Consider the following 143,695-nt stretch of genomic DNA (forward strand, 5'->3'; position numbering starts at 1 on the left):
AAGTAACACATAGACACTCCTCCATCACGGCTTTACTTACAAACTCCTAAGGCATTCAGTTCCACACCATCCATCCCCCAACTGTCCTCCTTTCTCCCTTTCTGACCTCTCAAGTCTCCGCAGTATGGTGACCGTGTACCAAACATTGCTTTTGCTGAACAGGAGGCTGACAATGTGCTCATTCACTGGCCCCGTGGAAGCCTCATGCCCAGACTTGTTTTCTTCAAAGCCACCCTACCAATCTGCTGCTAGGCTATGGAATGAATTCTGGATGAAATGAGGGTTTGTCTCTCAGGAATGCTTTCCTTAAGTTACCATGACCCAGTCTGTGGAAAGAGCTGCTGCCTGTTGTGGTTTGGACTCCATGTGTAGGAGACCCTGGCCTGGCCTGGTGTTAAGTTGGAAAATTAAAGATGTGCCATTGGGAGATCTCAATCTGTCTTACATTCCAGCCATAAGGGGAATGTTCCTCCATGGTGTGTTTCTGCTTCACCACACACAGGTAAAATTCTTTAACAAGCTATTGTTTCTCGTCACGTTATTACATACTCTACAGCCTTTGTCTCATCTCCACATCTCACATTTCCACAAAAACACCCCCTGGTAGGGGTCTGTTTTGTGTTAATGCATGTAAAATAATATCTGATGTGGTTGAATTGCATTTCATCTGTGACTGTGACATTGGGCACCTTTTCATATTATGAACTTTGTGTACACACCACTCCCATCTAAATATTCAATAAGTCCTTTTGTGCATTGTAAAAACTGAGTATTGAACATCTTGAGCTTTTTTCATCTTCTCATTCTGTCTTTGAACAGGTGCTTAACTGTGATTAAGTCCCATTGTGTTAACATTTTAAGGTTATTTGTTTGGCAAATCTTTACCTACTCTGAAGTCATGAAGCTTTTATGTTCAGATCTCTATCTGTCCTGAAATAAATGTGTTCAATCAAGGATGGAGAGAATTAAGGTTCAATTTTGTTCAGATACAACCAGTTCTTCCAGTAAAATGTGCATATTTGGAGTTAGGGAGATGACTCAGAAGAAAAGTGCTTGACATGCAGACATGAGGCCCAGTGTTCAGGCCCAGGACTCACATTAAAGCCAGGTTAGTGCGGGGCCTGTGTGTATTCTCGGTGTATGGAAAGCCTTGAGGCACTGAACTGGTCATTTAGCCACACTGGGCTGTTTTTTGTTATAGTTGCCTCTTTGCCCTTAAGTCATTAGCACAATTTTGAATTAGTACACATCCTCCAGAATTATTTTTCAAATTGTCTTATCACCTAAGAAAGGCCAGCTGCAGCAAACTCTGGAAACTTAACTTCCCAGCACTCAGTTTGAAATGCAGCTTCTTGGCAGCCTTGTCACATTGGCCTTGGTCTGTTCTGTGCCCCACAACTTCAGTTGCAAACCACAGCCAGTGCCCCAACCTCATTCTCAAACTGCCACATATGCACAGCATAACCCCCCTTAGTAATTTTATTTATGTATTTTGTTTTTTTGTTTTTTGTCTTGGAACTTGCTCTGTAGACCAAGCTGGCCTCAAATTCACTGAGATCCACCTGCCTCTGCCCTCCAAGTGCTGGGATTAAAGGCGTGCACTACCACTGCTTGGCCTATGTTCCTTTTTTTGTAGCTTATGCGTGGAAGTCTCTAATGTATGGAAGCTCTTTGATTTATGATGAGCCATGTTCCAATAAGACCTGAAAATGAGAAAGATCCTAAGCTGAAAGTGCATTTAAATACACATAGCCTCATCTAGATGCCACACATCAGGTACCACATAAGGCTACATTTGGGCAAAATCACTGAACAGAACAAGCCCATCTATGTGCTGGTAACTGTAATGTATTGAGTACTGTGTGTGTTTGTGTGTGTGTGGTCGTGGGGGATGTCTCCTCAGTGCTGTAATTAAAGACATGCACAACCATGCTGCCTGGCCTGAATACTTAGTTTGATGTAGATTAAAGTTGTATCATCAGAAGTAATGGTTGGTACCTTGTACAAAGCAACAAATAACCAGGGGGTGGGGGGCAGAATTCTATACAGATAAATATGCTGAGATGCACAACTTCATTTCATAAACTCAGTTGTCAAGCCATCTCTATGAAGGCACACATTAAGTATGTCACATCAAAGAATCCTGAACTAAGATCAAGAGTCAGAAGGCTATCAGATGCTGAGGAACCTTAGGGCCCTGTCACTTCAGATTGTGACCCTGGAGCAGTTGTGGTTGTGCTCTACATTCTTTGAGGGTCTCATCGAGCCCTTGTAGACAGATACTTTGACTGTTCTTCCGACCGAGAGGCTTGGTGACAGGCCAGTGTTCATCTACTCTCTTGTCTCCATTCTCTGGGCATCTCCATAGTTTTTATCTCATCCTATCCAACTGTTTTTGCCATTTCCAGTTTGGGCGCTAAATAAAAGCTGCTGTGAATGTCTGAGTGCAACCTTCTTGGGCAGTTTGAGTTCCTTGGCTGAACAGCAGGGGATGGTTTGGTTTTCTAAGACTGGCTCTGTGCTATACTCTGCTATGCCCCCCACAAATGAGCTTCCCTTCACTCAGCCATACCTGTGGGCTGGTTGCCACCAACTGTTTTTCCTTCTGGCTCCTATTTCATTTCTCTTCTGACGTTTCATATTTACTTCTTCCTTGAGCTTCAAATTGGCTTTCTCTATCTAAAGTAGGATCACTAAGAAAATAATCTCTATTACAGGTGAATGACTACTGCTTATAAAATTTCCAAGTAATTTGGTAGCATACCATGCACATTCTACTATGTTTTCATCTTTAAGCATTTTTAAAGTGTTTTAATATTTTCCTTGACCAGCAAGTGAAAGTGTATCAGTTTCAAACTATTGGAAGGTTTTATAGTTCATTTTTTACATTAATTATAAACTGACTGGCCTATTAGCTCAGGCTTCTTATTAACTCATAACTTCTGTTAGTCCATAATACTTATCTGTGTTACTCATGTCGCATGGCTTGGTACATTTTTTGGTGAGGTAGTGAGATCTTGCTTCCTGTGTCTGGATGACGACTGTAGACTGATCCTCTTCCCAGAATTCTGTTCTTTATAGATCATTTTTATTTGACACCTTGGGCATATGTACATGCTGTGGTGTTGAGTGGAGTTCCCAAACCAGATTAACCTAGTGATATTGTGTATTGTTAAGCTGTCAGTACCCTGTTTCGGGTTTTGAAAGGCATGCTGAAATATCTCACAGTACCTGTAAACAGATATGCTGGTTGAAGTTCCTAGTTTCTGGAAGCATGTATTTGGGGATTATTCCTGTAGATGAATTGAGCCTTTCTGTCCATTGGGCAAGAACCCTCATCAGCTCCCATGTGGATGATGTCCATTTACTGCAGTGTCTGCTGCCCATTCATTTTTACAGTGAGTGTCTTGTAGGTAGCCTGCAGTTGGTCTTGCATTCTTATCCAGTCTAGCCTTCTAAAGGAAACCTTATAATCAGTAACAATATTTAACATGGCCATTGCTATTGCTGGGTTTAAATCCACTCACTGCCCTTTGCTTCCTTTTCTTTGAAATCTATGACAGGTAAAATACTTAGGATACAGACCACAGATGTTAAATGGGGTTTAAATGGTTTTACACTTTGAGATAACATCACTGAGCTTCTGCTATATGAGACTGTGCCTAAGAAATAGACATCTGAGACAGGGAGAATCACCTTGTATTTTCATGCTTGAGTATTTACAGACTTTTGTGAAACTTTTCTCTAGCTGAGATACTTACCAGTTTTAGAAAAGAGTATCATAGGCAAACTGCTGTATCCAAATTCACTCAGGTCAAACTAAGGAACTGCTACTGAAATTAGCAACTGCCGTCTGTCTAGCTTAGTGAGCTATCAGCCCATTTGTGAAGTATTTCCCATCATATTCCTAGGTCATCCAGACCACAGGCCGGCCCCACAGCAAGTCAGAGGAATGCTGTGGGATAATGCTCTTGTGCACTGTAAAGATTTATCACTCATTGGTTTAATAAAGCACTAATTGGCCAGTAGCCAGGCAGAAAGTATAGGCAGAGCAACAGACTAAGAGAATTTATGAAACAGGAAAGGCAGAGTGTCACCAGCCAGACGCAGAGGAAGCAAGATGAGAATGGCTTAATGAGAAAAGGTACCAAGCCATATGGCTAAACATAAATGAGTTAATCTAAGAGCTAGTAAGTAATAACCCTGAACTAATAGGTCAAACGGTTTATTAATTAATACAAGCCTCTGTGTTTCTTTGGGACTGAACATCTGCAGGACCAGACAGAACAGAAAACTGGAAGAGACATAAATCATAGTTAAATGATCAAAAAAATCCTTTATTTAATGTAGAGAGCCTATTAAGTCATTAAAATAATTTATAATAGTTAAATGCCTCTTAAATATACATGATATCTTCTGAAGCTAAAAGTAATATGCATTCAACCAGTTTTAAAATCTATTAGAAACGTTAAACAAATGATAGTAAAAAGAAATCTCCTATGAAGTCCTCTTTGAAAGGAAATTGTAACAAGTTCCTGATTAGACAGAAACCGTTCCCTCTCCAAAGGAGAATGAGAGAAACGTAAATAAATACAAATGTCTGCTTCCTGGGTTTGTACTAATAGACTCAAATCTTGCTATTTATTTTGTTTTCCCTGGATAAACAAGAATCCCTTAGCAGCTCAGAAATAACCCAAGTCCCAGTGAAGCACCTTCTGCTCCTGTGATGGTCACCTTCTATCAAGGTTCTTGTCTGTTGGGGTCAGCAGCATACTTCATAAAGCACCTTGATTATGGCAGGTGTGACAAAATCTGGCAAATTATGTTGCCTCCACTCAGGGCCCACCTTAACCTTCTAGGCGCCACTTTTGGGAGGAAGAGCCATCACAGATGGCCATGCCGACAGAGCCCTTCTGATCCATCAGGTCCACCACTCTCAGGCACTGTCCAACAGACACTTGGTATAGCCTATTGTTCTTCTGGAAAAAAGAAAAAAAAAGGACTTTTTATTTAAAAACAAACATTCCTGTAGCATGCAGGAAAGATGTCGAACCATTAGGACTAGTTAAAGCCCATGTTTATAAGTGAGAGCCTCACCCCAAAGGTCCACTGCTGAGATCCTCCTGACCCATGGCACTTCATGAGTCGAGGTGGGTCTGAAGAGCGAGTTTCTGACATATCGAGGCAAAGGAGGTTGTTTAAAATCAACTCATGGTCTTCATTATAAATCCAGATCTAGTGATAAAAAAAAAGATTAAAAAAAAACACACACAAGTGTTGCTTTAGGTACTGATACTAGATAATACTTCACAATGTGCTCTTCGTGGTCTTCCCACAGGCACACTGGTCCGAGCACTCCCTCAACTATCTGGGAGATAAGGGAGGCCAAAAGATGTCTCAGGGTCACTGGGGAATGTGTCACTGTAAATCGTTTCCAGTTTCCTTAATTCAGAGACCTGTAAAGCTTGGCGAAGCCACAAGAGGTGTGGACAAGTGCATGTAAAGCTGATTATTAGCACAGTCCTCATCTGCTGGGTGATGATGTGCATAAGCTGCTCCACTCCAGCCCTTCTGCACACATCACACCCCAATTCCAGCTCACAGTGTCTGCTGTGAGACCTGGGCCAGCCAACCTGAAGCAGCATTTCCTTTAGGTGTGTATGCAAATAATCCTGGTTTCTGTCCCAGGCCTCAAACAGGATGAATACAGATACAGTGAGAAAATTTCCCACAGGTGCTATCACAAAAGGAACTCCACCAGGGACTAGAGAGCAAGCCCTGCTTGAAACCTGTACTGGCCACTTGAAGCCAGTACGACTGAGGAACTACACTGCTTTGATTATAAGTACCTATAGTATCAGTGTAATCATGCATGGCTACAACTCAGTACCATTTAACTTGGGCCAGTGGAGAAAAGGCACCTGCTGCCAAGCCCGATGACCTAAGTTCCATTCCTGTCCCCACGTGATCAGAGAAGAGCACTGACTGCTGCAACTTGTCCTCTGACCACCATGTGTGCACTCACATAATAAACTGATGTTCTGTTTTTTTAAGGCAGTATGTTCTAGAAATGTCCATGTATACATTCCATTTACCAAAAGACCCAGGTGTTTTCCCATCCCTGTATGACAGCAGTGCACCAATGAAATGGAGTGACAGTCAACAGAGGCCAGTCCTGACAGCTGGGAGTTTAAATCACTGTTAGGTTGTGCCGTCTAATAAGCAAGCCTGAAATTACAGTAACAAACTGAAATGTTATTTGCTTACATTTTAATATTTAATATTGAAAAGACAAACTAACTGGAATTAAGTAGATGGAGTGAACCAAAATTCTGTTGAGATGTCCTCTAATGAGTTGTAAAAATTGGTCAGAAAAATCTGCTTCTCTACTGAGGACTTAAGATTTGAAGAAGAGCACTCCCCACACCACCGTAAAAAAAGCACAAAGGTCTGAACAATTGACAAGCAATGATCAGAGGCAGAGAAACATGGAGAAGACAGAAGCAGTTATGCAACCTAAAACTTAAGTCTGATAGTCTGCGTCTGCCCATGTGTGCTTTCCTTCCGCAGAGTGGCCATGCACTGGGAGGTGTCACCCACCTGAGTCGGGTCTCCATAGTCACAGGCCTTAAGCAGCACCAGGCCTCCTTTCTGGCTGGAGCGGCCCTGGGCTACCAGGCATTTGTTGGTCTGCAAGTGGAAGAGCTGCAAAAGAGAAGGGTGTTCTTGAGGACCCTGCGCAGACACCTGGTGCCCGGGTGTGTGTTTGGCATGGGAAATACTTTTCCACAGTACCAAGTAAGAACCTAGGAACTAAGATGAAGTCAGGCCTGGTGACTTAGGCCTATAATCCCAGCACTCATGGAGCTGAAGCAGGAGGATCATGAATTTGAGGCCAACCTGTGCTATGCAACAAAAAACCCTGTTTAACCTTTTTTTTTTTTTTTTTTTTTTTTTAAGTACACTATGTTTATGCTGACTTGGAAGTACGGAACCACCAAGACCTTCCAACAGTGAAACCAAGATCAAGAATTATGCTGGAAGGGATTTCAACTATATGGACACAAAATACTTATTTTTTTTTACTTAAGAAAAAGACCCAATAAACATCTTGGTGGTTGTTTTGGGGTTTTATAAAGTAAACAAGGAGAAAAGTACTAGGCTCAATTGAATACAAAAAGCTGGGAAATGTGCCTTAGGAGTTTAGACAACTTTCTGTCAGTGTGGGTGTGCACAGGATTGGGCAGGCACACCTGTATATGTGCACCTGTGTGTATGTATGTATATATATAAATAAATAAATATATATACATACATATATATGTATGTGTACATATATATATATATATATATATATATATATATATATATATATATCCATCCCCAGCATCCAAAATGCCAGTTTTAAAAATTAGAAGAGCAGACCCCAAAAGCTGCGAGCACAATTAGAAGGGTCTACCGTGTGCTTCTGCTAAGCTCTGCGGACTGCCAGTGCACTGGGTGTGAAGTTCACCGCATGTCACACCAACTTAACTGTAACTACTCTTGGAAGGTGATACATAACCTACTCCAACGCAGTAAGTACATCTTGACCTGGATGTAAACAGCAAACACAAAAATTTTTAAGTTTTCTACTTGAGTAGGGGGAAATCCCCAAAAGAATATACTTAAATCTAGATCGTTTATCACAGAACCTCAAGAAAACTTCCTGCTACACGCCTCCCAACAAAACCCTCAGACAGGACTGCTGTCTCACCCGTCCGCGCAGAAGGACTCTGGGACGCTTGGGCCCTCTGTTGATGAAGATGGGCTGCTGAGGTTTGGCATTTGGGCCAGGTATTTGCATTTCAGGGTAAATATTGTCCAAATACCATTTGAATGATTGGCAGCCCAATTTTTTCCTCAATTCAACACGCTCACTGATATTTCCAAAGCTTTTGGTCTTCAAATCAGGTCTTAAGGAAAAGTACTGCTCCTAAGTTTAAAAAAAGAAAAATGTGGAAATAGGTTACATATTCTGTGAGGAAAACAGTCCTGTGTTTTCTTAATGTCAAAATATCAATGGGAACTTTCCACATGCCTGGCACTAACCGTAACATAAACTCAAGATATATTTGATTTCACAGAAGACAAACTGAAGGAAACTCTTAAGTCAGCAGATTTGGTGACCTGAAAGAAAATGGCCATCAAAGGAACTGGCACTATTAGAAACTGAAACCTTTTTGGAGTGGTGTGATCTTGTTGGAGCAAGTATGTCACTGTGGAGGTGGGCTTTGAGGTCTCAGCTGACTTCGCATTGCCTGCAAGAAGATGTAGGACTCCCTTCCCTCTCCAGCACCATGCTGCCTGCATGCTGTCTTGCTTCCTGCAGTGATGATAATGAACTGAACCTCTGAACTGTAAGGCACCCCAATTAAATGTTTCCTTTAGAAAAGTTGCCATGGTCATGGTGTTTTTTCCCAGCAACAAATACTACAGAATACAGCAGATTCTATGTGAGATGAGTGACTCAAACTCTGGCCTCTATTATTCTCAACATGAGCTAAAGATCCATGATTCCATGGATACCAACTAAAACTGAGCCAGCAGTGGTGGTGCCTGCCTTTAACCCCAGCACTCAGGAGACAGAGACAGGCAGATCTCTCTGAGTTCGAGGCCAACTACAAGAGCTAGCTCCAGGACAGGCCCCAAAGTTACAGAGAAACCGTGTCTCAAAAAGAAAAAGAAAAAAATTAAAACTGAGGCAGGCATAGTTGTACGCACCTTTAATCTCAGCACTAGAGAGGCAGAAGTAGGCAGATCTCTTTGAGTTCAAAACTAGCCTGATCTATGTAGCAGCTCCAGTCAGTCAAGACTACATGGTAAGACTATCTAAAAAACAGTACCACTAACAAAACAAACAAAGACCCAACACTATTAGTAGAAGCTGCTTTTTTCAAAAACAGGGTTTCTCTGTGTAGCTCTGGTTGTCCTGAACTCACTCTGTAGACCAGGCTGGCTTTGAACTCACAAATGACCACCTGTCTTGGCCTCCTGAGTGCTGGAGTTAAAAGAATGCACCACCACCTCATCTAGAAACTCACTTTATCTGTCGCAAATGTACATTTCCCCTGACACTGTGCAAGCTTACTCTGATGGGGCTTGCATGCCTTGGTGCACTCACAGCAGGCAGGCAACGACTCTCCCTACCTTTGGGTAGGGTTCTGGAATCAAGCTGGCTGTCCTAGTTGTGTGGCAAACATATTTACCCACTGAGCCATTTCATTGTTTAAAAAGTGCAACCTCATGAAAAATGTAGTTGAAAAGCCGGGTGGTGGTGGCGCACGCCTTTAATCCCAGCACTCGGGAGGCAGAGGCAGGCGGATCTCTGAGTTCGAGGCCAGCCTGGTCTACAAGAGCTAGATCCAGGACAGGCTTCAAAGCTACAGAGAAACCCTGTCTCGAAAAACCAAAAAAAAAAAAAAAAAAAGAGTTGAATTTCATCTCTGACAAGCCTTGGTTCACTTTGAAAGGATGCCCAGAGTCATAGGCAAGTGCTTCTGGAGAACAGTGTAGCTCGGCCCTCAGCCAAGCCACTGCACTCCACAGGAAGTGTTCACGTGACCACTGACAAGACTTCAGACAACTGCTGTCTCTTCAATTGCATTCTTACAGGAAAGCAGCTGCTGCTTCCTCGCTCAGGCATGCAATGTCTACACAGCAAACACAGTAAGTGTATTTATCTGACTGTGGAAATGAGTTAGACCCTGCAAACCTGAGTGGGTGGGCAGATCCTAGAGGTCAGCAAGCCACACTGTGAGATCTCTGTCACACAGAGATGATAACGATTCACAGCGAGCTGAGCCCCACAAAGTTCTGGGTTAGGAGAGGGAAGGAGACAAAAAGAAGCTTGGCATGCTGAGCCCCCATCTCTGCTCCCCGGCTCCCTCCTCAGCACTCCAGTCTGGGTATCTGCTGCTATTTACATTTACCTCACAGGGTTGCAGGTCGCTGTATATTCCCTTAGTCATCTTGTTTGTCTCTAAATAAGAGGTCGGGTACTTAGCCAGACATGCTAGTACATGCACACCTGTAATCCCAGAACATGAAGGCACAAGGATGGAGTATCAGACCAACCCGTTCCAATGACAGTAGCAACTGCACACAACTAATTGCAAAAGCGTTTTAATAGGAGTTAACATGTGAACAACAGGCAATAACCACACTGACAAGTGTCCCTGACAAGGGGAAGTAGTGGAGTGCTGAGACCAGCCTAACACAGATGCCAAGTGAAGGCCAGGGGTGGGCACAGGTGTGAGAGGTCTAGAAGAGACTGTAGAGCCAAGAGACAGGTGTGGTTCTCTAGGGCTATGGAGAGAGGTGACACATGAAGGATACATTATTTCTTTTTGCTGTAACAAAATGCTTTAAAATGGACAGGCATATTATACTTGATAGAGAGGCTACAAAGAAAACAAAGCTGTATAAGGTAGAAAAGAAATGGAACAGGAATCCTGAGTGAGCAGTGAAGCCCAGTGGGTGAGAAAGCACAGCCCAGTTCTGGAGTCCCTAACCCTGAAGGGCCCAGAAGGATCAGCACACTAACACAGAGCTGCTTCCGATACTTACAGGGTCACCCTCAAAAGTCAGGTGAGAATCAAAACTGAGTGAATCCTGGTGGAAAAGAAGCCCAGAGAGAAATGGCACAACAATGAGGTCAGCCAAGGAGAGCGGCGCATGAGTGGAATGAAAGGCAGACGACACTCACCTTGTACTCGTCCAACCAGACATGTGCCAGCCTCAGGGAGTTGTGCGTCATGGTGTCCTGGCCTTCGGGAGATCCATATGGCCGCCTTTTTCGGAAAATGTGTCCTACTCTCGAGCAAGGGATGATGAAGAGCTTACCGCCACACATCCAAATCTAGCCAGAAGCAAATTGACTGTCAGTTCAGACTGTGAAGCAGCACATGCACTCTATGAATGGTGGCTATGCAACTTACAGGTGTTTCTCCTACAAGATGTACTCAGAAGAAAGTAGGGGCATTTAAAAATTAGGTCTTCCTAAAATGAAAAAGGCAGCAAATTCTGAAACATTCATCTGTTCCCGTGTGTCTGAATTGTGTTATCATCCTTTGTTGTGTTAATGGACTCGCTCTTAAGGATTTAGGACAGGAATGCTTATTAGCTGGTCTTCTGTTTTTCATGTACTTTCTTTTTTGTTTTGTTTGGTTTTGTTTTCCAAGACAGGGTTTCTCTGTAGCTTTGAAGCCTGTCCTGGAACTAGCTCTGTAGATCTCTTGAACTCAGAGATCCGCCTGCCTCTGCCTCCCAAGAGCTGAGATTAAAGGCGTGCACCCAGCCGATGTACTTTCTTTTATACACTGTTTCTAAGAAAACAACTTGTTTTTCTTGGTGGTCTGCATTGTGGTCCTACATATGCAGCACACATGCAGGAAATTGAACACTGAAGCCTGAAGTTAATCTTGGGAATCTTGGGGGCTGGAGAGAAGGCTTGAGATGGCTCAGTGGTTAAGAGCACTGGGTACTTTTCCAGGTTTTCTGTTCAATTCCCATCACCCACATGGTGGTTCACATCTATAGTGGGATCTGATGCCCTCTTCTGGTGTCTAGATGTACATGCAGACAAAACATCTGTATACATAACTCCATAAATAATCTGTCTTTTGAAGGGATGTGAGTCCCTCTATCACTCTTCTACTTTATCATTCTGAGGCAGGGTCTCAATCAAACCCAGAGCTCACTAGTGTAGTAGGGAGACTGACTGTTCCCGGCTGCCCAGACTCGAAATAACCACATAGAAACTGTATTAATTAAATCACTGCTTGGTCTATTAGCTTCAGCTTCTTATTGGCTACCTCTTACATCTTACTTTAACCCATTTTTATTAATCTGTGTACTGCCACATGGCTGTGGCTTACTGGCAAGGTTTTGTCTGGTATCTGTCTCTGGAAGGCTACACGGCTTCTCCCTGACTCTGCCTTCTTTCTCCCAGTATCCAGTTTAGTTTTCCCACCTACTCTGCCTATCATAGGCCAAGCAAGCTTCTTTATTCATTAACCAATAAAACCAACACATATGCAGAAGGATTTCCCACACTACACTAGTATGGCCAGTCTTGAAAAGGGGGTGGCGGGGTTGGGGGCAGCAGACCAGAACCTTGACAGAAACCAGACCTTAGTTTGACTTCACTAGAATGGGACAGAGCTGAACAAGCAGGTCTCATTAACCACAACTTATGGGTGACCACCAGCAAGCACCCTACAAGCCCTTCTGCTGGATCAGCAGGCCCCAAAAGCCCTTCTGCTAGCTCAACAGATGCCCCCCCCAGACTTCCGCAGGCTTCCCCTACTCTGCTGCTGGAAGGTCCCTAGCCACTAGGACCTTCCACCAATCAGCCCTCATACTAATCTTTCCTCCACCAATCAGCCCAGATTAATCCCTCCTCTCTGGCATTCCCCTAACTCTGTTTAAAAGGAGCTTGTGACCTCTTTGGGGGTCGCTCTTTTGCCACCCCAACATTGGAATCAATAAAACACTCTTGTTATTGCATATGTGGTTGTTGGTCATCTTTGTGGTTGTTGGTCTTCTTTGGGGGCTTTTTCTCGGACCCTAACAAGTCTCACTAGCCAGCCTGTCTGCATTCCAAGGCTAAATTACAGATGTCATGTAATTGGCCATGTCAACCTGACATTCACACAGGCCCTTAAGATCCACACTTCTCTACTCTCGCTTGCAGGGCAAGTGCTTTGACCACTAAGCCATCTCCCCAAATCCAAAAAGTGATTTTTCTAAATTATACAAGTTCAAAAGTACTTGGTTGCAGAACTAGCAAGATGGTTTATTGAGTAAAAGTGCCTGCCACCAAGCCTGATGACTCGGGTTCAACTCCAGAACCCACGTGGCAGGAGAGAACCAACTCTCTAAGTTGCACCCTGGCTTCCACATGAGTGCCGAACACAACAGCATACACATTTTTCAAAAGAACATTCAGAAAGCTCTTTTAAAACACGCATGTGCCAGCTGGAGCCTTGGCCCAAACTGCCCCTGGAGAGGGAAGTGGCTGGGTCCCCACTTAAGGCTCAGCTCTCTAGGCCTTTGTCCTGGATGGAACAGCTCATTCTCCCCCCACCCCCCCAAACCCCAGAAACAACCCCCCCCTCAGCATACCCACTACCATTCTCCACCACATCTGGGACCACTAGAGCTTTCGCCTAGACTGCCCCTGGAGGAGCCCTAGAGACTAGAGGCTCGGTGCTACATGCACCCAGAGGAAGAGCAACCACCTAAGCCACAGGTCCCACCTTTACCGCCTGGAGGAAGAGGGACTCCCTGAAGCACAGGCCCCACCTGCACCCACTGAAGGAAAAGATGGGCAGACGGCAGTGTAAGAACACATACAACAATATAAAGACCAATATGGCACCACCAGAACCCAGTAGTTCTACAACAGGAAGAACTTAACATCTTATCCTAACCCAGAAGAAGAAGAAAACAATCTTCAATATAACTTTATGAAGAAGATAGAGACTCGTAAAGAAGAAATGAAAATTTTCCTTAGAGAAATGGAAAAAAATGGAAAAAACTGGAAAAATATCAGTAAGAAATTTCTTAAAGAAATCCAAGAAAAAACAAGCAGGTAAAGCAAGCAGCTCAAACAGTTTGGAATCTGAAAACTGAAATAGAGGCAATAAAGAAAACACAGACAGAATTCTGAAGGGGAAAATCTGGGTAAACGAACAGGAACTACAGATGCAAGCGTAACCAACACATTACAAGAGATGGAAGAGGAGAACATGAGGGGATAGGTGCTCAAGAAGGGGACAGGAAAGTAAGGGAGAGAAAGGAAAGATTAAGGGAGCCATTAAAGGGTTATCGAGAAACATGGCACTAGGGAAATTCCCAGGAATCCTGAAGGATGACCCCAGCTAAGACTCTAAGTAACAGGAGAGGATGCCTAAACTGGCCTTCCCCTGTAATCAGACTGATGACTACCTTAATCGTCATCATAGAACCTTCATCCAGCAACTGATGGAAGCAGATACAGAGATCCACAGTGAAGCACTGGACCAAGTAACCTAAGACCAGCCTGAGAGAGGGAGAAGCAATAATTTGAGTAAAGAGTTCAAGACCATGATGGTGATACCCACAGAAACAGCTGACCCAAGCTAGTGAGAGCTCACTGACTCTGGATGGATAGCAGGTGAACCTGCGTAGGACCAAACTAGGCCCACTAAACGTGGGGGACAGTTATGAGGCTTGGACCATCTGTGGGACCACTAGCAGTGGGACCAGGATTTATCCCTAGTCCTTGAACTGACATCTAGGAGTGCATTCTTTTTGGAGGGATACCTTGTTCAGCCTAGATAGGGGGAAGGGCCTTGGTCTTGCCTCCAACTGAAGTGTAAGACTTTGTTGACTCTCCATGGGAAGCCTTACCCTTCCTGAGGAGTGAATGGGAGGTGGAGTGGAAGGAAGTTGGAGAAAGCAGGAGGGGTTGGGAGTAGGAATGGGGATAGCTATGTAAAATGAGAAAAAAAACTGTATTAAAAAATTCTTAATAAGAGAAAAAATTATGAAGGATAAAACAAAATAATGAACAAAATTAAACTGATAAATTTTTAAAAAAAAATATGCATGCCATGTCATCTCTGAGAGTGTATATACATTTAACATTTATGGGATTCATTTACTTTTGCTAAGAAGAACAAAAGAAAACTGAATGAGATATATATATATATATATATATATATATATATATATATATATATATATATATATATAAACAAACTTTCAACCTGAAAAAAATTTGGAGAAAAACTACCCTCTAAAGCACTATGAAGGTGTGTATAAATACTGTGCTGTGGGCTGACGGGGACTCTGCGGACAGGTCCAGGTGTGGTGGTGGGGGCCTACCTGCTCAGAAGGTTCTCTTTGCCCCAAACTGCAATTATATTCCATTACAGATAATTTAATAACAGAACACACACAACATCAAAATTACCCGAAATGAGATTTCCAGATTTTCTCCTCCCCAGATATCCATGCCACTGTCATACTGTCCAAGATCATTGAAATACTGTCTGTTCATTGCAAACAATCCTCCAGCCATTGTAGGTGACCTAGAAAAAGACCACAGCCTGAGCTCATTCAACAGAACCAGTTACCTTTTGTTTAAAGTCTCTGCGACTCTGGGACATAGGAGATTAGCTGTCATTAGAGAAAAGGTAAACAATAAAAGGATAACAGATAAAAAGGTTAACATTTAATTTCTGGATTGTTGGGTTGTCAGCAGGGGCTCAAGTGGATGACTGCACCAGCAGTGAGATCCACATTAGAGCATTTTTAGAACTCTAAATGTTTAGAGCTATCATACTTGACATGTGAATGGGGTATATGCATGGCATCTGGTTTAAGGCCAGGGATTCTGTTAACTCCTAAAACACATAAGGGTCTCTCCCTCCACCCCTCCCTTCCCCATAGCAGCTTGCCAACAGTGTATAATGCCATTAGGGCTGAGGGTGCAGCACCCTGTCTTGCAATGAGAAAAGCTGCAGTAGGCACTACTCAAAGGCTCAATTCCAACTTGCAAACATCTGACCTCCTAACCTGGAGGTAGGATTCATGGGTGGGTTCTACCGCTCCAACTGCCTACAGAAGAGAAGAATACTCAACAAGGACTCTAGAATGTCTAACAAAAGAGCGGACAGATAAATAATCAGGAAACCAGGAAGGCAAAGAAAAGAGAAAGTCTATAACAAAAATAGATGTGAAGTTTTAATTATGAAGTTATCAAACAGACTTGAAAACTGCTCCATATACTCAAAAAAAAAAAGATTGGAAGCTTGGGAGAAAAGCCATTTACACACGGACTGCATGTGGCTCAGTTGGTAAGGGGACTTGTAGAGAAGGAAGAAATCCCTAGCTTCAATCCCCAATCCTGCATGCTATATGACATGAACCCTGACTGTCTTTAAAAAAACAAAACAACAAAACCTATTTATACATGTCTGAAAAACACTTTGAAAGAAAACATCTTCAAAGGAATTTGAAATAAGACAGCCAAGACTGTATCTGCAACTGGGAGAGTTGCTGGGAAAAAGAAAATCATTTCTCTTCAATACCATGACACTGGGTATATCAACCACACCCAAAGCAGGTCATGCGCTGGAATAGGTCAACACAAAAAGGACTCTTTGGGGAGGTGTGGGTATTTTTTAATGTGCTTTGTTTTGTTCTTGAGTTTGTTTTTTAAGAAAGAATATGAAGCTGGATGGGTAGGGAGGGAGATTTGGGAAGAGTTGGTGAGGGGAAGGAATATGACCAAAATATATTGTTCAAAAAATTAAAAAAGATTAACATGACTTCTTGTTTGCAACAAAGGTTCCTGAAGGTTGCATCAAGTTACCTTCAGGTCTTGTGCAAAAATAAGAAATACAAGTGCATTACAGTTAAGACTTGGGTCTCATCTCAAAATATCCAACTATGGATATGCAAATATTCCAAAATACAACAAAAACACCTGAAGTCTAATAAAACAGTCCTAGACTCTGCCTGACAAAGAGCCAGCGCATGGGGGCACCCATACTACCCCAGGAAACATGACCTATTTCCTCTACAAACTACACAGCACTATGGTCACTGACAGTTTCTTACTCTAACTCTGGGCTGCGTTTATAGAAAAGTATACTACTTGCTGGACCAGTCACAGTGGTGCACACCTTTAATCCCAGAATGCAGGAAGCAGAGGCAGGTGGAGCCAGCCTGGTCTACAGAGTGAGTTCCAGGATAGCCGGAAGAGATAAATCCTGTCTCAAGAACAAACAAAAACAGAAACAAAATTTGTTGTGTTTTTGAGATAGGGTCTCTTTATAGCACCTAGCTTCAATTCTTTTTTTAACCAGGTAAGTTAAGACCTTTGTCCCTTGCAAAGAAGAAATTTTCCTTAATAGTCTGTTCTTTTCTTTTCTGAGACAGTGTTTCTCTGTAGCTTTGGAGCCTGTCCTGGAACTAGCTCTTGTAGCCCAGGCTGGCCTTGAACTCAGAGATCTGGGATTAAAGATAGGGGCCACCACCAACTGTTCTTTTCTTAATAGACTGTGCCAACCTCTCTTACCTTATTGGTGCAGTGGCTCCACCAGCTCCTCCCAGCTCAGATACAGGAACTAAATCCCACTTGAAGTGCAGCCCCCAGTTGAAACCTCCCCGCACCACTGGGGATGAGCTGTAGGCAAGTGTGTCAGCGCTGATGATGTCGATCACAGGGCACACCACAGTGTGTGGATCCTCATGGATGACGGCCAGCAAGGGCTGCAACCACATCACATTCACCTCACAGTGGCTGTCGAGGAACACCAGGACTTCTCCTGGAAGGTGACGGGAGAAGATGAGAATGGTACCTCATACTATGACCACCCCCATCAAGAAACTATTCTCTGCACTGCCAACTGGGAGATTAGTGCGTAGCACATGGAAAGGCCTGAAAACCTCCCAGGAACAACCACCCCCTTCATGCTATCGGAGTTTTAAGCACTGTTTATAGCTATGGAAACCAATCCTATTTACCAAGTAAAATCCTGACACTGACTCTAAAGAGGTGCACTCCATACTAAGAACTAACTATTAGCATAACTCAAGTCAAGCAGTTTGGAGTTTATATTTCTATATGAGATTTTTAGAAGTTCAGTTACTTGTCAGCTTGGACTTTTCTACTTATGTGAGCAGCAAGATAAGAAACATATTCTAGAGACCAATAATTAACCAAAAGGCCACTGTAGAAACAGGCCAGTGAGGGCTCTAGCAGCAATTTTTGTACTCTGTGCTTTAGGGCAGCAGGTCAGAGTTACAAAATCTTTCCAAACAGAACAAAGCTTCTTCACTCCTTTGGGCAACGGTCAAGAAAACATGGTGTAGTGGGCTGAGTCAGAATGGCCCCCGCAGTCATGTTCAAACGCTGGGTTCCCACTGGATGGAACATTTTAGGGAGGATTGGGAGGTGTAGCCTTGTCAGGTGTGTCACTGGAGGTTTGAGGTTTCAAAAACCCATGCCAGGCCAGGCCTAATCAGTTCTCTCCCTGTCTCTTGCTTATGGATCAGATGGACACTTTCAGCTGCTGCTCCAGTGCCACAACAGCCCTAGACTAACCCACTGAACCTGTAAGCCCTAAACTAAATGCTTTCTTTATAAGCTGCCTTGCTCATGGTGTCTCTTCACAGCAACAGAACAGTAACTAAGATGTATAGCTTTGTGTGGACCTCTGTAGGTGTCCAAAACAGAGTGCAGATATACCTGTAGCATGGGCTGCTCCGATCATTCTTCCTCGGATCAATCCCTCACGTTTCCTATTTCTTATGACCTTGACTTTTGCAGGCAGGTATCTTTGGATGTACTCATCTAGCTCTCCTTTTAAATCATCTGAAGAAAACAGTTCCACAATTACTCACACCACATAAAACATCCATGAAGGCATCTTATAACCATTTCTAAAATCATATCTGCCATGTAAGCCAAGACCTACAAGTGATCAAAGAAATGTGTTAGACTCATTGTAAAACATCCTAATATCCTCTGTAGGAGAAAAAAGAAACCCAGAGTTAGAACTAGCCGAGAGGAAAAGCTGCCTTAGATGTGTTTCCACAGACAGTATCTGAAATGAATTCATACATGAAGGCTCTTGACTGCAATTCAATGTCCACTTTGGCTTGATAGCAAACTTGAGGCCAGCCTAGACTACAAAGAGAGGTTCTTGTCGAAAGGAAGGAAGGAAGGAAGGAAGGAAGGAAGGAAGGAAGGAAGGAAGGAAGGAAGGAAGGAAGGATTGGGGCAGCTGGCCCAATCCCTGCGTTCAGGGGCGTGGCTGCTCCAGCGGGGTAGCATTCCCCTTAAATAGGATTGGGGAGCCGGAAGGCGCCCCGTTCTTTTGCGCTGCCCCGCGCTCACCTTCGGCTCCGCTGGACCCTTGGTTCTGTAAGTTCCCTTATCTCCCCTTGTATTAATATTGAGTAATTATAAAAGGACTATTTTTGGTTATTTCCAATCTTCGCCGCTTCTTCTGGCGCCCAACGTGGGGCTCGAACCCACGACCCTGAGATTAAGAGTCTCATGCTCTACCGACTGAGCTAGCCGGGAGGAAGGAAGGAAGGAAGGAAGGAAGGAAGGAAGGAAGGAAGGAAGGAAGGAAGGAAGGAAGGAAGGAAGGGGAAAAGAAAAAAAGCCAGATGTGGTGTTGCACACCTTTAACCCCAGCACTTGGGTAGCAGAGGCAGGTAGTTTTCTGTGAGTTCAAGGTCAGCCTGGTTCTACATAGTTCTAGGACAACAAAAACTACAAAGAAAGACCCTGTCTCAAAAACAACAAAAACAAAACAAACACACAAAAGGCCAAGTTTTGATGTCTATGAACCTTCCCACATAAAGTTTCTATATTTAGCCAGGTTTGAGTATTACGGTCTCATGGGCTGTGCTCATCCATCAGTTCATTCATATACTGGTTGGTACGCAGCTCTACTGAAGCTGTCAGTCTAGAAAGCTGTTGAGTGCATGGAAAACGTTTCCATCCCACCCCATCACTGTATCTGCAGTGCTGTGCCACGCAGATTAAGTATAACCTCAACTCTACCTACTCAAAATTATCCTAAGCAAAAGTCCCGTACTCTTCCATCTCCATCTCTGTAAAATGGATCCTCACGCAGCTTAAGGTAGGTTGAGAGCTGAATGGGAGCAAACAACAGAAAGCTTTTCTTTGCTAAAATTGACAGTTAAAGAAAGGCATGTAAAATACATAGTGATTCTCAGAAAACTGGCATTCAGATAACATTTAAGAGCTTTCTGAATGCAGTCCACTCTGGGAACAACTGATGTAGCAGACTTACTCTAGAAGCATGGTACACGGCACTGGGCCAAGTAAAAAGTGCCAGTTCCAAAAGGGTACATACTGCATATCCATCTATATTACACTTTTTTAAAAAATATTTATTTATTATGTATACAATATTCTGTCTGTGTGTATGCCTGCAGGCCAGAAGAGGGCACCAGACCCCATTACAGATGGTTGTGAGCCACCATGTGGTTGCCAGGAACTGAACTCAGGACCTTTGGAAGAGCAGGTAATGCTCTTAACCACTGAGCCATCTCTCCAGCCCTATATTACACTTTTGAAATGACAGAGAGGTCACCAGATGCCAGGGAAGGGTCCTAGGGACACAAAGACAGAGCACCTGGGGAGCACCAGGACTGCTGGGCAGGAGAAACTGACACCTCTCCACTGTGGAATTCTGTTTTCTACACTGTTCTGTAAATATAAAAGAATCAACGTGGGAAATTGGTCAAAGGGCAAATGGAAGTCTTGAGAACTTCCTATGAATCTGAGCTTAATTTATAATGGACATTTTTAAAAGCAAGCCAAGGGGAAATTCCCCAAGGGCAAATCTGGTAACACTGAGAACAGACTATAAAGATAAAATCATTCTATAATCAACGGGCAGGCCGAAAGCACGGCTGTGGTGCACCAGCAGTAACTAGGAACTGTGCCCACTCACAGCAACACTCACCAAAGTCACTGCTGTCATCCACAAGGATGATCTCATGAAGAACGTGTGCTGGCGTGCGGTCCACAACACTGTGCACAGTCCGCAGCAAGGCAGAGAAGGCTTCATTGTAGAAACAGATAACAACACTAGCAGATGGGAGGTCAGTCGGGTAGGACTTTCCTCTACACCTTTAACAACCAAAACAAGAAAATCTGATATTTTAAGAGGCTCAGATGTCTTGGCCCATTTCCTGCCATCTTGCTCATCTTCTTTCTGGCATGACAGCGGGTTTTAGGCATCACAAAAACACTGTGACTAATTCTTTGCTTTACATCACGTTAGTAACGTTATCTTTAAAATGTGCTTTCTTTTCTTTGGCAGAAGTTACACAGTGAGTTGTTTTTCATGGAGTTACTGCATGTGTAGCCCTCTGAAGCTGATACCCAGCTTCTCAATGAGGTTAAGTGCAAACACAATGAAACTTTGTCTTTGAAAGTTTCAGTTTTTGCCTAATAACGTATAAAATATTGAGTAAACTGTGATATTCTCAGATGACAGGACAGCTTCCATGGACACAGCAGCTACTTGATGGGTGGTTCTGAGCAATAACGAAGTCACTGAAGAGTAAACTCCAAGATCCTGACTTCTTTCCTTCAGCCTCACAGCCCTGCAATGTCTGCCCCACCTAGTGCCAGCCTCCTGCAACCTCCTACCATAGCCAGAGTGGATGAGGGTTGTTCCCTCAACATGCCACACATGCTTCAGAACCCTCTCTGTGCTACAGAGACCACTCCACCAGTCCCTTCTGAGCCCTACCTAATGCTACTGCAATAACTTGTTTCCTCACCTGCCCCAAACAGACTGAGCCCTGTGAACCTCGGGCTACGTCTTATTCTGTCCAGGGCCTTTGTATTGCATGACAAACTGAAGGTGCTCAACAAACACCTGTCTGTGCAACAACTGACTAGAAGAACAAAAAGCCATTGAAAGAAAGAAAATAATAAAGTACAAAACAATATGGAAAAGGTAGTAATTCACTAGTTTTAATCTCTTGTTTCCATAAATGCAATAATGATTTTTTTGAAGTCCAGGTTCAGGTTATTGAGCTGGAATTTCCAAAGACACACGGCCAGCTCTAAGACTGCATCATTACGCTTGCAGACCACAGTGCTGCAAGTGGCAGGGTGGGATCAGGCGTGACAAATACTAAGTGCGAAATCTGGACACTGCCCTTGCCTGCTCTCACTGGGGATAAAGCGCTGTCATTGGGACTCATCAGAAGCCAAAGGGACCATACTCTGCATTCCTGGTGTCTGGCACGTCTCTGTGGTATCCCAAGCGGTTACTAATGAGCATGTTAAAGGCATGTTTCTGGTAACCCAGGTCTCTCAATTCCTGATCACGTTCATTGAAAATCATGCCTGAAAGAAAGTGAAGTTACAGTCAGTGTCTTAGGTCTGGAAAGATGATCAACAGCCACTATGATGTGACGATCCCTTGAAGCCTGATTTCACCATTATATTAGATTATATCACTGTATTTTTCAAATTGGCTGACTGCAGTTTCAGGTTTCAAATGAGTAAGCTGAGGCTGACAGATTCTTATCAACTTAATGCAAACTAAATGTGCCCTAAGCATGAAAACTTGCTCCAAACCATTATTTTTAAGAACACATTACTATGAGCTGGCACACATAGCTTTCACACCAACAACCAGAAGACAGAGACAGGCAGATCTGTATCCTGGACTACACAGGGAGTTCCAGGCCAGCTTAGATACATAGTGAGACCCTGTCTCAAAAAAACAAATAAATTATTCACAAGACAAATTATCTGTGACCAGAGAAATATTAATAATGTTCCCTACGAGAAATCGATTATTAAAAACCAACAGACTTCAGTAGGCCCAAGTCTCATCAAGTTTTTATATGAACCCATGCCCCACAAAAATTCACATAAGCTTTTCTATAAAAAGGGTTCCTAAGAGCTTTGGGTTCAGGCTTTAAACAATAGCTGAAAAGGTCAGCAGCTCCTGTACAAATCTAACGGGAACCATGTAACTTATGGGAACAATAAATAGGACATTTCTAATCCTAAGCATCACAATTTAAACAGATATGATTACTTACCGAGCTCGGAGGATTTTGAGAGGCCTTTATCCGAGTCTTCAAGGTGACTATTCATCAAATCGTCCATTCTGTTTGCTTTAAACTGTGGATCTAATACTCGACCTGGACTTCGAGTAAAACGTGGGTAGAATTTTTTGGGAAATGGTCCATGAGGCCCAGACCCCTTGATGGGCACATTTCTAAGGGGCTGAGTCACTTCACTGAAGTTGAAATAAATGAAAAGCAGAATTGTCCAGGTAGCAGATGTAAAAAGGCACCCATAACAGAAATATCGAACTGTGACACTTCCCATTATAGACCTAGCATAGCTCAAGGGCCATTTTCAGTTTCCTAAAAAAGAAAGAAAGGCATGTTAGAGCCTCCAGCATACCCCTCAATCAGCTACTGAACACCCTCACTGATTTCTAAACCACCCTAACTACCCATTGTTAACAGATAAAATAAAAACAGAGCAACAAAAGAGCTGACATAGTCACCCACCCTGTTAATGAACACTACTTCACCTTTGCTCTGGACCGCTTTTAGTCTGGCCCCTATTTTCAGGTTCTAGCTTTGCATGACTGGAATACAAGTACTGCATGTATCATCACAGGACACGAAGTCTCTTCCAGATACCAGGAGTGGCGGCTCATAATTATAATCCCAGTACTTGGGAGGAGAAAGCAAAATGACCATCTTAGTTCATGGCCAGCCTGTGCTACATAGTGAATTCCAAGCCTGGTCTATAAAGTGGGGCCTTGGCTCAAAAATAAAAAACAGGGCCCTTCCCCACCTTTACCACAGGGGGGGAAAAAAAAACCCATAACCAATCAGAAAAAGAAAGTCGACTTTCTAACCAAAGCGTCTACCACAGAGCCTACTACTCTATCCCAGAGTAATCTAGTTAGAACTAATCTAGTTCTAACAATTGTTGCCAAGAAAGAGTTGCAATAATTGTTCCCTCTCCTTAGGATATCATGTAAAACAAACTCAGAACAAAATATCATATCAAATAGCATCATATATAAAACATTCCAACTGGGGATGAGATGCAATTCAGAAACTAGTGCATACAGGTGTCTGCACGAAGATGCAACTTATAAATTACTTATTTCTACAGCCATTTAAAAAACAAGACAAAGCAAATTAATTAGTAAACTTCACTTTAAACATTAAGCTTCCTGAACAAGATTATGCCCTTAGCCTGGATGGTAAACAACTGTTCTGAATTATTTGCCAACTAAGAACTACTAGATGTTTCACAATCTCCATTAAAAAACAATAGTAATTAAAGTAAAATTAAAATGATAATACTAATAAAAAGAGGGTAGTGACTAAATGGACTTAGGGTGCCAGTTAGCTTCCCTGTCAGCTGGAAGTACCAGGGAACTAAATACATACATGAAAAATCCACGTGCAAGGAAATGCTTTGGAAGAAAAGTTCAAAAGGCCTTTATCAGGAAAAACAAGTCAATTTGCAACAGCATGGGAAGAAAGAGTATAGTGAGCTTTAAGGCAAACTCTGACTTTCAACTAAGATATTTTAACTGCCTTGGCTCAGGAGCAGCCAACTAATAAGCAAACAGCAATAAAAACAAAAGCACAGCGTGTTCAGAAGGCCATGGAATGCTGAAGTCAGGCCATGGGCATGTCGCTTTAATCCATGACAACCATGTAGCAAAACTAACATTTAAACACAGCTCTCGTCAGTCCACTCCAGGCCTTCCTACCTCTACTGTGGACTCCTATATCCTAACACATAATACGTTGACATGAAGAACAGCCAAGCTCTTCAGTCCCGGGATAGAATTGTCCCAGCAAACAACTCTATACCACAGCTGGACACTGATCTTTGCATCTGTTCAGCCTGATTTTCATCATCTGGGCCAGGTCTAGTCCCTTCAAAGGGTGTGGAGAGCGCTGCTGTAGAGATCTGGGTTACTCTGGCTGTGGCTGCACACTCTCAGGCTAGCCCTAGGAAGGACAGAGAAGCGGATCCCTGTTGTCTTGCTGGCCAATTAGCCTAGTACACTTGGACAAGTTCTAGGCCAATGAGACCCTTGAAAAAACCGCCTGGGAAGTATTTTTCTAACAGCTTCACCATAGACAACCCAGTTTTCCTGGCCTTCAAGCTATGCTGTAAATTTCGACTTTCTAGGCAACACTATACAGATTGATATCATTCCCCCTTCAATCCAAAACCTCCGCTGCCGCAGGAATAACTCAGCCAGTTAAAGCAATGGCTGCGCAGGGTGAGGACGTGAGTCTGACCCATGGCACCTCTGTAACAAAAGACCGGAAATTATGGCAAGCTTTGAAGTTTTTTTTTTCTTCTTTCCTTCCTTTTAGATTTATTTGTTTTAGTTTATGAGTATTTTGCCTCCATATATCTATGCGTACCACACGCATGTCTGATGTCTATGAAGGCCAGCAGCGGGCATCAGATCCCATGGAACTAGACTCGGGAAAAGGTTGTGAACTACCATGTGGATGTGGAAATCAAACCTGGGTCATCTGTAATACTCTTAACCACTGAGTGTGGCGTGCTTGTAACCCCAAGGCTGAGAATGTGAAGACAGGTGAGTCCCTGAGATCTGCCAGCCAGCTGGACTAGTTGTTAAAGCGCAGACCCCAGTAAAAACCTGTCTTTAAAAACAAACAAACAACCAGCCTGGTCTACAAGAGCTAGTTCCAGGACAGGCTCCAAAGCCACAGAGAAACCTTGTCTCGAAACCCCCCCCCAAAAAAGAAAAAAAAAACCAAACAAACAAATTGGCCCCCACCCTGCCACTTGTCAACATCAACTTTTGCTGCCCAAATATTCTTGGATGTGTGGCATTTCACTGGAACACAGACGACTTATCAGGGGCTACATTCTTAAGAGAACTGACTCCTCCTCTCCCAGCAGCTAACCACTGACAAGAGCACCTCAGATAGGTGTAGAATCTCATGCCTACTTCCTCTTTCCGTGTGGGATTTGGTTTGGCTTGGACTTAACAGGTCTGGTGCACGCTGTCGTAAGCACATAGGTCATGTGCATAGCTGCCTTCCCCATCCAGAGGACACTAGTTCCTTTTGGTCATCACTACAGTTGAACTCTTTCTTTCCACAATGACCCCTTGGCTTTGGGAGTGGGGTGTTATATACACGTTCCCTTTAAAGCTAAACATTTTGTAGTATTTTATTCTTTGCACCTGACCAGTTGTGAGTTCCCATTTACGACAAACAGAAGGTTCTCTTTGACTAAGGTTTTTGTCCTGCCTGGTTCTACAGCTGTTAAGTTCCAAAGAATCACACAGAGGTCTACATTAATTATAAACTGATTGGCCCAGTAGCTCAGGCTTCTTATTCTTATAGCTTATATCAGCCCATAATTCTTGTCTGTGTTAGCCACATGGCTTGGAACCTTTTTTGGCACAGCAGTCACATCTTGCTTGTTCTATGTCTGGCTTCCTATGTGTCTGGGTGACAACTGCAGACTGAAACTTTCATCTTCTCAGAATTCTTGTTGCCCTGCCTCTACTTCCTGCCTGGCTACTGGCCAATCAGCATTTTATTAAAAATAATACAAGTGACAGAATAAAAAATCATTGTCCCACAGCACTTCTCTGGTAAGGGGGCTGAGAAGTTTCTTAATCTACGGGCGTAACAGAAAGTCATCAGGAGTCAGTTTATTTTGTCCACGGAGCAGAGCAACCCCTGCCATAGGTTCTCAGCCAATAATGGGGCCAGGTATGCTCCTTAAATCCAATCAGAAAGTGGCTGGTTACCCCACGATGTCTGTGCTACTGCTGCACCAGTGGGCATGTCACGCAAGGCCCGCACGACTGTGCCTGGAGGAGTACAGCTGGTGTGTCTGGAGCCTGCTTTTCTTCTCCAGAGCACAGAAAGCAGCCTCAGCACTTCTATGAAAGCTAGCTGGTCGTGATAAAGTCTCCAGGTCAGTACCAGCTGATTTCCCCATGTTCTATGACACAAATATGTAACGTCTTATGTAATAGAGTATCACTTAGGTTCAGGAAGGTAATGACAATAACCTGTAATGGAGGTCTCTGGAACCTCTAATTTCAAAAGAAGAAATAATTCCTGACACTGGGGTTCTTATTTGTTAGCCTCTAACAAATAAGATTATTGTTACCACTAAAGGATAACTCCATTTTAATACATTTTAATTTTTCTATATGTGTATAGATGCGCTTTTTGTTTGTCTGTGTGAGACAGGGTCTCTCTACATAGCCCTGGCTGTCCTGGAATTCACTATGTGGACCAGGCTGATCTCACAGAAATCCGCCTATCTCAGTGTCTGGTGCGTGCCACTATGGGTACATATTTACTTTAGTTTTTACAAGTTTCTATAGTTGTGGGATCCCTATGCCTTTTTTTGGAGGCGGGGTGGAGAGAACTGTCTGTGAATTCAGATGCAATGGGCTAGTTCTTAGAAGAGCACTGGCTCTGGAAAATCAGGCAGTCTAGACAGCTAAAAGTCCTCTGAAAGGTTATACCTTCATAAAAACATTTCTACCAGTCCTTTGAAGAGGACGGCCTTAGTGTGGCGTGGCTGCCTTCAAGAACAGGAAACAAGGAGCATGCGCCACCTCACTTTCAATACTTTAACACCAAAACCAGGATAGTGGAGATTTGTTCTTTCCTAGATTCACATCTCCATATGGGTCGGAAGGACACCGATCGTGCTCTTAAGGATTGTACACCGGCTCTTTCCTCTGTCTAGAACACTTTTCCTTGGGTGATTTCACAGCTGCCTCCTTTACCTGTTTACTTCCTATTCAGACAGGGCTTCTCAATAAGGTCCTAAACTGAGAGCACCTACCTTAAAGTGCAGTTCAGACACTAGGTAGTAAACCTGGTCTTCCTCTACATACACATAGCTACTTCTTCATCAGCTTATCACTTTTAGCTCCTCTATATTGGAAGATGAGAAACATTAGATCAAGAGTCTTGTGGTCTGATTCCTTGCAGTATTTCCTGAGTAGTGCTTTTGTTATAGATCAAAGCATATAATAAATATTTGTTGAAATTAATCAAAGACTGTAAGTCTTTAATAACTATCAGTATGCTTTCCAAATGCTAGGAATTTCTAAACATATCACTACTAATTTGTTTGGGACAAGCAATACCTTAATGCCCTGTCTGCATGAAGGTCATGACCACCTTATTCAACAACAGTAAGCAAATGATGCTGGAACAGCAGTAAGAGACAACTCAAGGAATTTTCCAACTTTTAATATTAAATAACAGTCTGTGGTGAAAACAGGAAAGTCCTTTCCATTTTAATCAGTCTCATCTTTGGTATTCCCGCCCCCCCTTGGTTGCCTGCAAACATCTAAGTGCAAAACGAAAAGACTTTTCTATCCAAAGAGCCTACCCACAGGGCTTGTCGAACTCTGTCTAGAGTCCCCACAGACCACTTGCCACATCAGTCCAAATTAAGGACAACAAAATGTACTAATTCTTAACAACTCTATTAAGTAGCTATTATTTCCTCAGCCATGTGTTAATTGAAAACATGTTTTAGATGGCAAATCACTGTACATGAGAGACATTTATAAAATCAATCATTTCTATAATTAGCCATAACAGTGCCTGAAAGCAACGGGGATGCCAGTCTTAGACAGATCAATAATCAAATAAGAAAAGGTACATAGCAAACACATACCTGCTAGTCAGGCATTAAAGCAACCAAACAAAAATCAAAACCAAAAGTTCTAATCGAACCTATTCTGACAAATGACAAGTCCAGCCTGCACAAAACAGTCTTTGTTTTGTATCTTTGTTAAGTCTTCTACTGGCAATTATCCCTGACATCAGTGTTCAAGGCTGAACATATTTAAAAGGAAGGCCAAAGCAAATATGTAAGGTCAATTAATGCCAAGGCAAACAAACAGCGAAAAACTTTTCAGTTAGAAACATATATGCTTCATGAAGCCCAACAGTCGCGACCGGGTGTCAGTTGGGTGACGGCAGCTAAGCAGTGAGACAGTCCGTGTGACTCTGCTTTCCTTTCACTGGTCTCTGCTAGCCGCTCTCAGTCACAGGAGGAGGAGGCAGGCATAGTACACCCAGCATGGTGACTATAGAGCAGAGAGACCACAAATTAAAGCCAGACAGAAAGGTGTGAGGAGAGGAAGAACTAGGATAACAATGTGAACAGGCTGGAGAGTCAAGGTCCTGAGTGGCTGAGTAACTGTGGTTACCTGAGAGAGTAGACTGTATAAAGAGGTTGGGAAATGAAAGCCCAGCACCTGCAAACTGAATGGCACTTCCAGATCTGCGAAATGACAGCATCTCAATAAACAATGTATCCACAGTATAAGCAAGATTGTTATAAAGACCTCACCACAACACAGGGATTACATCTTCTCAAACCCAAATGTTGATCAGTGCCTTGTGTTAACAATTAGTAACTACTTGCTTGGATAATTTTTAAAGTATATTTCTGTTCAAGAAGTTATGGGACCTTTAGACTAAGCAGTGTGAACTCTTAGACGCCATCAAGGGTGCGAGCACAGTACATGTGGGGTAGTGAAACAGACTGAGAAGGAAGGCATCTGGACCGCAGCCTGGATCCTTGGCACTGTGCAGGGTGTGCTCCTGCACAATTGCAATCTCAGTGCTGGGTACAGCAGAGAAAGGCAGACAGAACCCCGGATCTCATGAGCCGCCTGGATGAACCAATCAGAGCTCCTGGTTCAGGGAGGACACAGTCCCCAAAAATAGGATGGAGAGCAATTAAAAACACACCCAGTGGCCTCCACATGCACAGTGCACACACACACACACACACACACACACACACACACACACACAAAGTAAAAATATTGAAAGGAAATTTTTAAACTAAAAAAAGAACTTTTACAATTCTAACCAAATCAATTTGGAAATCAAACACATTTGCCCTGTGATGCCAGGACTGACTACGGAACTCAGAGCCTCACCAACAACATGAAACTGCACCTCAGCGCTAGAAGAATAACTGAATAAAAATGCAATGTACTCTAACTGATCTAAATTTTAAAAAAAAAAAAATCAAATATGCAAATCACTGTAGAAAACAAAAAAAAAAAAAACAAGGAACAGTAAGACACAAGTAGAACTAAGCTGCTTTCTAGCCTTTCTCATAAACCATGGAGAAGAAAGGAAGAAAAAAGGAGCAGGTTGGGGGAAGGGAAGGGCTAAGAAGCAAGACACCATCTTCCCAGATCAAGACTGCCTTGGCACTACTGTGGAATACCAGAAACTAGAAAACTCGTGTTAATAAAATCAAGAAAGTACGGGGATAACAACCTAAGTATACACGCCTGCGTCTGCGGGCTAAACTCTCATCTGCACGACAATGCGTTTCTCCACTAATCTTCTATCACAGCTATATCGTAAGAATATACTAAACAACCTAACATCCTCTACTTCTAAAAGTCGCTAAATAATTCTAGGGGAAAAGCTCCCAGGAGGGTGCTGCAAGCTTGATCATCTTACTACTGTACTTAAGAACTACGAAGATATAGATGAACAAATGGAAATACTTGCAGCAACGGTGAAAGTTGGCCAGTACTGCTTTATGATACACCCCATGCCTATTTTTAGTCTCTATATGGCTGTTGCTAATTGCTGTTAGCAATAAGGTATGGTGAGTGGCATTTTGGCTAACTCTATTTGTACTTGACTTTATTTCAAACATAGTCTATAAAGTATATGCAATCATTTAACAAGTGAGGCTAAAAAATAACTTTCCTAAAAACATTCCATAATGTAAGAAAAAACTTGGAGAGAAATAAGTAGTCTAAGGCTTTTGATGAGATGTAGTGCTCTTTCCCTACTCTCAGACACAAAGGGGATTTCTACCCAATGTGTTCAAAGAAAACACTGGCTTTTAAGCACTCTGCAAGGAAAGATGGATATTTTAATCTCACTAATTTGTAAAGTCTGAGAAAATGCAAGCACTGAGCAAGTGCTCCACGAATGATCAGCGAGCACTTCTTCTGGAGTCCCTGACAGTAACTGTGAGTCCTGTACATCCACACCCTGTACCATATGGCTATGGAAGGAACCTATCCAACAGGAGGCTTCTGTTTTCTCAGCACAAACAATTCCCATAATGCTTAATGAAGTTTAAAATGTCTCTTTAATGTTAAGAACTTACCTTTCAGTAGTCCCTAGCTGGTTTCTGTGTAAGTATACGCTGTATAAACTGTCTAAGAGCAAGCATTCGTCAGCCTTGTCCATAAAAGAGACATGCCACATCATGTGACTACGATTACCGGCTTACAGCTGCGCCGTGCCCTACCATGGCCTGTGAAATGAGCAGGTGATGACAGCAGGAAAATACACAGTATTCCCTTCGCTCATCTGTGCTGGAAAACTAGAATGCGGAGTACCCGCAACCTAACTGCAGCAGGAGTGCCGGACAGGAAAGGTGCAGAGCAAACTAACTTCAGATGCCAAGTATCTCCTCTACTGGGGATCAGGAGCACTTACTGTTCTTGCAGAGAAACTGGGTTCAATTCCCAGCAGCCACATGGTAGCTAACAATCATTTCTAACTCCAGTTCCAGAGGATTCCACGCCATTTTGGTCTTTGTGGGCACTGCAAACATGGGATACACCAATGTACAAACAGGCAAAACACTCATACACATAAAATAAAAATAAACCTCAACGGAAAAAAAAAAAAAAAAAGAGTGCTAAGGGCCGAAGCGCTAGCTCTGCAGTTACGAGCACTGGCTCTTCTCCCAGGACCCGTGGCAGCAACTCCAAGAGCTCTAGGTATCCGGTCTCCTCAGCACCGTGTGCTCATGCTCACATGCAGATACATAATTAAAAATACTAAAAATAAATCTCTTTTGAAAAAGAAGAAAAATTAACTTTACCGAACAGATAATAATTTTATTTAAAAAGGTATTAAAATAACAAGGGATCATGTTTAAGATCAAAGCACACAGGACATTGAGTTTAACTTTCTGTCTCAGCCACAAAACTGGATTCTCAAACAGGATTAAAACCCATGTTTACAGAAGTCTAAGCTTCCTGCTGTCTGTGTTTCTGATATTATCACCCTGACGTGCAGCACACCTCAGAAACCGCGGCACTCCTCCAGCACCTGCAGGAGACGGATGAACTGCACATGAATTTCAGGTCAGCTTGAGCTACAGAGTGAGACTCCAAGAAAACTGCAAACAAAAAACATTCCCGAATGAAGCAACTTCAGACGGCACCTAAATCACAGATAGGAATAAGACATCCCAATGGGAGGCTCCTGTAGGAAGCTCATGAATTGATGATAGCCTTCCTGAAACACCTTCCTGTTTCCCTCGAGGCCCGTGTTTCTATGTTAAAAATCTTTCTTGTCAGAGATAGAAGTGCGTGCCTATCATTCTAGCACTTGGTAGGTGGAGACAAGAGAACCAGAGGTTAAAGATCATTCCAGCCTACACCCGCAGGATGAGCATGAGACCCTGTCATAGGAAGAAAGAGAACAAACAAGTAAATAATAAATCTTAATAAATTCCACCTCTGCTTCACACTCACTGGTCCTAAAATTCCCTTCTTCGATGTCAAGAACCTCAGCATCACCTCAGCAAAGGTCTCTTTAGACTCTTCAGGTGTCTCCCAGTCCCTGCTTCTGCTGATAGTTCAGCAGTTAGAAGGCTAAGGAATGCAGAGCTCAAGGCTAGTTTAGACTATTCAGCTTAGTAAAAACAACAAACAACAACATTCCTTAAAGAACACAAATACTACAGTACTAATATATTTCAGCTGCAGACGAAACACACAGGTAATGCTGCTGAGAGACAGAAGCAAACGCAAAAGAACAGGAACCTGGGGACACAGGCAGCCAGCAAAACCCCTTGACAGAAGGCTCAGGACACCCAGCAGGTCAGTGAGCCAGGGCAGGCAGAGGGCAGGCACTGCTCAGAGTCTCTTCTGAGCACCGGCTCTTCACTCTGCAACAGCAGTCCTCAGTCACCGCAGACAGGCAGGCGGTAAGCAGGTGCTGCAGCCTGAGCAGTCTACTGCCATCTCCCTGGAACCATTACAGCACACAGGAATGCTTCACATTACCACAGTCCTGTAAATCTAAAGCTATTCCACAATTAAATTAGAGCTTGAGAATGGGGTCAAAATAGACATTATTTTATCCTGCGAATCAGCAAATGATATGCTACCTGAAATTACTTCAATTAACCAACAAGACAAACGATGAAGGGATGAAGATTAGAAGAACTATTAATAAATTTCAAACTTAATTTTTGTGTTTAAAACTACATTTATGAGCAAAAATTATGAGCAATAATTGTTCCCTTAAGTACCCTGGTATTTACTGCTTATGTTAAGACGATGGGCTCCTATGGATGGGTTCCTGGTTTTCTCAGGGCTGTAACATGCATACTATGGCTAAAATTATTTCCCTGGGGGGGAGACATAAGCAACAACTCCCTCTCCCTCCGAAGGTCCCAATGAAAAATTGAGGCACAGTTCCACTAAGATTCACTCTGGGGAGCCAATGAGTTTGTTAAGCTTCCAAAGGGGTTACTGAAGCGTGATGGCTTTCCCATAGGTGCATAGATGGAGTTCCCCTCCCCTAGTCGTCTTCCCTGGCCAATGTACTCTAGCCTCTCCCAAAGGTGATTAGTGCAGAGTTGCCTACATGGTGGTGTGGAGCAGCTGGATACTCAGGAGGCTGTCCCCACCCCTCTAAGAGATGCACTAATCCACAGGATCAGCTGAGATGACTTTTTTCAAGCACGCACAGCTCAACTCCTTGAGGATGTAGCTGTCTGACTCAGAGGGTAGGCACATACAACACACACACAATCTGGCCTTTAGCTAACTCTTGTCCATGGATCAAAAGCACAGATTCTAGTGCATCTTATGAGTGTCCACATCAACTATTCCTTCCTCACTACTACCTCTTCCACAGAATGTCATGCAGCTTTCGCTGTAGTTCACGAGTGTGTATCTGAATAGTGGGATACTGGGAGGGAAGCGTGTGTGAAAGGTGTGCACAAGTACAGCGGGGAGACTGTGCTGCAGGACCTGTCTTCTAGCTCCAGGTCTACTTTTCAGTCTCAGATTCCAGTGATCCTCAAGCCAGGGGCTGAGACAGCAGCTGTGATCTGGGAGAGGAACGTGGCACCCCCAGGGACTTTTATAAAACCTGGCAATATTTTTTGGTTGTCCTATTAGGATGAGTAAAGACCAGGGGTACCGTATATGTCTATTAGGCACAAACCAGTCCTCTACAAGTCATTCAGCCTCAAATTTCCCCTAAAAACAGCATTTTTCCAACTGATAAATGCAAGAGATTGAACTGACTGGAGAAATGAACAAATCAAATCTCTAAAAATTAGATGCTTGATGATTAAATTTATGTGAGACTCTTGATATGACAAAACTATGCAGATGATAAAGATTAGTGATCGCTAGAGGTTAGAGACCCAGGGCTCAGGGAATTCTAAAAAGTGAGTGTGGAATCACTGTAAGACAGGACCACTCTGTCTTAAATACACCAACATTGACACCGTGGCTACGGTGTTCAGGGATGTTTCTTTTGGTAAAAAGAAGCAGAACTACCCAAACAATTTTTTCTTAAATTTATATATTTATTATGTATACAACATTCCTTCCATGTATGTTTGTACGCCAGCAGAGGGCGCCAGATCTCATTATAGATGGTTGTGAGCCACCATGTGGTTGCTGGGTATTGAACTCAGGACCTCTCGAAGAGCAGTCAGTGCTCTTAACCTCTGAGATATCTCTCCAGCTCCCCCCAAACAATTTTTTAAAGATTTATTTTTATTTTTAACTATGTGTATGTGGGGATGAGCATGTACATGTGCGTGCAGGTGCCAGTAGAGTCCAGAGGCGTCGGAAACACTGGAAGTTTCAAGTCACTAACATGGGTGCTGGGAATTGACCTAGGTTTCTCTGCAAGAACACTACTTCCTCTTAACCGCTGAGCCGTCTCTCCAGACCTACCTGAAAGGTTACTGGTTAACTCATCATCAATGGGTTGTGAGGGCTTCAAGGCTAGTGGAAGCTAAATGACTAATTGTAGGAAGACGGCTGAAAAGTAAACTCGTCAGAACTGCAGAGATTTAATGAACTGGCAGTTCATTCTTATAACCCCAGCATGTGGGAAGCTGAGGCCAGTCAGGGCTACAGAGTGAGACCCTATTGGAACAAGGAGTGAAAATGGCTAGCTAATGTGTTTAAGCAACTCTTCTACCCATCTTAGGAACAAAGTCCTGACAGCTGTGTACAAAACCAATCAAGCTACCAGTGAGAACAATCCCATGGAGAAGCCATCTGGGCTAGGCCTTGGGCTGTGAAAATGAGCAGAAAGGTAGAGAAAGGTCAGCGATCCGCACTTGTCAGCACAAGGGAAGCCCCACAGGAAAAAGAGGCAACAGTACCAAGCTTCAACTCTTGACGACACAGAACAAGGGTCAGGGGTGGTTTGGGTTTTAGAGATGCTAGATTCAAGGAACAGTGAGAGGGAAGTGACCTCACACTGGAATCCAGGTCTCACTTAAAGACATGTGGGGACTGCAGTTGAAGTTACATGGCAACCGCGATGGTGCAGGGAAGGTTTAAGTAATGAAGGTACAACAGGTGCGGACCTGGGGGACACTTGGGGACACTGTGAACGCTGGAGGGAAAGAACCTATGAAAGATCTCAGATGGGTCCCAAGGAACATCCAGAGGATATGCTGGCAAGCAATATGAAGTGCCATGAAGCTTACTGAGGGCCAGGCTGGAGAAATGGTGCAGTGGTTAAGAGAACTGGTTGCTCCTCCAGAAGATCAGGGTTCAATTCCCAGCACCCACGTGGGAGATAACAACTGTCTGTAAATTCAGTTCCAGGGGATCTGGTCTCTACAGACACTGACTACACATGCTGCACAGACATACATGCAGACAAAATATACATAAAAGTTAATTAATTTAAAAATTTACTGAGGGCCAATCCAGGTGAGTGTTGAGGTAAAGCCAGATTCAGCAGTCAGAACAGGTTAAAAAGTCTTCAAAGCTTTCCACATTCAAACCTTACGTATGCATTCCAAAGAATGCAAGCAGAGACTGTATTATCGGGTTCTCGAGAGTAACAAACTTACAGAACGACTTTCTCTTTACCTATGCAGAAAGGGGATTTATGAGAATGACTTACAGGCTGTGCTCCAGTTAGTCCAAGAACGACTGCCTACAAGGGAAGGTCCAAGGATCCAGCAGTCGTTCAGTTCACAGGCTGGAGGTCTCAGCCGGTCTTCAGTGTGCACTGGAATCCCGAAGAAGCGGGCTCCGGTGCCAATGAAGGAATAAACTTGCTAGTGAGGGTGAGAGCAAGTAGAAGAGAAGCTTCCTTCTTCCGTGCCCTTTATATAGGACGCCCGCAGCAGGTGTGGCCCAGATTAAAGGTGGATCTTCCCACCCCAAAATATCTAGACTAAAGGCGTGTCTTCCCTCCTCAATGATTCGGATTAGAAGTGACTCCTCCCACTTCAAATGATTTAATTAATTTAGTTAATTCCAGATGTAGTCAAGCTGACAACCAAGAATAGCCATCACAGAGACTCAGACACACATAAAGAAAGACACAATGATCCTACTCACAATGAAGTATCTAAGCCAGGTAAATTCAGAGACTGAGGGGGTACCTTTGGGTACAGTGTCCACCTTGAGTGATATGTTATGGAAATAAATGGCGCTGACTGTAACATAGCATTAGGAATGTGCTTGATGCCATCCAATTATACTACTAAAAATAAAACAATAACCTCCATGGTGTGTATACATTACAAGAAAAACAGTAGTATAAACTGTGAAAACTTGCAAGAAACAGCACAGAAATGTTAGAAATCTAAATAAGATTGCAGGACACTTGTCCAGAATGAAAAGGTGGACGACTGTTTGCTGGCACTTCACCCGAAGAGCGCTGTGGCACACAGGGACTGGGAGGAAGAATGGGTTATTTCCTATTCTTTCGTAAAGCAGTATTTCATATTTAAAAAAAAAAATCAAGAAATAAGTTTTTGTGTCTTTTGTTTTTGTTTTTGTTTTTCCAAATCGGAACTACTCCTGTTACATAAGTAACTCTATTTTGGTGGGTGCACAGATTGAGAAGCATCCCCCGAGTCTCATGTTATATCTGAAGATAAGCAACCAACCAGCCTGACCCTGATGGCTCTCCTAAACAGAAAGGACTAGACCAGCTCTTCCATCATGAGCACGTTAATATCATGAAAGGGGGAGATGTAACCGAAAGGGGGTGGGGCTTGCTGGTTTTCCTATTTATCCAAAAATGCATTCGTTTTGGGTACATGGAAACTATACAAGACAATTTCTTTAACAAGCATGGGGCGGGGAAAAGAAGCAGCAAACAAGCATCTAGTCTTTCCAGCCTCACGTGTAGTCGCGGTCCAAATCCTGACCCGCACAGACCGACTAACAACAATAATGATAAAATTGACATTTTTCTGGTGAATCACAACACCGCCCGGAAGTTACGGCCACTGAGAACTTGGCCCCGCTCAATGCCCATCCCCGCTGCTGAAGCCGGAAGCAGCGCGGGCCTCCCAGGCCACCCAGCCTGTTACAGCAGCCGCAGCGCTTCGGGCCGCGGCCCACGCTCGAGCGCCGACGGAGGCCGCGCGGGGTCAGGCGCCTCGGGCCGGCTACTCACCGCGACACCCGCAGCCTGGGATGGCGGCGCTCCGGGGCGCGGGCTGTGGCATCTTCGCTCCCGCCACAGCCCGGGCCGAGCCGCACGAGCCGCGGCGCGCGACACGGCCCAGGACACGCAGCCTGGCGGAGGCCGGCTCCGCTGCTCGCGTCACGCCACGCGCGCCCCCGCCTCCGAGGATGACGTCACAGCCCGCGGCCTGGCGTAACGCAGCCCCGGCTCCTCCCAGGCCAGCGCGGAGCAGAGCTCTGTCCCCTGGGGCCTTAGCGCTTTCCTCTCAGGGAAGTCGCCTGAAGTCACTCCTGAGAGAAGTGTAGGGAAGATGGAGGGGCCGGCGACTTGTTCACAGGAAGAATGTGAGGGAGGCACAACCCGGCTAGAGAGAATTTAGCAGCTCTTAACAGAATGGTAAGGGTTTTGGTCTTTGGTCCAGTAATACTGCATTACATTGACAGATATCTAAATCTTGAATCCTGTCACCTCTGAAATAAATGCTATTCAGTCAAGACCTTAACATTTTTTTAAACCCTTGTCTCATGGTGTCTGGTAGAGAAACCGGACACTTGTAGGGAGGAAATTCTGCAACCCTTATTATTAAGAAAACAGCATCACTTGAACCAAATCAATGAATCACACCAGCTAGCCTTAACCCTGGATACAGTCCTTCATTAACCGGCTGTGGTGGCTTGAAGTACGGCCCTATCCCTCTCCCCCCACCCCCACACACCCTGTATGTGTAGAGCTTGGTGCAGCTGGTGGTGCAATTTCCAAAGGTTCTGGAAAACTTTAGGAGGTGGGGCCAGTCTGGAGCAAAGAGGATGGGGGGATGCCCCTTTGAGGATCTTACCTGGTCCAGTGGTCCAAGTCTCCTCTGAGCTTCCTGTCCATCACGAAGTAACTTACCCCACACACTACTGTCATTCTGAAGTTCTGCCCAAGTGCAATGGCCAAGCAACCATAAAATGAACCCTCAGCCACCATGAACCAACATTAAATCTTGTCCCTTTAAGTTGTGGTCACAGTGGCTCAAAATTAACCCATACATAAATGATCCTGCCAAATATCTATCAGCATTGCCAGGGTTTAGGATGCTATGCCATGCTACCTAGGTCTCTCCACAGGACTGAGGTCCTAATGGCCCTTACCTGTGCCCTTCCATGGCCATTGCCCTCAGTCAGACAGTTGCTATCCAGTGCTCATAGTTTCCATTGCTGTCCACACAGCAATTCACCTTAACTGGAACTGGTGGCTGTTTCAGGGACGGCCCTCTCTTGCAAGGGCACTAGTGCACCATCACAGTGTGTGTGTTTCGTGTGTGGCATTGCAACTGAGGAAAGCAAGTTAAGGGCTTATTTTGGCACACCATTTGAGGGTCCAGCCTCCCCTGTGGTGGGTAAGCCATGGTAGCAGAAGTATAAGGCAGCTTGTCAGCGTTGAATCCTTCGGAGACAGAGAGAGGCTGATACACATCTTGCTTTCCCCCTTTTTCCTTTTTTTATTGAATCCGGTCCCTGTTCCGTGTGTTATAGCCACCATATTTGCAGTGGGTTTTCCCTACTCAGCTAAACCTCTCAGGAAACAATCTCAAAAGACATGCACAGCTGGGCGGTGGTGGCGCACGCCTTTAATCCCAGCACTCAGGAGGCAGAGGCAGGTGGATCTCTGTGAGTTCGAGACCAGCCTGGTCTACAAGAGCTAGCTCCAGGACAGGCTCTAAAGCTGCAGAGAAACCCTGCCTCGAAAAAAACCAAAAAAATAAAAAGACATGCCCAGAAGAGGTGTGTCTCCTAGGTGACTCTAAATCCTGTCAAGGTAATAATGAAGGTTAACCATTTCACCTGGTATCCCTGAGGTGGGTGAAGCTTACAAAATAGAGGATAACAGTGAACCGCCATTCTGGATGCTCGCTCCTGCTAGAAACCCCTCAGGAACGTTATGGCAGTGCTGAGGAAACTGAGATAGCTTGTGTCTGCATAGGGATACATTTCATGATCCTGTAAGACATCACCCCCTTTTGTCCTTTCCGTGTATTTCTTCCCTCATTTTCTTTGTAGATTTTGTGAATTGCCTCTCTTTGACCTTCTTAGACTCACCTCCAACAGGATGAACCTTATAGCATTCCTCAAACCCCAAAGAAGTACTTTAGGCATTGAGGTGTCCCTGGGCATGGCAGATGGTGAGCCAACCCTATCTACACAATTAAGAGTTGGTTAGAGCTTAACAACAAGGCATAATTCAAGAAGCACGCAGAAAGCTGTAGGTCACAGGGCTGAGGACAGACATGAAAGATGCAGAAAAGAAGAGTGACTCGGGACAGAGCAGCCATCAGGAACATATGAGGAACCTGCCTGGAGAACTTACGCCTAGGTGATTTGGACATCACTCTTAGGAACCCAAACAAGCAGGAGGCAGCCCCAGACTCTACACTGGCTGCAAGAAAGGAGCTTGATCCAACTCAGCCACTGTACACCAGTCGTGGCTCTCTGTGAACATTTTCCTAAGGCAATCATGTCAGCCCATGAGACTGGTGAAGGCTCTCAAAAGCAGAGCAGACGCCTATCACAGCCAAGTGAATTGGTCAGGTAACCACCATCAATATATTTTATCTGGGTCAATCATATACCAGCAACTGAACCATGAGGGAGCTTACATTTCTAATGTTAAGGTCCTTCTCCCCAGAACTTCGATGGCAGATGGGCAACAAAGGGGGAACTGTCACTAGAGGTGAAGAAAGGCACTTGAGAGACCGGCCACTCTGATTGTATTTCTCATTGTATTTCACACAGCTCCATGGTGTTCCACATTTGTCCTGTGGTCCCAATATGTTGAAGAACTAGGGGACTTGTTCACCCTTTATTAAAGAAAATTGTTTCGTTTCTTTTTCTCAGTGTGTGTAAATGGCTCCAGCTCTGGAAAGATGTTATCCAAATACCACTGGAATGACTTGCAACCCAGTCGTTTCCTTAATTCAACACGCTCGCTGATGTTTCCATAGGATGCGTATTTCAAAGAAGGTCTTTGAAGAAAAAAGTTGTCCTAAACGAAAACAAAGAGTCATTTTGTTAAACAACAACAACAAAAGCGTTGGTAATCAGGTCATGATGGCAAACATTAGGACGTGTTTTTATTACTGGAACTAGAAATGCCCATTCTTCTTTCAGTGTAGCAGTTTTCTGTGAGATTAAAATCCTCTATCTTTAGCTGGGTGGTGATGGCACATACCTTTAATCCCAATATTTGTGAGGCAGAGGCAGGTAGATTTCTTTGAGTTCAAGGCCAGCCTGGTCTACAGAGCTAGTTCTAGGACAGGCTCCAAAGCTACAGAGAAACCCTGTCTCGAAAAAACAAAAAGAAAAAAAAAGATTAGGGGAAATACGCAGCTTAATTATATCTAATATATGAAGACTTTTTTTGGCATGTTATCTACAATTTATGGGTTTGCAGTGCTGTATAGAACTATAGCTACTAAATACATCACATGTATCCATTATATTCCTCTTTCCTTGTTTTTTAAAGATTTCTTTTCTTTTTTCTAAGACAGGATTCTCATTATGTAGCTCTGCCTGGCCTTGAACTCACAGAGATCGGCCTCTGCTCTGGAATGCTAGTCCTTTAATGCACCACCATACCAGGACATTTATTTTAATTATGTGTATATGTCTTTGTGGAGGTATGTATACCCGAGTTCCAGTGCCTGCAGAGACCAGAAGTGAGGCCATAGCCCCTGGAGCTGGACTTAACAATGGCTATGAGCTACCTGGATATGGTACTGAAAACTGAACTCAGGTCTTCTACTAGAGCTGTATGCTCTTAACCTCTCAGCCATCTCTTAAGTCCCGTCATTCTACTCTGCTTTTGAGACAGGGTCTTACTAAGTTGCCTTGGCTGCCTTGAACTTGCAATCCCTCTGCCTCGGCAGGAATTCCTTGACAATTCCCTGATTATAAAAGAAATATCATTTTTAAATTCATAATTAAAAATCTTGAATTATAGAAAGTGCTGACTTTTTGTCATCTTGGCACAAACTGGAGTCACCTGGGAAGACAGACTCCAAACAGGAATTGCCTCCATCAGATTGGCATGTGGGGCATTTTCTTGAGTACTGTTATAGGAAGGTCCAGCCTGCTGTGGGTGGTGCCATCCCTGGGCAGGTGGTCCTGAGCTGGATAAGAAAGCATGTAGAGTCTCCTCATTGAGTTCCTTTCTGTCTTCTGGTGGCCGATTATGGATTCGCATGAGAAGAGAGAATTCACAGAACTAGACTTAGCGTCTGTTTTTACAGAGGTATATTTGGCTATTGTGCGAGACATTCTGAGATCTAAATTCAGTCTAATCAGAATTTAACCACATTTGTCTTTCTTGACCTACAGTAAAAGTACTTTTTGTATAATCATGTGTGGATGACTTGGTTCTGGTGTGGTGTAGTAAAAAAAAAGGAGGAGGAGAAGGAGAAGAAGAAGGAGGAGGAGGAGGGAGAGGAGGAGGAGGAAAGAGAAGGAAGGAAGGAAGAAAGGAAGGAAGGAAGGAAGGAAGGAAGGAAGGAAGGAAGGAAGGAAGAAAGCAAGCAAGCATGTTGAAGAAGCCATAGAGAGGAAGCCAGTTTGCCTCTGTGTTCCCTGCTTGAGTTCCTGCCTTGACATGTCTGGATAGTGGTCTATGATGTGGAAGCACAAGGGACATTACTCTCTCCAGGTTGCTTTTGGCCAGTGTTTATCACAGCAGCAGAAAAGCAGACTAGAACAGAAGCATAAGATGAAGACCAGGACACCGTCAGAGATAGACATACTATGCGTTTGTCTTAGAGGCCTGCCATTGTTTCTTAGAGATATACTATGCATTTGTCTTAGAGGAGGCCTGCCATTGTTTCTTAGAGATATACTATGTGTTTGTCTTAGAGGAGGCCTGCCATTGTTTCTTAGAGATATACTATGCGTTGTTTGTCTTAGAGGAGGCCTGCCATTGTTTCTTTATGCATGGCATCTGGGCAGAGATGTGCCCTTAGAGAACAGGTGTAACCCTTGGGGACATACATAAATCAAGGGGCAAAGCTTGCTAATAGAAATCTTTGTTGATAGAAAAGGAATTCACACGTGGGCACAAAGACCGACACCAACCACATTACCCAGGAAACTGATAGTGGCTCCGTAGGTGAAGCTGAAGAAATCTGCTCCTGTTGCTGTGGGAAGGGAGGGGAAGAGTAACTCCCCACTGGATAGATGGATTTAGCTGTGGAGAAGGATGCTGCAGGGTGATTTACTTCTGAGAAACTTGAATTTTCCTAAAATTCAAACTTAAAAAATAAATAAATTGCAAGGACTGCGGCTTAGGGTTAACCAGTTGAGAGCCAGACTGTCCATCAGTCCGGCTCCACTCTTCACGAGTGGGTGAGAAACTGAAGGGGCTCCATTAGTTCACAACCAGGAAAGAATACAGTTTAGATCTGGAAAGGTGGCAGAGTCCCGAGAGCAGCCCAGAACCTGCTCTCCCAAATCAGAGGTATCGCTCACCTTGTATTCGTCCAGCCAGACGTGAACCACTCGCAGTAAGTTCCATGACAAGGCTTTCTCGAGCGCAGGCTTATTGAGATTCTGTGCCTTACTGATATGTCCAACCCGAGAGCAAGGAAGTATAAAGAGTTGGCCTCCACACATCCAAATCTAGACAAGATCATAATTATTTTACTAGTAACTAGCAGCTGCTTTAGAACACACACACACACACACACACACACACACACATTTGTTTGACACTGCTTATTGAGATGTGTGTGTAGCCCAGATTGGCCTCAAACCCACTCTTTGGGAATGACAATGAGTTTCTGATCCTCGAGCTGCCTCCTCTTCCCTAGTGCTAGGAGTACAGTGGTGCCCCACCACGCTTGGTTTATACCATGCTGGGCTTCAATCGAAGTCTTTGTTCATACTAGGCAAGCATCCTACCAGATGAGCTACATGGCTAGTCCTAATCTCTAATATCTATTCCTCTTATTTTAGGTAATAAATTTCATAAACTCATTAGAGTCTTCTAACATAGGTGCTATGACTGCCCCTCCCCGATTTACAGATAAGAAAATTAACACACAGTTTGATTAAGACGTTTGCCCAGTGATGGGGAACAATCAAGTGGCCGAGCTCAGGTTCAAATTTAGGAAGTCTAGCCTGAGAACTTGAGTTCTGAGAGGCAATGGTTCTCTTTTTTCCTGCTGCATGTTGCCAGGTGTAAGCAACACCAAGAGAAAGACAGTTTCTGGCTGGGTTCAGTTCCTTGTAGTTTATGGATAAAAACACTTCCCAGCCCATATTGTAATAACTCCATTCACTGTGTGAAAGCAAGATACGGTCATTGAAAATTGTCAGTGTAGGAAAGCGTACATCCGCGCACCTGGGGTTAGTCAATAGAATTCAAGTATGTGTGTGGACATGCGAAACTACACGTTAAAATAGCTTACTATCAGCCGGGCGGTGGTGGCGCACGCCTTTAATCCCAGCACTCGGGAGGCAGAGGCAGGCAGATCTCTGAGTTCGAGGCCAGCTAAAGGCCCTGGGCTAGGAACAACGCCCAGTGGCTTAAAAGCACTTCCCTACAAGGATCTGAGTTGGACTCCTGGTATCCATGCGAAAAGCTGGGCATGACTGCACACACCTGCAACCCCGATGCTGGAGGGGTTGGGAGGTGAAGGCAGGAGGCTTACTGGGGGTTAGTGGATGCCAGCCTAGCAGAAAAGTAGCGAGCTTCTGATCCAGAGAGAGATCTGTCTCAAAGGAACAGAGGTGCAGCATGATAGAAGAGGACATCCTCCTGACTTCTGCATGCATAGGCATGCACCTGCACACACACACACACGTGCATACACATTTATACACACCTGCACACACATTTATACACACCTGCACACACACACCTGCACACACATTTATACACACCTGCACACACACACCTGCATACACATTTATACACATCTGCACACACACACCTGCACACACATTTATACACACCTGCACACACACACTTGCATACACACACCTGCATACACATTTATACACACCTGCACACACACACCTGCACACACACACACCTGCATACACATTTATACACACATCAAGAAAAAAGTCTCATTTGGAAATTTTAGGAGTTTTTATTTCATCATTGTAAAAGATAACACAGAAGGGCTGGCAAGATGTTTCATGAGTAGAAATGCCTGCCACCAAGCCTGGCCACCTGAGCTTGGTCCTAGGACCCCGTAGAGGAGGGACTCCTGTAGGTTGTTCTCTGACCTCCATACATAGGCTGTAGCAATGCATGCCTCCCCTCCATGTATGCACGCACGTGCACACACACACACACACACACACACACACAAAATTAATCTTCAAAACTTTTTCATCTTTTAATTTGGGGAGTGGTGTACGTGCCAAAATGGGCATGTGGTCAGAGGATGACTTTGCAGAAGTTGGTCCTCTCTGCTATGAGGATCTCAGGGATCTAACCTGGGCCATCAGGTTTAGTGGCAAAGGCCGTAACCGACTGAGCCATCTCAGCAGCTCCCATTTGATGTATTTGCTGTAGTCATTCTGTTTCCTGGACCCCAGTGACACCAACATTGCCTGGAAACCTGATACAAATGAAAACCCATGGGCCCCTGACAACTACTGACCCAGAGCCCGTGGTTTGGGCCCAACCTTCTGCCTTTTCACAGCCTCTTTCTGTGACTCAAATGCACACTCAGATTGGATGACCCTAAGTTCTGATTCTGCAGATATTTTTCTGAGGAAATTCACTTAATCATTATAAAACAGTTATGGGAAGTTAAGATCTTCACTGGGACATATTGTGTGGGGTTGGAAATATGACGCAATTGGTATAATGTTTGTCTGGCATGCTCAAAGTCCTAAATCCCCAGCATTATATACACTGGTCTTGGTGGTTCACAACTGTAATTCCAGCACTCAGGAGGTGGAAATAGCATCAGATGTTCAAGGTCATCTCTGGCTAAAGATGAAGTTCAAGGCTAGCCTGGGCTACACAAAACCCTGACTTAGGGAAAATAGATGGGTGGGGGCAGAAACTCCCAGAATGCTTTAAAAAAATACTTTAGATTCCTTGTCTAGAAGACACAGAAGAAAAAAAACCTTAGTCCAGAAGTCCAAACAGTTAGATCTCTTTTTAAAAACAGTTTGTTTATTGTATGTGCGTTTGTGTTTTGCCTGCATGTGTGTCTATTTGAAGATGTGGGATTACCTATAAAATGGGTTATAGGCATTTGTAGACTGCCATGTAGGTGCTGGGAATTGAACCCAGGTCCTCTGGAAGAACAGCCAGTGCTCCTAACCACTGAACCATCTCTCCAGCTCCCAATTTTATATTATTATTATTATTGCTGTTATTATTATTATTATTGTTTTTAAAGAGCATTTCTCTGAGTAGCACCCCCCCACCCCCAGCCGCTGTCCTGAAACTCCAGTTTGGTCTTCTACGGACCTATCCAATGGTTTGGCTGCCTGTGTTTCTCTCATTTTCATTGGAAATTGTGACCTAAGAGTTGTTGATATAGGCTTCTCTTCTGGGTGCTTCATCATACAACAAAAACTGACAGAAATAATCTATGTTTCACTCTTTTTAAAGAAAAACTAAGGAAATTTGAACAACTGTTACATTGTTAATGTATTTAACAGTTTTATAATTACCATGATATTAATTTTTCCACATTTTAAATTATTTTTTGTGTCTGAGTATTTTGTCTGCATATGTGTTTGTGTAATGTGTGTGGTATCTGCAAAGGCCAGAAGAGGTCATTGGATTCCCTGGAACTGGACTTACAGTTAGTAGGGAGCTGCAAAGTAGGTGCTGGGAATCGAATCCTGGTGTTCTGGAAGAGCAACCAGTGCTCTTACTGCTGAGCTCCAGCCCTTTTCTATGTTGCTTGTTTTGTTTGTTTGAGAGGTTCATTAGTTTCAAGAGACTATAGGTATATGCACAGAACAGTAAACAGAAGTCAGTTTATTGCTGGGCGGTGGTGGCACACACCTTTAATCCCAGCACTCAGGAGGCAGAGGCAGGTGGATCTCTGTGAGTCGAGGCCAGTCTGGTCTACAAGAGCTAGTTCCAGGATAGGCTCCAAAGCTACAGAGAAACCTTGTCTCAAAAAACCAAAAAAAAAAAAAAAAAAAAATTAGTTATTTTTTTAAAAAGTAGGTAATAAAACTGAAAATGTCTTTCAAAATGTTTGTCAAGAAACAAGTTGTTTACAGGATCTGGCTGTTACAAATAATGCTGCTATGAACATAGATGAGCATATGCTTTTGTTGTATGATTGGGCATCTCTTGGGTAGATTCCCAAGAGTGGAATTGCTGGGTCCTGGGGTAGGTTGATCCCGAATTTCCTGAGAAACCGCCACACTGCTTTCCAAAGTGGTTGCACAAGTGTGCATTCCCACCAGCAATGGATGAGTGTACCCCTTACCCCACAACCTCTCCAGCAAAGGTTATTATTGGTGTTTTGGATTTTAGCCAATCTGACAGGTATAAGATGATATCTCAAAGTTGTTTTGATTTGCATTTCCCTGATAGCTAGGGAGGTTGAGCATGACCTTAAGTGTCTTTTGGCCATTCGAAGATGATGGATCATGCGACCAAATCCGTCTCTCTGAATGTGGCCAACAGCGGGGGCTGACTGAGAAGCAAAGGACATTGGCGCTGGGCTCTGATTCTTCTGCATGGACGGGCTCTGTGGGAGCCTTCTCAGCTTGGTCGATCACCTTCCTGGACCTGGGGGGAGTTGGGAGGACCTTGGACTTAGCATAGAGTGGGGAACCCTGATGGCTCCTTGGCCTCGAGAGGGAGGGAGGGGAGGTATGGGTGGAGGGAAGGGGAGGGAAGGGGGAGAAGGAGGGGAGGGAAGGGGGAGGAGGAGCGGAGGGAGGGGGTAGGAGGAGGGAAGGAGATGGAAATTTTTAAATATAAAAAACAAAAAAATAAAAAAAATAAAAATAAAAATAAAAAGAAAAAAAAAAGAAAAAAAAATAAACACTGCCTGGCCCATTAGTTTCAGCCTCTTATTGGTTAATTCTCACATCTTCCTTTAACCCATATTTAGTAATCTGTGTAGCACCACGAGGTGGTGGCTTACCAGGAGAGATCTTAACCTGCATCTTAACCTGAGAGGAGAGGCGTGGTGACTGCCCATGGTGACTGTCCTGAAGCGTCTGCCTCACTCCCAGCATCCTGTTCTGTCTACTCCACCCACCTATGTTCTGACCTATTGGGCCAAGCAGTTTCTTTATTAATTAACCAATGAAAGTCCTTCATCATATATTTTTTCATAAAGATATTTTTAAAAAAAAAAGAAAAGAAACAAGTTGAAGAAAGCAGTAGATTTTAGCCCAGATCCACAGGTCCTGGTAGCTGCTTGTTTAGTTTTCTGTTTTATTTTGCCAAGGCTGGCCTCAGACTCCCTATATAGCTGAGGATAAACTTGAACTTCTCATCCTCCTGCCAGAAATGCAGGGATTACAAGGCCTGTGCCACCATGCCTGGCTTTCTGTGGGGCTGGGGTTGAACCCAGGGCTTTGTGCATGTTAGGCATACACTCTACCAGCTGAGCCTCATCACTAGGTTGGTCACAGATGCTCCCTAATGAACGTACCCCGCTACTGACAGGATCATAAACTAGGAGATAGAGGGAGAGTTGTGGCCGTCTCTACATAGACAATGACATAGGAAAGGGAATCTACATATGGATGTGTCTCCTTGAGGGACAAATCTCGAGTGAACAAGAAGCAGGACTAGGGATGAAACCAGCTGGGAGAGTGCTTGCCCAGAGCGCATGGTGCTTGAAAGGTGCTTGCAGCTTCCTAGATTTGACCCCTCTTGTAACTTTTGACACTGTAACCTCTTCAGTGTCAGGGAGTCTGGGCGAGCCTGCTTGACAAATGGCCAAGTAGTTCTCCTGAGTCAGTCATTCCAGGTGGGCGCCAGGTGAACACAGAGGTAGCAACATCTGTAGAAATCGGACATTCTAGCCAAGGCCAGCATTACTGCAGTAACACCAAAATTCATAAGGAATAATAATTGCTCGTGGTTTTAAGGTACTGTGTTTTGAGGCAGTTTTTTTTTTTTACATTAGTTAAAATTTACTGGCAAAAATTAATATACAAGGCACCACTGTTCTCCTAACACGAGTTTCATTTACATCAAGTTTACACTGACATAGTTGTTCATTCCATATACCCAGAGTGACAGATTCAAATTCTGATCAGTAAACACTTGCTCACTGCCCTTCCCCCATCTTGGGTCTGAGGGCATGTTGGTTCTGGACTTGTGTTTTACAGGCTCTGGCCAAGAGAATGTCAGTCACATTATGACTACAGAAGGTGGAATATGCTGTGTGGTTTGGCTTGACTTTTATCTTCCTGTCATTCAGTGTGAGAAGAACATGTTCCATATGGTGCCTACTTGTGGAAATAATGCTAGACCTCAACTAAAGCCAGAAACTAAAGCCCAACCTAGTCAGCCTCTGCTGAGTCACCCCAGCCACCGTGGACATAAGCGAGAAAAAGGTAAGTGTTACCATTTTACACCATTTTTGAGGTATTTCGTTCCACAGCATAACTGTGGCAACAACTGATAGATACTGAGGTAATAGCTGGCATTCCTAATATCCTCAGTAATAAAAATTCTGAGCACATGACCCATTGACTCAGTGGATAGATGGTCCACATAGGAGCAAAGGGTTGGAAATCTGCTGAAACTTGCATGATTGGCAATGTATGAGAACTCTATGGTGGATACATGGTTTGTTTTCATATCAGAGCACCCAGCAGGATTTAAACTGGCATCTATATCTAAAGAGGTACAGTTACCAAAAAAAGAAAAAGAAAATAAAAAAAAAAAAGCCGGGCGGTGGTGGCGCACGCCTTTAATCCCAGCACTCGGGAGGCTGAGGCAGGCAGATCTCTGTGAGTTCGAGGCCAGCCTGGTCTACAAGAGCTAGTTCCAGGACAGGCTTTAAAAAAGCTACAGAGAAACCCTGTCTCGAAAAACCAAAAAAAAGAAAATAAAGAGGTACAGTCTTAAACTGGGCTATGGTGATGCACACCTTTAATCTCAGCACTAGGGAGGCACGGACAGGTGGATCTCTAAGTTCAAGGCCAGCTTGGTCTACAGAGTAAGTTCCAAAACAGCCAGGGCTACAAAGAGAAATTCTTTCACAAACAAACAAACAAAGGAGCTTCAGTCTTGGAGTGAGGCTGGGGAATGGGATTCCCTAGGTAGTCCTCCTTATAGGCAGAAGTCAAGGTCTCAGTTTTTGAGTACCACACATTGGCAGTATGGAGGGATGCCAGGATGGAGACAGGTACTGGAAAATTAGAAAGCTAAAACTTCACATGGTCAAGGCCTGTTTTTGTTGTTGTTTTGGTTTTTAGAGACAGAGTTTCTCTGTAGCTTAGGTGCCTGTCCTGGAACTAGCTCTTGTAGACCAGACTGGCCTCAAACTCACAGAGATCAGCCCGTCTTTGCCTCCTGAGTGCTGCGATTAAAGGCATGAGCCACCACTGCCTGACTTCAAGGCTTGTTGAATGTCAACCAGGACTGTTGAGTCGCAAGAGTCCAGAGCTGGCTGTGGGAACCATTCAAAGGTTGGATATGAAGCATAGCTGCATGGCTATCCAGTGAACTGTTGCTCTCCATGATGCATGGCAGCCACTGAACTCAACAAACAAAGCAAAACTCAGGGCTTTGGCAGTTTCTCCCACACGCGTGTTTGCTAGAACTGACCCAGAGACAGTAGAGACGTGCTGGCAGGGCCCCAAGACTGGAAAGGGAGGCTCTCTGAGAGGCAGGAAGCAGTGGGTTTGGAGTATGGTACTTTCTGTTTTTGTGAGCTTGGGAAGTACTCTGTCTTTGTTTTCTCATAAAAATTAAGAGATAAGGGCAGTGCCATTATCTCATTTAGTGAGTTAATGTCTGTAAAGTTTTTCAGCAGTGTAAGTTAGACATAAGAATCTGTTCAACAAGCCACTCATATTAATCCTTTGCATCTCAAGTGCTACTACTTCAGGAGGGTTATGAAAAAAATGATGGCTCAGTTCCCTTCTATATGATTGCAGAGTTCTCAGTGTTTCTCCACTGTGTTTATCAAAAGCAAAATTAAATAACTGGTACCCTGGTAGGATGAAAGCCATGACATCAGAAGCTAGTTTTATACTGTGTACTGTGTATTGTGACACTGTCCTGTGTCCCTTATGATGTGGTCTTGGCAGGATCTCTAAGCAGCCAGGAGACAAAGCCTGTGTGTGTTGGGGTTGTCTCTAGATTGGCTTCATTGAGGTAGGAAGGCCTTTGCTGACAGTGGGCAGCACCATTTCGTGGACTGGGGTCCTGGGCAACATAGAAAAAGAGTGTGCTGGGCAACAGCTTTCATCTCTCTCTGCTTTCTGAGTATGGCTACAATATGACCAGCCCTACAAGGTCTTCCCCACTATGACGGGCAGGTGCCCAAGTAAACCCTTTCTTCAGTTGCCTTTGTCAGGTGTTTTGTCATAGGATGGGAAAAGAAACGAATATGGTCCTCAGGTCCTCAGTAAACAATGCTGCGTGAGTGAAGGGACGGAGTGCGGTGCCGTCGTCTGAATGCTTGGCTGCAGCACAGCTTGACTGGGAAGATGCGCCTTTGATGTTAGTGAGCAGAAAGGAACCGAACCTAGATAGGTCCCTCAAGAGATAGTCTCCAGCTGACTGCAGACTTCCTTGTGTCATCAGATCCTGTCAGCCCAGGCATGATCTTGTAGGGTTTTGTTTGTTTAAGTTTTTCAAGACAGGGTTTCTCTGCGTAGCCCTGGCTGTCCTAGAGCTCACTCTGAAGAACAGGCTAACCTGGAACTCTAGAAATCCACCTGCCTCTGCCTCCTGAATGCTGAGATTAAAGGCATGGTGGCACATGCCCAGTTTAAAATTGTTATTTTGTTCTCAATGGCCAGTGTCAAAAGAGTACATAAACTAGTTACAAATTTACATGCTTGCTTATACAGAGAGAGTGAGCCAAGCATACTTCAGAGATTCAAAGCAGCCATTGGGAATAGAATCATTGGAAATATTGGCCAGGAATAGTTGATTCATTTGAAAGGGAAGTTAGCTGTCATTTACTGTCTGTGAGGAATGTAGGACCAGAAATGGGACGCGTTTGGCTTTCATTGCATTTTAAATTTTACAGAGAGAGAGAGAGAGAAAGAGAGAGAGAGAGAGAGAGAGAGAGAGAGAGAAAGCCCATGCATGATGGAGGAGAGTTATCTGTCTATGTTACTTTCATTGGTTAATTAATAAAGAAAATTGCCTTGGTCCTTTAAGAGAACAGAAAATTAGGTAGGCGGAGTAGACAGAACAGAATTCTGGGAAAGAGAGGGGAGACGCTTCAGGCAGTCGCCATAGTGAGTCTCCATGCTTCTCCTCTCCGAGATGGACGCAGGTTAAGATCTCTCCTGGTAAGCCACACCTCGTGGTGCTACACAGATTACTAAATATGGGTTAAAGGAAGATGTGAGAATTAGCCAATAAGAGGCTGAAACTATGGGCCAGGCAGTGTTTTAAAAGAATACAGTTTCCGTGTAATTATTTTGGGTAAAGCTAGCCGGGTGGCGGAACACAGCCCCGCCACTTCCTTCTACACATGCACACCTGTTTATGTGTATGTCCTCATGCACATGTGGTGAATTGCACATGTGGTGAATGAACCAGGTCACACGTAGAGGTCAGAGGACAACTTTTGGAAGTTGGTTCTTTCCTTTCACTGTGGGGTTCCCTGGGACTGAGCACAGGTCTGCAGACCTGGCAGCTGGCAGCAGGCACTTTTACCCACAAAATCATTTCAATGACCCCTACACATGCTTTGCAAATACACATACCTTCACAAAAGTAGTTCTACCATGGGCTACAGAATGTGTTCATAGTTAAGTCCTAAGAGAGGAAGATTTATTGGGCAATACTCTTAGAGAGCAATTTAGTAAAACAAGGGATCACCAACCAAATAAAAAGAGCCAGCGGCTGGGTATTTAAAATACTACCAAGGTCAGAAGGGAATGCACGAATGGGGTGGGGATAATGAAAGCAGCAAATGAGTAAGATGAGTCCAAGTAGGAGCTGAGCTACCTGTGTACACACAACAAACCTATTCAACCTATCTGTGCTGAAAAGGACAGAAATGAATAAGGAATAAAATAGGGCTGGCAAGAGGGATCAGTCAATAGTGCTTGCCACATAGATGTGAGGATGAAGGTTCGATCCCCAGAACCCATTTTTAAAAAGAACATGGGTGTAGTGGTGCACACTTGTGATCCCAACACTGAGGAGGTAGAGAAGGGAGGATTCCCAGGGCTTGCTGGCTGCAGCCTAATCAGCAAGTTCTAGACTAGTGACTTTCTCAAAAAATAAGGTAGACGAGACATGAAGCATGCTACCTGAGATTGGCCTCTGGTCTCTTCATGCATACAATGATGAAAATGACCAGCTATTAGGAAGGGAGGGAGGGAGGGAGGGAGGGAAAGGAAAACAGTGAAACAGGGAGGGGTTATATAACTATCAAGACAACTAGAGAACCCACGTAGATTTAAAATATCTTTTTAGTTTACTGCACCATGCTTTGAAAACAACAAAGCATATGGTCGGGGCTTTAAAGCTCTACCAAGTGTTTCCAGGGAGCCCCATCATCTGTTGCATGCCCTTGCAGGTGTCACCAGAACAGTCCAGCATGCTAATGGAGGGAACAGTGTAACTAGATGAAAAGTCAGATTGCTCTCTTGCTCAGGGTAAGAGCTCTGGCCCAGTAGGCACCAAACTGGGTTCCATTCATCAATACAAAATGAAACATCAGATCGCTCTCTATACAAACATAGCTACATGGAGAAACAGAATAGAACAAGACAAAAGGAAATCTGACTTACTCTTAGTGAAAGTTCCACATTTTCTCCTCCCCAAAGATTCATGTCCTTGTCATACTGTCCGAGTTCATTAAAATAATGTCTGTCTATAGCAAAAATTCCTCCTGCCATTGCAGGTGACCTAGAAAGGAGTAAAAAATTATTAGTAAGTTCCAGAGAGATTGTGATCTCCAGTTTTCCTAAAAACATATGAAATGTTACTGCTGGCTCAGTGATTAACAGTGCTCCAGGCCAGGCTGCTTACAATCAGTCGCCTCTACCACAGGCTCCAGGGTCTGATGCTCTCTGGCCTCTGTGCTTCTTGTAGCCACCATCCCACTCTGCCCTTCTAAGAGAGCCACCCCTTTTGACTTCCACTGTGTGAGACAGTGTGACATCTGTCTGTGACTGGTTCATTTCAGCTAGCGTAATGGCCTCTAGATTTATCCATGTTATTTACAAATGATGGCAGTAATCCTCTTGCCTTTGCCTCCTGTAGCAAATCCTACTAAACCACAAGGGGAGGGGGAGAGAAGAAGAGGAGCGGGGAGGAGAACGTGAGTCTATGGGATGGCCCAGTTGGGGGAGGAACAGAGAGGGAGAGCAAGGAAAGAGATACCTTGATTGAAGGAGCCATTATGGGTTTAGCTAGAAACCTGGTACTAGGGAAATTCCCAGGAATCCGGAAGGATGACCCTAGCTAAGCCCCTAAGCAATAGTGGAGAGGGTGCCTAAACTGGCCTTGCCCTGTAGTCAGATTAATGACTATCTTAAATGTCATCATAGAACCTTCATCTAGTAAATGATAGAAGCAGATACAGAGATCCATAGCTAAGCACTGGGTGGAGCTCCCACGGTCCAGTCTCCTGTCATAGAGAAGCAGGACAGATAATGTGAGCAAAGGGGTCAAGACCATGATGGGAAACCCACAGAGACAGCTGGCCTGAGCTAGTGGGAGCTCACTGACTCTGGACTGACAGCTGGGGAACCAGTTGAGGAACTGAACTAGGCCTCTGAATGTGGGTAACAGTTGTGTTAGGCAGTTTGTGGGGCCATTGGCAATGGAACCAGGATTTATCTCTAGTGCATGAACTGGATTTCTGGAGCCCATTCCCTATGGAGGAATGCCTTGCTCAGGCTAGATATAGTGCGGAGGGCCTTGGTCCTCCTCAACTTGATGTGACAGACTTTGTTGACTCCCTGTGTGAGACTTCACCCTCTCTGAGGAATGGATGGGGGGTGGAATGGGGGGAAGATAGGAAAAGTGGGAGGAGAAGAGGAAGAGGGAACTGAACTGGGATTGTTATGTAAAATAAAAAAATTGTTTTAAAACAAACAAAAACCAAAATGATTGATGGCATTTAATTTTTTATTGACTGAACATTGTTCCCCTGTGTACATGTACTACAACTTTTTGTTAGTTTGTTTATTTTTGTTTTTGTTTTTCAAGACAGGTTTTCTCTGTTTTCTAGACAAGTTTTCTCTGTATAACAGCCCTACCTCCTAGATGTCCTGGAACTCACTCTGTAGACCAGGCTGGTCTCAAACTCACAGAGATCCTAGGATTAAAGGCATTCACCACCATCGTCTGACCCAACCCTTGATACTATTTTCTAATATCTGTTTACATTCTCGGTGATAGAAGACAGACTTTGCTGTCTTAGTGGAGTGAGATAGCACCTAATGGGGCTTGGACTTACATGCTTTAATGAGGAGGGGTGCTGTGACATTTTTGTTTACCATTGGCCATTTACATTTTCTCTGGAAAATGTGTATTCATATCTTCTATTTTTTAATTAAAGTTTTTTTTTCTTGTTTGGTGAGAGTTTTTATATTCTGAATTTTTGTTTGTTTGTTTTGTTTTTCGAGACAGTTTCTCTGTAGCTTTGGAGCCTGTCCTGGAACTAGCTCTTGTAGACCAGGCTGGCCTTGAACTCAGAGATCCGCCTGCCTCTGCCTCCTGAGTGCTGGGATTAAAGGTGTGCGCCACCACCACCCAGCTATATTCTGGATATTAACTCCTTATCAGAAATGTATTTGCAAACATTTTCTGGCAAACCTGTGTGCCCTGTCTTTGCTCTGCAGGAGCTTCTATTCTGATGCAGTCTCACCTCCATCCACTTTTATGGCCTGTGCTTCTCAGACTCTTAGTCACCAAGTCTTGGAGTAGTTGAATGTCATAAAGTATGTGCTCAGCTAGTGGCACTCTAATGTTTGGAATTGTGTGGTAAGGGATGGGGTTATCATGTTAGTTACTGTGGTAAACACTCCAACCAAAGCAATATGAGGGAGGTCCTGAATGCTTGCGTGGCCTGAGTCCTAGAACCCTGACTAGGATGGATAAGAGAATAAAGAAAGGGGGCTGGAGAGATGGCTCAGAGGTGAAGAGCACTGACTCTTCTGGAGGTCCTGAGTTCAATTCCCAGCAACCACATGGTGGCTCACAACCATCTGTAGTGAGATCTGGTGCCCTCCTCTGGTGTGCAGGCATACATCGAGGCAGAATGTTGTATACATAATAAATAAATAAAAGAAAAAGAAAGGACAGACAGACAGGCAGACGCACTGATGCAGAAGAGCTGGGGTTGGGTGGTCTCTGGTAGCTCTGAGAGAGTAGCAGTAGCACCCCCTCAGTGTGTTTCCTGTGTACGGTAGGACAGTGAAGCAGGGTTGTTAAACACAGCTGAAAAGGAGGCAGGTTCAGCTACTCTCACTCAGTTGGAACAGTTTCTGTGGGAAACAATCTAAAGGCCTTAAACACGGGGCGGGGAGCTATGGTAGACATGTTCCACACACTGTCAATATTCACCTTGGACCTGAGGAAGACTTTGCCATCTCTCTAAACATCACAGAGGGGAAAGGCATTGCCACTCCTGTGGAGTCTTTAACATGGATGTGCCTGGCATGGCCCGCATGGTGACCATTGCTGCTTGGCTGAGTTCCAGCATTTTGACATTCCATACTGTTCTGGTGGAAGCTCCACCATAGTCCCTAGCATCCAGATACCCAAAGAGTCTGGGATGTTCCAATGGAAGCTCCACCTCAATCTCCCTCCCCCTTTTCTCTCTCCCCAAAAACAGCCTCACTTCAGAAAGCCCCAAGAGATGCCCAAGACCACTCCCACAGGGTATTTAAACTGCCCCCCCAACCCCAGAAAATAGACATGTGTGGTGTTTCTATTTATTTATTTATATTTATTTTTTTATTTATTGGTCTCTCTTCCCGTTTCCTCTTGGGGGCCCAGAAAATCAATCAGGAGTGGGTTGGGGTTTTTTTTTTTTTTTTGTCATTAAATCTGGGCTTTTTTTAACTTGGTCTGATTTAGATTGCTGCTTCGACAGAGAGGCTTATCAGGGTGCAAAAACTTTCCACAGACCACCCTTCTCCAGCACCTTTTACTTTCTTCTTTCTTTCTTTCTTTCTTTCTTTCTTTTGGGGCGGGGGGCTGTGTTCAAAATAATGTCTCTCTGTGTATCCCTAGCTGTCCTGGAACTCACCCTGTAGACCAGGCTGGCCCCGAACTCAGAAAGATTCTCCTGCGTCTGCCTCCCAAGTGCTGGAATTAAAGGTGTGCGCCACCACCGCCTGTCTTTACTTTCATTTTTAATGATTCTCAATAATAGTGCCTTTCCCTTTGGGAATTTTTGTGTGGACTTTGATAAAAGGATAAAAATGTGTACAGTGGTAGCCTCTCTAAACAAAGTCTTTGGGAAAAAAAATCCCCACCACCTTGGAATCAGGAATCCCATTGTGTCCTCCTAATCACACCAAGAACAGGAACGTTGGAGATTTACTAGACACACCTGACCCCAAAGATAAAATGTCTACAGTTCAAATCCAGATCCTGAGGCCATCAAAGATAAGAGTTCAGTTAATAAATACAGAGAAATCAGAATAATGGAAAAAGATTAAGACATCAGGACTTCCCTTTTAAGAGCATTATTGAGGGAAACAGGCCCATATAGTAAGACTAAGAAAGTGTACTACAGTGTCTGCACCAGAAGTCCTTTTCCCAGAGTCAGGCATCTGGATAAGGGTCTCCATTCCCTGGAGGCTTGAGAAAAGTTCCTGCTTGATAAAGCAGCCATTCTTCTTATCTCTAGCAAGAGGAACTTGTGACCCTTCTCTTAACAGGTGACTGCTGCCTAGTGTCAAGATGAATCCTAGATTCCTCAGTTTCTGATCTCAAGCCACACCCCAGTTCACACGCCCCTTTTCTCCCATTTTAATTTAAATGCAACTATGCGGTATGAAAGCTGTAGGTTTCTTTTTTTCATTTAAAGGGCTGATGCAGCTATCCCAATTCACCCTCAGCTCTTGTCTGCCCCCACCCCATGCTGACTCCACATATTCTCTTTGGGACCTGAAGTCCCCACCTCACCCCTACCCCCGCAGAAGCAGGTCTCCAGCATGTTCCCATGTCAGCAATACACACTCACGCAGGACTTGCACTTTTTGCTCACTCCCTACAGGGAGAAGGGGTTCAACTTAAAGGCTATAGTTCTTTGTGATGGTGAGGTCAAGGTAGAGTGAGCCTGAAGGAGCTAGTCACATTGTATCCAGAGTCAGCACAGAGCACACACCTGGTCACATTGTATCCACAGCACAGAGCACACACTGCTTGGTTCCCTTTTGCCACTCTTTTTCTTCTTCTTCTTCTTCTTCTTCTTCTTCTTCTTCTTCTTCTTCTTCTTCTTCTTCTTCTTCTTCTTCTTCTTCTTCTTCTTCTTCTTCTTCTTTTAAAGACGACCTCACTGTATGCAGTAGGCTGGCCTGGAACACATGGAGATCTGTCTACCTCTGACTCCTAAGGGCTTCCAGTTAGAAGTCATCACAGTAATCCTGGAGAGAAATGATGAGTGGGAATTGTACCCTGGCCAAGGGAGTAATAATGACAGGAAACATGATCTCCAGTTACTGGTTTAGCTTGAAGATGGACCTAACATACTTGCTGATGAAGAGGACAAGAATATGGGGAGATAGCAGGAGTCTAGGTTGATACTGGAGGTTTTCTACATGGCAGATGGAGTGCTGTCCTCAGAGATGAGAAGTCTTGGTTTCATAGGAAGCTTACCATCCAGGCCAAGGTGAGGTATGCATTCAGCATCTCAGTGGAAAGCCAAACAGGCAGCAGGTGCAATTGTGCAGGTGAGCCTAGAGGTCTTTCTCATTGCTGTGACAAGATACCTGGCCAGAGCCACTTAGGAAGGTTTGTTTCAGCTCACAGGTCCAGAGTGGAGAAGTCATGGTGTCAGAAGCATGGGGCTTTGGTCACCTTGCACCCTTAGGAAGTAGGAGATGCTGATGCCCAGCTAGCTCTCTATTTTATTCAGTCCAGGCCCCCAGCCCCTGTGATGGTTCCAATCACACTTGCGGGGTGGGGTGTTCAGGTCCCAAAGAGGACGTGTGGAGTCAGCAGAGGAAGAAGGAGGAGATGGACAGGAACTGAGGGTGAATCAGGATGGCTGCCAGCAGTCTTTTTTTTTCTTTTTTTTTAAATATTTATTTATTATGTATACAATATTCTGTGTCTGTGTGTATGTCTGCAGGCCAGAAGAGGGCACCAGACCTCATTACAGATGGTGTGAGCCACCATGTGGTTGCTGGGAAGAGCAGGCAATGCTCTTAACCACTGAGCCATCTCTCCAGCCCCTGCCAGCAGTCTTTTGAGAACAGAGTATACCTTTTTTTTTTTTTTTTTTTTTTGGTTTTTCGAGACAGGGTTTCTCTGCAGCTTTTTTTTTTTTTTTTAGAGCCTGTCCTGGAACTAGCTCTTGTAGACCAGGCTGGCCTCGAACTCCCTGCCTCTGCCTCTCGAGTGCTGGGATTAAAGGTGTGCGCCACCACTGCCCGGCTTCAGAGTATACCTTTTATACTGTATAGTTGCGTTTAGAATTAAAACTGGAAACAGGGACACCTGAGCCAGGGGGTGTGGCCTGAGATCAGGGGTTGAGGAATCTAACTTTGCCCTTGACAACAGGCAGCAGTCACCTGTTAAGGTAGGGTCACAAGTTCCTCTTGCTAGAGATAAGAATGACTGCTTTATCACATAAGAACTTTCCTCAAGCCTCCAGGGAATGGAGACCCGAATCCAGATGCCTGACTCTGGGGGGAAAAGGACTTCTTCTGGAGCAGACGCTGTAGTACTTTCTTAGACTTACTCATGACGCTCCCGAAAGGGAAGGTCCTGATGTCTTATTCTTTTCCCATTATACTGCACCATTCTGATTTCTCTGTATTTATTAACTTTGATGGCCTCAGGCTCTGGATTTGAACTGTAGACATTTCATTGTTGGGGTCAGGTGTGTCTAGTAAATCTCTAACGTTCCTGTTCTTGGTGTGATTAGGAGGACACATTGGAATTCCTGATTCCAAGGTGGTGGGGATTTTTTTCCCCAAAGAATTACTTTGTTTAGAGAGGCTACCATTGTACACATTTTTATCCTTTTATCAAAACCCACAAAAAATTTCCCAAAGGAAAAGGCATTAATTTTGAGAATCATTAAAACTGAGAGTAAAAACATGCTGGAGAAGTGTGGTCCGCAGTGTGGAATGCTGGAACTGTGTCAAGCATTGCTCACAATGCAGTCCACACCAATCAGGAAACTCATTTGTGGGCACGCCCTATTGGGGAATCTAGATCCTGTTAAGTTTATAGTCGGCATTTTTGACACTAATAAATTTAATTTCTGTATATATACTTAGTATAACAGTGAAAGGAGTCATAAACCAGTATGTTTGGGGTAGCTGTGTGCCATGGCATGTGTGTGTGTGGAGCCAGAGGTCAGCTTGTAGGAATCAGTTCTTCTTTCACTATGTAGGTCCCAGAATCCAAACTTGGCTTGTCAGACTTGGTGGAAAGTGTCTTTTTTTTTTTTCCTGCTGAGTCAGCTTGCTGTCCTCGCGAGTAAAAGTGTTTAAGAAGCAATTGTAAAGGTGTGTAAAGTACTGTGAACATCTGGAAAAGTGAAGACTCGTGCATATGAAGGACACACAGGGTCTGCACATTGGGCTAGAGTCAGAGACGGACACGGATGACACAGATGATGACACACATGGCAGGGTGTCCCGTCCTGGCGAGCCTAGCGCTGACTTCAACTTCCAGGACCTTAAGTTCAAAGTCAGTATTAGCTATTGCAGGATCAATCAGCTTTCGATGGGTTAAGAATCAGTCTGGGGCCAGTCAGAAGTAGAGTGAGGAGCAAGGGTTAGGCCCTGGGCACTTCAGGGTGAAAGCAACTTGCAGAGCAGAGGGACGCTCAGCAGAGCAGGAGACCCAGCAAGGTGGGAGGTGCAGGGGATGGGTGTATGCACAGGGAAGAGGGTAGTCAGTAGGTGAGACACACAGCAGGAAAACGGTGAACTGGACATTGGGATGACGGTCACAGGTCTTAGAGGTGACATTCTTACTGACATCAGTTTAAAACACTGAAGTTCAAAGTAAATATGCAACTCTTTCCATTGCCTGTAACACAAAAGAGAAAGGCCAGGCAGTGACAGGAAGTTGGGTCAAAGAAGGTAAAGTTGTAGTGCAGGCACTAGGATCAGTAAGTAATAAATGGGCCCTCATGGAACTGAAAAGCTTCTGTAAGGCAAAGGACACCATCAATCAGGCAAAGAGGCAGCCTACAGAATAGGAAAAGATTTTTACCAATTCTATATCCAATAGAGGCCAAATATCCAAAATCTGTAAAGAACTCAAGAAATTAGATACAAAAAAACCCCACATAACCCAATAAAAAGTGGGGTGGGAATGGCTTGGTGCCAAAGCCCTGCAGAAGTCTGGCCGTAGAGTTGTGGATGTAGCCTCTGGGGTGTCAGTTAGAGCAGAGACAATGAGGAGGGGGATGGGAGAGCAGAAGTCTGCAGGGATGGCATAGCGAGCTTCTGGGATGTGTTCCCAGACATGGTGTCATGTCCAGTACTGCCAGGAGAAGCCAGGAGATGGCAGTCTACATGAAGTGGGTAACTAGGTATTTGATTCCTGTCACCCTGCTAGTGTTGTCCCCTAAAACTTACAAGTAAGGAAGTGTGAACAGGACTTAAGTCTACACAGTTCTACTACAGGGTTAGGAAACGCAGCCACCTGGACTGGGGAGCAAATGGGGCTAGTAATGAGAGTAACATCAAGTTTCCAGGAAATGTAGACCTAGCCGTTAGGAAGGCCCTCCAGATGTGCCAGATGTGCTCACCTTATGTTCACATTAATACATTTTCCAAGACAAATGAGCTAGAAGAATTATGTTCCTCTCAACCTGTGAAGTTGCACCTGGAAACACTGGGGTAAAGATTTTCTGTGTGAATTTGGCAAAGGTATCCACACTTCCTAACCATGGCAGTTTGCTCCTCAGTTACCAGACAACTCCTTCCTGCAACTGAGAAAAGATAATCGGGGGAGGGAGATGGCTCACTCCGGGAAGTTTCTGTTTTGCAATCATGATCCCCAGAACCCATCTAAAAAAAAAAAATCTGGGTATGGTGGCATGCACTTGAAATCTTAGTGTTAAGGGTATGGAAACAGGCAGATCCCAAGGGCCTGTTGTCCAGCAATCCTTAGCATACTTGGTGAGTTCCAGGTCAGTAAGAGACTGTCTCAAAAACCAAGGTAGACAGCTCCGAGGAACAACACCCGAGATTGACCTCCACACGCACATAGACTTATGAGCACAGTTCATGGACACACACCACAAACACACACACACACACACACACACACACACACACAGCAGGCACTAGAAATCAGGGCAACATCCACCAGCCGTGGTATATTCCTGAATGTGGTGTGGCATAAAGTACAATGTCAGTTGAAACAAACAATACTTTAAGAAACACGTGGCAAGCGGGGGAATAGTAGCACACGCCTTTAATCCCGTTACTCGGGGCTCAGAGGCAAGCAGATCTCTGTGAATTTGAGGCCAACCTGATCTAGAGAGTTCCAAGACAGCAAGACAGTCAGGGCTACATATAGAGGCCCAAAAAGAAAGGAAGGAAGAAGGAGGGAGAGGAGGAGGGCGGGAGGGGGAGAAAGGAAGGAAAGAAAGGAAGGAAGAGAGAAAGAAAGAAGAGAGAAGAGAGAGGAAGAAGAGGAAGAAGAAAGAAAGAGAAAGAAAGGAAGGAAGAAAAGAGTGGCAAAATAAAGCATTGATTTCACTATAGTCCCCCAAACAAGAAGAATCTCACCGGATGGGTTTGCTTGGTCCTTCTGGGCCGTCCAGCTCATATGAGAAAACGTTGTCCCATCTAAAATTCAGCTTCCAGTCAAAAGCTCCCCTTACAATAGGTGCTGCTGTATAATCCAGTGTCATGTCATTGATGACATCAATCACAGGGCACACCACCATTTTGTGGTCCTTAGCAATGGCATGCAGCAAGGGCTCCAGCCAGACTGTATTCACCTCACAGTGGCTATCCAAGAATACCAGGATGTCTCCTGTGGAGGCGAGAGCAGACTAACATTGGTCCTCGACTTAGTAGGTTTACTGTTGCTTTGATGAAATACCATGACTAAAAGCAACTTGGGAAGGAAAGGGTTTTTTTTAACTTCCACTTCTACTTCCATATCATAGTTTGTCATTGAAGGAAGTCAGGAAAGGAACTCAAGCAGGACAGGGACCTGTTACTGGCTTGTTTCTCGTGGTTTGCTCAGCCTAGAACCCATGACCACCAGCTCAGAGGTCGTGCCATTCACAATGAGCTGAGCTCTCCCACATCAACCACTAATTAAGAAAATGCTCTACGGGTTCGCCTATAACCCGTACAGAGTCATTTTCTCAAGTGAGGCTTCCTCTTCTCTGATGACTCATGCTTTTGTCAAGTTGACAAAAAACTAGCCAGCATGTCCCCTAGAGGAAATATATTCAGTCTAAATGCAAGCTGGATGCAATGAGTATTCATGGACTGTTTATATGCATTGAGGGAAATGAAAAACACATGTTTAATTGTGCCCAAAAAGGTGAAACCCCGTGTGCTCTAAGTGTTCTTAGGAGGTTAGAGGATGGCTTGGAGAAAGCTCTAGTGGAGCATGCACATCTGAGAAGAGCTTTCCTTTTCAAAGATCTTTTCAGGAGACTGGAGAGGTGGCTCAGTTATTGAAGTGCTTGCCTTACAAACCTGAGAGTCTAAGTTCAATCCCTATTACCTACATTAAAGAAAAAAAAAGCAAAGCTATCTGGGACTGGTGACCTTTCCTTACAATCCTAGCACTTCGGGGTTGGGAGTAGGTGTATACCCTAAGGTAGGCTAGCCAGGCAGCCAGCCTGTTTTTTGAATTCCAGGTCAGTGAGAGAGCCTGCCTCAAACAAACATCCGTGGTGGCACCTGAGAAACGATGCCGCCTAATTTTCGCCTCTGGAATTCTCAGCTGGTGCAGTCTGGACTCTAGTTCACACCTGTAACGGGGGGGGGGGGGGGGGGGGGGGGGGGGGGGGGGGGGGGGGGGAGGGAGGTACAGGAGTTTGACCTTCATAAGCAGCCATTCCCATTATCCTGCGCTTTGCTTTTTATGGCTTCAGGTCCTGGGATCAGCTGAAGTCTACCATGTCTTCCTTGCAAAGACAGGTGGTGTACCCTCAGACTGTGAGCCTCATGAACCCTTTCCCACTTGGTGCCAGCACAAGAAAAGTAATCAACACTCTGGCTCGTGGCCTGGAAGAATGTTCATACCTGAAGCATGGGAGGCGCCGATCAGCCTGGATCTAATGAGACCCTCTCTCTTTTTGTTTCGTACTAATTTAATCTTTCCGCGAAAAAGTTCAAGCTGATAGTCCAATTTTTCTTTCAAATCATCTGGAAAAAATATTTGACACTTGACAATTTATAAACTGCAACTATAGAAATTCAAACATTGTCATTATGATCAATTTCTTTCTTTCCTTCTTCCCTCCCATCTTCTTTCTTCCTTTCTTTCTTCCTTCCTTCCTTTCTTTCTTTCTTTTTTAAATTTTTTTTTTTTATTTTTCAAGACTAGGTTTCTCTGTAGCTTTGGAGCCTATCCTGGAACTAACTAGTACTTAAGCAGTTCAATAGAGATCATGGACTGTTCACCAGCTCCAAATGCATAACATCTAGGAGTAGGGACTTGGGAAGTATTAGATCATGAGGAGGGAGTCCCCATGAATGGGGCTTATAGGAAGAGGCCCAAGACCTCACTTGATCCAAAGAGGATGGAGCGAAAGAGCATCAATGTAAAAAAGCCAAAAGAACGCTGTTACCACCCTGGTGTTGTTGGCATCCTGGTCTCAGATCAGTGTTCGTTGCTCAAGCTACTTTGTCAAACTGACAAGAGACCAACATGTCCCTAGACTCTTGGTGCTGCGCTGAAAGGCTGGCAGACACGGTCACTACTGCATACCCAGTGTGGGATTTGTGAACTTCTGAGTAAGAAAGCAGAACTCCTCTGGCCAGCAGGTACATCTGCACCCTGCACCCAGCTTACTGAGATCTTCTGAGCAGCAAGCTGTAGACATCTCAGCTCTACCGAGGGGATAAGGTAGTTTGGGGGGAAGAGAGCAGCACCCATCTCATCCACAAGACTCAGCTAGTAATGACTCCTATGGAAACGTCATGTGATAGGCTCCTGGCCAAATCATGTTTCCATAGTAACAGTAGCTTGGGTCACACCCAGAGCAACCTCGTGTCACTCGCACAGGGCAGCCCTCTTGGAATATCTTTTCTCCTCAACATACCTTTTTCCTGTGGGGCTGTGGTGGCGTGCGCCTTTAATCCCAGCACTCGGGAGGCAGAGGCTGGCTCTCTGTGAGTTCAAGGCCAGCCTAGTCTATAAGAGCTAGTTTTAGGACATGATCCAAAGCTACAGAAAAACCCTGTCTTAAAAAATCAAAAAACTCAAAAACAAACAAACAAACAAAAAACCCATGATTATCCGGGCACTCCTGGCTTGCCTAAGGTTAATAATCAGTTGTAAACAGACAACCAATTTCAAAGCCTAAGCAGGAGTAGCTAGACTTTTGTTCTAATGTCTTCATCCTATCTTAAGAAACAAGCATAGAGGTATCATTGCTCACTTGCAGTTGGCTCGAGTTCTTTCCTGCCTAGATTAGGTCATCTCCCTATGTTAAGCCCTGACTTGCTCTTCGTATCCATCCACCCATTCATATTTTTGAACAAGGTAGCTGTTTAAAATGTTCTCATCCAGTTCAGATTGGCTTTGAACTTGCTTTGTAGCCAAGGATAACCGTGGTCTGATCCTCTTCTCCCACTTCCACCACCACACCCAGATTATGCGTCACAGATTGAATCCCAGGCCTTATACACGCCAGGCAAACACTCCACCAACTAGCTACATAGCCATAACTTCCCATGTTCTTGTGATTAAATTCCAAAAATGCCCTTCATGAGTAGTTGCTTTTAAACAACTCCAGCTTTATGCCTTTTTCCTAGTCCTTCCAACTCTGCACTCATGCATAAACTTCATAGAATGCAGAAGTATCCCATGCTCGCCCTGTTTTGTCCCATCTTGGGCCTTTAAAGTGCCATTTCTTTCACCTAAAACATTTTTTTCTTCCTAGCCATGTGGGCAATCCCAGCCTATCTGTGCCTCTTCCATTTAGATGGCACTTCTTTCTGAAGTGATCCCTCAAGTCAAGGCAATGCCCCTGTGCTGACCTCACAGACATCATGCCAGGGCCTGGGTCAATCTTTCTCACAGTACGCAGTGAGTGCCTCAGGCATAGCATCTCCTAGAAACATCCTTTATGTGAAACATGCAAGCGTTTCCCCCATGCATGGGGAATCTCACTCATGAATCCAGCCCTTTGAAGGTGGAGGCAAGAGAGTCACGAGTTCAAGGTGAACATTTCTCCAAAACAAATCTCGAGTATCACTCGAGAAGAATGCCACCTTCCAGGCAGACAGGCTGTCAGTCACTGCCTCACCAAATTCACTCTTGTCATCAACCAGGACTATTTCCTCAAGGAAACGGTGTGGGGTGAGGTTCACCACACTGGACACTGTCCGGAGCAAGGTGTTCAATTCTTCATTAAAAAAACATATGATGATGCTGGCGGTGGGTAGATAGGCTGGGTAGTGTTTCTGATGACATCTGCAAGAAAAATAGGGAGAGAATTAGTCATCCAAAAGCCTCAAGTGTTCTGGGGCCTTCTTCAAATGCCAGTCCTCATTCTGTCTTTCTTTAGTGAACATTAGAACAGTGCATTAAAAAATACAAAAATTAACAACAAAATGTCCTTAGCTTTTTAAAAATTATTTTCATGTATGTGTGTATAGGTCTGTATCTATGTGTTCAGACACATGTACATGCAAGTGCCTATGGAGACCAGAAGAGGGCATCAAAGACCCCAGAGCTGGAGTCAGAGGCAGATGTGAGCTGCCTGACATGGGGGCTGGGAGTCGAACTCTGGTCCTCTGGGAAAGTAGTAAGCGCTCTTGATTTCTGAGCCATTTCTCCTGTCTGTCCTTAAATTATTTAATTTTTTTAACCTTTACTAATTTTGTTGTATGTGGGGGTGGGAGGTATATGTGGCTATGGTATATGTATATATGTATATGTCCTATAGTGGACATGTGAGGTGGTCGTACAGTTTACAGGAGCCGATCCTCTCCTTCCACCATGTGGGCTTCAATCTCAGGTGTGCAGATTCCACCTTGCTGACCCCATCAAATTCTTATACTCTTCTCATACTTTGGAATTATTTTCCTCTTTATCATTACTCTTCCTTGACTTTCCATTTTGATAATCTTAGGTCAATTTTAAAGATAATATTAAACAAGATTATATCCAAATATTGGTGTTTATTCTAAATATGGTAGTCTAAATTTATGGAAAGATAACTTCAAAGTAAATTCACTATGCCGTGTGCTTAGCTTTGCTTTGGGGATTTTACTGTGACACCTGATGTGATCAAGAATTGTAGTGGAATTGGTGGACTGTGTGTCCTCCAAGTACTGGCAAAAGGTCATTTTATTTTTGTATGCGTACAAGTGGAAACCAGGAGTTGAGATCTAGTGTTTTATTGTTTGGAACTAGCATCAGCAAAATAGAAGGGTGACCCAAATACCTCCTAAGATCTAGTTATAGGAAGACAGCTGGAATCTCAAGGAAATGACAGGGTCAGAAGGCTGAGAGCCATCTGGATTCATCTCCATCACTCTTGCAATAGTGATTGGGGTTTTGTTTTTTAGGCATATCTAACCATATAGCCGTGGTTGGCTCAGAACTTGCTATGTTGATCAGGCTGGGCTTGAATTTACAGAGATCTGCCTGCCATGACTTCCTGTGTGCCAAGATTAAGGGTATGTAAAACCACACCAGCATCCAAGGATGAATCAGAAGGGCTTTCTTTTTCCTGTGCATTCATCGGCTCATAATGGCACAGAGGCCACTTTGGAGGTAATTAATGAGGGCCAGACAAGTGAGGTCAGAAGAATGAAATCACCATTCCCACTGCAATCGTGTGAAAGGGGCAATATTTTCCAGACAGTTCCAGGGCAGTAGGGACTGGGCAGATGAGCCAACAGGAGTTTTGGCTTGTGTACCTGCAGGATAAACATGGGTTGAAAGAGTGTTTATCCTGACCAACACTGTTAGTCCAGTGGGTGGTAGTACAGAAAGTTCAGCTGCTAAATGCAATGGAAGCTGGCACCATGCTCAAAGGAATGGAAACCATGTGAGGTGGCAAACAGGCAAAATCTGGAGTGGTCGGCAAGCATGGCAAGCACACCGTCTGCACCCAAATGGATGTGACCCAAGAGCACAGCAACAGAATGATGCCACGACATCAAACTGAAAACCTTCCGCATGACAGAAGAAGTTACCATCAGGGTGAAGAGATACCTCCAGATTCAGCAAAACTACTAGCAAACATACATCTGACTAGGGATTGAGAGCCAGACTGCTTATTGCTAGAGTCAACAATCAGCAGAGTGTTAGGGCTATATAACACAGTAGAGTGCTCATCCAGCCCTGGGTTAGATCTCAGGACCAGGAATATACAAGACACTGTCAAAAAAAAAGCCTAGCAGACCTTCAAAAGAAAACAGCAAGTGGTTAATAGGTGCGGGAGGGAATAGGAGTAGAGGAGGGGAGACTGGGGTTGGTATGTAAAATAAATGAAAACATTAAAAATAAAACTATTCAATGCCACCAGTCATTGGGGAGATGCAAATTAGAACTATTATGAGACAGATGAGATTCCAACTCACATTATCAAAAGAATGAGAACATTGTGGAGGACAACGTAATCCACAACTCTGCGCTCAGGTGTACACTCAGGTGTAAATCGAGCCTCTCAGACTGCTGAAGCATGATTCCTGGTAGTCAAGATATGAAACCAAGCAAAGCGCCCACCAGAAGAGGAGTGAGTTAAGTGTGTGCACACAGCGGAATGCTATTTAGCCTTAAAAACGCAGGCAGGTGAGACGGTTCATTGGTAGAGGGACATGATGATCTGCATTGACCCCTGGGCTCCACACAGTCAAAAGAAGAGAGCCTCTGACCTCCACACCAGCCTGCAGTATGTACATACGTATATGTGAACACACTTGCAAATTAAATAGATACAGTTTTTAAGATAGGAAATTCAGTTATGTATCACAATAAAGATAGACCCAGAGAAACCCTGTCTCAAAACACCAAAATAAATCAATAAAAAGATTGGCCTAGAGGAGCTAGAGTGAAAATAACACAGGAGGGAGAATTAGTCTCCAGAGATCCGCACACCAAATAGTTATCCAGCGCCAGTCATACACACACACACACACACACACACACACACACACACACACACGTATCTACACACGCTAAAACACTAAAAGTCCATCAGAGTGCTGCTGGAGATGACGCTTGGCCGTTGCTGGACAAATCACATATTTCCATTAGTTGAAACTTCTAGTGGGACTTGACAATTCGGGTGTGTAGAAGGCAAGGTGGTTAGTGAGGGGTGGGGCAGGATGAGGGGGAAACGCTTGGAGGTCACACAGAAGAGCCAGGGCAGGAGTCCCAGAGTCCCGTCATATAGCACTGTGTGTGTGTGTGTGTGTGTGTGTGTGCAGTGCTGAGAAAATGGGTCTTACATGTTTTTAGCATGTGAAGACGATAAGCATATGACATTATACATATTCTAATTTGCCTAATTTAGCCTCTCCACAGTATACAAAAGTGCTCTGTACCATAGATACACAAATTTTACTTTTCAGTTAAAAATTCAGATTAAAATTGAAGACAAAGCTAGAAAGATGGCCCCGTGGTTAAGCACACCGGCTGGACTCCCAGCACTCACTCATAGATATCTATAACCTCAGCTCCAGGAGATTTGATGTTGTCTTCTGGATCCAGAGAGCACCAGGAACAAAAGTGGTGAGCATACATACATGCAGGCAAAAACACCCATACACATAAAAATAAATACATCTTTTTTAAAAATCAAGGCAAGCTGAACTAGAAGTCCCAAACAGTGGAAAGATGTGATTTGTCCAATAATGGCCAAGCCTGCTAATCTATTTAGTGTTCTAATGTGTATATATATATTGTATGTATATATATATATATATTATATATATGCATATAAAAACTACTTGGGGTTGGATAACCATTTTGGGTACATATCTCTTGGGAAGACTAATTCTCTCACTCTCTTGGTAGTTGTTAGTTTCCTTTAGTTCTTACCTAGGGATAAAGCCAGTTTTAATTTATTCTCTCCATGATGACATGCCCCATGCCATTGTTCAGGTCTTGTTTAAGCAGGCGTATTTTGACTTTGTTTTTCCTATCAAGTAATTATGTGATGGAAGAAAGGAACCAAGGAAGTTACACTATTTTAGATAAGATTAAGGGGGAAATAGTAACATGGGGAGAAATTCACTATATACTGGAATTAAAATATTGATCTTTGTGGTAGTTAAATCTTAACTTGATTTAAAGATTGTCCTTCAAGTTAAATTAATACCATGCTTATAGTTTAAGGAAATTTAAATTTATTCTTTTTGTGTGTGTGGGAGGGAAGAGAGACTGTAATTGAGGTTAACCTTGAACTTCTGACTCTCCTGCCTCCACCCCAACACTGAGATTACAGGCAATCACCACCACTCTTGGTTTATGTGGTGCTGGTAGCAAACCCTGGACCTTGTGTATGCCAAACACTCCACTTGAACTACATCTCCAGCCCAAGTTTGTTTTCTTTAATGGTGACTCAGTTACTCTCTGCCACACGTGCAATCACTCCATCTGATGAGTGTGCCCAATCATGAGTGGTGTTTGTGGCTTCATTTGCTTGTGTTGCACACATATCACACAATACAGCAATGTGGCCCGTTTTCCAATTTCCTGGAATGGCATTACTGGAGAGTGTATGTTTGCTTAGCTTGAACATTTTTCTTTTAGCTAATGGGAATTGATAATCTTTTCTAGGAAATGATTAGCACCTAAATAATATTTAAGAGGCATCAACAAACAAGATACTGAACAGATGAACCTCAAGAACATTGTGCTAAATGAAATAAGCCAGTACCCCAAAAAACAAATTCTATATGCTTTTGCTGTTTTGAGGTCTCTGGGTGGTCAAGTTCATAGGCTCTAAGTGGACTGGGGAAAGGGGAGTGCGAGTTTCAGGCTGTGCTGTGGTTGCTCATGGCTGCCCGTGCCTAATGTTGCTGAATTGTCCACTAAAAAATTATTAACATAGCAATTTCATATTCATTTTACCACAGTTAACAGAAGACATGAGAATGAAGCAGACTAGGAAGGAAAAGATAGGCAGACATCCAAAGCAGTTTCTGTTGGGAATTAATGCTTTGGCCAGAAACCCTCACTGGTAACTGAGTAAAAACCTTCAAGAGATTTACTTAACACTTCAAAACCTCTAGAATATATTCTGCCAAGGGGGAAAGTGGTCTCCACACCATTAGACATCAGAATCTTGACATTGTCTCACTTAAAGTCATAAGAACAGGAATCTATACTACAAGATTTCTAATATGCTAAAATTGAAGTTGGTTAGTGGGGAAACATACATTTTATCCCTGGAATCTGGCACCTCTCTCCTGATGCCCAGTCTTCTACTGATAACAGCATTAAGTCCATATTGTTTAAATTCTTTGTAAAATTCTGGGGCTGAAAAGTCAATCGTATCTGCAAGAAAAAGGTAATTTGCGTCATAAAAGTAAAAGCTTACTGCTGGCCCACTGACACAAGTAACAAGAGCAACCCTATCCTGAATTTTTCTGAAACACTCACTTTCTCCGACTCTCAACTACCCACAGAGGACGGTAAGGGTGAAAGCCCGGAGTATTTGCGTAAACCAGAGCAGACTTCTTAGTAAGCGTTGTTATTAATGCTAGATGGAAGACACTCAGCCCTATCCAAGCTGCATCAATCACTTTCCTGTTGTTGTGTTAATTATCCCAACAAAAGCATGTTAAGACGTGAGGGGTTGTTTTGACACACGGTTCTAGAAGTCCATTATAGAGGGGAAGGTGCTGTGGCAAACCCCTAAGAGCAGTTAGTAACATTGCTTCTGCAGTCAGTGGGCAGAGGGCAATGTGTTCAACTTGCTTACCTTTTCCTTTTTCTTTTTGTTTTGTTTTTCGAGACAGGGTTTCTCTGTGGCTTTGGAGCCTGTCCTGGAACTAGCTCTTGTAGACCAGTCTGGCCTCGAACTGACAGAGATCCGCCTGCCTCTGCCTCCTGAGTGCTGGGATTAAAGGTGTGCGCCACCACCGCCCAGCACCTTTTCCTTTATATTATGCGGTTCAGGGAATGGTCTCTCCTCTCTCTCTCTCTCTCTCTCTCTCTCTCTCTCTCTCTCTCTCTCTCTCACACACACACACACACACACTGCAAATGCCACACAGGGGTTTTGAAGCCTTCTGCTGAAACACAAGTCATCATCAGCAACCTCCAAGATAAACTCTTTCTCCCTAACCAAAGACAGAGCTGGGGAAAGGGGTAGCCTAGTGACAAAACAAAACAAAACAAAACAAAACAAAACACCTTTGCAAAACTTGCCCTGAGACTTTTCACCTCACCCTCACCCTGAGGAAGCAAGTAACAATATCCGTCTTGCCCCACCTGGTGGTGTCAGCGGGACCAAGCAGAGCCTAATCTGCCTCTGATCACATGGCCCTCCAGGGTAGGGTAGGGAGAATGACGGGGAGGAGCTGAGATGCTGAGTCTCCCTGATGTGTTGTCAGGGGAAATGTTGAATCTCCAACCCCCCATAAGATGGGGCAGGGTAGAGCCGGGTAGCTTTCCACTTCCCTTCGCCTGGCAGTGAGGACTATTGGACTGTTGAACCTTCTAACCCTGCTGTCAATGGCGCACAGGAGGGGAGGAAAGGCAGGACTCGCTGACACTGTGCTCAGTGACAAGGTTGTGAAAGTCAGTGCTCCGTTTAAGTGGAAACCAAGGGACATGAATTCTTACATTACCTGTTAACCACAAGATGCTGTGCACATAGTGCTATAGGCAGATGGGGCAGGGAGGGGCTTCTGGAATGGAGGGTGGCCGGACACACATACTTACCTGTTCCTTCTAATGGAGGACAGAAAGGACCAGTAGAAGCATTCTTACATTCTATACTGTATGACACACTTATACTCAGTATTGCAGAAGAGAGGGAATCAGCATTGATATATTACTAGCTTAGCACATAAACACTTTTTATGGCCTGTTACTGGAGGAGTACAAGATACCAGTAACAACTAAGTATATCCACTGTTTTTCTTGAGCCTAGACATCCACAGAATGAGGGAAGAAGGAAAGAGGTGATAATGAGAAACAGACATAAAAATAATTTCAAAAATGTGTCCAACCACCTTTACCAGAATGGCAAGACTAAGGTCTAAATGATTGACAGCCTCTGTCCCTGCCCACCTACATAATCTGTGCAGTGGGGATGTAATAGAAGACAGACCTTTAGGATCAGAATCCTCTTTCAGATTGCTGGTGCCTGAATAAAGTTTTAAGGTTCAATTTCTGCCTTTGTTCACTGGCTTTTGTGAGTGACAGGCACTCCCATTCAGTTTTGCTTATACATGTACCACAGCTCCCTGAAGGAGATCTGCTTGAAGTCATGCTACAGTGTCTCGCAGTATTTTTAATGTCTAGGAGCCAATAGAAAATGTCATACAAAGTCCCAAATGGAATTTCAAAGGGACAACCAACAAGCACCAACACTGAGATGAACCAGTTGGACCAGACTTGCTAGGATGCTAAAGCAGCCGCCGCAGCAGCATCAGAAGCAGACGGAAAAGGGAGAGCACTCAGCTAAGGGACAGGAAATTACAAGAACAATCCAAAAGGAAATTACAGGAATGGTGATTACAGTCCTCCAAGAGGCAGGGTGACTATAAGTAGCAGTTAAACTACACAGAAGACAGAGCCTGTGAACTTGAGGTCAGGCCAATGGAATTAGTGTGGTATAAACAACAGAGAGATGAACTAGAAAGAAAAGGATTCTCAGGGACCCATGGCATAACTAAAGAGCTAACTGTCTCACAGGAGTTACAGAAGGAGAGAGAAAGCAGGGGTGAGGGTATAGTGTGAGAGCGGGGTAGAGATGCAGAGGGGCCACTCTATGTCTTACTCTTCCATGGTGCTGTCAGCAGTGCTCCAGGACAATGCAGAGCCCAGGACACATATCTGACTTGGAAATTATTAATTATCGCTTTATTGTTCTCTTCATCTTTCGGGGCTGATTTTGTTACATCAGGTAACCTGCATAAACATAAAGCCCAAATCGTCTATCAGTGACTGTTGGGGGAGAGCAAATTTTAAGAGGGTCTTGACGTAGAACATCTACAGATGTGTTAATGCAGTTACTATGCAGTACCAGAACTGCTGAGCAACAGCATGCAGAGGATGTGGATCCACACTGGTGGATTCAGGCAGTGGCTGCCTTTGAGGTTGGAAGGACCAGGGGTGACATTTCTATGGCATCTTTTGAAATTCATTTATGTGAAAAACAGAAAGCTACCTGAAACAAATATAGCAAACTACATAAAAATGAGAAATTAAGAGTTAGCGCATGCATGTGTATATACTCTATTGAGTTCTGTGTATAATATATCAATATATGAAATATTTTATAGCTCAAAAGTTAAATTACCCTAAAGGGGGCATTCTCTTACCCTTCCAAATAATCACTCTGTGATATGTTGAAAGTAGTTAACAGAAAGAGATCAGTTTGTTCCTGGGTATAATTCTGTTTTTCCAGGTTTATCTGCATCAGACTTACCATTAGAAGCATTCTGTTTGGGGGTTTTCTTTGAGACATGGTTTTGCTGGTACACATTTTTTCTAAGTGGATTAGCCCTTATGAGTTCCTGGGTTTTCTTCAGCTGTTTGTCCTCTTGATCAAAGTGGAAATAGGCAATTAACAGAGCTGTCCAGAGCCCGATGGCCAGGGATCCACAGCAGACACACTGAGCTATGATGTTCTTCATTGTGGAGTTCATATTTTTAAATTCCAGTTTTCCTAGACGAGAGCATCGTGAGAGAAACTGTATTAGACAGCTCAGTGGTGTCTGAATGTTCATGTCGCTTAAGTTCAGTTTTCAGTGTTTGGAGAAACAGTCATTTCCCTACTTTTCCAATATACAAGTTTACCTCTCTTCTGTCACAAAATTTTTTTACCCATATATCCATAGGATCACCATCCAGATAGGTAAGTATGAATTTAAAGTCTTTGCCCTACCCCTGAGCAGAGAGCGCAAGGAGAGGAAGAAATAACACGAAAGAGCATTCATTATCCATTTCTCACCCTGCCCAACCCACTTGGAGAGATAGTGTGGCTCTCTAAAAACTCTGACCAGACACCAGTCCGACTGCAATGTAAAAGCATGCAGTGTCACATGCTGAAGAGGACAACTGAGGCATGAGCACCGTGGCCCACTGTTGAGGGGACCATAAATAGACTCAGTGGTCTGGGTTCTAACCAGAGATATGAACACCGACCCTATTGTCTCCATTGGCACTCGTAGTCAGAAGCAAGTGAAGCTTTTCTCGGCAGAACTGCTAAGAGACTGTCCTTTCTTTTTCTTCCTTTCTCTCCCTTCCTTCCTCCCTCCCTCCTTCCCTCCCTCCCTCCCTCCCTCCCTCCCTCCCTCCCTCCCTCCCTCCCTCCCTCCCTCCCTCCCTCCCTTCCTTCCTTCCTTTCTTTCTTTCCTTCCAGCCCTGTCTGTTCGGGAGCTCACTTTGTAGCCCAGGCTGGCCTTGAACTCACAGAGATCCACCTGCCTGTATCTCCTGAGTGCTTAAAGGCAAGCACCACCACTGCCCAGCTAAGGCTGTCCTATCAATGGTGAAATCAGTCAGTTAAAGCTGTCAGCAAGCAGATTTTTAAACCCATAGTGACAAGCAGGAAGGGAGCAGAGGGGGCTGGGAAGCTGGCAATCAGGACCTGAGTTTGACTCTCCAGAGTCCACATAAAAAGCCAGAGTGGTATGTGCTTGTGCCCAGTACTAAGGAGGGCAGAGAGACAGAGCCCCGGAGCTCTCTGGCCAGCGAGCCTAGACAATTGCTGAACTTCAGGTTCAGTGAGAGACCCTGTCTCAAAGGACAAAGGAGGAATCAAGGAAGGATTCCCAGCATTGGCTTCAGGCCTCTCAACACATGTGTACTCACATGCATGTGCACCTCGCATGGAGACAGGGGGGGGGGGGGGGAGGAAGGAAGGGAGGGAAGGAGGAGCAAGCAGAACATTGTGTATTTTGCAGAACATGGTTAGTGTTCCTGCTTATGGTCACTGATGTGCAGCAGGTGCTTGGGGAACCTGTGAGCAGATGATGTGCAGTGTCCAGCAGTTCCAGTCTGCCAGGAGGAAAATGCAGAGCCTGCTGCGTTCTTAGTTCTAGCTCCTGAAAAGCCTGCAGCACGCATGGCAGAGACTCAGATCAGCAGAGCTGGTGGTGCATGTGGAGCATTTATGATGCTGTCTAGTAAGAGCTTTCTTTCAATGTCAGTGGTCTCCATGCATGTGTCTGTATCTTCCTCTTGACTCAACTGTGAATAAAAACAAAGCTAAACACCTTGTTAGAATAGGCTGGGAGCCATGAATGCAAGTGAGGGCATTATTATTATTATTATTATTATTATTATTATTATTATTATTATTATTATTGTTTTGCTTTAGACAGGGTCTCCCATTGCCCAGGTTGACCTCAAACTCACTTTGTAGCCAAGGATGACCTTGAGCTTTTGATTCTCCTGAGTGCCAAGATTACAGGTACAGGTTCCCATGCCCAGTTTTAAATGGTACTGGAGACCAATTCCAGGGGTTTGTGTATGCTAGAAAAACAGTCTCCCAACTGAACCACATTTGAGGCACATGAGATTTTTACAGTACTTTCAAGACAAAGCTATTGATCATGTGCTCTCAGTTTGGAAGGAGACAGGATTTCACAGCCTGAGTGGGAAATGAGAGGACCGTGAAACAGAACCAGGTTGAGCTGCTGCTTGAGCAGCTCAGGACTAGGAGTGGCAGGGCCTTGGCAAGTCACACATGTGTAATCAGAAGAGGGCTCTCCTCACCCCAGTACCCCAGTGCACCGAAAGCCCAGGCAGGATAAATGGATTACAGAGACATTTAAAACATCTGGGTGTGTGATACAAGCGCTACCCAGAGCCTTCAAGCCTTACCACAACACACACACACACACACACACACACACACACACACACACACACACACACACTATAGCAAGGCTGTTGTGGCTGAAGTGGGAGAAGAGGGAGCTGCTCCAGGAGGAGAAGCTGGGCCCAGGGGAAAGACCAATATGCTGAGGCTCTAGGCCAGCGGATCTTAACCCTCTTTTCACATAGTTCTTCATGTTGTGGTGACCCCAACCGTAAAATTATTTCATTGCTACTCCGTAACTGTAATTTATAATTACAGTTCATGAATTGTTACTATATGATATGCAGGATATCTAATATGCAACCAGCCAAAGGGCTGTGACCCATAGGTTGAGAACCACTGCTCTAGAGCTCCCCACAAATGCTGGTTCCCCTGCAGATGCCTGCTCTAATACTCAGACTGTCCAAAATTGTTTGTTCTGCCTTGCAATTGGAATGGAATTCTGATATGGACTGAACCATAACTTTTCAAAATTATGTCAGATCATTAACCACAATGTGATCATTTTTGTGAAAGGGGTCATTTTATTATTTATTTATTATCTATCTATCTATCTATCTATCTATCTATCTATCTATCTATCTATCTACTTTTAGTTTTTTGAGACAGGTTTTCTCTGTAGCTTTCGAGCCTGTTCTGGAACTAGCTCTTGTAGACCAGGCTGGCCTTGAACTCACAGAAATCCATCTGCCTCTGCCTCCTGAGTGCTGGGATTAAAGGCGTGCACCACCACTGCCTGCAGAAAGAGGTCACTTGTAATCTTTTAATTTTAAACTCCTTTAGGGATCAAGGTTAAATGAATTCATAGGATGGGTCCTGATCCTGTAGGATTGGTGACCTTATAAGATAGCCAAGGAACATGTACAGCGAAAAGGACACGTGAGGGTTTGTCAAGAAGTGGGGCATTTGTGAGTCAAGAAGAGAGGCTTTAAGTGGAAGGCACCTGGCCAACGCCTTGACCTTGTACTTCTGGCTGTGAGAAAGTAAATTCTTGTGTTAGTCAGACACTCTGTGATGTTTTGTTCTACTTGCCCACCATGGACTGATACAGATGCCAAGGACTGACCAACGCAGTTGAGGAAAACCTTCATCAGGGAGAAAAAAAAATGTGTGGAGAGCCACAAAAAAGGAACAATCCAAAACTTGCAAAATACTGAGACTGAGAAATCAAGGCTAGCACACTCAAAGAACCAGAGAAAGGACAGCAGAGAACAAAAAGGGACACTTGAAACTTAAAATGTGCCTGCCACAGTTAGCAAAATCAGCAGAAAATTGGAACATAAAAGGGGATTTTTCTGGAAAGTACAGCAAGATGACAGAGTAAGGGCCAACCTCAGATGGGGCATCCTTCCAGCAGGATCTAACTAGCAATGAATTCCAGAAAGCTGTGGAAGAAGGGGAAGGGAGGAGAGGGGAGGAGATGATCACATCAGCAAAGAACACAGAGTGGCCAGTGCAGCAAATGGGAAAGCATCCCAGGAGAGCTGACCTTTACAGAGGATGACATTAAACTCTGCAGAAACACCAAGCCCAGAAAGACTAGAGAGAAATGACTATAAATTCATAATTAGATGATTTCTACAACTAGTCAAAACCTGGTCAAGCTCAAGAGCAGAATAAACATTTCCAGATAGCAGATTACTCAGAAAAAGCACTCACTCTCCATGCCCTCCTCCCCCTTTCCCTTCTCCTCCTCCTTCAGTGGGCATAAATGTGAGTTATAAATGCCAACAAGGAAAAAGCAAAATGAGGGTACAAGCATGTGTATACACACACACACACACACACACACACACACACACACACACGTGCAATGATCACAAAACCGTAAATCTGCACCTGTACCTATTGGCTTTGTATTAAAATCTGAGACGGGCTGGGGAGATAGCTCAGCGGGCAAAACTCTTGCTGTTCAAGCATGAGGCCTATGTTTGAATCCTCGGAACCCTTATAAAGCTGGACACTGTACTACACACATGTAATATCAGTGCACCAATGAAGAGAAGGGAGGCAGAAATGGGAGAACCCCGGGAAGTTCAGGTAAGCCAGTATATGCAGTGGCAAGCAACAAAAAGACTATCAGACATGGTTGAAGACAAAGACTAACACCTCACATTGTCCTCTGGCCTTCATACACCTGCCATAGCATGTGTGCCTGAATTCATACTCCCCCCTCTCTCTCCCTCCCTCCCTCCCTCCTTCCCTCCCTCCCTCCCTCCCTCTCTCTCTCTGTCACACACACTCACACACACATACACACATTCTCTCCCTCTCTCACATGCACACTCTCTCTCTCTCTCTCTCTCTCTCTCTCTCTCACACACACACACACACACACACACACACTCTCACACACACACACTCTCACACACACTCACACACACACACACATTTTAGGGCTAGGGAGATGGCTTAAAGGGTAAAGTGCTTGCTTTGCAAGCATGAGACCTCAGGCTTAATCCTTAGCACCCACACAGAACTCAGGTGCATCAGGGCTGGAGAGGTGGCTCAGCCATTAGGAGCACTTGCTGTTCTTGCAGAGGATCTGGATTTGGTTCTCGGCACCTACACTGCGGCTCACAGTCATCTGGAATTTCAGTTCAAGGGGATCTAATGCCCTCTTCTGGCCTCTTAAGGCACTAGGGCATAATTAATATACATACATGCAGGCAAAGCAATTACACACATAAAATAAATCTTAAAAGAAAAAAGGAAAGAAAGAAAAAGGCTGGGTGCAGCCGCACACACTTGTAATACCAATACTGGAGGGTTAGAGAGAGAAAGATCTCTGGAGCTTGTTGGCCAGACAGCCGAGCAGTCAGTGAGCTGCAGCTTCAGTGAGCCTTGTCTCAAGAAACAAGCCAAGGTAGCTAGCTGTCCACGCTCCAACAAATAATCTCCCACTCATGCTCATTCACGCAGCCATAATTAAACTCAGTGGGTGACACAAACACAGTAGATTGCAAGGACAAACTTGTTACAAAGAAGGGTTTCAACAGAAGGGGGGATGAAAGGGGATAATGGAAGGGAAAGTAACGAAAATTCATCATGTACATAAGTGAAACTGTCAAGGATTAATGCGTGTGTTGTGTGTGTGTGTTTATGTAGTGAGACTTTCCCAAACCAGCAATTAAAAAATGATAACATCCACCCCAGACCTTTGTCACCATGCCTTATTTTTTATTTTTATTTATTTAATTTTTTTTGAGACAGGGTTTCTCTGTGTAGCCCTGGCTGTCCTGGAGCTCACTCTGTAGACCAAGCTGTCTTCAAACTCAGATATCTGCCTGCCTCTGCCTCCTGAGTGCTGGGATTAAAGGCGTGTGCCCACGGTCCAGCTATCGGCATGCTTTATTAAAGGGCCTTGAAAGAGTCCCCTTTCCTGCAATGTTAATATTGTCGTCTCTACAGGGTCTAGGGTCATTGGAGAGAGAAGCCTCTCAGTGTTTGTGTGAGGGGTTATCTCGATTAGGTTAACTGAGGTGGGGACATCACCCTAAATATAGGTGACGCCATACCATGGGCTGGGGTCTCACGCGAATGAAGAAGAAAGAGCCCTCTGCCTGAGTACAGGATTTCATTCTACTTCTTGACCGTGGACACCATGTGACCAGCAACCTCCCTCTCCTGCCACTGGGCACCATGCTTTCCCCTCAGGATGGATACTAGTCCTCAAATTATAAGTGAAAACAAATCCTAACTCCCTTAAACATAAATTTAAAAATAAGATGACGTGATTGGGAAAGACACCAATGTAAAGATAAATGAGGGCACACACCACTTCCCCACATAAATGTGAGACTTTAGAATCAGGAGAGCATGGCCTTGCTTTTGTTCTTTTTTTTTTTTTTTTTTTTTTTTTTTGGTTTTTCGAGACAGGGTTTCTCTGTGGCTTTGGAGCCTGTCCTGGAACTAGCTCTTGTAGACCAGGCTGGTCTCGAACTCACAGAGATCCGCCTGCCTCTGCCTCCCGAGTGCTGGGATTAAAGGCGTGCGCCACCACCGCCCGGCTGGCCTTGCTTTTGATTGATGTCACGACTACTTTTTCTGAAAATAATGGTGATATTTTGTAATACTTTATCTTCCTGATACTGCTCTCCAAACAGAACCTTCTCATACTTTAAAGGCTTTTCCCTCCATTGATTTTTTTTTTAAAATAAGTGTTAAGAGCACACACGAGTATATCATATGATTCTGCTTTTCAGGAGCTGGAGCCTACATAGTATTTTTCCTCCAGAAGTGAGGCATAGCCAAACTAGTGATCACCCTTTCTTCTGGTAATCAAGCAACCTCAGTACTGCTCCCTCGAATCTATGCTAACCCATTTCCAGTAGATCACTGCTCTCATTAATCTAATTGCCTGGACTTCCTGAGTATCTTTGTTCCCTTTTGCTTAGCCCCTTACCTGTCAATGAGGTTACCACTCTGGCAGCTTTGGAAGCAAGTCATTTGCCAAGTGGTCATCAGTGAAATCAGGTCTGTGAATGATGAAAAGATGTACTTTTTCTAGATGGTGCTGGATCATTCTGAGTGTTCAGCTTGCCACCACGGGCTGCCTCTCAGAGTCTAGTGACATCACACAGGGCAATGTTAGCCCACAGAGGCCCCTGTCAGCAAGCGTAGCAAGCGGTTAGAACCCAGGAAGCTGGAGTTCAAAGGGCACTAGCATAACTACCAGCTGAAAGTCTTCCCTCCTCAGCTAAGGAAACAGCCAGCCTCATGAGAGTCAAGGTCAGAACAGGGCTTGTAGGCTTGGCCTAATGTTTAGCTCTTGTGAAATAAGATAAAAAAAAAAAAAAAACAGCTGTCCTTCAGAATACTTCAAGAAACTGAAATATGAGATGGGGCCGACTGAATGCCTTTAATTTTTACTCTCTAATCTATTGCTCAACGTTTAGATGGCGGTACACAAGGTCAGCCAGAGACTTGGGAAATTCCTTCTTCAGGAGGCTAAACCTGTGTCTGCTCAGTAGCAGAAGGGGTGTGCTGGGGTCTTTTCAGACACTTCCCTGGAGCATGCATGAAGTCCTCGGTGATCCCCAGCCTAAATTTGATGCTCATTTGCCCGGGCTGGATGGAAAGGTGCCGATTTGTCACTTAGCAGCGATGTTGACTTGATTTCACAAAAATATTTGAATGGACTGGGGAGATGGCTCATTTGGGAAATTGCTGGCCTTATACACATGAGGGTTTGAGTTTGGAACCCCAGCATGCTGATAAAAACCAGCATGTCAGTGCACGCCTGTGACCCTAGCACAGGAGAGGCAGAGACAGGAGAATCCTGGGGACTTGCTAGCCAAACAATCTAGCTAAACTCAACTCCAGGTTGAGTGATAGATCTTGGCTTGGAAAAAACCATGGAGAACAATGAAGGAAGACACCACACACCAACCTTCATATATACAACATACATGCACACATGTACATCCCTATTTGCCTGTACACACGGATCCTTAAGAAATGTATGCACCTGTGTGTGCACATACACACACAAAGTTTAGGGATTAGAGATGTAGCTCAATAGTACAGTGGTTTCCTAGCATACAAAGCCCTGAGTTTGATCCCTAGGTGTGTAATAAAGGTCATTCTTATTCTTAGTATAACTAAACTGGGAATAATGTAAAAACCCACTAAGAGTGGAATGGATAGGGACTGTGGATGTAGCTCAGTTGATAGAGTGCCTACCTAACAAGCTTGAAGCCCTGGATTCTATCCCCAGCACCACATAAACCAGACACAATGGCATAGGCTCGAAACCGCAGCAGAGGTGGAAGCAGGAGGATCAGAAACTCAGGGTCATTTTTGACTACATAGAACAGTGAGAGACCCTGTTAAAAAAGAAAAAGAGTGGATCGAATAATTGTGCTATTTTCATACATTGGACTATGAAATAAAAAAGCTACAGGTGTGTGTGTGTGTGTGTGTGTGTGTGTGTGTGTGTGTGATATAGCAGGAATTTACCTCAGACACAGTCTTATACCACAGAAGCAAGACTCAGGATGCATGATGCTATTGCCATGACACTGAAGAAGGCACCAAACTAGTCTATGGAGAGAGCAGTCTGAGAAATGACCCCTCTGGGGTGGGGTGGCACTAGGTGTGGGGCCAGGGTGGGCTGTTATTATCTACTCTTGACTTGGTGGCGGCCTCCCGAGCCTAGGCCTGTGCATACTCATGGGCTGCTCAAGGGTTTCACACTTCAGATATTCTAACAGAATCAGGGGGGAAAGTCCACCTGCTTATGGTTTGGTTTAATAGGTAGTCTTTCTGAGAAAAGGGCACGGCACTAGACTGGTCCAAGGACAAAGGCAGGATTTTGAATTGGGAGCTAACTCACCCTCGGAAGCAGAGCCGTAGATTTCGGCGTATTCACAAAAGTCCTGCAAACTTGACTGAGTCCACAGAGTTTTCATTGGTTCAGAAAGAGTCTCCGTGAGAAGTAGCAGTCTTGGGCCAGAGCGACGGCTCAGCTGGCAAAGTGCCTGCCCTGCAAGCGTGAAGAACCACATTGAGATCCCCTGAACCCAATACAAAGCTGAGAGGGTGGCACATACCTGTGACCACCACTAGGATCAGCAGAGGGGACAGGGAGCGGAGATAGGAAGATCCTGAAGTTCCCTGGCCAGCCGGTCAGCCTGTCCAAATTGATGGCCTCTGGTCCAGTGAGCTCACCTGTGCCACAATGTCCTCTGGAAGTCTGTTTTCTCCTCCCACCACGTGGGTGCTCGGGACTGAAGTCAGGTTGTCAGGTTTGGTGGCAATTACAATTATGTTTACCCGCTGAGCCACCTCACTGGCCCATCATAATGTTTTCAGTGTTAATCCACATTGCAGCATAAATCGGTACTTCATTTCTTTTTATGACTGAATGACTATTGTATACAAATATTATAATTTAGTCATCGGTTTTTCAGATGATATGTATTTAGGTCACTTGTGTTTTGGCCTTAATAAATAATGCTGTTATAAATATTCATGCATAAATTTTTTGGTGAACATGTGATTTCAGTTCCTTTGAATTCTACCTACAAGTAGAATTACTGTGGTAATGTTATTTAATTTCCTGAGAAGGAGCTAATTATTAACAGTCTATCCTTACACTGGCCTACAGATTTCAGGCTTGCTTCACCAATCCCTATTGCATGCACACTGATTCCTGGCAGTATATTTCTTCATATAGATATCCCTATTTGGCTGTGTAGTTCTCAGAAGCACAAATGTATATGCCTGTGTAACCCTCCTTATAAATATGGAGCCCAGAAGGGCCCCAGTGCCCCCTTCCTGTCAGTCTTTACCGCCTTTTGGAGTTCGGATTTTCTCCGTGAGCTGTGTTGTCTATCGTGGATTATCTGAATAGAGGCTGAGATGTGCAGGATTTTGTGGGAACTTTTTTCCTTCAGCATTTTCCTGAGATTTACTCTTGTTTTGTATAACAGCCAGTTGTTTTGGTTATGGATATCCTGCTAAGGCTGCCACAGTAAAACACTAAACTTGGTCAAACAACATGAAACTGATCTGATGCTTCTGTTACTTCCAGAAATCCAAGACCAGGCTGTTGCCAGAGTTGATTGACCTGAGATCTGTGTCGATCCTTACCTTAGAAAGTAATCTCTCCTTAACCCATTATTTTCTTGTTGCTTTTCCTCTCTGCCCCCATCTTATGAAGAAAATAACGTTGAAATAACTAACTAGTTTTGTTTGTCTTCGTTGCTGCGCTCGTCAGTCTTTCCCTGTCTGTAGAACCAACCTCCTCCACTCGGCCTATGGGAACACTTATTCTGTGTTTATGGGATAAAGTGTTGGCCAATTCTAAAATACAAAATAAGCCCAATTATGTAGTAAACCTTTCCCATAGAGGTGGATAGCTGTTATCTCAGGAGTGGGTGTGGTAGTATACACCTAGTATCCCAGCACGTGGGAGGTAGAGACATGAGGATCCGAAGTTCAGTATTAACCTTGGCTACCTACATAGTTTGTTTGAGGCCAGCATAAGCTATATGAGCCCCTGTTTTAAAAGGTGGGGGGGCATCATTCAGGAATGGTGCTACACACCCTTAATCTCAGCTCTCAGGAGACAGAGGCAGTGTGATGCTTTGTGAGTTTGAAGCCAGTCTGGTTATATTGTAAGACCCTGTCCCAACAGCAACAGAAGTGTGCGTGTGCATGCGTGTGTGCGTGTGTGTGTGCGTGTGTGTTGGGGGAGGGTACTGGAGAGGTGATGCTTCATCAGTTTTTGCTTACTTCTCTTCTAGCACCCAAGTTAAATTCTCAACACCCAATTCAGTTCACAACTGTCTGTTAACTCCCGCTCCACTGGATCTGATGCCCTCCTTTTTTTGATCCCCAAAGACACTGCAGACATGGCAAACATACACATAAATAATAAATATTGTTAAAATGTTAAAAATCAATCAAATGACTTTAGTTTTAGTCCTGTTTTAGTTTTAAGTTCCTTCCAACCAGCCCAATTTGGTTCACCTCTGCGAAAGTTCTAGTTCTGTCTGGTGCATTGCTCCAAAGACAAAGACTTGACCTCCTGTGTTCTCAATTTTCCTTCTTACCTTCAAATCTCTCCAATTGCTAGTGCCAGCTTGACCAGCCTGTGCTCTTCTGTGTCTTAAAAACTCCATGGAGGATATGGAGAGATGGCTCCATGGTTGAGAGCGCTGTCTGCTCTTCTAGAGGACCCAGGTTTGGCTCTCAGCACTCATATGGTGGCTCACAACCATCTGTAACTTCAATTTCAGGGCATCCAGCGCCCTCTTTTGGCATCTGTGGGCACTAGGCATGCATGCTGTACACACGCAGCTAAAGCACCCATACACATATAATATTTGGAAAAGCTCTATGGAGAATCCATTCTCTACCCATGCTTGTCATCCAAAGGTCCAAACTCTCTACTGCCACCCCTCCTTTGGGATATGGTCATCTGGAGCATAGGTGGCCGTCATCTCAGGAAACTCACTTTCAAGGATATAACATGAAAGGCATCCCCTGACATTAATGGCTTTCTCTCTCCAAGAGTGGGCCCACCCTGGGGATGGGTGGGGATGGGAATGAGAGTGTAGTGATAGATGCCAGGCAGAAAGAAGCCAAACCAAAGCCTTTGTTGATAAAGCTTTGCAAAGTGGACTTTTGGCGCCAGGAAAAGGGCGGTGCTGCTGCAGGGTTCCAGCTGCCAAGTGAAACGTGAACTTTGCTCACCTCCACACTTGGACCAGAGCCATCTGAAGTGACAAGATGCACACCAGGAGGTTGTTGGACTTCTGCTGTGTGGACATTTCTGTTCTAGTTCTTCAGCCATCGCATAGCCCTTGTTCCTTCTCTACATTCAGGGGTTCAGAACACCAATTCAGAGCCACGGGACTCTCTCTCTAAACTGCAGCCCCACAACTAAATAAATCCTTTTACTCTTGCAGCTCCCTAGTTTGGGTAGATGAACAATATTTGTTATGGTTTAGATGTAAGACATCTTCTACGGGCTCATGTCTCAACACTTGATTCCCAGTTGGTGGTGGTGCCTGGAAGGTTGTGAAACCTTTGGGAGGTGCACTTGACTAGAGCAAGCAGACCTCTGATGGCTGGGCACTGAGGCGCATAGTCAAGCTGACCTGGCTTCCTACCCTGTCCTGGTCTGGAGAGATGTGAGCAAGCAGCTTGACACTTCCACTGCCACAGCCTGCTGCCACGCTGCCTTCGTCACCATGAGAGAGCGCACACTGAATCCATGACCCGCAGTCATTCCTCCATTAGGTTGCTTCTTGTCAGGTGTCTGGTCATTACAATGAAAAAAGTTACCAGTACAACACCCAAGAAGTATGACTCTGAGAGATCATGTCGAGATTGCTTCTATCTGAAACCAGACTTGTGCTTGTCGGACACAGATTGTAACCCTCAGGGCAAGGAAAGAGAGTTCGTACACGATGGTGAGACATGAGTATTTGAAGGGAAGAAGTTTTTCCTCTTTAAGTACCTTCTCTGTGCCATCTGATTGAATTAACTAATGGCACATGGTACCAAGTGGTGAGCCAGACTCTTCCCTAGATACAGAAGAAAGTCCATAGTGATGCTAGAGCCATTAACAGGGGAAAGACTTTTCAAAAAAATAAAATAAAAACAAAACTCTTTTCCTTTTTTTAACTTTTCTTTTCTGATTCAGAGAGAAGTTTATTATAAATTCTTAGGAGAGAGAAGGAGAGTCATGCCATTAAGCATAGAGCTCAGCTACATGACAGACAAGAGACACATGCTTGCAAAGGTATCTTTAGAGGAAGAACAGAAGAGCCCAGAGTAGTAGGGGAAGAGACTTAAGCTTCAGCCGGCATCTGAGAGAAGATAGAAGAGAAGAAAAAGGGGAAGTTATACCTTTCAACTTCATGGGTACTCATAGGGACTGCCAAGATATTGCATAATCTATGTTCCAGAATCCTGAATAGGGACAACAGAATAAAGAAATGACACAGACAGATGTACACACACGAGCGTGCACACACACATACAAGGCTGGTGTCCTAGGCTCTCCAATGTTTTTTATATATAGCTGAACAGGGAGGCAGGTTATTGCTCTCCACTGAACAAGAAGATGGGGTTATTGCTTACAGATGACCATGTCTGTAATTTTAGCTAATCTCAGTCTCTGTAGGGGAGCAGTCTTCAGACTACAAGCTTCTTCGAGTTGGGAGAGAGAGCAGGGTGAGCACGTTCTGTACACTGTCAACATTTACACTTGAACCAGAGGAAGTCTTTGCTGTCCTTCTGAGCCTTACCTGAGCGAGGTTTTGCCATGTCTATGGGACTGAAACACTGGCTGTGCCCATGTCAAGCAATACACATTGATTCAGGACTTCACTTGGCTTCTTTACCCATCAAGATACATTTTTAAAAATTCAATTCCCATGAATGGATTCGGACAAATGAAGTCAGTTCTCTCAGATAATTAGTACCAAAATTATGGTGGGTAGATGTTAATCAGCAGCTTCTGGAGTAAACAGGCAGTTTTGCCTGCAGTTAATGATAACCCAGGAAACTTTGGTTCTGGCATGAGATGCTCTAGAGATGAAAATCATGTAGACCCCAGGGCTCAGTCATTGACTCAGAATATCAGTGACTTAATGAGAAACAGCCTACTTGAAGACTTTTGATGATAGCTTAGTTCACATGCCAAACAAAGAGTAATCTGAGATTACTACAAACAAACATTCGTCTGAGAAACAGATGAACGAAAGGAAGTAGGTGGAGGTGATAAGCAAGTTTCTGGGATTGTCCCTGGTGGCATCTGTGAGAAGTGAACAGGCTGTCCGCCTGTGGGAGCTGCTCGGGTGGGATAGGACCAAAGAAAATTAGATGGACTCCCAAGGTCTTCGGATGAAATCACGAGGGAAGCTGAGATGAGTTGCCACCCTCTGCTTATACGTTTCTAAAATAATTGAATTTTCGGTTTTCTGAAATCTTCTCAGCTTTCATTTCTGATAATACAGTATCCAAGCTGAAGGAGACCTCGGAGAATCATCTTGACCTGTGGTCACTTCACACATGAGGAAGCTGGAGGCAGATGAGGGGAGAGGCTTTCCAAGAGCATTCTTTATACTTTGTTTGTTGTTTTGAGATTGGGTTGCACTTTGAATTTACTAAATAGCTAAGGGCAACCTTGGACTCCCGATTCAACTCCCTCCTCTTCGCGAGGGCCAGAGTTACAATTGTGTCCACCATGCCTAGTTTCTTCATATTCTAAAAATTCGAATCATTTAAGTTCAATGACTAAACGCCCAGTGAGATACTCACTCACACAAAACATGGTGACTTCCTCCTAGGCCCAGCCATTCCAGACAGACTGGCTGCCTCCAGGGAGGACAGGCCTTGGGTTAAACAAGTAGGGTTAAAGATACAAGAAGCCTGCAAGGGACCACCAAGCAAGGAGAGCTGCCTCCGTCCCCCCTTTTCCCTCCTCCCCCTTCACCTTCTTCTCCTCCTGTGTCTTCCTTTTGGTCTTTCAGAAGCAAGAACCTGGTCTGAGCTGGCTGCCCATTGGCCTCCCAAGTCCTCCTCATGCCCTGCATCTTTCTCCAGGACTTCCTGCCCGTATTACCTTCTGTCTTTTCCACTTAGTCCCTGTGGTGTGACACATACTCAGCATCATCCTGAGAAAGCGGGATAGGAGGTGAACAATCTTAGCTACTGCGAGTCTGAAGACATCTTTGATGTCTTTGGATCATTTTGTTGTTTTGTTGCTTCTGAGACAGGGTCTGTAGTTTGATTGTGAACCTAGCCTTTAACAGCTGAGCCATCTCTCCAGCCCAACAGGGTCTGTATTTGAAGTCCAGACTTGTCTTGAACCCGTGGTTCTTCTGTCTTAGCCATGTGTTGGGATGATAGGCATGTGCTGCCTGGCTTGGGTGAACTGTTTCCTTTCAACTTTAAGCTAAAGCCCTGCTCTGTCCCAGCCCTAGTCCATATTCTGGACACTTTACCTTTCAGTGATTGTCAATCAGAGAGAACAGGGTCCACTAAGATGATAAAGCCAGGGGCTGGAGTGGAGAATCTGGATGAAGTAGGAGAAAACAGTAGGGTCTTGGAAGGAATTTAGAAAATTTACAGAGAAACAAAAACACAACGGAAAAGACCTCAGTCAGCCTGGAGCCAGGAAGTGGTTATGCTGCTGTCCACCCTGGGCCCTAGGATTCCATTCTTGCAATGCCCTTGGCTTCCTCTCTATATCAGCACCCTCTGGAAGTTTCTCGATACCACTAGGGCCCTCCCTCTCTTACTCTGCTCTACTTCCTATCTTTATTTTAGATTTAAAAATCATTGGTTTGGTCTTCCAGTTGCCAAATGCAGGTCGGGAAGAAGGAAATCCACCTGAGCAGATGAGATCCCAGAGCTCCTGCTGCCTGTCGGTCACAACGATAAAGAGCAGAGATGGGAACTGAAGCTTCAGGCTTAGCTTTAATTGGACTTATGCTGGCGTTGGATTCATATCTCAGGAATCTGTCTCCATCAGAGAGCAGGGGAGGGCACAGAGGCAACCAATCATCTGGAAATCATCCTTGCCCTCTGCTCAGGTGGTCACCCACATTTCTGAGACTGTTGATGTCTGGGCTTCCCTCCTTGTCTCTCCTTACATTCTTCCCTCTTTCTGTAGGTATGGGCTTGGCACTTCATAAAGCGCAGAGCCAAGTTAGTTGCTGGTGTCAGCCTTGTTACAGGACATCTGAACTGACTGAGATTGGCTCAGAACAAGCAAACACATACATAGCAGTATGTACATGCTGAATCTTTTCTACAGTATAGAGTACAAGAGAGTCTTTATAAATTAGAATATGAAAGTGCCCCTATCTATCCCTCCCACCCCTATCACCAAGCTGTTGGCCGTCTACCTGTAGCTGATCCTGAGCCAGGCTCCTTGCTCCGAGCTTCCAAGGCAGGAGCCCCACCGCTAGGAGACACAAAGGTGTTTGGTTTTAATGTACATTTCTCTTACTTCTAGAGAACTAAGCTTCTTTCATGTTTGACAGTATCTGGGTGCATCTAAGAACTGAGTATAGATGAATCTCTGCTGTGATCTCTCTCTCTCCCTCCCCCCCCTTTCTCTCAAGCTCCCTCCCTTCATCTCCCTCTCCCCCCTCTCTTTCTGTCTCTCTCTCTCTCTCTCTCTCTCTCTCTCTCTCTCTCTCTCTCTCTCTCTCTCTCTCTCTCTGTGTGTGTGTGTGTGTGTGTGTGTGTGTGTATGGTTCTAGGGATTGAACCCAGGCATATACACATTAGATACACACCCTACCGTGGTTCATATCCAACCTGTGTTTTTGTCTTTTCCTTGTTTATGTTTATGAGGTCCTTGAATTTTCCCCCTTTTCCTTTGTCAGCCGTGAACACTGCAAGTTCTTTCCTCCTGTCCTCTCCCTGGCTACTTTGTCAATGGCTCCTTGGTCAACTAGAAGTCTTAATTTTGGTACAGTAAAAAATGTTGATAAGGTTGCTTCCTCACCTTCTAGGTTTTGCTTTTGAAATGTTATGTAAGAATTTCTTCCTTAACTTTGACTCACAAAAGAATTAGCCAATTTAATTCTATGAACTTGCCGCTATGTTCCACAGTTTAGTCGGAATAGTCTTTGGAGCTGAGGGTTTTCTCTCTGCATTGAAGCATCCTCTCAAACCCTACAAATAGAGCATTGTTTCCCCCACTGGTTTCTGGGCTGCCATTGCTCCGTGTGCAATGATGGGTCTCTCCCTATCCTGTCCCTCTGGACCATTCATCTGTCCTGTGTATTATATTATATCATATCATATCTTTATCACAGCTGGGTATATGTGGCTTAAGTAGTTATGGATCTCTTTTCCCTTATAAAAATTAAAAAAATTAAAGTCCTAAAGAGGATGGTTAGAATTCCAATGGGAGGAGTGGGTAGCAGGGGTGTTCTAAGAGGGACAATGTCAGGTGCAAAGATGGGAACTAAGGCTGGGAAAGGCAAAGCTGGGTGCAGAACCCTCTTTAGTGATATTCAGGGTACCAAGATACCATGATGTCAGCATCCCCTTTTCAGTTTGCTGGAGTTAAGAACAAACGTCAATTATATTTTTAACGTTTATAACTACACTTTAGTTGCATATAACTGCAAGACCGTATTGTTTGACTCATACTGGAAGCTTCCTCCTCCATCCCTAGACAGCCCTTTCACTCCCACAGCAACCCTGCTTGCCTTCCTCTGGGCTTCCTGGGACGCTGCTTAACTTTCACTTTGAATTTGTTGTAACTGCTCTGTTTTGGAAGTCATTTCCCTTTCATGAACGAGTCTAATACACAGCCCGTGGGTCTCCATCCTGACTGCAGTGAGAACAGGAAACACTCATCACCTTCATCTCTAACTCAAATAGATGTTGAGGTTTAGATGATGGATCAGCTCTGTTGATTTGTTTCATTACCTAAATCTTAAAAATTGAACAATGCAAAAGTCTTGTAAGGAGCTGTGCAGAATGCAAGCCTTGGAGGAAAAGCAATGAAATAGCTCCAGGGATAAGCTCAGAAGTGTGATCTGAAGGGAAAGTGTTAGAAATAGTGCAGAGTGTGGCATTTTCCCTGAAGCGTGGAGCCTGTAAGAGGACAGCTTGTATTATATTGACACGTATGAATGGAGATGTCTAAGAACAAAGTTCTGATTGTGAAAGGTGGTGTGATAATAGATCTACACTGAGGTAACTCAGCAGGTAAAGGAACTTACAGCCAAGCCTGATGACCTGATTTAGATCCCCAGGACCTGCACAGTAGGAGAGAACTGGATCCTACCAGTTGTCCTCTGACCTCCACAGAGGTACCGTGGCATGCGCATGTGCATACACAAACAAACAAACAGATAGATAAATAAGTAGTAAATATAGGATAACTATTAAGATTTGAGAAAGCTGATTTATGACATATGTTTTTATATTACACACTATACACATTTTGTGTTAGCAATACTTCATAATAAGAACATTTAGGGGTCTTGATCATATTCAGAATTCACAATGATTGTTTCACACCTATAATATTCATCACATTTATTAAGAGTAACTGGTGTGTTTTATTTCACTGATGGCCCACAAGAGGGAGATCTAGAATAACTCAGTGATCAAATGCTCAGTGAGATGCCGAGGGAGTTCCGGGCAGCAGGTGGGGACACCTCCCATTGTCCTCTGATATGGAAGCCTATTTCCTTACTGCACATTCCTGTGACAAACTGAAGAACGTGTCTAGGAAACACAGTATAGGGTGGGGATGTAGCTTGGTTGGTGGATGCTTACTGGGCATACACAAAGCTTTGAGTTCAATTCTCATCACTGGATGATGCTAGCATGGTGGAACATGATTGTAACCCCAGCTCTCAAAAGGCAGAGATAAGATGATCAGAGATCAAGGCTATTCTTAGCTACATACCCAGCCGGGGCTACATGACATCTATGAGAGAGAGAGAGAGAGAGAGAAAGAGAAGAGAGAGGAGAGAGACGAGAGAGAGAGATATTGCGATAGAGAAGAGAGATGATATCTCTTTATTATATACTTCTATGCGAGTAGTCTCCTCTCCCTCTCTCTCGTCTCTCTCTCTCCTCTCTCTCTTCTTTCTTCTTTCTTCCGCTTCCTCTTACTCTCTTCTCTCTCTCTCTCTCTCGTAAGCGTCTTCCCAGCCAAGCAACAAAAAACAATGTAACTAAGCAAATCTTAGCACCTAGGAAGCTGAGGCAGAGGGATCCTGATTTCAGGCCACCTTGGCCTATATAAGGAAGTGAAGGCAGGCCTGAACACACTGAGACCTTGTTTGAGAAAACAAAGCAAAAACTTAGCTTTGTCGAGCTCATTATAAACAACAGCAGAGGGAAGGGCCTAAGCATGCCAGAGACACATGGTGTCATTGGCACCTGTGCTGGGCATGGGAGTCATTGGCCCAGGAATGGGCAAAGTACTAGGCTCTCTGCCCTTGTCCTCCCCTGAAGCCATGACTTTTTCTGGAACCAGGAACAGCAGGGCAGAGACCAGCAGAGCTGCCAGATCTGCAGCTGAAATCGGCTTTTCCCTGGAAGATTCCGGCCATGCATGGTGGCTTTCAAGCTTTTCCACAACCGTTCCCACAACTTACTAATTCATGTCTATGCAGATGGAAAGGATTTTTTTTTTGGTTTTTCGAGACAGGGTTTCCCTGTAGTTTCTAGAGCCTGTCCTGGAGCTAGCTCTTGTAGACCAGGCTGGCCTCGAACTCAGAGATCCGCCTGCCTCTGCCTCCCGAGTGCTGGGATTAAAGGCGTGCGCCACCACCGCCCAGCTGGGAAAGGATTTTTAAAAAATGGTCAGGGCCACATAAGTTGAGAGCAATATATGCGGTGATTATTTTTTCAAACAAGAAGGACCCACTCTTCCTGCACGGTTACTCAGTAGGCATCACCTCTGAGGACTCTACTGTGTCCGCAGCAATCATGTGGCCAGCGGCAAATACTGTGCTTGCCTCCTCGTTGGCACAAAGAATGTTTGTTAAATTAATCGCCAGAGTCCACTAAGGATGACTGCATAAACAAACTATGGTGTATCCACACAGTTGCAATAGAGGCGATCCTGGCCCTTGCTACAGCCAGGGTGAGCCCTAAGGACATTATGTTCAGGGAACCATGCCAGCCTCAAAAGGACAAATCCTGCGTGCTTCTCCTTCTACAAGGTCCCCACAGTTGTCAGAGTCATAGAACAGAAAGTAGGGGTATGGACCAATGGGTAAAGCGCTTGCTGCACAAGTGTGAGGACTGAGTGCAGATGCCCAGAGCCTGCACGGAAAGACCAGATGTGGTAGCACACATCTGTAATTCCACGGCTCCTACAGCAAGAGCTGAAGAACAGAGAATGAGAACCTTTGGAAGCTCGTCGGCTAGCTAGTCAGGGTAAGCAATGGGAATAACAAAGAGATTTTACCCCAAACAAGGTGGACGGTGAAGACTGACTTGCCTCTGACCTCTGCCCATGTGTCATGGGACCAGAACACCCACACACCTACACCTCACACACAGTACACACAAAGATTAAAAATAAAATAGTCAGTAGAATGGTAGTTGCTGGAGGTAGGGGAGGATGAGCCAGGGGTCAGCGTTGTATGGTAGTAGAGTTTTGGTTTAAGAAGTTGAGAACTTTTATTGAAACGGACAGGGGTGACAGCTGTCCAAGGGAACTACTGAATGCCTCTGATTTGTCCACTAAAGATTAGCCAAAATGGCAAATTTTAGCCATAACTTTTAAGAGGAAGAAAAGTAACTATAAATTGAATAAAAAAATTGCAAGTCAAATTCCCCCTGTTCCGTGTGGAAAGACTCTGGATGGGTGTGACCTAGAGAGTGGGTCCTCCGGGGCACAGTGAGACTGTGGTGTGAGCTGCTTCCTCCAGGGGACACTTCTAGAGGAAAGAGGAACAGGCTAATTCTACTCCCCCCAGGAGTCCTCGAGACTGGCCAAAGGGAGTCACCTCCATCCTGCCTTCCCCAGCTGTGGCCCCTCAAGCATGTCTGTTGGACGGGTGTCCAGCCGTTAGGCCCACCTCCTTAAAGTTCCCAGTGTGCTAAGCTGAGGACTAAGCCTCAGACATATGAGCCTCTGGGGAACATTCTAGATCCAAACTACAGTAAACAAACTGGCGACATCCAAGAGAGAATTGATGAAAGAGGAATGTAGAATGCGGGCCGGCCTGCGGTTCATCCCGCCCGGCTCCCGGCCGCCTGGCTAGCTTAGCCCCGAAATAACAACACACAAATTGTATTCTTTTAAACACTGCTTGGCCCATTAGCTCTAGCCTCTTATTGGCCAACTCTCACATCTTGATTAACCCATTTCTATTAATGTGTGTAGCACCACGAGGTGGGGGCTTACTGGGAAAGATTCTAGCCTGCATCCGTCTCTGGTAGAGGAATCATGGCGACTGACTCACTGCCTTCCTCCCAGCATTCTGTTCTGTCTGTTCCGCCTATCTAAGCTGCTGTCTTATCAAATGCCAAGGCAGTTTCTTTATTAACCAATGAAAGTAACACATAGACAGATGACCTTTCTCCATCAGAGGAAGAAAAGAAGGGAAAGGAGAAATTGGAGCAGGGATAAGGGGTGTGGTAAAGGAGGCAGCAGAATCAGGGAGAATCTATCACAATTTAATTCTCAAGAGCAGGTGATTTTTAAGATCCACATGTCACTATCTTTAAATGCCAGTCCCAAGCAAGTTCCTATAGATCCTAGGTCCTGGAATGCAGAGCAAAAGCTGCCTCAGTGAAAACTCTGTCCTAAGAGACCATGGTCCTCCAGGTGCTAGAAATAGACTGCCAACTGCCTGGTTTTCTGTGGTGTCCACCTGGTGTCCAGAGGAAGAGCAGGTCAGTGCAGTGGTTTCTTCTGAGGGCTCCAGAAACCCAGGGAGGAGTCTCTGGAAGCAACAGGCTCCCTTCTGTTTTATCCTTTCAACAATCTAAGATGACCTGACCATTTGAGAGTCCTCTCCTCGCCTTTCCTCCTTCCTCTTTTTTCTTTTCCACCTTCCTCTCCCCTCCTCCCCTTCTCTCCCTCTTCTCTTTGCTCTTCGTGCTTCCTCTCCCCGTTTACTCTCCACATTCCTTTCCCTCCCCCTTCTTTCTCAACCTCCAGTATTGCAGTTCACAGGGAGGAAAGCAGAGATTTTCAGCTGAGACAGGAATGGGTGTGGATCATGGTTCTCCCACCAATTAATGGCATGGCTGTGGGTGAGCTAATTAACATCATTAAGGATGTTTCTTTCCTTGGTGAAATTGGCTCATGTTACTTAATATAATGGGCTAGTTGCTCTAAGAATGGAATCAGTACTGGTAGAGTGTCTCATTCGTTGACTCATTTTTAAAAACTCTATATAGCAAGTCGGTAGTTTGCTTTGTAAATGTTGGCTTCCTTTGCCTTTGTCTTAGCAGGAGATGAAGGCATTAGCTTTACCATCATGATCCTGTGGAAGGGACTATAAAGACCCTACTGCATTTATGAAGAACAATCTTTGTGTGTGTTTTGTCTTGAGGCAAGATTTCATGAGCCAGGCTGGATTCCAGCTGAAAGTGTATTAGGTAGCTGAGGGTGACCTCGACCTCCTGGTCCTCCTGCCTCCACCTCTGGAGCAGCGGATCACAGGTGTCCACCGTGCTGGCCATTTACATTTCTATTTGTGTCCAGATCATAAAGGTTATTTAGATAAATGTGATATATGTGTATACAAAATATATACAAATGTACACATAGGTATGTATATGCTGATAAACATCCTATTTATATCAATGTGTTTATATAAAAATATGGGGAAATCTGCATCTGTTAAGGGGGAAAACAGCATAGTTAAAAACCGTGAAGACACATAAATACTTCTATACTCGGTTGGTGGGAGTGCCAATTAGCATAATGCTTCTGAAGTGCATTTTATTATATCAAGACACTTAAACTGCTTAGGTATTTTGATTACTTATAGAAACCAATCCTAAGTAAGTATTTAAATTTAAATGGAAATTATGTTTTAAAACTGTTTCGTGTAGCCATTATTTTAATAACAAATTTGGAAACTGCCCACTTGTTCAGCGGTGAAGAGAGGCAGGTACTGGAAATGATGTGCTAATTGAAATCTCAGCATGCAGCGTGTGCATCTGGTACATTTGCTGCTATGCAATGGCATGTGCCTGTGGAAAGAAGCAGCAAAATAACCCTTGGTAAATTATAGGGGACTCACTGGCTTTGTGTTATTCAGTACTTTAAAATTTGCATGCTTATGTTTAAGAAAGAAAATATAGATAGAATGTTAAAGCAAATAGTTTTAACATTAAAAATATTAAAACATTTTTAACATTAAAAATAGAACATTAGAAGCAGTGGTTTCTAGGGGCTGGGGAGATGGCTCAGTTGGTAAAGTGTTTCCTGAGCAAGCATAGGGACCTAAGTTCCATCCCTGGCACTTGTGTGAAAGCCAGGCATCGTGACATGTGCCTATATCCACAGAGCTGGGACAAGGAGACCGGAGGATCCCTGTGTTTGCTGGCCAGCCAGTCTAGCCAAGCCAGTAGCTTTTTTAAAAAATTATATCCATTTTTATTGAAAACAAATTCTTCCAGACCAGTTTCCCCTCCTTCCACTTCTCCCAGTGGCCCCCTCCTCTAGGTCCATCTCCCTCCTTTCCCTTCAGAAAAGAGCAGGCCTCCGAAAGACAACAACCAAACACGACAAAACAACATACAATAACAGAAGGCAAAAGCTGGGTGAGGCGACTCAACAGGAGGAAAAGAGTCCCAAGAGCAGGCAAAAGAGCGGGCCCCATGCTTCCTGCTTTGATATCTGTGAGCCCTGCTTAGTTGATGGTTAGTTGCAGGTCAGCAGCTTTAATGTTCAGTGAGAGACTTGTCTCAGATAAATAAGAACGAAGGCAGCTGGCACCAGCCTCTGGCCTCCATGTGCACAGCTGCACGTGTGTGCAAGCACACACACCCCTCCCCCGTTTCGGTAAGAGCAGGTGAAAATGATCAATGACTCCCCAGATGTCAGCTTGGGTGCCTCCTCCAGACTCTATCCTGTTGGCTTTCACTGCAGCATCTGGTACGGTCCACAAGCTCTCCTACACACCCTTCACCTTTGGCTTGTGAAGCACTGGATTCTGAGGGAAAGAATGCTGTGATTTATGAGCAGTGTCTCCCATGAGCACAGAGGGGAGGTTGGGGGGTTGTGTATCACACATCTGCCATCTTTTTTTCTGGCATTTCCCCCATGATAGCCTTTCCTACTCATGATGCCACATATATCTGTGCCAATGATCCTGCTTCTGGTTCTAGTGGGCGTCACCCTCTGCATTCCATGCCAGTCTGCTCACGTTTATGTGTTCTTGCTCTCAGCACAATGAACCTGACAGCTACAACCCAAACGCGTTTCCTTCTTCCTTCAGGTCTCTCCTGTATTCTCCCATGATGCCAAAATCAACTTGGCCTTTAAGGTAACGACCTTGGCATCGTGCTTTTTGTTTGCTGCTCCTTCCTCAATCATAGGATTCATGAAACCCCATGGCACTCTGAAACACAGCTCATTCTCAGGTTTGCCCCTCCTCCCACGTCAGGGTGTGAGTGGGGGGGTTGGGGGGATTGGGGGGATTGGGGGGATTGGCGTTCCCCTCCCAGCCTTCTTCTACATCATCCCATAGAAGCCACCCCAAGCCATCGTCAACTTTTCTGGTGGGTTAAAGGGGAGCCAAATTAGAACAACCAGTCAGACGCATAATAATCAGCACATTTGCTTTGAACTGAATGTCAGAAATTCAGTGTCAATAGTATTGAGGAATGATTAAGCAACTTTTCTATTTTCACTTGTATTTTGCACCTGTGATATATGCTTCTGTACAAATGAGAACTCTCGGCAGCTTTATTGTGATTCGCACATTTATACTTGGTTAAGGATGACATTAGCTAGGGGGTGGTAGAAATTGCTTGGTGGTTAAGATCGTCAGGCTGCTCTTCCAGAGGGCCTGGGTTTGATTCCCAGTTCCCACATAATGGATCAGAACTGCCTGTAGCTACAATCCTAGCTTTTCTGGCAATGAACAATGCCTGCATGTGGTACACAGACATACATGCAGTCAAAATACCTGTATGTATTAAATAAAAATAAGCATTTTTAAGAATGACATTGTTAGTCTAAATTTTCTACATGTAATTATTAACTCCATTATTTTATAACAAGATCCCAACTCTAGTGGGTGTGGTTTAGCAAGCTTTAATAAAGATTTTTTAAAATAAAAGAATAAAGTGAAGGGTTTGCAGAAAATTCAGTTTGCGACAGCCACACTGGTGACTCACTGTGTAACAGTTTCCTCAGAGACTGAACAATCATTCCTGCAGGAATATTTGTTTAGTTTCTTAAGAAGGAAGCTAAAAAACTCAAAGTAGCTTCAGGAAGCCCCTAAAACTGACCGGATTCACAGATATCTTCCTGCCAGAGTAAGCAGTAAAAGCTGAGAGTCCCCTTCAGGTGGAAGAAAGCAGAGCTGCAGAAAAGGCTGCCAGCCACGCCAAGGTGCAGAGACGACCGAGGCCAGATGAGCTGCCCGGAAGAAGCGGTTTCTTCTTCTTTTTCATCAGCTTGTGAACAGTGAGTGCATCACCCCGTCCACAGTGCATCAGGGTCTCAGCATGTGAATGACTCAAGAACCTGATGCCCTGCCTGTTTATGGGTGTGTGCATTTACCTGCATATCACTGCAAAGGAGTACTTTTATCTTTATAATTACCTAATAACATGACTGGAAGATGACTTATCTTGACACCTGTGTGTCAGAGGACAGGCACAGACTTATCTATCGAGAATCACTGTCCCTGTGTGGAGGGCAACATCCTGGTGCCTGCCTAGCATGTTTGTACCTGTCACCACTCTGGGCGTGTCCCTGGCCTCCCCAGTTTCTCATCTTTTTGACCCAGACTCCAGATAGAACCATTGTCATCATTGTGGAGGAAAGGACTCTGTGAGCAAGGAAACAGATGGAGCCACAGTGCCTCTCAGTCTCCCTCCCTCAGCACGGGTGAGACAGCCGTCTTCCCGCGGCCCTGGGGAAGGACATCCGTCTCACGAGAGAGGGCGACTCTCCGTATTTGTCACTTCTCTTGTTGCTGTCAGAACCAGTGTAAGGAGAGAAGGGGTTGTTTAGGCTCACAGTTTGGGGTGACAGGCACCCACGACAGGGAAGGCATGGTGGCAGAGCTACGAGGTGACTGGGGACATCCCATCACAGTCAGGAGGCAGAGAGGTGAATGCTGGGGCTCAGCCATTTCCGCCTTTTAAATCAGCTCAACTCTTGGTATAGCGCTGCTCATACTCAGTGGGTTTTCCCTCTTCCGTTAAACCTTTCTAGAAACAGCCTAATAGGCATACCCTGAGGAGCTTCCATGTCGGTGCTGGGACTCAAACCTGTGTCCTGTGTAAAAGCAGCCTATATATTAACCACTGAGTCATCTCTCCAGTTCCTAGGCATTCAGCTTCCTGACTGTGGATTGACTAGACTCAAGGTATGTTGCGTTTCTCAGATGTCTTTGAGATGTGGCCTCTAGGGGCTGGGATGCTCTGAGTCATCAGTTATGGGAGGACTAGGGCTTCCCCAACCTCCTCATGTCTCTCTATGCATCATCCTTGCCTGAATTTGCCAGTAGGGCAGCTGACCTGCTTCTGGGATGTGCAGAACTCCTGCAGACAGGGAAGTGGAGGTTAGCAGGTGTCCCCAATAACTGAGATTAGGGGTAGCTGGGCATTGTGTCCCCTTTTTTTCTGCTGGCAAACTGAGTCCCGCTCTGGTACAGATGCAGAGTGAGGGAGATCACAGGGCATGTACACAAATACTGAGCAGTTATGTGTGTACAAGGAAACTGAGGTACACAAATGAAAAATGACCGGTCTGTTGCCAAGATTTGAGATTTAAACTTAGATCCCCTGCACTCCAGCCTCATCTTCAGCGCCTGTCCAGCTGGTCAAACTTCAAACAGGTGGGCAGCTGTGAGTGGAACAGATGCAGAAAGCTAAGAGGCCAGCAAGAACTGGGACTCACAGATCACACTGTGCTCAGAGAAGCAAGAACGAGGAAGAGGCTCCCTGCTTGGGACAGGTGGTGGACTGAAGCAAATAAAAACGCGGGTGTAGCAGGAATCGAGGGGGGGTGGTGTGCTCAGCACTGGGCAGGGGCAGAGGACCTGGGGTTTCTGCTCTCTCCTGACCTTCCTCTCCGCACAATAAATCACACACACCCCCAAGAGGTGCTGACAGTGCCCTGTGCACAGTGGTTCTGAAGGTTACACAGGATGACAGTGTGACCGTTAAGATGTGGCATGGATCTAGCCCAGGGCCAGGCTCCGCAAGTGTTAATTTTTATTGATGAGTCATAGGACTATAATTGAGCAAATTACATGGCAAGGGTGAGGGAAGCATTCTGGAAACGTTGGTGAGTGTATGATGTGCTGCAAAGGATGCGGGGACATAGCATGTGTGCAGGATGCCTCAAGAGGGGACTCTGCCCTGAGTGCAAAGAGGGTGAGTGTTTTCACACAATACAGACCGATACAGTAAAAAATATTCTTTTAGATTATTATATGTGTGTACATATTTTATCTGTATGTGTAGATGTGTACCACACACATGCCTAGTGCCTATGGAGGTGAGAAGAGGGTGTCAGCTGCCCTAGACCTAGAGTTACCAATGTTTATGAGTCCCCATTCAGGGTGTGGGATCAGGTCCTCTGCAAGAACATGTGCTCTTAACTCTTAACCGCTGAGTCGTCTCTCCACTCCCGACCAACACATTTGATTTTGGTCTCAGGTGAGGGCCTAAGATGAGATCCTAAGAGAAACTGAGAGTATTTTTTTTTACATTTATTTGTGTGTGTGTGCCTAAGTGTACATGCCATGGCACACATGTGGAGGTCAGTTCTCTCTTTCTACCTTATGAACCCTGAAGTTTGAATTTAGGTCATCAGGCTTGGTGGCAAGCTGATCAACCATCTTGTCAGCCCAAGGAGAAACTTCCAAAAGACTTGAGTCACAAGACTATACATACAGTGGGAAATGATATAATCATAAAAACTTACTGTTTAAGAAAAATACCCTTTACGTAGCATGCTATAAATGGCCAAACATGTGATGCTTTCTTCTTTGTATGACAAAGTTGTGTGTCTGAAGATCTCCTGATTAAATTGGGAGCATGGGAATCATGAGAGAAGGTAGAAGGGGAAGGGGGAGGAAGGGAGGGGAATGGAAAAAATATATAGCTCAATAAAAAAACTGAAAGAAGATAAAATTTATACTTAGCAAAAATAAAGTTGTGTGTCTGGCAAAGTATGCTTCTCTCTCTCTCTTCTGCTTCGGTGGCTCCTGTGTCCCCACCCAGTCCCACCCTCATGCCTTCTCCATAAGAGCCCTTGGTCCACTCAGTGTTCACCTGAGCCTTCTGTTCTGACCTCATCTTTCAGGACGTCAGACTCCATCTAGATGCGGGGTCTGCATGTTCTCCTCTGAGCCTGCTGGCCTGATACTGCCCTGCCAGCCTTGCGTCTTCTCTTGGCTGTCTTTTCATGTTTGGAATCACTGAAGTCAGAAAGGCGAAGCAGAAGAATGGAGACTGACTTCTCAGGGCTGACTAGTGGGAGGCAAATGGCTGTAGCCAGTGGCCGGTGTGAAGTGGCACACAGGAAGAGATTGGTAATGTCTTACAAAACTAAACTTAGACTGAGCGTCATGGTTCACGTCTTTAATGTCAGCACTCAGGAGAGGCCAGCTTGGCCTACAGAGCAAGTACCAGGTTAGCCAGAGGCCTGAGAGACCTGTCTTGAAACAAAACCAAAAACCTAGACCTAGGCTTGCCATATGATCCAGAGTCTGCTTAGAGACATTTATCCAATATTATTAAGCATTCTTGGTTGTGTATAGCAGTTTAATACATCATAGAAAGAGACTGGAAACAACATGTGTCCTTTGATAAGCAAAAGCCTCAGCAAACTCTGGCACATCCACGGGATGATGTATTAATCAGAAATAAGGGCTGGACCATTGGTATAAACAACACCCTGCGGGACCTCCACATCACTGAGCTCCGCAAGAAACCAGCCCCAAAGGCTACACCTAACAGTTGAGAAAAATTATGGGAAATCATTTTCAGGTGACTTTAGCATTTGCATATACAAACCTACAAGGTGTGGCCCCATTGCACATATAGGTTGCACAACCTGCCCAGCATATCGCTGTAACTGTAGCACAATGTGTGTGTGTGAACATATCTATCTATCTATCTATCTATCTATCTATCTATCTATCTATCTATCTATCTATCTATCTATCATCTATCTATCTATCTATCATCTATCTATCTATCTATCATCTATCTATCTATCTATCATCTATCTATCTATCTATCATCTATCTATCTATCTATCATCTATCTATCTATCATCTATCTATCTATCTATCTATCTATCTATCTATCTATCATCTGGTTCAATAAGCATCTCAATGATAGGACGCCCCCGGGTCTGTCATCTCTAGATACTATTGTATGTATGCCCATGCAGTTCATCACTGACTCATATGTCACTGTGCCATGAGTGACGGTGCATGGCTCCAGTTAACAGGGGAAGTGCAGGCATGGAAAGGGCTAGTGTGACACAGAGTGGCGTGGTGACAGGATGAGCACAACCAGGAAGAGGAAGCTTTTTCTCATGCTGGAAGATTAGATTGATTAGAAGGTAGTTAAATCTAAATTTTTTTCTGATAAAATTACATGGAATCAGACACCCTCACCCTGTTTGCACACAAAGAAATGTTTAAAAAGTGGAGAGAAGTAAGCAACCCTGGTATAGTTAACAATGGCTCAGCAGCGTTGGCCTCCTCTCCTCCACCTACTCATGCGTGTGTGTGCATGATAGAAGTCAACCTCACGCGTCCTTCCTCTGGAGGTATCCACCTTGGTTTTGAGCCAAATGTTCCTCAGGAGGCATCCATATTGGTTTTTTTGTTTGTGTTGTTTTTGTTGTTGTTTGGTTGTTTTTTCTGTTTGTTGTTTGTTTGCTGTTTTCTGTTTTTGAGATAAGGTTTCTCTGTGTAGCCCTTACTATCCTGGAACTCACTCTGTAGACCAGGCTGGCCTCAGACTCACAGAGATCCCCCTGCCTCAGCCTCCCGAGAGCTGGGATTAAAGGGGTGCACCTCCATTGCTCAGCAGTTTTTTTTTTGTTTTTTAATAGAGGGCTCCGTTGGGATCTGGAGATGGCAAATCAGGCTAGGGTGGAGACCAAGGGGCCCCAGGGACCCGCCTGTCTCCACTTTCCCAGTCCTGGGATCACAGGTGTGCACCAGCACAGCTGGCCTTTTGTGTAGGTGCTGGGGAACGAGCCCGGGTCTTCACGATTGCACATCCAGCACTTTACTGACTGTGCTGTCTCCACAGCCCTGGTTCCTGGTGTGGGACTGTACTATAGGTACCGGATAGAATCAGTCCTGGGAAGGGTACCAGGACTCTTTGGTACTTAATGGGGAGTCTATAATCACTCCAAGTGTAAAGATAAATCATTTAAATCCATATACTTCTACTTTCTACTTCTGAAAATAATTCATGACCATTATCATCCAGGAGTCATTTGGTTGTGGGTAGCAGAAATTAATTTAACTTCATGTGTGCTAAAGGCTGGGAGTGGTGGCAGGATTGCAGTACTGGGCATCTAGGACCTTAAAGGCAGCTAGGCTTAGGTGGGACTGGAGGTGGCTGTTCTGTTAGGACTCAGTAAAGAAGCAGGACTGATAGAATAAATATACACACATCTGCACTTATGGGGGGGGGGGGCGTTCATTAGGCTGCCTTACAGGATGCAGTCCAGGTAATGGCCGTCTCATGATGGAAAGGCTTCCGTCCATGAGGCTAATGTTTCAGCCCTCCTAGTCTGACACTGGGTTCCTAGAGAGCTGCTGGTCTTCGGTCTCTGTGGGGATCTCCCAAAGTAGATTCTACTACAGACAAGGAATGCCTTAGCCACAGGATAGATGCACTTCCATCTCTTTTTATCTGGGGGAGGCCACCAGAAGGTGCCGCTAGGTTTAGGATGGGTCTTTCCCCCAGCCAAGCTACCCCTTTTCTTTGTCTGTGGTATTGATTTGCCAAAGCTGACAGAGATCCACAGCTCTGCTGGGGTGCTAGGATATGACATCTGGTTGGCCTAGTTGACCCTCTGTCCCTAGTTCAGTCAATTATGGGCACTGGCACAAATGTAGATCCGGGGCTACACTGTGATTTGGGGGTGGTTCCCAGAGAAAATAAGAGTTGTGTGTTGACCACACACTGCTGAAAGTGGTTATTATAGAGAGCTATCAAAACACAGAAGACAATAAAAGTGAATGAGACCCCAAACCAGATGTGCATTCATTGGGGTCCCAGCACCCACAATTTAGGTCATTTAAGTAATTTGAGGAAAGATCAATACTGAACTGTTTACAAGGGTGAGGTAGGGAGGGAGGAGGGTGAGGTAGAACCTGGGTGAATGGCATCAAGATGCTTTCTCACGCTTGCCTTGAGCAAGGCAAAGACTTGGCAACAGGGATGAGGGGGTGGAAGCCACTTGGCTTTGTAGGCATGAAAAATCCAGTCAGGCTAAGGCCACCCACCAGGAAGGCATGGGAGGAACGGGTTCCCAACATCACTGTCTTTTCCTAGTCCAGTTTCTGGTGTGGTTTCCACTGGTCCAAGTAAACCACAGGTTAGAAGTAAGTATGACTGTTGGTTAGCCCACAAGGGCGGTACCCCAGATGCATAGCAAGCAGGGCAGAGGCAGAGAGCAGACCTGCAGAGCTTAAAGAAGAGACTCACACACATGAATGCCTGCAAACACCATGGGATCTCAGACTTAGTCTCAGTTTCATGCTTCCTTTCCCACTAGTTTAATAGGTATCCGTCTCAAGCAGTGAGCTTTCTAATGTGGGACATGGTGGCAAGCGATTATATTACTAATCAGGGAGGTTGTGTCTGGCTTGTTTTTCTATTTCTGATTTTTTTTCTTCAAGACAAGTTTTCTCTGTATAGCCGTGGCTGTCATGTAACTCAGTATGTAGACCAGGCTGGCCTCGAACTTGCAGAGATCTGCCTGCCTCTGCCTCCCAAGTGCTGGTATTAAAGGCATGCGCCACCACTGCCCAGCTGGTTTCTTGTTTGTTTGTTTGTTTGTTGTTGTCCAATTTATGTGCATTGATATTTTTCCTGGATGTGTGTCTGTATGAAAATGTTAGATCCACTGGAACTTGAGTTACAGATGGTTGTGAGCTGACATGTGGGGGTTGGGAATTGAACCTGGGTCCTCTGGAAGAGTAGCCAGTGCTCTTAACCACTGAGCATCTCTTCAGCCCCGTTGTGTCTGGCATTTACTCAGTGACCTTAACTTTGGGAGTGGGTTTCCCCAGACCAGTCACACACCCTTCATAGCACTCAGCACCTGCCCTTGTCCTTGTTGGAGCTCTGTGACTCCCTGTGAGACTTAGTCAACTGCTCTTTGTCCTGTGGCCCCGGTTCCCAGCTGTATGTACAACAGAGAAGGGACTCAGTTAGCATTTACTAAACAAAGAGAATGAATAAAGGAAGGAAGGGAAGGAGGGAGGGAGGGAGGGAGGGAAGGAGGGAGGGAGGGAGGGAGGGAGGGAGGGAGGGAGGGAGGGAGGGAGGGAGGGAGACTGGGTATTAGCATTGTCATGAATTTTCCTTCTATTTGATGACCGTCCAATGTGCTGAATAATTTTCCAGAACACACCAATCCTGCCTGGTGGTGAGCTCCAACTTCTAGGGAAAGGGCTGGGTTTTACACTGACAGACTTGGCTTTGACTGTTAGCCCAGCACTTCCTGGGTTCCAAGACCACATCATTTGACAGTTCCTCACGTCAGTTTGCTTTGTTCAGAGTGTGGACATGGGGTCTGACGGGTTTTACTCAGCACTTCCAGTCCTCGCAGCCCAGCAGTTGCTCCTCCTTCAGCAGCTGTATCGTCTGAGGCTCTGTTAGGCCGTTGGTAGAGGCAGATGGGCATTATGGGCTCCATCAAGGCATGTCTGAATCTGCGGTGGAAGGGAACCCAAGCAAGCAGGGAGCTGGGACATGACCATGGACTCCCTTTGCCAAGACAAACATGTTTGCCAGCTCCATTGAATTCCCCGGGTACTTTGTTCAATATTTAACAAATCCATCCGTGAAAAAGCCTTGATTCACCTGGAAAAACCGTATTCTGTGAAACCTGTGAAATACCTCTCTCTGGTTTTTAGTTTTAAAAAAGATTTTATTTTTATTTATGTGTATTATGTGTGTACTTCTTTGTTAGTATGGACATAGTTGTGGGGGTAATTAGAGGCCAAAAGATATTGTCTGATCCCAGACATGGGTACTGGGGCTTTGAGAAAACCCTGGTCTTCTGGAAGAGTAGCAAGTGCTCTTAACTGTGAAGCCGTCTCTCCAGCTTTCCCCCTGCTTTAAAGACAGGGACTTGTGTAGTACAGGCTAGCTTCAACTCAGTATGTAGTCAAGGATGACCTTGAACTTCTGTTTCGTACATCCACCTCCAGAGTGCAGAGACGACAGGCATGCACCACTAAGCTCAGGTTACCCATGATGGGGAACTGACCCAAGGGCATTGTGTATACTGAGCAATTACTTACTGAGATACACCCCCAGCTAGTATGTTTATATTTAAAGCTTGGTTATCATGAGAGCAAAGTAAAAATGTGCTCCTAACCTAACGTGGAGAAGTGGGGAGGTGGGGTGCATTTTTGTGGGTTTTATGATAACAAAAATAGTGGATTGTGGAGACAATCCTTCCTTCATTAACGTTCCTTTCTTTATTTTCTCATTCCCATCTCAAATTTAATTTTGAGGTCTCTAAGGGAGTGGGCTTTCCTGTTGGTGCTCCCTCCAGGTATGCATGGCCTATGCTGGGGTCCTGTCTGCAGACAGGTGCAGAACTCTGGCTCCATTTCTCCTGGCTCCACGTCCTCTTGGAAGATGGTTTAGCTGTGCCATATGCTACTATCCCCTCGGTTATTGAGCCCCTCTGCACATCAGGCCTCTGCTGGTGTCGGAAGTCTGAAAGATGGCCAGGTGGGCTTCCCTGCAGTTCCTTGGCCTCTGCAATCTCAGCTCGTCAAGTGGTGGTGGAAAATGCTTTCTTTCCTCTGCCTTCTATGTCCTGTCTCATAAGGGAAGCAGCACAGGCATCGCTCTCAGGAGGATTTGTGGCCACCCTGGCCTCACCTTTCCTTTGCCTCCTCTGTTCTACCCACCAGGTCACTGCTCACATGGCTGAATTCTGGACTCTGACATCCAAACACTGTCCCCCTCCGAAACTTCCCATCCACACTCCTGCCAGCAGCTGCCTTTGTCTCCTTAGCCCCGTGTTCTGTATACCCCGGCCAATAGCTGTCCTACTTGTGAGGCTGCTGATCCCTTTAACACGCACGTCTGTCCCCTTTCCCAACACCTGTCAATTCTGGCCCCACTCACTTAGCTTTCATTCTGACTGCTCCTTGTGACCCCCCCCCCAAGCCCCCTGTCTCCTTTCTCTCTCTGGAAGAATACCAGCAATGTTCAATCCTAAACATCCCTCCAGGAGGCAGGGTGCCGGGTGGAACTAAAGTTGATCTGCTTCAGCATCCGTGGGCTAAGTGCCTACCGTGTTCATCCCAGAGTACCTCTGCCTGTCTCTAAATCTCCTCCTCCATAGCTGCTGTCCTTCCTCCCTCATTCCCAGGTCTCAGCTGTGACAGAACCTTTAACAAAGAGAACATGTTGTCTTCACCTTGACTCCACCACAGGGCGTTGCTGTGGTCACACACTTCTTCCTGTTAGTGCCTGCAGTCCCTGCCTCACACGAAGCCAGCTACTCTCCTGCTATGAAGAATGCCAATGTACATCCACCCAGGGCCTTGCTCTGGTGGCCCAGCCTGCCTTCTCTCCAACAGTGCCAGTCTTAGCCCCTCTGTGGATGTTCTCTGCTCAGCTGTCTTAGACACACATCCGCACCTCAGAACTTCTAATCCCAACTTTGACCCTATGCCCCAGGCTACTATCAAGAATGGGGGGGGTTCCATATTTTTTTGTTTAATTTCCCTCTCACTGTCCCCACACTTCACTGAAGAGACTCTCTGTAGTTACTTTCACGCGGTTGTGACAAGCACTCTGCAGGGACAGCTCCAGGAGGAAGGCGTACTCTGTCTTGTGGCCCAGAGGATTCAGTCCCTTGGCCTCATGCATTTGAGCCGGACATCATGGAGGCATGGCAGACAGGGAGGAGAGAGCCTATCCTATTGTGCTCCCACCCTGTGGGATGGTGCCACCACCTTCAAGGCATGTCTCTTCCCTTTCAGTTTCTCCTCTCTAGAAAGGCCTTCACAGAAACACCTGGGATGTGCTACACTAATCACCTAGGACATCTCAAGTCAATCATGTTGACCTTCAGGATTATCCATCACAGATTCTAGAGCCAGCTAGCGTCTTGCTGTTTCCAGCCCCAAAGGGCATTATGCCCCCATCTCCATTCACCAGCTGCATGCAGCACAATGGCAGGCATTCTGTGCTTAAACAATGCTCCTCTGGGATTTTAGAGACTCTCTCTAAAAAAAAAAAAAAAAAGAAAGAAAGAATGGGAATGGCCCCAGGCCAATGACACCTGAAGCTGTTCTCTGGCCTTCACATGCATAAACACACATGTGCATGCACACACATGAATATACATAAATGCATACATTAGAACATATGATAAAGTATAAACAGATAGAAACAAGCATGGGAACTTGTGTGCTTACCAGGCTCCTTCTACTCTTTCTCTGGGAAACTATATGGGTTGAATGGTGACCCTCCAAGATTCGTGTCTACTAATACCTTAGAGGCAGAGCCCTTGTAGTTTTGATCCAATCAAAGGGAGTCACACTAGCGTCACATGGGCCTCATCCCATGGCTGGTAAGGGAGGGTGACTTGGATACAGACAGACACTGGGCAGACTGACGTGTGACAGTGGAGGCAGAGGCTAGAGAAATACAACCGTGAGCCCAGGATTCAATGCTGTAGATTTGCCAGAAGCTGGAAAGGCCAGGAAGGATTCGGGGGAGCATGGTCCTCCTGACCCTTCACTTTGGACTTCTGGCCTCCAGAACACCGAGAGTACCTATCTGCTGTTTGGGGCAACCTGGTTTGTTTCAGCAGCCCTGGGAAACCAGCACAGTAGACTCATGACTTCGTCTACTGCCTCTGCTTTGTTGCTTCTGAGAATGGGCTGCTCCAGTCCACTCCTGACAGCTTCCAAATCTCCCACTGCTACCCACAGGCCTTCCCCACCTACTAAATAAAACCCAGGTCTCTGCTCAGCCAGAATGAGTCAAGCTCTCTCATCCCTTAGCCATACCATGGCCATTGCTAGAACTTTCCTCTAGATTCTCCTCCTGATCCTAGCTTCTGCTCATACCCCTGAATGCACGGCACATCCCCTGCACCTGCTCTGATTGTGCTACAGAGGAAACCAGGCTGGGTCTCTCCTAATAACTTTGGTTATGGGTGCACGCTGCATGCTACGTCCTGTCTTCACTGCCACCAGGCAGACTTTCCCCCGTCATTTGCCTGAGCCTTCATGACCTTGGGGGCTGCTGTGTGCTCTTTGCTTTGCTTCCAGTGTTTCTGTCCACCCCTGCAGGATCCTTCCTCATCACTCTGGTCTTTCTAGACAGGTCCTTCCCTATGTGCAGAGATCAGCAGGCCTTCATGATGGGCAGCTGCTCACTTTCTTCAGAGTCTACACCTACTTCAAAATAATCTTTACTTGTTTATTTGCCATATCTCAGTTCCTCTTCTAGAATGTTCTTCCCCATGGCATCGCCACCATTTAGAACAAGGCCTGGGCACCAGCAACTAGAAGGTGTTCAATAATTCATCTCTCCACTAATGGACACAGCTTGGAACCCATTAGAAATACACAGAGTGGAGCCAGAATTACCTCTTAAGTACGTGGACAGGTCTACTCAGGTTGGAAAGAAAACACAACGACCCACACTTCCGGCTTCCCTAGACCTTGGCTTTGAAAAGTAATGCATCCATTTGGAATCCCATGGCTGCAGTAGGCCTCAGGGCCATGACCAGTCAAGGGCGTGACCCCTGTGTGCAATGGCCGACCACTCATAAGTAGGCCAGTCACACCTCTTTCACCAGCATCTCAAAGCTGGACACAGAACTCACCAATGAGAGTTCTTCCCTGGAAAACACAGCATCTCTCAGGTGGAGCAGATGACAGAGCCACTGTCTAGAATTCTCAGGGTGCCTGACATTCACATAGCCCATTAGTCTCTTCAAAGGTGCTAAGTCTAGGGAAAACAACATAGATCCACCAGTGGAGACCATGGCCATGGGCCGGTTCCCAGGTTTGCTGCTGATTTTCTTGTTTTTTTCCTAAAGGTTATTCTGTGTGCTCTTGCTTTTCTGTATTGCAATCCTGAATAGCAAATGCTGCCTGGGAGATTCCTGCTGTACTGAGAACCGTTGGATGTGGGTTTCTCCCCTTGCACAGCTTCGTTAAAGATGTTAGCATCATAAGGAACATGATGAGAAGGAGAAACTGAGATAGGAAGATGGTCCAGTGAGTTAAGAGTCACAGAATGAATGCCTGTGCTATCCCGTGGAAGGGGGACATGTGTCACGGCAGGTAAGAAGGCAGGTTCACAGCAGAGAACCTTTGGTGAGGGACATCTGTGAGCACAGACTTGCAAGTCATCAAGATGTCAGTGTGTCCAGGAGGCATGAGGAATGCATTGGCAAGACAAGGTGCATTGTTGCTTGGACAGACTTCTGTGTGCTGAGCCTTTTGAGCCGGTCAACAAGGCCTGGCCTGGGCCGGCCTGCTCAGCACACAGGTGTCAGGAAAGTCCTGTTGTCATAAGAGGGGACTCCGAGAAGGCCTGGGCCAGTCTGCTCAGCACACGGGTGTCAGGAAAGTCCTGTTGTCATAAAAGGGGACTCCGAGAAGGCAAATCCAAGAGAAAGAGGGACTGGAGGAGAAAATGTCCCTGTGCAGGGCTGCGTGGGGAGAGAACCAGCTCCTGTCTTTTTGCCCACAAATAAAGGTCATAGTCCTGTCCTGTTGTGTCCCTGAGCCACCTGGTGGGGCTCTCCTGAGCAAGGGCTGCCAGCAGTGTGTCCTGTCGAACTTCCTGTAGCTGACAGTAATATTTTTTGTTAACATTTTATTGAAAATAGATTTTTTTCACACATAGTATATTCTGATTACAATTCCCCTCCCTTTACCCCTCCCAGTTCCTCCCCACCACCCCTTCATTCTGGATTCACCCCCTTTCTGTCTCATTAGAAAACAAACTTCTAAGGGATAATAATAAAGTGCATTATAAAATACAACAAAATGAAACAAAAGACATTGGAATAGGACAAAAAAAACTAACAGAAGGAAGAGAGCCCAAGAGAAGGCATAAGAAGAGTCAGGCGGTGGTGGCACATATCTTTAATCCCAGCACTTGGGAAGCAGAGGCAGGCAGATTTCTATGAGTTTGATGCCAGCCTGGCTTCCAGGACAGACAGCCAGGACTGTTACACAGAGAAGCCCTGTCTAAAAAAAAAAAAAAAAAAACAACCATACAAACAAACATAAAAACAAACAAAAAGAAGGCACATGAAACACTCATTCACACACTCGAGAATCTTGTAGGAACACTAAACTGAAAGCCATAATATGCGCTCAAAGGACCCATAGGGTAAAAAGAGAAAAGAAAAATATATAAATAAATAAAAATAGGAAAATAAGATAAAATTTAAAAAGAAAAGAAAGACCCCAACATGCCATTATGAGACAAGGAATCTCCAAAGATGCAGTAGAGTTCATCTTCTGTTGGGCATGCAGCCTACCCTGAAGGGTGTTTATTTCTACGGTGAAACTTCTTCAGAGAAAACTGTATTTTCATTTGCAGGTGGTTATCAATTAGAGATACTTCTGGTTAGGGATGGGGGTATGTGCCTACTTCTCCCCATTGGGTGCAGACCCGTGCAGGCCAGGTGCACGCTACGTCAGTTTCTGTGAGGTCATTTGTGTATTGATCATGTTGACCATGGTGCAGTGGTTCTCAACTTCCCTAATGCCGCAGCACTTTAATACAGTTCCTCATGTCCTGTCACCATAAAGTTATTTTCATTGCTGCTTTGTAACTGTAATTTTGCTACTGTTATAAATCGTGATGTAAATATTTTTGGAGACAAAAGTTTTCCAAATGGGTCATGACTCACAGGTTGAGAACCACTTAGTTAGAAGGTCTTGTTTTCTTGGTGTTCTTCATCCTTTATGGCTCTTATACTGTTTCTGCCTCCTCTTCCACAGGGTTCTCTGAACCTTGAGGGCAGGGATTTGATGAAGACACCCTGTTTAGGGCTGAGTGTTCCGAGGTCTCTCACTCTCTACTTATTGTCGGACTGTGGGTCTCTGTATTTGTTCCCAGTTGCTGCAGGAGGAAGCTTCTCTGATGGTGGCCGAGCAAGGCACTGATCTATGAGTATAGCAGAATGTCATTAGAGTCATTTTATTGCTACTTTTTTTTTTTATCAGTATTAGTATTTGTTTTTACTGTAGGTCCCTGAACTATTTAGTCTCAGGTTCTTGATCACTCAAGCACTACTGAGTATGGGTTCCATTGTGGAGTGTCCCTTAAGTCAAATCAGATATTAGCTGATTACTCCCACAAGCTTCGTGCCACCATTACACTAGTCTATCTTGAAGGCAGGACACCATCGTAGATCAAAGCGTTTGTAGCTGGGTTGGTGTTTATGTTTCTCCTTTGGTAGCATGCGTGCCTAGGCTGAGCAAGGTGACTCTCTATAGAAAGTGGGCTCCACAAAGTCAGTTCATGCATTAGAGTTAGATTCTGGTCCTACTGCCAGAATCCACACACGCCCCAAGCCACACCCTGCATTCAGGAGACCCAGTTGTCAGTCCGTGGTCACTGAGCTCGATCCCACTAGCTCAGGTCACCTGATTCTGTGGGTTTCCCCATCATGGTCTTGTCCCGTTTGTTCATGTTATGCTCCTCCCTCTCTTCGATTGTACTTCAGAAGTTCGGCCCACTGGTTAGTTGTGGATCTCTGCATCTGCTTCCATCTGTTTCTGCATAAGGGTTCTACTTTTTGCATATTATGTTCACAATGGAAACTGGTCTGTAATTCTCTTTCTTGGACTTTTATGTGGTTTGGATGTCAGTGTAGCTATGGCATTATAAAATGGATTGGGCAATGTTCCTTCTGTTTATATTTTGTGGACTAATTTGAGGAGTACTGGCGTTAACTTTTCTTTGAAAGTCTGGAAAACTGTGTGCTAAAACAGTCTGGCCCTGGGCTTGTTTGTTTGTTTGCTGTATTCATGTTAATTTAATTCTAGAAAGTCTTTAATTTCTTTCTTAATTTTGGCTTTGACCCATTTTCATTTGGTATTGAGTTGTTCCATTTCCATGAGTTTGTAATCTTTTTGACCTGTTGTTGATATCCAGCTTTAACCTGTGGTGGTCGACAGAATGCCGAGTGTTTTTTCAATTTTCTTGTGTCTGTTGAGACTTGCTTTGCATCCAAACATGTGAGCAATTTTGGAGAAAGTTCCATGAGGCACTGAGGGGAAGGTATATTAGTTGTGTTTGGGTGAAATGTTCTGTAAATATCCATTGGATCGGTTTGGTTTATATCATGTTAGCTCCAGCATCTCTCTGTTTAGTTCTTATCTGGATGACTTGTCTGTTGGCGAGAGTCAGGTGTTAAAGTCTCTCACTGTCGGTACGTGAAGGTCGTTCTGTGATTCAAGTTGTAGCAGTGTTTCTTTTATGAACCTGGATGGTCTTGTGTTTGGAGCATAGATGTTAAGGATTGCAATGTCTTTTTGGTGGAGTTTTCTTTGATGAGTATGGAGTGTCTTTCCCTAACTCTTCTGATTAGTTTTGACTTAAAGTCCATTTTCTCAGATATTAAAATAGTTACACCAGTTTGCTTCTTTTGGTTAGGGAAATTTTTTTCTATCATTTTGTTAAATGTTTTATGTGTCTTTGACCTGGGTTGTTTCTTATTCTTTTCTTCTTCTTCTTCTTCTTCTTCTTCTTCTTCTTCTTCTTCTTCTTCTTCTTCTTCTTCTTCTTCTTCTTCTTCTTCTTCTTCTTCTTCTTCTTTCCTTAGAATTGGTCTTTTCATAATGTTCCATATTTCCTAGATATTTTGTGCCAGGCTTTATTTAGATTTACCATTTTCTCTGACCGATATCCATTTCTTCTATTATGTCTTCCATTCCTGAGATTCTCTATTTCATCTCCTGTATTCTGTTGGTGAGGCTTGCCTCCGAGGCTCCTGTTCAAGTTCCTAAGTCTTTCATTTCCAGATTTTCCTCAGTTTGGGTTTTCTCTATTGATTCTCTTTCCACTTTAAGGTCTTGAACTGTTTTATTCATTTCTTTCCACTATTTGTTTGTGTTTTCATCGATTTCTTTAAGGGATTTGTTTTGTTTCATCTTTAAGAACACCATGCCTGATTTTGGCGCGGGGCTTCGTGTACGCTGGCGTTAGGCAAGCACGCTACCAGCAGAGCTACAGACCTACATTTCTCCATCTTAAACAACGCTTTGTGGTTAACTGCCATATCCACTCATAACTTTTCTTTCCCTGCAGTTTCCGGCTTAAAGTACGGTGGGGAAACAAGAGGCTCTGGCATCAGGAAAGGTTCAGATGTTGGTTTCCCTGACCCCTGGCTGTGTGACGTACAGTAAGCTCATTAGCCTTTTTGGCAAGTGTTTTCAAGCCACGGAGAAGAGATTCTAGCGAGTTATGGGCAGATTCAGAATGGTAGTAGCAGCACGCTCGTTAACACTTGTAGTTCATGGTTTGAGGGGGTGTCTTCTGGGATGCTCCTGTGCTCTCCTGTATCTGTTGGTATCAGTTTCCTGCACGTGCTATAACAAAACGCCCCAAACTTCAAGGAAGAGCAGACAGCACTGAGCAAGGAAACCAAACCACACACATTTATAAGATCATCAGGCATCTCCGTAGACTGCAGAAGAGCCCAGGGAACCAACAGGTGCTGACAGAGAGCCAGAAGAGGCTGCCTGGATGCCTCAGCTCACAATGGCTCTGCCTTCTGAGCTCTTGAGGCTGCTGACCCTCCACCCCTAGAGCCACACACTCCGGGGAAGAGACGACTGAAAAAATGGGATGACAGTAGCAAAGGAGACAGATGTTCCAGGTGAAAGTGGGAAGCAGCCAGCAAGCTGACACAGAGCACAGAACAAGGCCGAAAGGAAAAGGCCATTAGACTCGAGCCTCGCTCTGAAAGTCAGGAGCTGCTCCCCCTTCCACTCCTTGAAAAGCAGAAGAAAGAATGAAGACCTGACTTATTCAAAGCTGCTTCATGGGGAAGGAAGAAAAGGAGCGACCGATAACTTCTAGATGTCAGCTCCCCTCAAGAAGTCAGGCTCCCATGTTGTTTGGCCGAGAATGGTTTGTGCTGGTGCATCCCTACCCCCAGACCCTTAACTACGCACTGAATGTCCAACAGGTCCCCTGGCTCAGAAGCTAGGAACGTATGATGCTGAGGTGAAGGTGTTGGCTGAACTGTGACCTTGTCTGAGGTTCTTTCTTACATTCCCTGGCTGTTGGGAGGATGCTATGATTATAGGCTAAGGTCACCTACTAACTGTCACTCAGCCCTCTCCATGATAGGCAGCTGCTTCTTACAGCCAATACCAGAGGGTCTTGGCTGCTTGGACCTTCCCCGCCTTTCTGACTGCTAGCCTCTCAGGGAAAAAGAGTCCCCTGTCCAGGCTAGGCCCACCCAAAGCCTTGTGATTGACTTAAAGCCAACTGATTGGAGTCTTCAGTACTCTTGCAACCCACTTCTTTGCCTTAGACTGCAATCACACCATGTAACCAGATAGTATTTCATCTTGCTAGGCCTTTTCCACCCTTGAGAGACAAGATTGCATATGGTATGAAAACTAGATGGGGCTGTATTCGAATGTACTTTTCCTTTACTTTCTCTAGTGGTCAGTACTGAGCATCAACCTGACAGGATCTGGGATCATTGGAGAGATGAGTCTCTGGGCATGTCTGTAATGGAGTTTCTGTATTAGTTAGTAGAAATGAATGTGTGAGTGGCACCACTCCATGGGCTGGGGGCTAGGACCGACTAAACAGGAGAAAGTAGCTTGGTCACTGGGTGTCTCTCGCCTTCCTGACTGTGGATGCAGTGTGACCAGCCACCCCAAGCTCCTGCTGCCATACCATCTCCACCATGGTGAATAGGACCCTCAAGCTGTACACTGTAACATAAGCTCTTCTTTCCTTAAGTTCCTGTAGTCGGGGATTTAATTAATGGCGATTGTAACTAATGCACTTTCACTATTTATTATTTATTTATTTATTTATTTATTTATTTATTTATTTATTTATTTATTGCAGTACTAAAGCTTAACCTATGGCTTCATGTGCATTAGACAAATAAGTGCTCTGCTGGTCAGTGAGTCCCAGTTTAGAATGTCTTCCCTTCCCTTCCCTTCCCTTCCCTTCCCTTCCCCTCCCCCCTCCCTTTCTTTTTTGTTTTTTGAGACAAGGTTTCTCTGTAGCTTTGGAGCCAATCCCGGAACTAGCTTGGTAGACCAGGCTGGCTTGAACTCACGGAAATCCACATGCCCACATGCCTCTGTCTCCAGAGTGCTGGGGTAAAGGTGAGTGCCACCACCACCTGGTCTAGAATGTATTTTCTAAAAAAAAAAAAAAAAGAAGAAGAAGAAGAACTGATGACACAAGATGCAAAAAGAGCAGTGTACTTGAAGTCAGAAAAATCTCAGAGTTGAGCCGACAGAAATAAAAATAGAAATAACTCATGAAGGTTGAATTAGAGTAGAGATAAGGCCAGGGTAAGAGCAGAAAGAATCCCATGGAAGCAGACGGGAGGGGAGGGAATGTGAGAAAACCTAGCAGCGGGCTGGAGAGGAGCTCAGTGGTTAGCAGTGGGTGCTGCTCTTGCAGAGGACTGGAGTTTGGCTCCCGGCACCCACAGCTCACAGATCTGTGATCTGTAGATCCTGTAGATCCAACCCAGGGGATCCACAGGCACCTGCATGCTCACACATGTGTACCCCATATACATATATACGTATAGTAAACATACAAGTTCAACCTTAAAGCTAGAAGGGGGGCAAATAAGAAGGAAAAGGTCCAGGAGCACAACAGATAAAGAAGAGGAGGATCCACACAGACACAGGTGCCCCTGAGGAGGAAGGAGCGCAGGGAAGGACAAAGGCTCCAAACTGTGAAGCAAGAAATAACTGAAAATCATACCCCCCAGGAGATAAAATCAATTTTATTGTCCATAATTATGTTATACAAAAATCTACAAATCATAGATTTGTACAAGAAAAAAGAAAATACTAACTGGACGTGTAAGAGCAATAACTGAAGCTTGCTTTTCTCCCGTGCTATTAGGACAGTCCCAACATCAAGGTGGCTTCTACTCACAGCCAAAGCTTGCCGTTTAAATTAAGGTCCTCAGGCTCTGACAGTTCTACTGGCTCTTGACACAACCTTTGCGGTACTCAGAAAGGTGCTCTATTCTTAGTTCTCGGGGACTGTACTGAGCTCCACCACCTGATTCACAAAAGTGCTGTCCTCCCCTTGGTCCACAGGAAATCCATCAGGCTATACAAGGACCAGTCCAGCGAATCTACGTTGAGTGTGGCTGAGTAGTGTCCCTTCATTCTGAGTCATGTGGCCTGGAGGCTAGCTTTCTTTTTTTTCTTTTTTTCCTTTTTTTTATGAATGAGGCAATTTATTAACCCAGCATCCTTTGTTCTAATGCTTCTTGTTGGCAGCTGCCACCTGTCCGGCAATGCTGTCCAGATCTCTCTGTCCCTGAGGTGTTAGCTTGCAGCCCCCATCTTGGTCCTTTTCCACCATTTTAAGTCCCTCCAGGGCTTGGAGAACGTGGCGGGCCACACTCTTGGAGCCTCTGCTGAAGTGGCTGGGCCTGACACCGTTTCTCTGCCGTCCTCCATAGATCTTGGTCATGGAGCCAACCCCGGCACCACCACGCAGGTACAGGTGCCGTGCTGTAGAAGCAGCTCGTGTGTAGAACCAGTTCTCATCATAGGGGGCAAGCTCTTTATGTTTGGCCAGCTTGACTGTGTCCACCCATTCTGGGACTTTCAGCTTCCCGGACTTTTTGAGGAAGGCTGCCTGAGCTCTGATGAACTCCTGCTGGTTAACGTCTTCTACAGTAACTCCAGGCATGGTGCGGCCTCCGCGCTGCTAGCCAGGGAAAGGGAACGATAGGGTTTCCCGGGCGCACAAGTTGGGCGTCGAGTCTCGCCGAGGCTAGCTTTCTTGACAGAGAAAAATCATCCTTAGCTTCTTCTTGTCTGATCTCCCCTTCAGGAGAGTGACAGTCCAGTACAAGGGTCTTTTTGTCTGATCTCATCCTCAGGGTAGTGACCGTCCGGTACAAGGGTCTTCTTGCCATTACACTTTGACACTTCAACCACAAAATTAGGAACTGATGTCAGTTCCGGCTCCTCATCTTCAGCCTTCTGCCCTTGTGAGAACTCTTCCTCACCGTCAAATGTTGGAGGTGAATGTTGAAAGTGACAGTGACCTCCTCTAGCAACTTTGCCGAATAATTTAGCTTTCATCCTGTTGACTTCCAGCTCCCAATCTCCAGACATCTTGAGAAGACTTATGCGTCTGGATTTTCTTTTCTTCCTTAATTCGATCAGTCAAGAATTCAACAAAGGTTTTGTCTTCTTTGGCACAGCCACAAGCACAGGGTGCCTCACAGAACCCGCCAGCATGCTGAGCAGCAGAAAGGGCCAGAGGCACAACCAGGGCAGGGGCTGCTGCTGCCACCAGAGTGGCGCAGCTGATTCAATGGCGCAGAGGCCCATGGCTGCAGTGCCCAGGGCATGGGGCACACCCTGAAAAACATTTAAATGTACATGTTGCAAGACATCACATGAGAATACCGAGCCATAAAGCTCAGCACCAAAGCATAGTCTAGTGAAGTGGCAGGACTTTAAGGGGAAATTTTCAGAAATGGATTACATAGCCCATTATCAGAGTTTTCAGTGGCCACACTCATACACACGATAACATGGTTAAGGCACGTGGGGGACATAGGAACCAAGGATCATCTCCTCTTTCTCCACCTCCTTTATTGAGACAAAATCTTCCTCTGTAGCCTTGTTGCCCTAGAACTTGCTGTGTAACCCAGGCCTCAGACTTATAGTGGATCTTCTCTCCTCTGCCTCCTCAGGCCTGGGATCCCAGGCCTGCACTGCTACACCCAGCTCCAGTGACTTCGTACAGTGTTTAAAAGTTCCTATAGGTGTGAAGAACATTTGCTGTCCTAGTTTGCTTTTCTGCTTCTGTCGTAAAACACTTCACTGGGCGCCTGAACTGCCTTGTCCCATAGCCACACTGAGTGCTGAACTGAGCTCCCAAGGTCCAGTTGAAGAGCAGAAGGAGAGAGAATATGAGCAAGGAAATCAGGACCGCGAGGGGTTGGTCCACCCACTGAGACAGTGCGCCTGAGCTAATGGGAGCTCATCAAAGCCGTCTGGACTGGGACTGAGTGAGCATGTGATCAAACCAGACTCTCTGAATGTGGCTGACAATGGGGGGAGGGGAGGGCTGACTGAGAAGCCAATGCTGCTGGCACTGGGATTTGTCTCTACTGCTTGTACTGCCTTTTTTGGATTCTAGTCTGTTTGGATGCACACCTTCCTAGGCCTGGATGGAGAAGGGAGGGTCTTGGACTTCCCACAGGGCAAGGTACGTTGCCCTCTCTTAAGTCTAGAGGGGGAGATCGGAGGGGGAGTGGAAGAGTGGGAGGGAAATGGGAGGAGGGGGAAAAGTGGAATTTTTGAATGGTATCATTTATAAAGCAATAAAAATTAAAAAAATAAAATAAATCACCCTCACCAGTGTTTGGGTTTCTGCTTTCAGAGGGATGGGAGTCCATCCTGGTGCTGAGGTTGTTCTCAAGTGTCAGACATGGCGGCAAGAGCAGGACGCTAGGAGCTCACATCTTCAGCCACAAGCACAAAGCAGAGAGCAAACTCTCAAAGCCTGCCCTAGTGACATACTTCCTCTAGCAAGGCTTCACTCCTAAAACCTCTCCAAACAGTGCCACCAACTGGGGCCAAGAATATAATACCAGAGTTGGGGGTAGGGGCGTTTCTCACTCAAAGCACCACACTGGGATTGTTTCTTTTGTTTGGGTCTGGGATGGAAGCCAGGCCTTGTGCATGCTGAAGCCCTTTATCCAGAATGAGGTTGCACATCGTATCTGGATGGGCAAACTTGAGAACTAGTGCTCCCTACTCTTTCTAAGGAATCGACTAAAAACTAGGCTTCAGACAAGTGAGTCTGGACATGTGGGCTGAAGTTGAGGAATATATGATCACTTGTGAGGCTAAGAGAGGGGAGAGTTGGAGAGGAGACACTGTGTGATTCAATGATACGGTCTGAACATTACTCAGGGAGAATGGGGATGGGCGTGTAAGCCAGCCTGGTAAACGAGGCGGGGCTGGGGTGTGGTCAGCCATACAAGTGCTTGCTCAACCTCCGAGCTACACCCACATCCCTTATTGAGTGTTTTCAGTTTTCTTATTTAACCTGTGTGTTTGGGACGCTGTCCTGAGACACTCAGGGTAGAACGGGTGAGTCATTATGGGATGTTCCACTTCCCTCCCTCCTTTCCCCCTTATCTTAGCATAGAAGGAAGAAGACACAAATGGACTACAGAAACATGAAATCAAAACCCAACTGTTCTCTGTGAACTCAAGATAGACAAATGGACAATTGTGCTGATCTGTTTTCTGTGGCTGAGAAGGCAGCACTACAGCCTGGGGACTTTTAAAGAAAATAAGTTTATGTTGGATCATGATTCTGTCCAAGGCCAAGGGGCCACATCTGGTGGTAGCTGTCTTGTTGGCAGTGTCCTGAGGCCGTGTGAGCATCATGTGGCAAAGTGGGGACTAAGTGTCTCTGTGAAACTCATGGGACTGAATTTGTAGTGGGAGAATAAGAGGTGGAGTTTTCCAATAGCCTTTTCCTCTAATGGGGTCTCTCAGGTAATGGGGCACTGACTTTCATGTAATGAACCTTTAGGAGCTCAGAGAAGGGCTAGCTTAAAATCTAAACCAAGTAAGCTGGATCAAAACACAACAGAACACAGCAATACCTTCGCCTAACCATCTGGCTAATCCCTGACCCTACCATCAGAATTCTGCAAAAGCTTGGTGGCTAATTTTGTGGTAAAAGCAAAACAAAAGAAAACAAACAAAACCTTGGCTTTCTGAGGCCAGTTGATAGTGAATTGTCATAGTAAAGGCCTCCATCCTTGGTGACCACTCAGCGTGCATCCCTCAACCTGTGGTCCCCTCCACTCCCACGGTCAGTAGGTGGAAGATAAGAGAGCCAAAGGCCAGCTGCTGCCAGTGCCAGGAGCATGAGCCACCGAAGCCCGCCCCGTGAACGGCAAGAGGTGGGAAGCTAGACACCAAAGGACAGTCAGTTTCTTTTTTTTGGGGGGGGGGGGTCACAATTGTACACAAGCTGTCTTAATGAGGTAAATAAATAATCAGCAGCTTAAAGAGTTAAGAGTTGAGCTGGATACCACGGTAGAAACTTGTGATCCCACCCTCAGGAGGCAGAAGCAGGAATTCCAGATCACTCTCCACAATCTAATGACTCGGTTTGAGGTCAGCCTGGGTGATGTTCACTGTCCAAATAAATAAATAAACAAATAAGACAGTCACAATGAACAAGGCTCTTAGAACAAAGAAACGGCAATGACAGATGTCTGTGTCCAGCTGCTCTTCAAGCGGTAGTCTTAACCCTGCCTTTGACTCTGAGCATCCTGGGTTTGCCTTCGTGTCTCTTAGCTCTGGCCGTCTCAAGGGAGGGAGGGAAAGGAGGGAACCCACCCTGCACAGCTGACCCCACTGCCAAGTCCAATAACCATAAATCTTGTGGGGGAGGGAAGGGTTCAGTGTCACAGCGTTTAAAGGGCTAAGTATTGAGCGGAGCTCTCTGTCTGGGCTCAGTGGGTGTTCAGGTTAGATAAGTTACCACTCAGAGCTTTCTCAGGCAGTGGCTCAGAGCAGAGCTGATGCCAAGGCAGTTTCTAAGGATAGTGCATTTGAAGTTCTGGAGAGCTGTAGATTTTCAGACCCCATATAGTGCTCCTGATTATCAGAGCCAGCGCCCAACCTGAGCTTTGTCCTCAGCACCCCTGTAGGGCAGCTCATGACTGCCTGCACCTACAGTTCCAGGAAGAGGGAACACCTCTGATCTCCAAGTACACCTACACGTGCGTGCACACACATGCAATTAAAAACAAAATAACTCTTTAAAAAACAGAAAGACTTAAGAATGAAGACTCCTGTGGGCGGAGGAGCCCGAGTGCACTGGGAAACACTCATCAGTGCCACGACTTCCTTTGCCACCTTCCTGCAGCACGCTGGACTGACGTAGGCAGCCTTGCAGGAGGAGGCAACTCTTCACTCAGAGTCAATCCTGACTCTGCAGCCAGATCCTTTTAAGGTGATTTTTTTAAAAAAAAAAAATTGAAATTTTCTTAATCTATGTAGTGTATCTTGACCACTCACTCCCCTCCATGTCACCCTGGGACCCCTCCCATCACAAATCCCTCCTGACTTCATGTCCTCCTTTTAAAACTATATATTTATTATGTAAAATATTTATTATATATTTGTTTTAACTCACTGGGTCCAATTAGTGCTACCCATATGCACATGGGTTTAGGGCTATCCTCTGTGCATTAGGGAACCTACCAGTAGCCGCTTCCCAAAAAAGTAACTCTTCCTCCTCCGTAGCCAGCAGCTATCAATACCTCCTCAATGAGGGCTGGGGCTGGGGAACTCCTCCCTTCACACTGGAATTTTTAACCGGCTTGATCTTGTGAAGACCTTGTTGAGACCACCGCAGCTGCTGTGAGTTCATGTATGGAATAGTCATGTCATGTCCAGTAGACAGCGTTTTATAGCCCTCTTCCCCATCCTCTGGTTCTTATATTCTTTCTGTCCCCTTTTCTGAGATGTTCTTGATCCTTGTGTGTGTGTGTGTGTGTGATATATATATATATATATATATATTCCATCTAAGGCTGAGCATTCAAAGTCACTTATCATCAGCACTTGAAACAATAATTCAACTATTAACCTGTATTTCTTTATTGTCCTAAATAGCTTTCAAGGACTAAACTTTACATTATATTTTTAAATGGGCTGCATAGGTACAATATCTTAAACAAGAATAGAAACGTATATACAGTATAACACAAACAACCTTAAATTTGTTTTTTAGAATCTTTTTATTATTATTTAATTGAGATTTTACATACTAATCCCAGTTCCCACTCCTTCCCCTCCTCCTACTGTCTCCCCACCACCACTATCCACTCCTCAGAGAAAATAATACTTCCCATGGGGAGTCAACAAAGTCTGGCACATCACTATGAGGCAGGACCAAGGCCCCCACATCTAGGCTGCATAAGGTATCCCTCCAAGAAGAATGGATTCCAAATCACCAGTTCAAACATTAGGGCTAAATTCTGGTTTCACTGCCAGTGACCCCACAGACTGCCTAAGCCACAGAACTGTCACTCACATTCAGAGGGCCTAGTTTGATTCTATGCAGATTCCCCCACTATCAGTCCAGAGTGAGTGAGCTCCCACTAGCTCAGGTCAGCTGTTTCTGTGGGTTTCCCCATCGTGGTCTTGACCCCTTTGCTCATATTATTACTCCTCCCTCTCTTTGACTGGTCTTCAGAAGCTCAGCTCAGTGCTTAGCTGTGGATCTGTGCATCTGCTTCCATCAGTTACTGGTTGAAGGTTCTATGATGACAATTAAGGTAGTCATCAATCTGATTGTAGGGGAAGGCCAGTTCAGGCACCCTCTCTTCTATTGCTTAGGGTCTTAGCTGGGGTCATCCTTGTGGGTTCCTGGGAATTTCTCTGGTGCCAGATTTCTTGCTAGCCCCATAATGGCTCCCTTGATCAAGATATCTTTTCCTTGCTCTCCCTCTCTGTTCTTCCCCATCTCGACCTTCCTTTTCCCTCATGTTCTTTCCCCCCTCCCCTTCTCCTCTCCCCCTCCACTTCTGCCCTCTTTTCTCCCCCAACCCCCACACTCCCAATTTTCTCAGGAGATCTTGTCTATATCCCCTTCCCAGGGAGTCCATGTATGTTTCTGTTAGGGTTCTTCTTGTTACCTAGAATCTCTGGGGTCATGAACTGTAGGCTGGTTGTCCTTTGCTTTACGTCTAATATCTGCTTGTTCATACCATGTTCAACTTTCTGGGTATGGGTTACCGCACTCAGGATCAACCTTAAATTTGTTATCAATATACAAAAATCCATACCAATTTAAAATATCTGAGGCTAGTAGTTGTTAATAAGTAGACTCAACAGTCTACCCTTTTATTCCATCATTTCTATACTCTACCCCCTTTTTTTCTTCAGAAAGAGATCTCTGAATCTCATCTCTTTTGTTCAGCTTTTTTCTGACCATGACCAATAACAATTTGTAACCAATCCCCCTAAACAATGACAAACATCTATAATCTACTAAATGACAAAAACCACCCACCCCTTCTCTTGGGAATGTGGGAGTTGTGTTCTCTAGACTACTTCCTGTGGTCTGGGAGTGCTGGAATCTTTAAGGAGTCCTTAAAACAATTAAGATAATGGTGAAATTCTTCAGGAGCTAGCCATTGTCCGGTACTGGTGTGATGAGATGATGCAAGGCTTATCTAAAGTTCCACCTGGAATAGTCTGTGAGGCTGGATCATCTCAGCCAGCAGCCTTGAAGCTGTTCTGGATGCAGAACTCTGAGGAAACTGCAACAGAGGCATCTGAGAGGCTGGATGACCTGGGCCACCATTTTTATTGGTGTCTGATTCCCTTCCTTTGAAAACACACAAACTTTTAAAGGTAACATACATATTTATATTAACACAAGTATGAAATGTGTGGCATGCACAAGTCAGTTAAAGATTTTTTTGTCCTATGTTTGAGAAGGTAAAAGGCATCTGTCAACTTTATAAGTCTGTTTGGACTGCATAACCAAACTGCAATATGAATCTCTATCCATCAGAAGTGTGAGCAGGAAGGCGGGCCAGGCCAGACCACTGGGAGGAGGAGCATGAGCAGCAGCATGGACAGCAGTGGCCTCCAGAAATGATCTGACCACTGGATCCTCAGCCTCAGCCCCGCCAACACCAGGAGGAATGACCATCTGAGCCTGGAAATCGCAAGCAGATGAAGCAGATGAAAATGACCTTAAAAATAACTTTATGGCCGGGCGGTGGTGGCGCACGCCTTTAATCCCAGCACTCAGGAGGCAGAGGCAGACAGATCTCTGTGAGTTCAAGGCCAGCCTGGTCTACAAGAGCTAGTTCCAGGACAGGCTCAAAAGCCACAGAGAAACTCTGTCTCAAAAAAAAAAAAAACTTTATGAAGGTGATTAAGGCCCTTAAAGAGAAAATGAAAGATTCCCTTAAAGAAATGGAGGAAAAGACAACCAAAAAAACTGGAAGAAATCAACAAATCCCTTAAAGAAAACCAAGAAAAGGCTGTCAAACAGGTTAAAGAAACAGTTCAAGACTTGAAAACTGAAATAGAGGCAATAAACACACACGTACAAACACAAACCGAGGAAAATCTGGAAACAAAAAATCTGGGTAAACAATCAGGAAGTATAAATGCAAGCATAAACAACAGAATACAAGAGATGGAAGAGAAAATCTCAGGTGTTGAAGATACAATAGAGGAACTAGATTCACCAGTCAAAGAAAATGTTAAATCTAACAAAAGCTTAACAAAATATCCAGGATATTGGACACCATGAAAATATCAAACCTAAGAATAATAGGAATTGAAGAAGTCCAGCTCAAAGGCACAGAAAATATACTCAGAAAAATCATAGAAGAAACTGTCCCAACCTAAAGAAGGACATGCCTATGAAAATACAAGAAGCTTACAGAACACCAAATAGACTGGACCGAAAAGGAAAGTTCCCTTGTCACATAATAATAAAAAAGATAATCATGCAGAATAAAGAAAGAACATTAAAAGCTGCAAAGGAAAAAGGCCAAGTAACATATAAAGGCAGACCTATCAGAATTACACCTGACTTCTCCATGGGAACAGTGAAAGTCAGAAGGTCCTGGTCAGGCAAAAAGCAGAACATGGATGCCAACCCAGATGACTATATCCAGTAAAGCTTTCAATTAACATAGAGAAAACAAGATATTCCATGACAAAACCAGATTTACAAATTCATTCCTGCAGAAGGTACTCCAACCCAAAAACACAGGCAATGGATAATCCCACACCAGCAAAATAAGCACAGAACATCACCACCAACAACAAAAACAAAAATAACGAGAACTAACAGTCACTGGTTATTAATATCTCTTAATATCAATGGACTCAGTCTATAAAAAGACACAGGCTAACAGATTAAATATGAAAACAGAATCCATCCTTCTACTTCATACAAGAAACACACCTCAACTACAAAGACAGACATTAATTACCTCAGAGTAAAGGATTAAGAAAACTTTTTCCAATCAAATGGACCTAAGAAACAAGCTGATGCAGCTATACTAATATCTAACAAAATAGACTTCAAACTAAAATTAGTCAAAAGAGATGAAGAGGGAGATTTCATATTCATTGCAGGAAAAATCTGTCAAGATGAAGCCTCAATTCTGAACATCTATATTCTAAATACAAAGGCACCCTCATGTGTAGAAGAAACATGAAAAGCTTAAATAACACATCAAGCCCCACACACTAATACTGGGAGACTTTAACACCCCATTCTCACCACTGGACAGGTCTGCCAAACAGAAACTTAACAGAGAAATAAAGGATCTAACAGATGTTATACCTCAAATGGGCTTAATAGACATCTATAGAATGTTTCAGCCAAACGCAAAACAATATACCTTCTTCTCATGGATTCTTCTCCAAAATTAACCACATACTCGATAACAAAGCAAATCTCAATAGATATAAAAAATTGTAATAACCTCCTGTGTCTGATTTATCATCATGGCTTAAAGTTAGAATCCAACAACACTAAGTGCAGAAAGTCCACAAAATCATGGAAACTGAACAATGCTCAACTGAATCACCACTGGGTAAAGGAAGAAATAAAGAAATTAAAGTCTTCCTAAAATTCAATAAAAATGACCACACAACATACCTAAATTTAAGGGACACAATGAAAGCAGTGTTAAGACAAAAGTTCATAGCACTAAATGCCTACATAAAGAAGCTGGAGAAATCCCACACTAGTGAATTAACAGAACACCTGAAAGCCCTAGAACAAAAAGGAGCAGACTCACCCAGAATGACTAGATGACAGGAAATAATCAAATTGAGAGCTGAAATGAACAAAATAGAAACAAAGAAAACAATACAGAGAATCTATGAGACAAGTTAGTTCTTCGAGAAAATCAACAAAATAGATAAACCTTTATCCAAACTAAACAAAAGGCAGAGAGAGAGAATATCCAAATTAGCAAAATCAGAAACAAAAAGGGGGACATAACAACAGACGTGGAGGAAATCCCGAGAATCATCAGGTCTTACTTCAGAAACCTGTACTCCACAAACTTAAAGGAACTGGACAATTTTCTGGATAAGTATCACATACCAAAATTAAATGAAAACCAGATAAACAAATTAAATAGACCTATAACCACCAAGGAAATTGAAACAGTCATCAAAAGTCTCCCAACCAAAAAAAAAAAAAAAAAAAAAAAAGCCAAGGACCAGATGGTTTTAGTGCAGAATTCTACCAGATTTTCAAAGAAGAACTAATACCAATACTCCTCAAATTTTTCCAAACATTAGAAACAGAAGTAATATTGACAAACTCTTTTTATAAGGCTACAATTACCCTGATACCCAAACCACACAAAGATACTACTAAGAAAGAGAATTACAGATCAATATCTCACTCATGAACATTGATGCAAAAATACTCAATAAAATACTGGCAAACTGAACTCAAGAGCAAATCATCCACCATGGCCAAGTAGGCTTCATTCCAGAGATTCAGGGATGTTTCAACATATGAAAATCTGTCCATGTAAACAACCATATAAACAAACTGAAAGAAAAAAAACAACATAATCATCTCATTAGATGCTGAAAAAGCCTTTGACAAAATTCAATACCCCTTCATGATAAAGGTTTTGTAAAGAGCAGGAATATAAGGAATATACCTAAACATAATAAAGGCAATATACAGCAAACTAACAGCTAATATCAAACAAAATGAAAGAAACGCAAAGTGATCCTATTGGAATCAGGAACAAGACAGGGCTGTCCACTCTTTCCATAGCTATTCAGTATAGTGCTTGAAGTTCTAGCTAGAACAATATGACAAAAAGGGAGATGAAGGGGATACAAATTGGAAGAGAAGTCAGAATTTCACTATATGCTGATGATATGATAGTATACATAAGTGTCCCAAAAAATTCCACCAGGAAACTCCTACAACTGATAAAAAAAAAAAACCTTCAGTAATGTGGCAAAATACAAGATTAACTCAAAAAGATCAGTAATCCTTCTATATACAGATGATAAATGGGTTGAAAAAGAAATCAGAGAGGCATCACTTTTTGCAATAGCCACAAATAACATAAAATATCTTGGGGTAAGTAACTCTAACCAAACAAGTGAAAGACCTGCATGTCAAGAACTTTATATCTTTAAAGAAATAAATTGAAGAAAACATCAGAAAGTGGAAAGATCTTTCATGCTCTTGAATAAGTAGGATTAACATAGTAAAAATGGCAGTCTTACCAAAAGCAATCTACAGATTCAATGCAATCCATATCAAAATCCCAACAGAATTCTTCACAGACATCTAAAGAACAATACTCAACTTCATATGGAAAAACAAAAAACCTAAGATAGCCAAAACAATCCTATACAATAAAGGAACTGCTGGAGGCATCACCATCCCTGACTTCAAACTCTACTATAAAGCTACAGTAATGAAAACAGTTTGGTATTAGCATAAAAAGAGACAGGAGGACCAATGGAACCGAATCAAAGACCCAAATATTAAACCATACACCTATGAACACTTGATTCTTGACAAAGAAGCTAAAATTATAAAATGGAAAAAAAGAAAGCATCTTCAGCAAATGGTGCTGGCATAACTGGATGTCAACATGTAGAAGAATGAAATAGATCCATATCTATCACCATGCACAAAACTCAAGTCCAGATGGATGAAAGACCTCAATATAAAACCAACCACACTGAACTTCATAGAAGAGAAAGTGGAAGCAGTCTTGAATGCATTGGCACAGGAGACTACTTCCTAAATATAACCCAGTAGCACAGATACTGAGAGAAACAATTAATAAATGGGACCTCCTGAAACTGAGAAGTTTCTGTAAAGCAAAGGACATGGTCAAGAAGACAAATGGCAGCCTACAGAATGGGAAAAGATTTTCACTGAGATCCCCACATCCGACAAAGGACTGATCTCCAAAATATACAAAGAACTCAAGAAACTTAACACAAAAGAACAAATGATCCAATAAAATATGGGGTACAGACCTAAACAGAGAATTCTCAACAGAGGAATCTCAAATGACTGGAAGACTCTTAAGGAAATGTTCAATATCCTTAGCCATCAGAGAAATGCAAATCAAAACAACTCTGAGATACCATCTTACACCTGTCAGAATGGCCAAGATCAAAAACACTGATGACAACTTATGCTGGAGAGGATGTGGAGTAAGGGGAACACTCCTGCACTACTGGTGGGAATGCAAACTTGTGCAGCCACTTTGGAAATCAGTATGGCAATTTCCCAGAAAATTAGGAATCTGTCTGTCTCAAGACCCAGAAATACCACTTTTAGGCATATACCCAAAGGATGCTCAATCATACCACAAAGACATTTGCTCAGCTATGTTCATAGCAACATTATTTGTCATAGCCAGAACCTGGAAACAACCTAGCTGCTCCTCAACAGAAGAATGGATAAGGAAAATGTAATACATTTACACATGGAGTACTCACTGGTTAAAAAAAAAGACATCTTGAAATTTGCAAGCAAATGGACAAAACTAGAAAAAATACCATACTGAGTGAGGTAACGCAGACGGAGAAAGACAAATATAATATGTACTCACTCATAAGTGACTTTTAGACATAAAGCAAAGAAAAACCAGCCTACATACAGTTCACAACCCCAGACAACCTAGAAAGGAGAAACAGACAAGCTCTCCTGAGTAAATTGGGAGCATGGGGGGCAGGGAGGAAGGTGGAAAGGGGAGAAGGAGGAAAGGAAAGGTAGTGGAGAAAATGTATAGTTCAATTAAAATCAATGAATAAAATAAAATTAAAATAATAATAAAAATAAATAAATCTATCCATGCCATATGAAAGGATGACATGTGACAATAAGTCATGAGGACTCTGTAGCCACCAAGACTGATCATGTTTCTTATTGTCTCCAAGCTGTTTCCATGCAAAGGGATCAGCTTACACGTCCCTTGTCCTTTAGTCTTTCTTGATTTCTTCCCCGTTTTTGTAACCAAGATATTCAAGAGATCTCCTCCAGTCAAATTTGAACCTTGAATGAATCCAGAGCCTAAACAAAAGCATAACCTCTTCTCCAAGGCAGCACATTCTGAATTTCATTATGAAACCAAGACACATTTCTAAAGTACATATGCTGGTTTAATCCAGCAAACCCTTTCACAATCCCATGTCTCTCAGCAGCTGTTGTCTATTCAGTAACATTTAAAAATTCAAAATTAACAAACTCTCTGTGTTATAATTTTCCATCTTTAGATGGCTTATTTTTACATTATTTTTTCTTTAAAGAATTATATTATTTATGAATTTTTTCCCATGACTGCCTATACTCATTTTCCTTTCTTTTAAAAGTCTGTGTGTTTTTTAAACACACTGTAACCTGTTTAGAGGGTTTTTTTCTTGTCTGGATCTGCTTTACTGTGTATCTGTCACCTTTTCTCTGTATGAGCAAAATCTTAAACTGATGCTCAGCTTGGCTCACCATGTGCTGGCAGCTCAAGCCTCCAGGCAGTGTCCAGGACAGATGCTTGTACCTCAGCTGCAGGAGAGACTGCAGAGCTAGGAAGCCACATTTGGCTCTGTTTTTATGTGTTTGGAACCTTTAAAAAATTTTTTTCGGGTCTTACATGGAAATATATGCCCCATATTGGATACCATTTGTAGCGAGTCTTTCTCTGTCCTGCCAGCCAGCTCCTGAAAAACCACACAGAGACTTACTAATTACGAAAGCTTGACCAGTAGCTTAGGCTTGTCTCTAACTTGCTCCTATAACTTAAATTCACCCATTTCTATTATTCTGTGTGCTGCCTTGAGGCTTGTTTACCTCATCTACTTACTGTCTATTCTGCTTTCCTGTTTCCTCCATGCCCACCCCCCGTGTCTCTGCCCTTCTTCTTCCAGCTTACTCTGTGCCTAAAAATCCTGCCTAGCTGTTGGCCATTCAGCTTTTTATTAATCCAATCAGACTGACACATCTTCAGAGAGTACAAAAAGATTATTTCACAACACCTTCCCGTTTTCTTGTGTCCACACTCCTAAGCCTGCGTTCTCAGATGGGGATTCAGGCTATCTCCGCCCACTGGAAAGTTCCAAATGCATCAGATGACGCATGGTGGGAAAACCCAGTCACCTTAAACAACACAGTTCGGTGGGTTTCCAGGTCCCCATTTTCCACTCTGGCCAGAGGAGGAATAATCACTGTGGAAGCTCTGGATTAAATGGGAGAGAGTTCAAGTCTAGGCTTGTTACCCAGCAACAGGGTGGTGGCTTTGAACAAGTTGCCTTAGCCATCCTGTGCCCAAGTGTTCTCATCTGTAAAGTGGGCTCATAGTAGCCCCCACCATCCCTCAGCTTTTAAGCTTTTCTTGCCTCCCCATTGTCTACCAGACAAAACCCAAACTTCTTTTAAAAAATTATAATTACAAATTTTTCTGTTTTTGATTGTGTTTGTGTGTGTGCTAGCACATGTGAACATGTGAGTGCAATACCACAGAAGCCAGGGGCATGCGATCCCCTGGAGCTGGACTTACAGGCAGTTGTATATAAGCCTGGTATGGGTGCTAGAAACAGAATTCGGGTCCTCCGTGAGAGCAGCAAGTGCCCTTAACTGCTGGGCTTCTCTGCAGCCTCCTGCTGCCCCAGCTCCTTGTGTTGGGTTACAGGGACCTCCATCCTTCAGAACAAGCAGCCACTCTACTGGAGCATCTCCACGTGTCTCTCTACTAAAAACATGCAATTGCTCTTGACTTGAATTACTTCTCCCCAGAAGTTTGCAAGGCAATGCTGCTTCCACTGTTTTATTTTGTTTGGCTCTTTTGAGATAGAATTTCATGTAGCACAGGCTGGACATGAGGCTCACTGACCTTGAACATCTGCTCCTCCTGCCTCCACCTCCCAAATGTTGAGATTACAGACATCCAGCGTCACATTCTCTGACACATGGGGGGACTGAGGGACTTTCCCAGTGTCTCACGCTATGTGGTAGATGAGAGTGGCCTCCCATCTGCCTTACCCTGACCCATAAATGCAGCTCGTGTCAAACCAAACTGACTTCAATATCCACAACATTGCATGCTATTTCACCCTCCAGTTCCTTGCTCTATATACCAATATTCCTGGGGCTTTTAGAAAATTCTGGGTGAGTGGCTTTGGCAAAAGCAAAGTAGAGACGGATTTGAGGAAGCTAAAAGCAGGGATGTGTGGGTTTTGGAGAAGGTTTAAGCAAAATTGAGACTGCTCCCCAGCCCCCCTTTCCTGAAGGTGAGTCCATGGCTTTTACTTCGGGATCCTGAAAGCAAAGGTTGTGGTTTCCCGTAATTCAGACTGAGGGTGAAAAGTGCTAACAGAAGGTCTGCATCTCAGGGACGCAAATCCTCTCTGTCTGGAATGGCACTGTCGTCATGGTGACGCATGATCACCAGGGCTCAGCTGGGGCTAGGAAAGAATGCATCCTCGGGGACTATTGATCTGCAAGGCTTTCTCTCCTCTCCACCACCAAAAGATGTTCCTCAGATAGCACGCAAGCAGCATGGCAGATGATGTGACTATAACATTCACCGCAAGCCACACGTCTCCTTAATGGAGACCAGCAGAAGAAAGTGCAGAGGGTTCTATGGAATGAAGCTTTTTTTCTGTTTTATTTTTTAAATTTTTATTGAGGACTTCATACATGCATATAATGTATTTTTAATCAAATCTACCCTCCCACACACTCCTTTCCAATTCCTTCCCTATCCCCCCTTCTTTACCAACTTCATGTTTATTTGTTTGTTTTTAATAAATACACTTGGTCTGCTTCCTGCTGCCTGCATGTGCATGGTGTGGAAACATCCACGGGGCATGGGCAGCCACTCAGGGGCAGTATCCGTAAAGAAAACCAATTCTCCCTTCCACGGCAACTATTCATTGCCAATAACTTATTGTCTTTAGGGACTTTATGAGCCCCTCCCATCCATGTTGGAATTTTGGCTGTCTTGATCGTGTGCAGGTCCTACACATGCAATCACAACCAGTGTGAGTTCATGTGTGCAGCTGTGCTCTCGTGTGAGCAAACAGGGTCTCACTATAGATGTCTATGACCTCTGGCTCTTCTGAGCTTTTCTGCACCGGGGCTAATAGTTTGCTACAGCACCAAGATGCCAGAAGCGAGAATCCGGAGCCCTCACTCTGCTGAGTGCCATCGCCAGCCCAGGTGCACTAACGTAACTAGTTCACATCACATCTTCCTGCCCTGACCTTGAGTTTTAATTCTGCAGAGTTTGTCCCTCCCACTACCAAAAGTGGCACTCTGATGGGACGTCCCTGGGATTTCATTCGTAGGGTTTATCCCAAATACTATTATCATTATTGAGCTTAATCCTCTTGGACTTTGTCCGGGTGTCCATGACGTAGTCTCAATGCTGAGCATTAGCAATTGTGGCTGCTGACCTTCACAGTGCCTTTCTTTCCTTTATGAACCACTCATTCTGAGAACGCGCCACCTCCACTCATTCAGCAAACATACCCCAGCCACCTGCAGCAGGCTACACACTGTACTTGATACTGGAGCATTAAAACAAAACAAAACAGACAGCTCTGTCCTCGTAGGGCTTAAGACCTTCTGTGGCGCAGACAGCCAGCATAATATGTGTGAAAGTTGCGTGATGTATTAGGAGATGGCAAATGCTATGGAAAAAAAGCAAAAAGATGGATGGAGATGCCAGGAAAGGGGATTTCTAGTTTTAAATAACAGTCTGCAAAGGCTTACCAGGGGAGACCTTTGAGAAGAGCTGAAGAAAGAAGGTAAGCCATCTAGCAGCTAGAAAAAGAACAGAATAGGCGGAGAGCATGAGCAAAGGTCCTGAGAGGGGTGTGGTGGTGCAGGAGTGGAGGCAAGGAGGGAGGGGTGACAGTGAGAGAGGCTGACAGAGTAGCGGGGAGGACCACAAAGGCCACTGCAAATGGCTGGGTTTGCAAAGTGACTGTGGCACAGGCGTGAGAACCCAGTTCATTCCTCAGAGCCTACATTAAACAAAACAGGCAAACAAAAGCCAGGCACAATGCATGGACCTGTAATTCTAGCTCTAGGGAGACAAGGCATCTCCCTGGGGTTCACTGGCCACCCGCCTAGCCTACTTCATAAGCTCCTAGCCTTATGAAAGACCCTCTACCAAAATACAAGCTGATGGTTCCTGAGGCGGGACACCCAGATTAACCTCTGACCTCCAGTTATGTGCGCGCACACACACACACACACACACACACACACACACACACCTGCTGTGGAGGCCCCAGTTTTATGAGTGGGGCAAGGAGCCTTTTAATAGGGGTTGGCAAAGGATCACTCTGACTGTTGTGGGTCGGTCAGGTAGGGGCATGGTGAGAATGGAAACTGGTTACTAGACTACAGATGATCCAGCTTGATGGAGCAACGACAGAAGAGGGTGGGGTGTGGACCTGGAGTCCTTTGGGGAGTGGGATACCTGTCTGCTGATGGGTGGCCATGAGCGTGAAGGAAAAAAACGATTAGGGCAACTTGGGTTGGACTAGAGCGACAGAAAGAATGGCCAGGCCCAGCAACAGGAGAGCCCCCAGGCAGAATGGTCTGATGGAGATGAGGATTTCAAGAAGCCCAGGGGAGCTGGCAAGAAGATGCTTAGACCCAGGAGCTGCAGCTCAGGGAGGGAAAGAGGCCCAGGTTGGAGCCATAAATGTGGGTGTCAGGGTGGCAGGAATCCATGCAAAGAATAGGACTGTGGGTGAGACCAGCTGTCAGTGCTGCTGAGGCCCAGTCAACCAGGGCTGGAATGCCGGCAGATTGATTTAGCCACAAAGCAGCCATGACATTTTGTTGCCTGGGCAGGAAGTCCCCCTGGAGCTGGCGCTGGTGAGGAAAAGCAGGAAGGAAGTGAGAGGCGGGCAGGCTAGACAGGCTTTGCAGGGCTTTGCTGTGAGTGAGAGCAGAGGAGGCGATGTGGGGAAGAGAGGAGGAGCAGCGTTGGATCAGAAGATGAACCAGTTGGCACTTGAGGTTCCCGTCTGTACTAGAAAGCCCTCGAGGGGCGTCCAGTGTGCAGGTAAGGTGGAGCGCCATCGCCTTTGAGAAGGGGATGCAGACGTGCGCTCTGCTGAAAGAGCGGAAACAATGGCCTGTGTGGTAGAACAAGGAGCGTCTAGGATAAAGGAGACTGTCCTGCAAGGCCACCTGGGTGCTTTGCTGAGACAGAAGGCAAGGGAAAAAAATGTCACTTCTGATTATCTCAGTTGTTGGAGAAATAGGAAGGTTGTAAGTTAGGAGAGGTAGACAGGAGTTTGTAAAAGTCACCATGTGAGTAGGGACTGGAGAGTATGCTGTGGTCACAGGAAATAGAGGGGTCACTTGGCTTTGGGTTTAGTGTTCTAAAGCAGGACCCCTGAGCTGGCGGTGCTGTCCCTGCTGGGCCTTGGGCCTCTGCTTCCAGCCAGCAGAGCTGCTCAAAGTCTTGGCTCTAGAGCCTGGTTCCTTCATTTGTGGCATCATGACAATACCTACCAGTGACAGATGCATCGGAGATTAGACAGTGCCCAGCACGGCAGCTATTAGTCTAGGAAGGTAAAGAAGAGCAGGGTGACAGTGGGTGCCCATTGCTAACCTGGCAGGCTCTAGACTTACACTGGAGACAGGGATTTTCTAGGTGAGTTGTGGGCCGGGGTCTCAGACTGAGTGAAAAGGAGACAGCTAGCTGAGCACAGGCGTCCATCACCCTCTGCTTCCTGACGTCAGATGTCATGTGAGCAGCAACCTCCCGCTGCTACACCACAACTTCCCCGTCCTGCCCCTTTAAACTGTGAGCCCAGTTCCTTCCTAAGCTGCTTTTCTCAGGTGCTTTGCCACAGTACTGACAAAGGTAAGTAGCACAGGGACACTGGCTTCCTTGTGGTGACAACCCAGGAAAAGCTGTACCCCAGCAAACCCCCATCTCCCCTCTGTGTGATGCACCATGGTGGAGTTTCAAAAACTGTCAGCTAAAATAATCCCTTTCTGATCTGATTGCCTTGGATTTTGTCACAGGAACAGAAAGCTAGGTGGTTGGGGCCTGTACTCTTTTCCTTAGACTGTCAGAGAATGTGGTACCATAGGGTAGAGAAGCCCAGTGAATGAGCTGTGTTCTGGTCATTAGCCTTGTGGTAAGCTCCTTCTTGGGTGTTTTCCATGACCCCTATACCCTCAACACAGATCCTGGCCCTAACTGCAGAGTCAGAAGTAGAGTGTGACCTGTACAAGAAGCATGTGAGGTCATGTAGAAGGCGTGCATGTAAGAGAATCACCAAAGCAAAAGCACAGCGGACTGAGAGATTCCCCTCACCGGTGACTCCTTGGGCTCCCAGGCAGTGTGCTGCCTCATGACTGGTACTGAGGTTGGGCTGGATGGAGCGCTATGTGTACAACATTCCAGATATGGAGGCAACTTATATTTGAGGGGTGTCACCCTTCATGCTTACAGAAGGCAATCCTCTATAACCATGGGCTCAGGCACTTCCTCCTTCAGTCTTTTTTTTTTAATATTTATTTATTATGTATACAGTGTTCTGACTGCATGTATGCCTGTAGGCCAGAAGAGGGCGCCAGATTTCATTACAGATGGTTGTGAGCCACCATGTGGTTGCTGAGACTTGAACTCAGAACCTCTTGGAAGAGGAGCCTGTGCTCTTAACCACTAAACAATCTCTCTAATCCCCTCCTTCGGTCTTAAACAAATGGACAGGGATGCACAGTGGATGCTCACTGGGCAAGGAGGAAGCTGGTCATGAGGCATCATGACCTGGGCAAGGGATGTGACCAGAGCCATCTGGTCTGGACAGCAGAAGAGGCAGTGCTTTCCACAGAAGCCGGTGGCAGCGTGAGTGGTGGCTCTGAGTGGGTACTGGTGGCTCCATGAGCTATAATGAGTGCTTCTTGATCTCTGGACTTAGTGTCTTCCTCATTGGAAGCAGGAGGATCATGAGTTCCAGGCTACTAGCCTGAGCTACACAAGACCCTGTCTCAGAATTTTTTTTTTTTACTGTGGCAGGAGGATGGCCAAGTTCTAGATTGACCTGGGCTATGTAAGGAGTTCCAGGTCAGCCCAGGCTGTAACATGAGACCCTGTAAGGAAAAAAGAAAAAGAAAGGGAAGCCTAAGGAGGGGAGAGGAGAGAAGAGAGGGGAAGGGAGGGGAGGGGAGAGGAGAAGAGGGGAGGGGAGGGGAGGGGAAGGAAGAGAGAAGACAAGAGAAGGAGGGTGGAGGGCTTCTGGGTTCCTGTGATCCTCTCCCAGGACATTATTTTTGGTCCCCTGGCTTCTGCACCCCAGGTCAGAATGAATCCTCCAGAGGCTTCTACAGGGACAGCGCAGTGGGACAGTGTAGAACACGGCTGGCCTTAGACAGCCCCATTACTCCAACAGCTCCCCAGAAAGCCATTTTGCCAAATTAGCTGGTGCTTTGTGAGAACCTGGTAGTTCCCAGGCCTAGCTTGGAGATGAGCCACTCTGCCCTAATTAAAACTAAACCTTGATGTTCATGGCACCAAAGGTACTGTTGAAACACTGGCTGCAAATTGCCTTTGATTGATGGTTTCCATGGGTCCTTGTAGCTCCCTTCTGTGTGTCGCTATCATGTGGCAAAACCTTCCATTCCATTTGTTCTGTTACTGAGAGCTGCATTGGGGCTTGGGTGTGTTTAAATTTGGGAGTCTTCCCAGGTCCACTCCTCGCACCATACTATTCCCAGGTACTCTCAGAGCTTTGACACTGACTGGCCCGACACTAAGAACTTGTCCTTGAAGACACAAGGGCTTCTGACTCTTCTGGAGTCTGGAGATGTTTGGAAGTTGGTCCTGGATAGCTGGGTGTTTAGCAGACTTGCATTTATAAAGTGGCGGTGCCTCTCCCTGAAGGCCCTAGACACCTCGTGTTGGGGCCTGTTGTGTATCAGACTCTGAGGTCTGAGGCCCAGGTTGACTTGGCTCTTCACACAAGCAATCAAGTCAGTCCCAAAACAAACCTGGCAGACAGTGGAATCAGCCATTGCCTGGAGTCCTTTTATGGAGCAAGGTGAGATATGGCCATAAATCAAGCGTGGCTATGCAGAGCGAGTGCTGAGACCACAGGTGGTTCCTCCACACGCACATGCAAGCAGATCCGCACACATGCACACCCCGCCCCGCCCCCACACACTTGCATGCACACACACACATCCAAGGACATGTGAAAGTTCTCCCACCATGCTATGGGTGTGGCTTATTTGGTGGTGGGGTTTGCTGGTGGGTTGGTTGGTTCTGGCATCAAACCCAGAACCTTGGGCTTGTTAAGCTTGTCTTGTACCACTGAGCTATACTCCCTGCCCTTTGGCAGGGCGTTGATGGGCTCAGCCTTGCACAGTCTTGTGTAGGTACTCATGGCTGCTGTGAGTGGAAGAGCACAATAGCCAGGCTGGAGAAACGGTACAATGGTTAAGAGCTCATCTTTCTCTAAGGACCTAAGTATGATTTCCAGCACCAATATCAGGCAGTTAACTGCTGTATAACTCCAGCTTCAGGGGATCCGACACTTCTGCTCACTGTACCCACACTCCCATGCACATGCCCACACACAGATACACACATGCACATGACTAAAAACAAAAATGTTTTAAAAACTATTGGTCATATCATGCACGGAAAACAGCCACAATACTCTGGCCCATTCACGAGGTCTTATATCCACTCTGCTTTTTCTTCTGTGATGCTCCATAAACCCCGAGAGGATAACATAGATGTCTTATTTATGGTGAGCATTCAGTAGTCATTAATCTCAGCATTTTGGCCAGTTATGAGAATCTCTGCAGTAACTCTTTCCTGCTGCAAAAAGATACTTCTTTGACTAAATCTAGCAGCAAACTCATCCGTGGGGAGAAACGTGATTCTTAAGACAGTGATTTGATGAGCACATAAAATCCATTTAATAAAACACCAGCTGTAGCTAATCTTCTAGGCCCCGTGATTCCCTGGCATGGGCTTTTGACCAGGTTACAGTGCTAGGTGTGGATTGCTTCCTGTGACATTGCTACCATTTCAATCAGAAAGCAGTTAGTTCCCCTTATACTTGGCTTGTTGCTATTCCACCATGGGCACATCTTGCCTTGCAGGTTAGTAACAGAATACTGTATCCCTTTCTAAGGGGCACAGTTTAGCTGCCAACAGTACATGTATCAACCAAGGATCAGACTTCTGCTTCTGGAAAGACAGTGCAGAGAAGAGTTGGATATGAGGCCAGAGAAGAGCTGGGCTCAAGAAGTGCTAGGGGGTCACAGAGGTGGGCAATGGGTCCCCCCCAGAGAACTGCTGTGTCACTGGTAGTGTCAACCACGAGAGGAGGTGTGACATATGATCTGCCTGGGACCAAACAAAGACACAACACCAGCAGCAGATGCAGAAGCAGAGGCATCACTTGACCTTGGCACTCACTGAGATCCAGGTCCTGGGAGAACCATAAATCATCTTCTGAATGGCTCCAGCATCAGTTGACAGAAGATGAGAAGGGTACAAAAGATGAGCCTGAGGATACAGGAGACTATCTGAGAAGATGTTCCTGAGACAGACCACCCTCATGTCTCCATTGTCCTTGTCCAGTTAGCCTACAGCCCAAGCTTGATGGACAGGTGGTCTCACTGGGAGGATTGTTGTAAACGTGCAGTAGCATTTCTGTCACGTTCCCGGACAGGTCTGAATGGAGCCATGGTCCCACAAGGGAAACTCTCCAAGGAACACGGCAAAGACCCTAGTGAACCACAGCTCTGGCTGCCATCAGGGCGCTTTGACTCAGTACGTGGAGATTGGCTGTGAAGAGTCGCTCTAGTAGAGGGCTGCCTGCACAGTGGCCCAGGAGGAGTCTGGGTGGAAGCTCTTCCCTTGCAGGCATTGGCCTGTCCTAGGAGGATGTCATCACTGTGGCTTAGGGTTCCCAGGACCAAGGTCTGGGCACAGTGATAAACTAACCACCACATGGAGCGTAAATGCTATGGGGAACAGAAAGACTTGAATAGCTGCTGTGTCCTCAGCACCAGGGGACAGCATAGGATTTATGTCACTCTCATTGTTCCTCTTCTATGTTTCTTCTAGAATGAAAAATTGAGGGCTGCTGTGAAGCTCCCCTTCCAAGGAATCCATGGCTCAGGCATCCTCAGCACACAGCCCAGAACCTCACCTTAGCGACCTCCACTCTTTCCCTAACTCCAAGCCATGTCAGCCTGCAGAGGGGTTCTACTCCCCTCTCTTCTGAGTGCTTTGAGGCTGAAGGTTATGGTTTTGTGGCATGTTCAACATTGGACACCATTTCTTGTCTCTCTCTATTGCCACTCTCCTTCAGGTATCAGAGTAAATCTCTAAACCCATTCCATCCAGTGCCCTCTCCTTTTATTTGTGGGCATCTGGTGTGGGATAATGCTCTTGTACCCTGTAAAGATTTGTCACTCATATTAGTTTAATAAAATGCTGATTGGTCAGTAGCCAGGCAGGAAGTACAGTCAGGGTAACCAGACTAAGAGAATTCTGGGGACAGGAAAGGCAGAGAGTCAGTCATCAGCCAGACACAGAGGAGGCAAGATGAGAATGCCTTTCTGAGAAAAGGTACCAAGCCCTATGACTAAACATAAATAAGAATTATGGGTTAATTTAAGTTGTAAGAGCTAGGTAATAATAAGCCTGGGCTAGGAGGTCAAACAGTTTGTAATATATTAATATAAGCCTCTGTGTGTTTCTTTGGGACTGAATGACTGTGCGACCAGGAGGGACAGAAACGTCCGTCTACAGGCGTCTCCCCCATCACCGCTCCTGGGACCCACCTCTCCAGGGATACCAGCTGACATATACACTGGGTAGGAAGCAGGGAACTGTCAGTTTATTGGTACAGGAGAGGAGGGAGATGGAATGAGAGATAAGCAAGTTTCCAGCCCGAAACAGGCTTGAAGTTTCACTGGTAAGGGTCAGAGCAGATCTTGAAGGCTGAAGGTATGGATCGAGACTGTGGCTGTTGGATTTCACACTGGCCTCCAGGAGAAATTTCAGCTGGGCATTTATGAGCCATGGTGATGTTGCTAGCTTCCTTCACAACATCTCCAACAGGCATATATGGGCTTTGACATTTTTGCCTCTTGCATGTCAAAACCCTTAATTGTCTAAGATGGAGTTGTAATATATTTTGAGCAATGGGAGGATCATTGCAGTGAGTGTAGACTGAGCAGGGGACCTCTAGGACTTGCTGACCAGCAAACCTAGCCAAATCAGTGTGCTAATTCCAGGCCAAGTAACAGAGAGACCCTGTCTCAAAAAACAAGGTAGATGGCATCTGAGGAATGACACTTGTGGTTGACTTCAGATTAGTACACAAACACGCACACGCGCACACACGCACACACGCATGCACACACGTATGCACACACGCGCGCGCACATGCGCGCGCGCACACACATACACAAGCATGCATGCACAGGGTCGGAGGATAAATACAGCTCTTACCACTTAAATATAATTGTTCTTTATATTCTGTCACACGCACTCCCTCAGCGACAGTGAAATGAAGAAGTGGACACAAGCCAGGGTGCTTTGCCATCTCTGTCGTTCTAAAATCAACCACTTTATGAATCTGGAAAGAGACCGTATGGGAAGAGAGATGAGGAAGAGGATTAAAGAGTGGAAAGCGAGTCTTGGTTCTCCAGGCTCAGGCCGCCCTCCCGCTGCCCTGCTTATCTGCCTACAAAGATGTGGGAGGTTAGCCACCACCAGCCTGCACCGAGCTACACCTGTCACAATAATGACCAACGCTCTCCAGATGGGTCCGAGGCGCAGCTTCTGTGATTGCTTTCTTCTTGTTCTTGTGAAAAGCAGGGATGGGCGTTGCAAACTCAGTCATTAGTGAGTGTGAGCTGGGCTTTCTTCAGCTCAGAGGAAGCTCTTCTTTCCTGGAGGGATCTGAGCGCTTGGGTTTCACAGTTCCTCACCTAATCCCCTGTAACAAGGCCACCTGCCTGTGAAGCAGCCCTGCTGTGCCTGCGCTCAGGGAGTCCGCTGCCTGTGCTCCTGCCACACAGGCCCTTCTCCAAGATGTCCTCCATGTCCACAAGACTTCTGGGAATGGTCCAGGTGCCACCAGGCATGGAGCTTGTAGCTTTGCAGGTGGCAGAGAAAGAAAAGGTGAG

General features: G+C 44.8%; 3 protein-coding genes, 1 long non-coding RNA gene and 2 other non-coding genes across 9 annotated transcripts in view; 1 reads left to right on the plus strand and 5 right to left on the minus strand.

Moving 5' to 3' along the window:
- Positions 1 to 4,316: 4,316 nt before the first annotated feature.
- Positions 4,317 to 37,482, minus strand: Galnt11 (polypeptide N-acetylgalactosaminyltransferase 11). Of its 2 annotated transcripts, XM_038319463.2 has the most exons (13): positions 37,327 to 37,480; positions 35,815 to 35,971; positions 22,654 to 22,983; positions 21,823 to 21,946; positions 20,547 to 20,713; positions 18,287 to 18,412; positions 17,114 to 17,363; positions 15,002 to 15,119; positions 10,748 to 10,900; positions 7,757 to 7,975; positions 6,601 to 6,705; positions 5,098 to 5,235; positions 4,317 to 4,979 (listed from the first exon to the last, which is right to left on the minus strand). In XM_038319463.2, exons 3-13 carry the CDS (start codon positions 22,943 to 22,945, stop codon positions 4,848 to 4,850), a joined length of 1,824 nt encoding a protein of 607 aa, XP_038175391.1. In that variant the 5' UTR covers positions 22,946 to 22,983; positions 35,815 to 35,971; positions 37,327 to 37,480; the 3' UTR covers positions 4,317 to 4,847. The 2 variants fall into 2 exon arrangements, with proteins under 2 accessions (XP_038175391.1, XP_038175390.1); XM_038319462.2 differs by lacking the exon at positions 35,815 to 35,971 and having other exon boundaries at positions 37,327 to 37,482.
- Trnak-cuu lies at positions 19,054 to 19,126 on the minus strand. The gene has a single exon. It is a non-coding gene; the product is annotated as a tRNA-Lys (tRNA).
- A 2,700-nt stretch (positions 37,483 to 40,182) lies between the features above and the next one.
- Positions 40,183 to 83,478, minus strand: Galntl5 (polypeptide N-acetylgalactosaminyltransferase like 5). Its single transcript, XM_038319381.1, has 9 exons — positions 83,181 to 83,478; positions 74,444 to 74,683; positions 71,220 to 71,337; positions 66,128 to 66,294; positions 63,897 to 64,019; positions 62,415 to 62,664; positions 53,259 to 53,376; positions 42,834 to 42,983; positions 40,183 to 40,362 (listed from the first exon to the last, which is right to left on the minus strand). Exons 1-9 carry the CDS (start codon positions 83,350 to 83,352, stop codon positions 40,183 to 40,185), a joined length of 1,518 nt encoding a protein of 505 aa, XP_038175309.1. The 5' UTR covers positions 83,353 to 83,478.
- Positions 41,510 to 41,638, plus strand: LOC119808556. Its single transcript, XR_005284482.1, has one exon. It is a non-coding gene; the product is annotated as a small nucleolar RNA SNORA75 (small nucleolar RNA).
- A 35,216-nt stretch (positions 83,479 to 118,694) lies between the features above and the next one.
- LOC119808195 (40S ribosomal protein S19-like) lies at positions 118,695 to 119,152 on the minus strand. Of its 2 annotated transcripts, XM_038320592.1 has the most exons (2): positions 118,942 to 119,152; positions 118,695 to 118,798 (listed from the first exon to the last, which is right to left on the minus strand). In XM_038320592.1, the coding sequence occupies exons 1-2, from the start codon at positions 119,150 to 119,152 to the stop codon at positions 118,695 to 118,697; spliced, it is 315 nt and encodes a 104-aa protein (XP_038176520.1). The 2 variants fall into 2 exon arrangements, with proteins under 2 accessions (XP_038176520.1, XP_038176519.1); XM_038320591.1 differs by having other exon boundaries at positions 118,715 to 119,152.
- A 21,329-nt stretch (positions 119,153 to 140,481) lies between these two features.
- The window catches only part of LOC121677060, a 16,973-nt gene continuing 13,759 nt past the window's right edge, over positions 140,482 to 143,695 (minus strand). Inside the window, exons 3-4 of one of the 2 annotated variants that reach the window (XR_006020723.1) lie at positions 143,016 to 143,142; positions 140,482 to 141,056 (exon numbers count right to left, since the gene is read on the minus strand). This is a non-coding gene — a long non-coding RNA (uncharacterized LOC121677060). Of the gene's footprint in view, positions 141,057 to 143,015; positions 143,143 to 143,362 lie in introns of those variants that run through there. The other variant, XR_006020724.1, reaches the window with a different exon arrangement.

The sequence above is a fragment of the Arvicola amphibius genome, chromosome 2, assembly GCF_903992535.2.
Source record: "Arvicola amphibius chromosome 2, mArvAmp1.2, whole genome shotgun sequence".
In the NCBI taxonomy this organism is placed as follows: domain Eukaryota; kingdom Metazoa; phylum Chordata; class Mammalia; order Rodentia; family Cricetidae; genus Arvicola; species Arvicola amphibius.

What these genes read in the sequence shown, in the direction of transcription:
- Galnt11 (XM_038319462.2), bottom strand. Translation starts at nt 22,945, where the DNA reads ATGGGAAGTGTCACAGTTCGATATTTCTGTTATGGGTGCCTTTTTACA. An exon ending in CTCAAAATCCTCCGAGCTCG is followed by an intron (nt 21,947 to 22,653) that starts GTAAGTAATCAT and finishes ACTTTCTTTCAG; the next exon opens with GCATGATTTTCAATGAACGT. An exon ending in ACTATGGAGACCCGACTCAG is followed by an intron (nt 5,236 to 6,600) that starts GTGGGTGACACC and finishes TTTTATCACTAG; the next exon opens with ATCTGGATTTATAATGAAGA.
- Galntl5 (XM_038319381.1), bottom strand. Translation starts at nt 83,352, where the DNA reads ATGTGGTTCTTCACGCTTGCAGGGCAGGCACTTTGCCAGCTGAGCCGT. An exon ending in GGACCAAGCAAACCCATCCG is followed by an intron (nt 53,377 to 62,414) that starts GTGAGATTCTTC and finishes ACTCCTTTCTAG; the next exon opens with GTCACCTGCAATGGCAGGAG. An exon ending in ATGTGGAACTTTCACTAAGA is followed by an intron (nt 42,984 to 53,258) that starts GTAAGTCAGATT and finishes GATCTTGTCTAG; the next exon opens with ATTTGGATGTGTGGAGGCCA.
- LOC119808195 (XM_038320591.1), bottom strand. Translation starts at nt 119,152, where the DNA reads ATGCCTGGAGTTACTGTAGAAGACGTTAACCAGCAGGAGTTCATCAGA.